A 144,179-nucleotide genomic window follows, 5' to 3' on the forward strand; every position below is an offset into this window, starting at 1 on the left:
AGTAGTTTCGCTGCTCATTTTGAGGCCACATTTCATGTCGGACATACATTTGCACCATTTCTGTACATTGTGTTGCAGCAAAAGGGGGTCCATTTTATTCAGGAGCACCTGTAGTTTCCAAGTAAACAGAGTTTACAAGATATATAAGCAAATTAACATGATTAATACAAGAGAAACACATTTATTAAAACATTTCACTTTGAACAACTACCCCATCTAGTGTGCTTTTAAAAGTCTGACTAATGACGGAAAATATCATTTTTTTTAGTAGCGTTCAGTGTTACATTGAACATATCAGAGGAGGCTGGTGGCAGGAGCTCATTTTAATGGCTGGGATGTAATCAATCGAACGGGGTTAAACACGTTGTTTCCATATGTTTGGTGAGTTTCAAGTCAAATCAAATATTATTGGTCACATTCACACACATATTTAGCAATGTTATTGTGGGTAGAGCGAAATGCTTGTGCTCCTAGCTCCAACAATACAGTACTATCTAACAATTCACAACAATACACACAAATCTAAAGTAAAAGAAAGTAATTAAGAAATATATAAATATTGGGACGAGCAATGTCGGTGTGGCATTGACTAAAATACAGTAGAATAGAATACAGTATATACATATGAAGTAAGTAAAGCAGTAAACATTATTAATAAAGTGACTAGTGTGCCATATAGGGCAGCAGCCTCTAAGGTGCAGGGTTGAGTAACCAGGTGGTAGCCAGCTAGTGATGGCTATTTAAGTCTGATGGCCTTGAGATAGAAGCTGTTTTTCAGTCTCTCGGTCCCAGCTTTGATGCACCTGTACTGACCTTGCCTTCTGGATGGTAGCGGGGTGAACAGGCCGTAGCTCGCCTGGTTGATGTCCTTGATGATCTTTTTGGCCTTCCTGTGGCATAGGGTGCTGTAGGTGTCCTGGAGGGAAGGCAGTGTGCCCCAGTTGATGCATTGGGCAGATCGGACCACCTTCTGGAGAGCCCTGCGGTGGTGGGCGATGCAGTTTCCTTACCAGGCGGTGATACAGCCCAACAGGATGCTCTCAATTGTGCATCTGTAAAGGTTGTGAGGGTCTTAGGGGCCAAGCCGAATTTCTTCAGCCTCCTGAGGCTGGGTATCATTCCATTGATTCCATTCCAGCAATAACAATGAGCCTGTCCTCCTATAACTTCTCTGACCAGCCTCCTCTGGAACATACATATTGCACTGTACGCAATTTATACTATTATAGTGTCCTTTAATCTGTGGAAACGTTACAGAAAACTGATATTCAAGGCATAGAGCTGGTTATCCTCCTTAAGTGAGTTGCTGATGAATACGAATACAAAATAATGACAAATGGAAACAAAAATATGGTCAATGCTAGTTTTTATTTGTTGCTACTTTGAAATACTTATTTTCAAGAGGGAAGTGAAATAACAGATACCTACTAAAGCCAATGTTGGAGAAACTGAAAAATAACTCCCCTGATCGCTTTTAAGACAATGGAGCAAGCTCATGGAAATACACAAATCATTAACAATAACTAAACTATTTATACGGAAACATACTTTCAAATACATGTAAAAAGTAGTGACTTATTGCAACAAAAGCAACTATTTAATAGCCAAACCTACAATAATCAGACTTTGGAACTAGTACTTAATAATCAGGGCTCGTGCCTGCTCTTAAGGACCCACAGGTTGTGCAAGACTTTGTTCAAGCCCAGTTCTACCATACATGTTTCTACAAATGAGCTGATTAGTAGAATTAGGTGTGGTAGAACGGGGATTGAACATGAAGCCACCATCCCTGATACAAAATACTAACAAATCTCAAACTGCTGGGAAACACCCATACAAGGATGAGTCATTAGACAAGTACAAAAGCACAAAAAAATTAACAAAATGAAACAGAAAATAAGTCATACATTGATAACTGGCCTAAAATCTATGCTTTCAAACTTTTGGCTAATATAAATGTAATAAGTAATGCTTTTGAATTTAAACAATATATTTACAAGAAGATCAACACAACTTCCACTTTGTTCTCTTTGTGATTTCAGAAAATGTCCTTGGCGAGGAACATTATGTCTCAAAGGTCCCAGGCTTTCAGCTCCTGAAAGACAAAATACAATTTCTGATAATCATGCAACATATAGCATTCAACAGATGATTGTAATTTCAATCCATCTTGGAAAAGTACATCAAATAATTATATGTCCAATATGAAAAAACTATATTAATTTAAGTTGATGGGCCACTCTAATAAGGGCCGCAAAATGAGCAGTGACGATCCTCTGGATGTAAACTCTGTTGACTTGGAAACTATAATAATATAGTAATATTATTAATACTGTTATTACTATTATTATTAGTAATAATGGCTTTCTAAATAATGTTTTGTAATTTATAATACTGTTGTTACCATGATAATTATCTAGTAATTATTACTTTTAATGCTGTTAACAATAATGTCAATGCTATATAATATTATTTGTGCTATAAAGGCTATTACATTTATTAATTGTTCATATTGTTAAACAAAGTCTGCTAACATTTCCTCATAAAATATTATGAATTTCGACCATTTGTATTATTTTTTCATCTTCATTGTGGGACTTTTATTGTGAAGGAAAATCGCCGAGGTCACGGCCTTTTTCTTGCAAGTTCTTGCTTATTCTTGCTGGCGGATGGAGTTCGGACACTATCTTGCTCTTGTATGGTGTTAGATTTCATTTTCGTTTCTTCCTTTCTTTGGACAGGGAAGTATGGGTAGCTACAGCCCAATATGGCGACCGGAGAATGGGCGAGTGAGTGTGTCGAAAGTAGTGGGTGTTTATTTTATTTTATTAAAAAAATATTTTAAAAATGAAAGTAGTGGGTGTATGGAAAGCGAATCAGCTAATTGGGTAGATTTGTTGCCACACAAGACCGTTTTGCGTTGCTGATTGGTCTGCACTATTACTCATAGTAAATCTGCGACCAGTGCCCCCGTTGTGCTTGCCCACTTGAAGTGTGTCCTGCTTGGTATCATGGTAGTGTCGTTGGCAGTAGCTACGTGGACATTTTTTTCTCTCACATCAGTTTATTTAAAGTAGGATAGCAACCTACACAATAAATATCTAATATTGATAACCACCTAGATTTCACCTTGAAAAAATTTACAGAATTTCAGTTTCATCTTCTCCCTTTGCAGGCTACTAGGCTTCCTCTCACAACCATATTTGGTAGTGAGTGGAAACGCCAAGCTTATGCTTCATATTTATAAATCTGGTGAAATATCTGTCACATTGTTCTATCTGTGGCACTACTGTCAGGCAACGGGCATAGGAAGTTGCTACCTAGTAGCCAATATCAGGGTGACAGTCACAGAAAGCACATGCATACAACACTAGAAGCAACAGTACACCCATCATCTATACTTTTAATTTTAAAAAAAATAAACAATCATCAGTTTTATAACTGAAAATAAATAATTATTTGTGTAAAACTAACACTGAAATAGGATTCAGACTCATTCTTTGCTTAAAAACAGAAGTCCAAACTCTCGCGGTATTGTAGCTCAATGTAAGTAGTTGCGTGGTAAGAAATGAACACAGCTCAATCAAAACCGTTAAGGCAGTTGTTCCCAAACGTTTTATATTCCCGTACCCCTTCATACATTCAACCTCCAGCTGCGTACCCCCTTCTAGCACAAGGGTCAGCACACTCTCAAATGCTGCCACACACACACACTATACGGTACATTTATTAAACATAAGAATTAGTGTGAGTTTTTGTCACAACCCAGCTCGTGGGAAGTGACAAAGAGCCAGGGCACAAATAATAATATAATTAGCCATCTTACATATAAACCTTATTTGTTCATCAAAAATGGTGGATAGCTTAACACAGGTTAATGAGAAAGGTGTGCTTGAAAGGATGCACATAACTCTGCAATCTTGGGTTGTATTGAAGAGAGTCTGTGCCTGTATTTAGTTTTCATGCCAAGAATCCACTCTCACATAGGTACGTTGTTGCAAAGGGCATCGGTGTTTGGCCGAAGTAGGCCATCATTGTAAATAAGAATTTGTTCTTAACTGACTTGCCTAGTAAATAAAGGTTAAAGAAAACAAATTAAAGTGTTTTAGCAGCACGATTTAATGGCAGGATACTCTGAGCGCAGCCCTATCCAGAAATCTGTCAGATAAAAATAATATATTTTTTACAGAATCTCTTGTTGCAATTCGATGACATTGTCTGTAAGCTTGAGTTCATTTGCACACCAAAAATCATACAATGATGGAAAGACCAGTGTGTTGTCTTTGTTAATGCAGACAGAGAAGAGCCCCAACTTCTTAATCATAGCCTCAATTTTGTTCCGCACATTGAATATAGTCGCGGAGAGTCCCTGTAACCCTAGATTCAAATCATTCAGGCGAGAAAAAACATCTCCCAGATAGGCCAGTCATGTGAGAAACTCGTTATCATGCAAGCGGTAGACAAGTGAAAATTATGGTCAGTAAAGAACACTTTAAGCTCGTCTCTCAATTTAAAAACGTGTCAATACTTTGCCGCTTGATAACCAGCACACTTCTTCTGTATGTTGTAAAAGTGTTACATGGTCGCTGCCCATATCATTGCATAATGCAGAAAATACACAAGAGTTCAGGGGCCGTGCTTTAACAAAGTTAACCATTTTCACTGTAGTGTCCAAAACGTCTTTCAAACTGCATTTCCTAGATTACTGGTAACATTGTTGAGTAGATTTGACAAACAAACCAACAAACCAAACCAACGGGGGTAGGAGTGTTGGGCTAGTAGCAAAAAGGTTCCTGGATCAAATCCTCGAGCTGACAAGGTAAAAATCTGTCGTTCTGCCTCTGAGCAAGGCAGTTTACCCACTGTTCCCAGGGCGCCGATGACGTGGATGTCGATTAAGGCAGCCCTCCGCACCTCTCTGAGGGGTTGGGTTAAATGTGGAAAACACATTTCAGTTGAATGTATTCAGTTGTACAACTGACTAGGTATCCCCCTTTCCCCTATTAGACGGACGGACGAGTGCAACTGCAAGCCTAAAGTTAACAGCTAAGACCATAGCCCCCTCTCGCTCAACTTTCTTTTTTTTGAGTGTGGTTAACCTGTGTGTGGTTAACCGACCCTCCCTGCCCATTCATCGCCATTTTACCTGTTGTTGTTGACTTAGCTGATTAGCTGTTGTTGTCTTACCCGTTGTTGACTAAGCTAGCTCTCCCAATCAACACCTGTGATTGCTTTATGCCTCGCTTTATGTCTCTCTCAAATGTCAATATGCCTTGTATACTGTTGTTTAGGATAATTATCGTTTTAGTTTACTGCGGAGCCCCTAGTCCCACTGTACATGCCTTAGATACCTCCTTTGTCCCACCTCCCACATATGCGGTGACCTCACCAAGTATAACCAGCATGTCCAGAGATGCAATCTCTCTTATCATCACTCAGTGCCTGGGCTTACCTCCACTGTACCCACACCCCACCATACCCCTGTCTGCACATTATGCCCTGAATCTATTCTACCATGCCCAGAAATCTGCTCCTTTTATTCTCTGTCCCCAACGCACTAGACGACCAGTTTTGCTAGGCTTTAGCCGTACCCTCATCCTACTCCTCTGTTCCTCGGGTGATGTGGAGGCTAACCCAGGCCCTGCGTGTCCCCAGTGTCCCCAAGTCATTTGTTGACTTCTGTAATTGAAAAAGCCTTGGTTTCATGCATGTTAACATCAGAAGCCTCCTCCCTAAGTTTGTTTTACACACTGCTTAAGCACACTCCGCCAACCCCGATGTCCTTGCCGTGTCTGAATCCTGGCTTAGGAACACCACCAAAAATTCTGAGATTTCCATACCCAACTACAACATTTTCCGTCAAGATAGAACTGCCAAAGGGGGAGGAGTTGCAATCTACTGCAGAGATGGCTTGCAAAGTTCTGTCATACTTTCCAGGTCTATGCCCAAACAGTTCGAGCTTCTAATTAAAAAAATTGATCTCTCCAGAAATGAGTCTCTCACTGTTGCCGCCTGTTATAGACCCCCCTCAGCTCCCAGATGTGCCCTGGACACCATATGTGAATTGATTGCCCCCCATCTATCTTCAGAGTTTGTACTGTTATGTGACCTAAACTGGGATATGCTTAACATCCCAGCAGTCCTACAATCTAAGCTAGATGCCCTCAATCTCACACAAATGATCAAGGAAACCACCAGGTACAACCCTAAATCCGTAAACATGGGCACCCTCATAGATATTATCCTGACCAACTTGCCCTCCAAATACACATCTTCTGTTTTCAATCAGGATCTCAGCGATCCCTGCCTCATTGCCTGCATCCGCTATGGGTCCGCGGTCAAACGACCACCCCTCATCACTGTCAAACACTCCCTAAAATACTTCTGCGAGCAGGCCTTTCTAATCGACCTGGCCCAGGTATCCCAGGTATCCCGTCAGTTGAGGATGCCTAGTCGTTCTTTAAAAGTAATTTCCTCAACATCTTAAATAAGCATGCCCCTTTCAAAAATGTAGAACTGAGAACAGATATAGCCCTTGGTTCACTCCAGACCTGACTGCCCTTGACCAGCACAAAAACATCCTGTGGCGGACTGCAATAGCATTGAATAGTCCCCCGCGATATGCAACTGTTCAGGGAAGTCAGGAACCAATACACACAGTCAGTCAGGAAAGCAAAGGCTAGCTTTTTCAAACAGAAATTTGCATCCTGTAGCTCTAACTCCAAAACTGTTTGGGACACTGTAAAGTCCATGGAAAACAAGAGCACCTCCTCCCAGCTGCCCACTGCACTGAGGCTAGGCGACATGGTCACCACCAATAAATCCATGATAATCGAAAATTTCAATCAGCATTTCTCTACGGTTGGCCATGCTTTCCTCCTGGCTACCTCAAACCCGGACAGCAGCTCCGCACCCCTTGCAGCTACTTGCCCGAGCCTCCTTAGCTTCTCCTTCACCCAAATCCAGATCGCAGATGTTCTGAAAGAGCTGCAAAACCTGGACCCGTACACATCAGCTGGGCTAGACAATCTGGACCCTTTCTTTCTAAAAATATCCGCCGCCATTGTTGCAACCCCTATTACCAGTCTGTTCAACCTCTCTTTCATTTCGTCCGAGATCCCTAAAGATTGGAAAGCTGCCGCAGTCATCCCCCTCTTCAAAGGGGGTGACACACGAGACCCAAACTTTTACAGACCTATATCCATCCTGCCCTGCCTTTTTAAAGTATTTAAAAGCCAAGTTAATAAACAGATCACTGACCATTTCAAATCCCACCGTACCTTCTCCGCTGTGCAATCCGGTTTCCGAGCTGGTCATGGGTGCACCTCAGCCACGCTCAAGTTACTAAACGATATCATAACAGCCATCGATAAAAGACAGTACTGGGTAGCCGTCTTCATCGACCTGGCCAAGGCTTTCGACTCTGTCAATCACCGTATTCTTATTGGCAGACTCAATAGCCTTGGTTTCTCAAATGACTGCCTCGCCTGGTTCACCAACTACTTCGCAGATGGAGTTTGTTATGTTTGTTCCTTATATAATGACAAACCGGGGCGTAGGTTTAACTACTTTTAATGAACATATACTTCAGCTAGAAAACTCCATGTTTAGCCATGCAAAGCATTCTTCAACCATCTGCCTCCCGCATAGCCTGCTGGGTAATTTAGTCTAAATGTTATTAACACATAACAACACAGAGTTCAGTGTGTAAAATCGGAGAGCCTGTTGTCCGGACCTCTGGCAGTCTCTATGGGGGTACCACAGGGTTAAATTCTCGGGCCGACTCTTTTCTCTGTTTATATCAACGATGTCGCTCTTGGTCCGGGTGATTCCCTGATCCACCTCTACGCAGATGACACCATTCTGTATACTTCTGGCCCTTCCTTGGACACTGTGCTATTTAACCTCCAAATGAGCTTCAATGCCATACAACTGTCCTTCTGTGGCCTCCAACTGCTCTTAAACGCTAGCAAAACCAAATGTATGCTTTTCAACCGTTCGCTGCCCTCACCCACCCGCCCGACTAGCATCACTACTCTGGATGGTTCTGACCTAGAATACGTGGACAATTACAAGTACCTAGGTGTCTGGTTAGACTGTAAACTCTCCTTCTAGACTCATCTTTCTATTTCGAAACAAAGCCTCCTTCATTCACGCCGCCAAACTTACCCTAGTAAAACTGACTATCCCACCGATCCTCAACTTCGGTGATGTCATCTACAATATAGCTTCCAATTCTCTACTCAGCAAATTGGATGCAGTCTATCACAGTGCCATCCGTTTTGTTACCAAAGCACCTTATACCACCCACCACTGCGACTTGTATGCTCTAGTCGGCTGGCCCTCGCTACATATTCGTCGCCAGACCCATTGGCTCCAGGTCATCTACAAGTCTATGCTAGGTAAAGCTCCGCCTTATCTCAGCTCACTGGTCACAATAACAACACCCACCCGTAGCACTCGCTCCAGCAGGTATATCTCACTGGTCATCCCCAAAGCCAACACCTACTTTGGCCGCCTCTCCTTCCAGTTCTCTGCTGCCAGTGACTGGAACTAATTGCAAAAATCGCTGAAACTGGAGACTTACATTTCCCTCACTAACTTTAAACATCAGCTATCTGAGCAGCTAACCGATCGCTGCAGCTGTACATAGTCCATCTGTAAAAAGCCCACCCAATCTACCTACCTCATCCCCATATTGTTTTTATTTACTTTGCTGCTCTTTTGCACACCAATATCACTACTTACACACCATCATCTGCTCATCATCATCTGCTCATCTATCACTCCAGTGTTAATCTGCTAAATTGTAATTACTTTGCTACTATGGCCTATTTATTGCAATACCTCCTCATGCCATTTGCACATACTGTATATAGACTTTCTTTTTTTTCTATTGTGTACGCCATTGTCTGTATGCTTGTTTATTCCATGTAACTCTGTGTTGTTGTTTCTGTCGCACTGCTTTGCTTTATCTTGGCCAGGTCGCAGTTGTAAATGAGAACTTGTTCTCAACTAGCTTACCTGTTAAATAAAGGTGAAATCAAATTAAAATAATAACCATTATTATTGTATGAGGTATTATTGGTTGGTTTACCCCTGTGCTGTGACTTGTGGATATATGGTGTGTCTTATCATTTTTCTCCACTGGCTAACTGGTAAACAGGATACACTCTCGGCAGTCTCTTCTGCTTGTGTGTGTGTGTGTGTCTCTGGTAGCGGTACTCTCTCTCCTACTCATCTCACATTGGCAGGGTTTAATACCTGCCTGGCGCCCAAACAAAAGTTGTTATCTTTACCCCTCTCTAATAATACCGAACTGGCGCCCGAACAGCTGTTCCCTAGGTACCTGTGGAGAAAAGCACCCATGAACACAGCACACACACAGTTGTTGAATCGTGTATTTTATTGGAATCCTACACTGTGTCAATGTAGACACGCCCAAAGGAAATTATGACCGGGATAATTTTATTGTGGAAAGACTTGATTGTGTAATGGAGTTGGAGAGCACTGTACCTTATCCACAGGATTCTGGCTCGCCTATAACCTCTCCACCATTACCCTCCCCTCAACCTCTGCCTGTTATTCTGCTCAGACAGACTAGGAGAGGTGTCTCTGTGCTCACACGACAAATGGAACAACAACGGACACACCAACAATAGTTTGACAATGCAGGTGAATGGCATTCGCAAACTTAGTGAAAGCGTGGAGGTCCATCAGAAACATTTGCCACTGAGGTTGGCTCACCTCCCCCATCAAAAGGAGGAAAATAAACAACAAACTGTTCAAACACAGAAATATTTGCAAGATTCTCTAAAACAGGATGTTCAAGGGAAAATGCAAAGTCTCAAAACACTTATAGAAACTAACCATCATCTAGTCATGACCTGTCTTGAGCAAGACAGCCTCTGTTATGAAGGAAATGTGTGCTCACCTGAAACATATTATGGGGGACATGAAGAACTCTCTCACAGGGGAACTCTCTAATGAGAGTACAGAAGGCCATAGACTGTCAACTGGAAGAGCTGTACCAGGAGGTAATGCAGAGCTTTTCCCTTCTGGACAAATCATCTGCACCTCTCTCAGTGTTTACCTCTGCCATTAAAGGAATAGGAACAGATAGCACTGGAAAAAACATCTAACAACGCAGTTAAACAATGAACTCCAGTTTCACCAAGACCTCCTGCCACTGTCATGCCTCCTCTAGAGAGCTCCCTCCCTATCAATCTCCTTTTTCCCACTTTTGGCAGCCCAGAAGATTATGTTGATCCTCTGCTTTTCCTATTTATGTGTAATGAATTCCTTTCTCTCCGGCACTGTCACTGACTTGGAGATTCTTGCCACCCTCCGCAGTGTTCTCCATGGTACAGCAAGAGACTGGTGGGAGATGGCCCGTGAACAGGTGTCAACTTGGGAGGAGTTTCAGAAGCTATTTCTCTTGGAGGACTATGAGGGTGAACTGGCGGAATGGGTTCGTAACAGACTCCAGCGTGAAGCAGCACCAATACGGAACTTTGCCTTCTCCTATCTATTTAGGAGATGGAAGGCTGATATTACTGAACAGGAGATAGTCAAACTCATTCTTAAGAACATTGTTCCCCGCCTTGCCAGTCAACTTCACGAATGTGTGCAGAATATGGAGGATCCGGTGTATCTTGGGACCCAGTTTGAGAAAAACTGGGAGCACCACCTCAAACCCGTGTTCTCTCATCCCGGTATCCCAACAACTCTCCTGGGGCTAAATTGTCTCAGCGGTTTGTGCCTAAGAACCAGGACAAAAGTCCAATGATGTGCTGGAGGTGTAAGGGCCAACTTCCTCCAGGTTCCTGCCCTCTCTATGACCAGCATCACGATTCAGAAAAAGGTCAGAAGACAGGCGGTATAGATAGGCGTGGTGGCTTGCATTTGGTTAGGTCGGCCTCAATGCCATCGATGACGCCTTCAGACAGCTCACTTAGCTGTCTTGTTCATATCCCTCAACCACTGTTGGTTCCCCTGACTGTTTGGAACTGTAGATGGAAGGCCATAATGGACACAGGAGCAACTTACACCCTGAGGAAGGAGCCCCTCTGGAAAAAGATGGCATTACCACATGAGGAGCTTTGAACTTGGGAGGAAGGACCATTGTATTTAGAGAACCGACCAATCCCTTGGGCTGGACGGATATGGAAATAAAGCTGCATGATGAGATTACCCTTCCTGTAACTATTCTTGCAGATCTGTGCCTTGCATTTGATGTAGTCCTTGGCCTGGACATCATGTTCTTCAGCAGACTGACCATCTCATTGTCCGAAACATCCTATTGGATGTGCTCTGACCCTTTCCGGCCACCTCAACTTCAAACTGGAAATGCACTGCCTGCTATCCTATCCAGAGTCTTGGAAAAGTCAAGACAAAGATGAAGATGACGACAAAGACAGAGAAAATACAATGAAAAGGCAGAGAATAAAACAAGTTTCACCAATGAAGGCAGATAATCCGTCTATCACACTGATTACAGCCATACCCTACCCACGAGAGGTGCCAGCGCTCCCAGATGCTGGAGATAAACGGTGAGGTCTGTACTCTTACAACTGGCTGAACAACAGTCTTCAAACACAAAATCTACAGCCGGCATGAAGTCCCCATTAAGCAACATCTCTACAGGCTGTCCCCCTCCAAACTGGCGATTCTCAATGAAAAGCTTGAGAGCATATTGGCTAATGGCTTTGTGGAACCTTTTCCGGTTGTTTTGATTCCAAAGAAAGATGGAGGATATCGATTCTGTGTGGACTACAGGTGTGGACTACAGAATGCCATAACAGAAAGTGATGCCTACCCTCTACCAAACATCGATAATATACTGGAATCTCTGGTCGGAGCGACCATCTTAAATAATCGGGATGTGAAAAGCGGATATTGACAGGTGGCAATAGATCCCGTCAGCCAGGACAAGCCTGCCTTCGTCACCCCTGATGGTTTGTTGTCTTTCAAAGTCATGCCTTTTGGTTTCAAGAATGCTCCAGCAACCTTTTTTATTATCTGTTTTTAAAAAACAAAAATACTTTGGAGGGGGGGTATAACATTGCAGATAGATTGTGGATTCCAATCAATGTATCCCCCATATACACTGCTCAAAAAAATAAAGGGAACACTTAAAAAACACAATGTAACTCCAAGTCAATCACACTTCTGTGAAATCAAACTGTCCACTTAGGAAGCAACACTGATTGGCAATAAATTCCACATGTTGTTGTGCAAATGGAATAGACAAAAGGTGGAAATTATAGGCAATTAGCAAGACACCCCCCAAAACAGGAGTGATTCTGCAGGTGGTGACCACAGACCACTTCTCAGTTCCTATGCTTCCTGGCTCATGTTTTGGTCACTTTTGAATGCTGGTGGTGCTCTCACTCTAGTGGTAGCATGAGACGGAGTCTACAACCCACACAAGTGGCTCAGGTAGTGCAGTTCATCCAGGATGGCACATCAATGCGAACTGTGGCAAAAAGTTTGCTGTGTCTGTCAGCGTAGTGTCCAGAGCATGCAGGCGCTACCAGGAGACAGGCCAGTACATCAGGAGATGTGGAGGAGGCCGTAGGAGGACAACAACCCAGCAGCAGGACCGCTACCTCCGCCTTAGTGCAAGGAGGTGCACTGCCAGAGCCCTGCAAAATGACCTCCAGCAGGCCACGATACTTCAATCTTGGTTTCATCAGACCTGAGAATCTTGTTTCTCATGGTTTGAGAGTCCTTTAGGTGCCTTTGGCAAACTCCGAGCGGGCTGTCATGTGCCTCTTTACTGAGGAGTGGCTCCGTCTGGACACTCTATCATAAAGGCCTAATTGATGGAGTGCTTTAGAGATGGTTGTACTTCTGGAAGGTTCTCCCATCTGTAGAGCTGTAGAGCCCCGTAGAGCTGTAGAGCCCCGTTTGCACAACAGCATGTGAAATTTATTGTCAATCCGTGTTGCTTCCTAAGTGGACAGTTTGATTTCACAGAAGTGTGATTGACTTGGAGTTACATTGTGTTGTTTAAGTGTTCCCTTTATTTTTTTGAGCAGTGTATATAAGTATCAGTCAAAGGTTTGGACACACCTACTCATTCAAGGGTTTTTCTTTATTTTAAAATGTTTGCACCGACAGTGTCACCAGCAAAGCACTCCCACACCATCACACCTCCATGCTTTAAGGTGAGAAATACACATGCGGAGATCATCCGTTCACCCACACTGCGTCTCACAAAGACATAGCGGATGGAACCAAAAATCAAAAATTTGGACTCCAGACCAAAGGACAAATTTCCACCGGTCTAATATCCATTGCTTGTGTTTCTTGGCCCAAGCAAGACTCTTTTTCTCATTGGTGTCCTTTAGTAGTGGTTGATTTGCAGCAATTTGACCATGAAGGCTTGATTCACAAAGTCTCCTCTGAACAGTTGATGTTGAGATATGTCTGCTACTTGAACTCTGTGAAGCATTTATTTGGGCTGCAAATTTTGAGGCTGGTAACTGTAATTAACTGATCCTCTGCAGCAAAGGTAACTCTGGGTCCTCCTTTCCTGTGGCGGTGTCACATTTACTGCAGCTCCCCCTTTCCGGCGCTCGACGTCACCAGTTGTCTCATCATTACGCACACCTGCCACCAACGCTACGCGCACCTGCGCCTCATGACACTTACCTGGACTCCATCACCTTCCTGATTACCTCCCCTATATCTATCATTCCCCTTAGTTCTTTCCCCAGGTGTTATTGACTGTTTCATGTCTGTAAGCTTTTCATGTTTCTTGTTTTGTACTATGTTATATTTATTATCAAATTTGCACTCCCTGTACTTGCTTCCTGACTCCCAGCGTATACGTTACAGGCGGTCCTCATGAGATCCAGTTTCATCATAGCACTTGATGGTTTTTGTGACTGCACTTGAAGAAACTTTTTGAAAGTTCTAGAAATTTTCTGGATTTACTAACGTTCATGTCTTAAAGTAATGATGGACTGCCATTTCTCTTTGCTTATTTGAGCTGTTCTTGCCATAATATGGACTTGGTCTTTTACCAAATAGGGCTATCTTCTGTATACCACCCTTACCATGTCACAACACAACACATGTGATTGGCTCTAACACATTAAGGAAGAAAGAAATTCCACAAATTAACTTTTAACAAGGCACACCTGTTAATTGAATTGCATTACAGGTGATTACCTCATGAAGCTGGTTGAGAGAATGCCAAGCTTGTACAACGCTGTCATCAAGGCAAGGGGTGGCTATTTGAACAATCTCAAATATAAAATATATTTGGATTTGTTTAACACTTATTTGGTTACTACATCATTCCATATGTGTTAATTTATAGTTTTGATGTATTCACTATTATTCTACAATGTAAAAAATTAAGAAAAACCCTTGAATGAGTAGCTGTGTCCAAACCTTTGACTGGTACTGTGTATATACACATACATACATACATACATACATACATACATACATACATACATACATACATACATACATACACACATACATATATCTTGAAAAAATATATTTTCCTTAAATGTTCCTCCATTTAGAGGAACATTTACCATCCCTCCCCTAATTAGAGTAAATGAATGATCAAGAACACATAGGCTTCTACTTCCAGCTTTATACACACTATAGACATTTTACAGACACAATCTATTTTGCAATAGTACTATTTTGTTTGTTTTTAGTCCTGTCCTTCCTCTACCCTCCCATCTATGTCTGATGTCCATCAAGTTTGATTTCTATTTGCTATATATTATTTGCCATAATTAGTACTAGAGGGAGAGACACACAGCTGCATGCGAGCTCTCACATTTTTAAATAAAAATAAATCAAAAGGTAGATAAACTTGGATCTTTTGACAGGGACATTTACAGGATGCTACCCTCCACAGGATAAACTTCCCTCCAGATTGTATTACTGCTGATGATATCTGGAAATGTGCCTGTACACCCTGGCCCATCTACTGTTGCTAGCCCCAATTCTGACTTGTGCTCTGATATCTGCTTCACTGATTTCTGCTCTCGTAAAAGCCTGGGTTTTCTAAACATTAACACTAGAAGCTTATTACCTGAAATGTGGTTTCAGAGCACCAATCCAGATGTGTTGATCATTACTGAGATGTGTTTCGGGAAGAGTGTTGAATACTGATGGTAACCTTTCTGGTTATAACATTTTTGGGAAAAGACAGATTTTCCAAAGGTGGTGGAGCGGCAATCTTTAACCAAGGATCACCGTCAGTGCTCGGTTGTCTGACCCCAAACAATTTAATTTGTTGTTTTTAAGCATTAAACTTTCAAATAGCTCTTTGTTGACTGTTGCTGGGCGTTATCGTCCTCCATCAGCACCGACCTGTACCCTACCCTAAGCTCTCTCTCTCCTGGCCACTTACACTATGTCTGAATTTGTCCTGCTAGGTAACCTAAACTGGGACATGCTTAAACCACCTGATCAAGTCCTAAAGCAATGGGACTCCCTAAATCTTTCTCAGATAATTACCAATCCCGCAAACACCCAGAAAAGGCTACTCTCCTCGATGTTATCCTCACAAATAAATCCTGATAGGTATCAGGGTTTTCGTAATGACCTTATTGATCACTGTTTTACAGCCTGTGTTCGTAATGGCTGCTCAGTGAAACGACCTGTCCTGATTTGTCATAGAGCTTGCTAAAAAACTTTCATGAGCAACCCTTCCTTCATGACCTGGTCTCTGTAAATTGGTATAGAATCAGCTTGATCCCCTCTGTTAAAGACGCTTGGACCTTCTTTTTTGATATTTTCAGTTGTATTGTAAACAAACACGCCCCGATAAAGAAATGAGAATTAAAAACAGGTTCAGCCCCTGGTTCGACCATGATCTTGCAGAGTTACTCCAAATCAAGAATTGCATTTCGCGAAAGGCTCAGCACTCGCATACTCAGGCCGACTGGCTCTCGTTCAGGCAAATGAGGAATAAGTGCACTCAGGCTATCTGGAAGGCCAAAGTTAGTTACTTTAAGGAGCAGTTCACTTTCTGTGGGTCTAACCTCAAGAAGTTCTTGAAAACAGTTAAAGACCTACAGAATAAACCCTCCTCCTCACAGCTGCCCGTGTCCCTTAATGTTGATGATGTTGTTGTTACTAACAAGAAGCACATGGCTGAGCTCTTTAACCACCACTTCATTAAGTCAGGATTCCTATTTGACTCAGCCATGCCTCCTTGCCCGTCCAACATGTTCTCATCTCCCACCCCTTCTAATGCGACTATCCCCGGTGCTCCTCCCTCTTTTTCCCCTGCCCAGTACAAAGTTTCTCCCTGCAGGCGGTCACTGAATCCGAGGTGCTAAAGGCGCTCCTTAATATGTAATGAAATGACATGTACAAATGAAGACAAAACTGAAAGGATCAAATATGAAACGAGTTATTGTTTGCTGAACTGAAATTCTGATATCAGACTAAGGGAGATTATAGATTGAATAACTGATGGATTTTTATATGCATTATCCTTCTCATGATTATGATGAATGGTTATGATCCTAAATGACTGTAACGGCAGATTTCCTCCTCTTCGTCTGAAGAGGAGGTGTAGGGATCGGACCAAGACGCAGAGTGGAAAGTGACAATGATTTATTAACAATAAACTGAACACTACACGAAACAAAATAACACAAGCGATTCAAACCGAAAGACAGTCCCGTGTGGCACGAACACTGACACGAAATACAAACACCCACAAACACACACGTGAACCCCGGCTGCCTAAGTATGATTCTCAATCAAAGACAACGATTGACAGCTGCCTCTGATTGAGAATCATACCAGGCCGAACGCACAAAACCCCAACATAGAAAACAACACATAGACAACCCACCGAACTCACGCCCTGACCATACTAAATACATACAAAACAAGAGAAAACAGGTCAGGAACGTGACAATGACTCCATTCTGCTTCATATTGAATTCCTATGGAACCGCATTGCTGAATTACCTCATTCTGTTAATAATGAGAATGATTGTTATGATTTGACTTTCTGATTTGAATTTGATTAGATACATATTATTCTGTTTCCTTTGTTATGCAGCACAGAAATTACCCAGTAAATATACCACTTCGTGATTAAAGGAGTTCCTGCCTCCATTCCTGACCCGTGACCACCTGTTCACCTTCAATATTGTCCGTCATCCTACCTGTCCAGATACCCACACAGATTCCGATAATCTTTCAGTGGTCCTCGAAGGCGTTCAGATCTAGTTTGACAACTTCCACCACATCAGGTGGAGTATCAGTGATCTCAAAGTACGTTATACAAAAATAGCAATGGAAAAACACTAAGTCAAACACAAATGTTTTATACTACAGTATATGCAATACTTGTATATACAATTGCATTGTAAACAGCTGCGGCTCCCTTCCGTACAGCAGGCGATAGGGTGAGTACTCTGGAGGACTGGACGCTGCTGTTGTGTGCCACGACAATTACCTTCAGATTGTCCTCCCACCATTCCTGGTACCCGTCAAGGGACTTGCCCATGGCAGTCCCGTTGGTCCCTTCATCCAAACCTGGAGTCACCATACATCCACACATTCACACTATATATAACTCACTGTACTATCAGTGTCAATTTCAATTTTTATTAATTACTGGAGGCCTATTAACCACCAACATGTAAGCTAACATTGACTAAAACCAACTAGCCTAAGGCTAACCCTGCACTTAGGCAAGCTACATTTTTGTTAGCATCAAGCTAGCGAACTGTTAAACGCTATTTTTGTACAAATATTAACACTAACATATTTTATCGTGACATCACATATTTACATATATTACCTAAAGTAAATTGAGCCTTTTTTCATAGAAAATAAAACTAATTGGACCTAAAACGTTGTTGAAAAGAAGTACAGAAAGTTCGGACGCCATCTTAATCCCTTATCTTACATGGAAACCATTAGCAACCTAGCCTAACTCCATTACTTACAATGGGGAAAATACAAACCAGTTTTTCACTCCGTTAAAACTCCCTTCAATTGCCTTCAAACATCACCAAACATCACCAAACTCATGGACTATGTAATTAACCATATTACCTGAATATTTTGAGGCATATTGCACTTCTGCACATTACATACAGTTGAATTTGGAAGTTTACATACACCTTCACCAAATACATTTAAACTCAGTTTTTCACAATTCCTGACATTTAATTCAAGTAAAAATTCCCTGTCTTAGGCCAGTTAGGATCACCACTTTATTTTAAGAATGTGAAATGTCAGAATAATAGTAGAGAGAGATTTATTTCAGCCTTTATTTTTTTCATCACATTCCCAGGGGGTCAGAAGTTTACATACACTCAATTAGTATTTGGTAGCATTGCCTTTAAATTGTTTAACTTGGGTCAAACGTTTCGGGTAACCTTCCACAAGCTTCCCACAATAAGTTGGGTGAATTTTGGCCCATTCCTCCTGACCAAGCTGGTGTAACTGAGTCAGGTTTGTCGGCCTCCTTGCTTGCACACGCGTTTTCAGTTCTGCCCACACATTTTCTATAGGCTTGAGGTCAGGGCTTTGTGATGGCCACTCCAATACCTTGACTTTGTTGTCCTTAAGCCATTTTTCCACAACTTTGGAAGTATGCTTGGGGTCATTGTCCATTTGGAAGACCCATTTGCGACCAAGCTTTAACTTCCTGACTGATGTCTTGAGATGTTGCATCAATATATCCACATAATTTTCCTACCTCATGATGCCATCTATTTTGTGACATGCATCAGTCCCTCCTGCAGCAAAGCACCCCCACAACATGATGCTGCCACCCCTGTGCTTCACGGTTGGGATGGTGTTCTTCAGCTTGCAAGCCTCCCCCTTTTTCCTCCAAACATAACGATGGTCATTATGGCCAAACAGTTCTATTTTTGTTTCATCAGACCAGACAACAATTCTCCAAAAAGTACGATCTTTGTCCCATGTGCAGTTGCAAACCATAGTCTGGCTTTTTTATGGCGGTTTTGGAGCAGTGGCTTCTTCCTTACTGAGCGGACTTTCAAGGTTATGTCGATATAGGACTCGTTTTACTGTGGATATAGATACTTTTGTACCTGTTTCCTCCAGCATCTTCACAAGGTCCTTTGCTGTTGTTCTGGGATTGATTTGCACTTTTCGCACCAAAGTATATTATTCTCTAGGAGACAGAACATGTCTCCTTCCTGAGTGGTATGACGGCTGCGTGGTCCCATGGTGTTTATACTTGCGGACTATTGTTTGTACAGATGAACGTGGTACCTTCAGGCATTTGGAAATTACTCCCAAGAATGAACCAGACTTGTGGAGGTCTATACATTTTATTTCTGATGTCTTGGCTGATTTCTTTTGATTTTCCCATGATGACAAGCAAAAGAGGCACTGAGTTTGAAGGTAGGCCTTGAAATACATCCACAGGTACACCTCCAATTGACTCAAATTATGTCAATTAGCCTATCAGAAGCTTCTAAAGCCATGACATAATTTTCTGGAATATTCCAAGCTGTTTAAATGCACAGTCAACTTGGTGTATGTTAACTTCTGACCCACTGGAATTGTGATACAGTGAATTATAAGTGAAGTAATCTGTCTGCAAACATTTATTGGGAAAATTACTTGTGTCATGCACAAAGTAGATGTCCTAATCGACTTGCCAAAACTATAGTTTGTTAACAAGAAATTTGTGGAGTGGTTGAAAAACGAGTTATAATGACTCCATGCTAAGTGTATGTAAACTTACGACTTCAACTGTACCTGAATTAATAGGGTAAAATAATGAGACGGAGAAACTAACAAAATCTCACTAACACACTCTATTGATGTCACAGCTCCCTCTAGCGGCAGTAATCATATACATACATTAAAGGTAAATACCTGGGAGGTCTATTATTGTTAGGTTTATTTTTTATTTAACCCTTATTTTACCCGGTAAGTTGACTGAGAACACATTCTCATTTACAGCAACGACCTGGGGAATAGTTACAGGGGAGATGATTGAGCCAATTGTATTCTGGGGATGATTAGGTGGCCATGATGGTATGAGGGCCAGATTAGGAATTTAGCCAGGACACCAGGGTTAACACCCCTACTCTTACAATAAGTGTCATGGGATCTTTAGTGACCACAGAGTCAGGACACACGTTTAACATCCCATTTGAAAGACTGCACCCTACATTGAGCAATGTCCTCCATCACTGCCCTGGGGCATCGGGATATTTATTTAGACCAGAGGAAAGAGTGCTTTCTACTGGCCCTCCAACACCCCTCCCCACAACATCTGGTCTCCCATCTAGGGAGTAACCAGGACAAACCCTGCTTAGCTTCAGAAGCAAGCCAGCAGTGGTATGCAGGGTGGTATGCTGCTTGCTTAAAACAAAAATTTCTAGAAAATGGCTCCATAAAATAACAAACAAAATAAAACATCAACAATATGACCATACATATGTGTGTGTCACATGTACACATGGCATATGCTTGGCTACCACCTTGACATCTCTGATCTGCTTGCCTCAATAAATTAATGCTAGAACATTGGTAGCCAGGAATAGCTATTTGTATCTAGTCTCCTAATAACTGCATATGTGCAAGTTAGACACGTTATCTTTTGTTTGCATGTGAGCATGTCTTTTTGTCAGTCCTGTCAATGTTGAGTGATCACACATGCCTCAGCGCACACCTGTTACTTTGCCTGCTTGCAAATGTGTGCTAAAAGTGGGGATGTTTCATAGTATTTCTGATTATCTTAACACCCCACCACCATTTTTTATTTATATTATCAATAAAGTTGAGACTGAACATGGACAAGGCACAGGGGAAACAGAAGGAGAGCCACCGGAGGATTATCAAGGAGACCAAGTGCTTTGACATCCGGGTGAATGACTTGGCTTGGAAGAAGGACGAAAGGAAGGTGAGACTTGGGAAACCTTGGTGCTGTTTCGCTCCTAGCTGGTGTCACCATCCATTAAGGTGAATATAAAAATCTCAGATTATAACTATTTGCATTTACCTCCGTGTGGTGGGCGGCATCGCCATGCTGTCAGCAGTACCAACACTGGCCCAGGGGTTTCTCCAAATAGTAAATCTCAAGGCTAACCACTGGGTCACGTTAAGTAACAGCCCTCTTCTAGGTAGGTACTGTTAAGGTGTATGACTCCAGTGGTTATGACAGCACCGATATGACAGCTTGTTACACAATGAAAGGGGTAGGGAAAGAAAGAGGGGGAGAAGGAGAGACAAAGGAATTCAGATATTGTCTATACAGCTGAATAATACGCTCACTGTAAATATGGATATTTAGCACCCTAACAACCGCTCATTCGGATTTAGAAATGCAACATATATTTACGCTTAGACGCCTTTGTCTGTCGTCTCTCTGAAACCACTCGATCCGTCTGTGACGAATAGTTTGACAGAAAGTCTCTGGTTGTGTATGTCTCTGGTTGTCCACCAAAATAAAATGCTAATTAATTACTTAAAAATCATACAATGTGATTTTCTGGATTTTTGTTTTAGATTCCGTCTCTCACAGTTGAAGTGTACCTATGATAAAAATTACAGACATGCTTTGTAAGTAGGAAAACCTGCAAAATCGGCAGTGTATCAAATACTTGTTCTCCCCCCCCCCAAAAATAAATAAATAAAAAATAAATACTTGTTCTCCCCACTGTATATACAGTACCAGTAAAAAGTTTGGACACACCTACTCATTCCAGGGTTTTTCTTTATTTTTTCTATTTTCTACATTGTAGAATAATAGTGAAGACATCAAAACTAGGAAAAAACACATATGGAATCATGTAGTAACCAATAAAGATTATTCAAAGTAGCCACCCTTTTCCCTGATGACAGCTTTGCACACTCTGCATTCTCTCAACCAGCTTCATGAGGTAGGCACCTGGAATGCATTTCAATTAAAAGATAATTTGTGGAATTTCTTTCCTCCTTAATGCGTTTGAGCCAATCAGTTGTTGTGACAAGGTAGTGGTGGTATACAGCCTTATTTGGTAAAAGACCAAGTCCATATTATGGCAAGAACGGCTCAAATAAGCAAAGAGAAACGACAGTCCATCATTACTTTAAGACATGAAGGTCAGTCAATGCGGAACATTTTAAGAACTGTAAGTTTCTTCAAGTGTAGTCACAAAAATCATCAAGCTCTATGATGAAACTGGCTCTCATGAGGACCACCACAGGAAAGGAAGACCCAGAGTTACTTCTGCTGCAGAGGATAAGTTCATTAGAGTTACCAGCCTCAGATTGTAGCCCAAATAAATGCTTCACAGAGTTCAAGTTTCACCTTTATTTAACCAGATAGGCCAGTTGAGAACAAGGTCTCATTTACAACTGCGACCTGGCCAAGATAAAGCAAAAATTGTACAGTCAATAACACAATATAAACATCCGTATACAGTGTCTGCAAATCAAGTAAGGAGGTAAGGCAATAAATAGGCCAATAGTGGCGAAGTAATTACAATTTAGCAATTTACACTGGAGTGATATATGTGCAGATGAGGATGTGCAAGTAGAAATACTGGTGTGCAAAACAGCAGAAAAACAAAAACAAATATGGGGATGAGGTAGGTAGTTGGTTGATTGGATGGGCTATTTACAGATGGGCTGTGTACAGCTGCAGCGATCGGTAAGCTGCTCTGACAGCTGATGCTTAAAGTAGCAGACACTTCTCAACATCACCTGTTCAGTGGCCTCCCGAGTGGCGCAGTGGTCTAAGGCACTGCATCACAGTTGCTAGCTGTGCCACTAGAGATCATGGTTTGAGTCCAGGCTCTGTCGCAGCCGGCCACGACTGGGAGACCCATGGGGCGGCAGACAATTGGCCCAGCGTTGACCGGGTTAGGGAAGGGTTTGGTTGGCAGAGATGTCCTTGTCCCATTGCGCTCTAGCGACTCCTGTGGCGGGCAGGCGCATGCACGATGACACGGTCGCCAGGTGTACGGTGTATCCTCCGACACATTGGTGTGGCTGGCTTCCGGGTAAGGTGGGCATTGTGTCAAGAAGCAGTGTGGCTTGGTTGGGTTGTATTTCGCATGGCTCTCGACCTTTGCCTCTCCCGAGCCGTACGGGAGTCGCCATTTTCTTTCAATCTGAAAACATTGCGAAGCCACGCCCATTTTCTGTTGAATTCCAGTATGGGCCCTAAAAGCATGGAAATAGGGTCCACTGCTTGTATATTTCGGTTGCGTTTCAAAATCATTAAATACACACCCTCCGCCACTTACCCTAATGCCCTTGGGGGAATCCCTGTCACCATCTTGGCCGTCGGTTCAAACGAATAGCCAAACAAGGGAAGTTTGCAATGTAAGGCCCTCAGCCCTCGTTTCTGATCGAGTTTGTGAGTGTACAATTATGTTCACTTCGGGGCCTGAAACGTCCCATAATTCATTCCTTCCTCCATTATTGATAGGCCTACATTTTTAGAATAAAAAAAACATTATTCCTCCTAGACCTATGCTGTAACAATGAGGAATTTATTATTGTTAGAACACAATTATTGTCTACACTAGGCTGTAAATTGCAATGATGTAAAATTACATTAGGCCACTCATATGGTGTATTTTGTCAGGATGTATCGGCGAATAGACCTACTATAGAAAAATAAGCTATAGACTATGACACTGAGATGTGCTGTCTGTCATGTATCCCAAGTCATCTTATAATTAACGTGGCCACCAGCATATGACAAAAAATCGCCAACGCCATTATATTAAACCAGGTTTGGCCGAAGGACTTAAATTACTAGAATTAGTGTGAGTGAGGTTCCAAAAAAAAAAATCTGTGGTAAAATCTAATTCATTTATAGCATAACGTTTACAGAAATCCAACTAACTGGTTATGAAGTTTCTGTGGAAATTATAATACGATTTTTAAAAAGAGCTTTTTCATTTGTCTGTACAATTGTTTTTTGAGCAAGGGTTTTTCCCTCTTCTGAAATACAAGTCTGTAAGTGAAATGACTGAGGATATCACAAGGTTTGAGATCCTTCTCCATTTTGAGATCCTTCTCCATCTAATAGCCTAATAAGACGAATTTTAGCATGCAAATGACAGAGCTAATTAGAGGTGAAATTATTATATTTATTCGTTTTTAGTTCTTCCATCACCTGCTGAATAAAAAAACTCATATTGCCCTACTTCTGAAAAAGGTAATCGGGACAGATATGCTTTAGTGGACTCACCCGACTACCATTAGCCGGAACCCAGAGTAATATGATTCTGCCGGAGTCGATGCTGTGTACCCTGAGTCTCAAACTGAATAGGCCCGAACCCACCGTGTTGACTGGAGTCAGATAGTCACACAGCTTTTACTTTGAAGACAGCTAGCACACGTATCCTGTTCAAGCCCCTCCTCTCTACACCAACACCGTCTCTGTTCATGAATTCAATCTTGTGGACGAAATATAGAAAATGAATTAATGCATTCAAAATGATTATCCGTCTTAGTTAAATTCGGATATTGATTGAAAGAACCATACACGAATCGGTCGGGAACCCTGCACTTGGCTATCTCTGATAGTTTTTGTGCCCATGATGTTTCCGTAGATGGACGTTTTTGCGTGTCTTGGATTGGCCACTTTATTTACTCTGATTGTCCCTTCGCGACACCAGTAGTATTCTTTCCGGAAGATCAACGCCTCAGAGCAGCGCTAACATATTTTGGTGAAGGTCGTTAGTTCTTCTTGTAAGTATTTAGTAAATTTGAACGCTAAATCGAATAGTTTCCATCTAACCTGTACAGAAAATATATACTTCAATGTGTTGAAATGTTATGATTCTGTCCATTGCATAGTAATATTATTATTATCGACAGTGCCCTCTAGATTGTTGCAACGTTTGCTAGCTAGCTACTTTGGCCTCGGACTGTCTGTGGTTGATGCTGTAGATATTTATTTATTCTGCCGGTAAAACTATAGCTAGCAACCAAATTGCAGCAAACGTTTATTTTTTTAAAACAAAATATTGAAATACTGTTTTCAAAACAAATTGCCATTGTGTTGGTGCAAATAATCAGGTAGGCAAAGGCTACTTTGTAGTTATATTAATTGCCTTCCATCTACCCGAAAACGATTAGGCTATCATTAGCATAGCATACACAAAGTGTTTGAAGACATAAAAGCCCTTCGTGCATCGCACACAACAGGGCTCAACATACAGGTACATTTGCCAGTGGCCCAAACCTACTGGCCGAATAAGGAAAAAAAACAACTGGGTCACGTCAAGATTTGACAGGAAAGCGAATGATACGTTCATAATTTCAGGAGCATGTGATTTTCTTTCATGTGCGGCGTGAGCTAGTAGCCAATACAGTGTTTATTACAGGGAGTTTATACATTGGCAAGTCAAATTCAATGGTTTTTCAAGCATTTAATTGTAATAATAATAACGTTACTATTATTTATATTTACGTTTTATATTTAATTATTGTAACAGTCTATAGCGAAAAAAACTCCCAAATATATGCAAAAAAGTATGTATTACCATTAAGAATAATGCTTTTTTTAAATGTTTTTTTATAGGCCTACCGAATTACATTATGCATTGACATTCACATTATTTTTAAGTTCTCAAGTATGTCCACATTGCTTGACTAAATAGACAATATGCTCTTGACACAAACACACTAATGAAGTCTGTCCATGTCTAGTCAGTCTCGCCGTTTGATATATTGAAGAGTTGTTGAGGGGTTACTATATCATGTTTTAAAATGAGAAAGTGACCAAAAACCAGGTTCCCTTAGTAATGGAACACTTTGTATAGAAAACATTGGATGTTTTGCGCAGTAGAACTTCTAAATCCGCTACCATAACTTCAATGACTTTTCAAGGACCAAAGAGCCTAGGGGAAATGTTGGATTTTCAAGTTAGGCTGTAATGACTGAACTACGCCCGCATATATTCAACCAAGAGTTTGAACTTTTAAAATACCTGGTTTTTATACCCAGTCTTGCCTTAGCTCTACCAGTAACTGCTATCATAACTTGGAACATCTTTCCAACCTCTAATGCTGTCGGTCTTTGCTCCACACAACAACCAGCTGTTTGAGAGCTGCGTGCTCTCTGCCCGACATATTATCTATAGCAGGAATGGGCAAATTTGAGGGGTGGGGCCACAAAAAATCTGAACTCGTGAGGGGTCGCTGTTGCTCATTGGTCCCCATACCCCCCCCCCCCCCCCCCATTCTACACATTTTGTAATGGGGTGTAGAGAAATGTTTGCTGTTTTAGTAACTGAGTGAGACTAACAAAATCAATGGCCCCCTGGTAATTCGACCATGATAGTTTAGCGGCCAGCTATCTTAACTTGGCTGTCTAAAATAGGAGTCAAATGGTTGCAAATGCAGTATCAAACCCTGGGGCCTTTCCACTTGTCGCTATTGCTCCTCAAGCAAGGGGGGAAGCCAATGACATCACAGATTTCCATTAGACAACCTCCTTGAATACCCTACTACTTGAAGTTGGCAGTTGCCTAGAAAACACTATTGTGCTCAACTTATTTTTTTGCATGTGTACTTTACTGTATTTATACTTGGGATATATATGGCTTTTCAACAGAAAGTTCATACATTGCTGGAGGACGTCTAACTAAAACCATATCAAGAATTTTCTTGACATAAGGACATTTCTGAAAGCAGCATTTTTCTACTTCAACCTAATTAAATAATGTTACATTTTTCTTCTGAACCTTCCAGGTACTCCACAATGTCTCTGGCTAAGCCTGCAATGCGAGGACTCCTCGGGAAGCGTCTGAGGTTCCACCTGCCCATCGCCTTCGCCCTGTCAGTGGTGGCTGCAGCAGCTTTCAAGGTCAGCTGATGGATGAGAATAATTAGACAATTTAATTATTATATATATATTTTTTTTTATCTTGAGGCTCTGGGTAGAGAAGTGTCAAACGAAAGGGTTAAAGTCCATCATGGAATTGATGTTATCACATTGAATGGATATCTTCAGGAACAAGCATGATGTATATACTTTGTCTTCTCAGTACGGTGTAACAGAGCCAAGGAAACAGGCCTATGCCGATTTCTACAAACAATACGATGCCACAAAGGAGTTCAACAACATGAGGGAAGCTGGCATTTTTGAAAGTGTCAGGCCAACTGGCAAATAAACCCCTGTGAGTATTTGCAACCAATTAGGCATAATTTCATCTATCTATTAGGCCAGTGTTTTTCATTTCTTGTCCCGGAGGGCTTGGGTGTGTGCAGGCTTTGGTCCTAGCCATTAGCACACCTGGGTCGTGTTCTGTAGGCACAAGTCAGTAGAAAATGTTTCAATGTGTAACAAGTGTGCAAGTATTTCAAAATGTTGCCTATTGAACACACTTTTTGAATCATCTAAACAAGGTCTTCAGATGATTAGTTGAGTCAAGTTTGTTGGTGCAGGGTTAGGAGAACAAAGGCATGCTGCGGTCCTCTTGGTGGATGTCTTTGTAATCAATTATTGTAAAATGTTCATTGTTATAAATACAGTACTGTGCAACATCTTATGCTATGTCCCTTTGTATTACAGGTTGCATCCCATTGTGCATTCCTGGTCTGATGTTCCTGCTCTGTGATTTACTGATCGAACATTGCTGTTATGTTCTCATAAATAAACTATCCTCTCTATGGGTGCCTCTGTCTCATTGTTTTGATTTATCACAAAAATGTGATAGAGAAACAGTTTTGCTCAAGAAAGCAACATGGCTATCAATCTCATAGATTACCAGTTGAAGTCAAATAAAATTGTATTTGTCACATGCGCTGAATACAACTGGTACAACCTTACAGTGAAATACTTACACAAGTCCTTAACCAACAATGCAACTAGAAAAATATCCCTCAAAATAAGATATGAACAAATAATTAAAGAGCAGCAGTAAAATAACAATAGCGAGGCTATATAGAGGGGATACCGGTACAGAGTCGATGTGCGAGGGGCACCTGTTACTTTAGGTAATAGTAAAGTCCGTGCCGCCATAGCTACAGAATTGTTAATGTGATGCTCCATAACCGTTGCAGCTTGGCTGATGGAAAGCCTTGCAAGGATTTTTTTCAAATAACCTGTTCTTGACGTTGCTTTCTTTGTTCTGGATTCGATAAAAAGTATATTTTATAAATGTCTGTGCCCGGATCTCATTTCCTTTGAGCACGTCTGGGACCTGTTGGATCGGAGGGCCAGGGCCATTCTCCCCAGAAATGTCCGGGAACTTGCAGGTGCCTTGGTGGAAGAGTGGGGTAACATCTCACAGCAAGAACTTGTAAATCTGGTGCAGTCCATGAGGAGGAGATGCACTGCAGTACTTAATGCAGCTGGTGGCCACACCAGATCCTGACTGTTACTTTTGATTTTGACCCCCCCTTTGTTCAGAGACACATTATTCAAAGCGCGAAACACTGCTTTTAACCAGGGCAAGATGACCGGAAACATGACCGAATACAAAACAGTGTAGCTATTCTCTCCGCAAGGCAATAAAACAAGCTAAGTCCCAGTATAGAGACAAAGTAGAGTCGTAATTCAACAGCTCAGACACAAGAGGTATGTGGCAGGGTCTACAGTCAATCACGGATTACAAAAAGAAAACCAGCCCCGTCGCGGACCAGGATGTCTTGCTCCCAGACAGGCTAAATAACTTTTTTGCTCGCTTAGATGACAATACAGTGCCACTGACACGGCCCGCTACCAAAACCTGCGGGCTCTCCACTGCAGCCGAGGTGAGTAAAACATTTAAACGTGTTAACCCTCGCAAGCCTGCAGGCCCAGATGGCATTCCCAGCCGCGTCCTCATGGCATGCGCAGACCAGCTGGCTGGTGTGTTTACGGACATATTCAATCAATCCTTATCCCAGTCTGCTGTTCCCACATGCTTCAAGAGGGCCACCATTGTTCCTGTTCCCAAGAAAGCTAAGGTAACTGAGCTAAACGACTACCGCCCCGTAGCACTCACTCCCGTCATCATGAAGTGCTTTGAGAGACTAGTCAAGGACCATATCACCTCCACCCTACCTGACACCCTAGACCCACTCCAATTTGCTTACCGACCCAATAGGTCCACAGACGACGCAATCGCAACCACACTGCACACTGCCCTAACCCATCTGGACAAGAGGAATACCTATGTGAGAATGCTGTTCATCGACTACAGCTCAGCATTTAACACCATAGTACCCTCCAAACTCGTCATCAAGCTCGAGACCCTGGGTCTCGACCCCGCCCTGTGCAACTGGGTCTTGGACTTCCTGATGGGCCGCCCCCAGGTGGTGAGGGTAGGTAACAACATCTCCACCCCGCTGATCCTCAACACTGGGGCCCCACAAGGGTGCGTTCTGAGCCCTCTCCTGTACTCCCTGTTCACCCACGACTGCGTGGCCATGCACGCCTCCAACTCAATCATCAAGTTTGCGGACGACACTACAGTGGTAGGCTTGATTACCAACAACGACGAGACGGCCTACAGGGAGGAGGTGAGGGCCCTCGGAGTGTGGTGTCAGGAAAATAACCTCACACTCAACGTCAACAAAACAAAGGAGATGATTGTGGACTTCAGGAAACAGCAGAGGGAACACCCCCCTATCCACATCGACGAGACAGTAGTGGAGAAGGTGGAAAGTTTTAAGTTCCTCGGTGTACACATCACGGACAAACTGAATTGGTCCACCCACACAGACAGCGTTGTGAAGAAGGCGCAGCAGCGCCTCTTCAACCTCAGGAGGCTGAAGAAATTCGGCTTGTCACCAAAAGCACTCACAAACTTCTACAGATGCACAATCGAGAGCATCCTGTCGGGCTGTATCACCCCCTGGTACGGCAACTGCTCCACCCACAACCGTAAGGCTCTCCAGGGGGTATTGAGGTCTGCACAACGCATCACCGGGGGCAAACTACCTGCCCTCCAGGACACCTACACCACCCGATGTCACAGGAAGGCCATAAAGATCATCAAGGACAACAACCACCCAAGCCACTGCCTGTTCACCCCGCTATCATCCAGAAGGCGAGGTCAGTACAGGTGCATCAAAGCAGGGACCGAGAGACTGAAAAACAGCTTCTATCTAAAGGCCATCAGACTGTTAAACAGCCACCACTAACATTTAGTGGCCGCTGCCAACATACTGACTCAACTCCAGCCACTTTAATAATGGGAATTGATGGAAATTATGTAAAAATTTACCACTAGCCACTTTAAACAATGCCACTTAATATAATGTTTACATACCCTACATTACTCATCTCATATGTATATACTGTACTCTATATCATCTACTGCATCTTGCCATCTTTATGTAATACATGTATCACTAGCCACTAAACTATGCCACTTTATGTTTACATACCCTACATTACTCATCTCATATGTATATACTGTACTCTATACCATCTACTGCATCTTGCCTATGCCGTTCTGTACCATCACTCATTCATATATCTTTATGTACATATTCTTTATCCCTTTACACTTGTGTGTATAAGGTAGTAGTTGTGGAATTGTTATGTTAGATTACTTGTTGGTTATTACTGCATTGTCGGAACTAGAAGCACAAGCATTTCGCTACACTCGCATTAACATCTGCTAACCATGTGTATGTGACAAATAAAATTTGATTTGGTGGTTTATAAATGCCAAATAAAACTTAACTTGTTTTTATGAATTTCTTATTCATTTAAATGGCTAGACAAATAGAAAGCTAATGTTAGCTAGCTATATAAGACATTTAATTCACATAATTGTCAATTTAAATAACTTTAGCCAATTTAGCTAACATTAGATAGTTAATCCAGAGATTCTTACTTTTTGCCTATATTCGGCAGACATGTCCAGATTATCATGGCCCTGATGAGTGACATGAAGTTTGAGACAGGCATTTGTAGTTCTGTATGATAGCCACATTAGCAGCTAATTAGCGTTTCATTTTTTGGGGGCTAAATACAGGCGAATATATTGATAAAAGTCACCTTTTCCGATAGACATTTACACGGTTATCAAAACGTCACGTCAGGGTAAGCCTACGCGAAACACTTATTTCAAGTGTTTCTAAAATCCACAATGCCGGGATAAAATGAATGGTGGAAAAACGATTGTAACCATTTCCGTGTTTGAACGGTAGGTATTATGACTCATGCTGTGGTAGGCTATTCCCTTTGGCCCCCCTCATTCCGCGCCCAGTCTCAAAACGCTCTTCCTGGTTTGAACTGAATGTCAAGACACTTGGCTACAAATTGTCAAAAAAAGTCAAAAGCAGCCTAGTCAGAGGAGGATGGAGCAACGAATGAGATTAAAGTAGTTTAAGGAAAATTTCAGATTTTGGAAACTTGGCTTTACACAATGAAACACGAATGAGAAGTTGAGAGACAACTGTAAAACATTCTGAAAAGCGTATCATCGCAGCAAGAACCGCTGGCTACAGAAGTGAACTATCTTGAAGAAAACAATGGAGAACAAGGACAAAGTACAAATGAGGACACACCCACGCAGGTAATGAATCAGTACAACCTAGTTAAATTGGCTGCAGAAGTTTGTTTCTCCAGTTTGAATATTAGCCTGATCGTGTTGGGGTTAATATAAGCTAGCTAAGGGTAGCTAGCTAAGGGTAACTTAGCTAGCTAGCATCATACAGCGGAGAGACACTACCAAGATCCAACGTTATCAACTAACTGTCTACATGCTTGCTAGTTAGCTGTTATTGCTAGTGTAACATACCTGTTTTTGCACCACATAGATATATTTGTTGGAAGATAGTTTGAAATGGCACAACATTGGCTGGCTCCGGATCTGTTTGTGTCGTTTTGCCAACTCCTATCATTCCGCACCTATGGTTGGAGATGGTAAGACAGGACTGGGGGACACTGGGTCAACAGTTGCTCTTCCCTGATGCCTACTGTTAACTAGCTACTGTACGTAGCTAGCTAATAACTATACAATGTTGACAAGCGACTAACCTAACAGCAGAAATGCATCAAGCATTTGGTTTGATTTAGCACGCTGGGGGCTATGAAACAACGGAGCCCGATTCATTTTAAATTAAAAGAAGGGACGTGGGCGGAAGACCATTGAGCGATGCAAGCATGGGCGAAAGAGTGGACCAAAGTTGTTCTCCGCTACATCGCGTTGCTATTGACCAATGGAAGCTCACTATAGTTTTCAGCACCTACTGGATTGACTGTTGATACCTAGCACTACCTAGCGTGCTTGCTAGTACCGACATGAGGGCGAAGCTAGCGTGGCTATCCATTCAGTGGATCACTGCTGTAATGTAGCAGTAGTGACAAGGGACACAACCACATAGGCCAACATTATTGGACACATAACTGACGATATACAGTGCCTTCAGAAAGTATTCATACCCCTTGACTTATTCCAAAATAAATTTGCGTTACAGCCTGAATTCAAAATGGATTAAATCGATTTTTTTTCTCTCTCACTCGTCTACGCACAATACCCCATAATGACAAAGTGAAACAAATGTTAGCAAATTTACTGAAAATTAAATACAGAAATGTAATTTATATATGGGGCTCCAGAGTGGCGCAGCAGTCTAAGGCACTGCATCTCAGTGCAAGAGGTGTCACTACAGTCCCTGGTTCGAATCCAGGCTGTATCACATCCGGTCGTGATTGGGATAGGGCTGCACACAATTGGGCCAGCGTCGGTCGGGTTTGGCCAGGGTAGGCCGTCATTGTAAATAAAAATTTGTTCTTATCTGACTTGCCTAGTTAAAAAAAAAAAATATATATATAACTATTCACGCCCCTGAGTCAGTACATGTTAGAATCACAATTGAGAGCATCCTGTCGGGCTGTATCACCGCCTGGTACCGCAAACTACCTGCCCTCCAGGACACCTACAGCATCCGATGTCACAAGAAGGCCAAAAAGGTCATCAAGGACAACCACCCGAGCCACTGCCTGTTCACCCCGCTACCATCCAGAAGGCGAGGTCAGTACAGGTGCATCAAAGATGGGACCGAGAGAAGCTGTTTTTCAGTCTATCTCACGACAATTACTAAAACAGAGAGGCTGCTGCCTACATACAGACTCGAATCATTGACCACTTAATAAATAAATCACTAGTCACTTTAATATCTTACATTACTCATCTCATATGTACACTACCGTTCAAATGTTTGGGGTCACTTAGAAATGTCCTTGTTTTTTAAATCAAAATGACATCAAATTGATCAGAAATACAGTGTAGACATTGTAAATGTTGTAAATGACTATTGTAGCTGGAAACTGCAGATTTGTAATGGAATATCTACATAGGTGTACAGAGGCCCTTTCAGCAACCATCACTCCTGTGTTCCAATGGCACGTTGTGTTAGCTAATCCAAGTTTATCATTTTAAAAGGCTAATTGATCATTAGAAAACCCTCTTGCAATTGTTAGCACAGCTGAAAACTGTTGTCCTGATTAAAAAAGCAATAAAACTGGCCTTTAGACAAGTTGAGTATCTGGATCATCAGCATTTGTGGGTTTGATTACAGGTTCAAAATGGCCAGAAACAAAGAACTTTTTTCTGAAACTCATCAGTCTATTATTGTTCTGAGAAATTAAGGCTATTCCATGTGAGAAATTGTCAAGAAACTGAAGATCTTGTACAACGCTGTGTACTACTCCCTTCACAGAACAGCGCAAACTGTCTAACCATAATAGAAAGAGAAGTGGGAGGCCCCGGTGCACAACTGAGCAAGAGGACAAGTACATTAGTGTCTAGTTTGAGAAACAGACCCCTCACAAGTCCTCAACTGCCAGCTTCATTAAATGGTACCCGCAAAACACCAATCTCAACGTCAACAGTGAAGAAGCGACTTCGGGATGCTGCCCTTCTAGGCAGAGTTTCTCTGTCCAGTGGCTGTTCTTTTGCCCATCTTAATCTTTTCTTTTTATTAGCCAGTCTGAGATGTGGCTTTTTCTTTGCAACTCTGTCTAGAAGGTCAGCATCCCAGAGTCACCTCTTCACTGTTGACAGCGAGACTGGTGTTTTGCGGGTACATATACCGCCACCCGTCAGACTCGTTAAAGAAAAAGTATTCCTCCAGTACGGGGTGAGTAATCGCTGTCCTGATATCTAGAAGCTCTTTTCGGTCGTAAAACATGGTGGCAGAAACATTATGTACAAAATAAGTTACAAATAACTCGAGAAAACACACACAATAGCACAATTGGTTATGGGATTGTAAAACGGCAGCCGTCGCCTCTGACTCCATTACTCCTTCTCTGTTCTTCTTTGCAAGGTAATGGATTCTGATGTTGCTGTCCTGTCAAACCACTTGTCCTCAATGGTCAGAGCATAGTACTGTCTCGTCTGATGGCTGGTAGCACTCTTTTGAGTGCAATTGTCCATGTCTTGCGCATTTCCTTCTCCTTTGGGAATTTGAAGTTGAAATGAAAACATGTAGTTTAGCTCTCTAAACTACAATGAAAGCAGCATTGCAACACAATGGTGATTCTTATCGTGTAAAGCTTGAGAAGTTAATGCATGATCCTGTAATGTTTTCAATATTGCTGACCAATTTAAGATCAATCTGATGTAAAGTTATTCCCCTATGACGCCAGTAAAAGGAAATTGCAGTAGTCAAGATTAATAAATTAAACTTTTTTTTAAATAAAATTGAACTTTATTTTAGAAGAAGGATTACATGTAAGTAGGATTAATTTAAAACTAGGTTTTAAAGTTTGGTGCAACAAGATTAATAGATAAACCTTGATTTAACCCATTTTAAGAGTTAATCCATGTTGGTGCAACCCACCCATAGAGTCAGCTATCCAGGGTTTATATACAGTGCATTCGGATAGTATTCAGACCCCTTCCCTTTTTCCATATTTTGTTACGTTACAGCCTTATTCAAAAATGTATTACATCGTTTTTTTCCCCCTCATGAATCTACGCACGATACCCCATAATGACAAAGCAAAAACAGGTTTTTATACATTTTTTCAAATGTATAAAATAAAAACTGATCTCATATTTACATAAGCATTCAGACCCTTTACTCAGTTACTTTGTTGAAGAACCTTTGGCATTGATTACAGCCTCGAGTCTTCTTGGGTATGACGCTACAAGCTTGGCACAAATGTATTTGGGGAGTTTCTCCCATTCTTCTCTGCAGAAACTCTTGGGCTTTGTCAGGTTGGATTGGGTCGTTTTGCTGCACAGCTATTTTCAGGTCTCTCCAGAGGTGTTTGATCGGGTTCAAGTCTGGGCTCTGGCTGGGTCTCTCGAGGAAAGATTGCTCAGAATTTTTAAAATCCATTTTAGAGTAAAGCAGTAACACAACACATTTTGGAAAAAGTTGAGTGGTCTGAATACTTTCGGAAGGCATTTTATATAGTGTATGATGGGTCTCCCTGGGTCGCTGGTTTTTCTGGGCAGGAGTCCCAGGTTAAGAAAAGTTTGAAAACCTCTACAGTGTCAGTGAGTCCAGAGTACATTTTACTCAACACTGCTTATACTGGCAGGTTTTGGGTCCTAAACCTATTTAAATTCAAAGGTGCTATAAGTAGGCCTCAATCACTTACACACAAGATTTCTTAAACAGTACACACTTTGTAAGATCTTGCTGGTCCCCCCACCCAAAATGTGTTTATAATAAAGTTCAATGCCCTCGGTGAGTTATTATTTTAAAGTTTGCTACAAATCGAGACTTATAATTATAGTGATCCATTTTGACTACTACAATTGTCGTCACACAGACCGATCACGGGCCGGCAGGCTACAAGGAGGCTCACCCTCGTGCACGCTCTTTGCACGTGCACCTAAGGGGATGTGGTGTGCTATCAACGAGCTTGTCAAGTGCTGCGTAAACGAGCCTGTCAAGTGGGGCTGTCATTGAGGGGCTGAACCAATGTCTATGGGGCTGACACGGTTTTAATGTCTATGGGCTGACAGAGGATGACAGAGTGGAGAATGGCGATGGAGTTCGCTCTCACTGTTTTGAAATATCTATTTAGTATGCAATTATAATTGAATACATTTAGAATTCAATTTATTTATGATGACGATGCAGTTTCACAAATGATAGACTAAAATCATAAGAAAATACAGAATTGAGATGAAATAATTGTTATTTATATATATATTTGTCCACTTTATTCTGAGGTAATTCAATCTAGCCTAACTGAGTTGTGATCGGTTGTTGGGATAGTAGCCCATTAACTTTTTATTTTCAGGTGGAAGGATCACGGTCATATGTCTAGGATAGATAGATAGGGTACTCGCACGTACTTAACTCTGCACCAATTTGAGTTAGATTTTACAAAGAGTCACCATGCCGGCATGTTCTGTATTTAACTGTACTAATCGTCACTCAAAGTCTAATCTTTATTTTTTTCTGGCAAGTTGGTTGTAATTCTGATTGTCATACTTAATATTTACAGTCCGTGTTGTATTACAATGTTGACCTGGTAAGGCTGAGCCTTCAAATGAACCTTCTGCTGCAAAAGCTTAACAGTAGGCTAGCATCTGGTTCATAGACATTAAAACAAGGTTGCCTTTCTCAGGCAGAATGAAAATGACTCCATCGACCGTGAACCTTTTGCTAGTTAAGGCCACTTTCACCATGATCCTTAGCAAAAAAATGTTGGTGCCATTCAGCCCCATTCAGTAATATGGCCTGCTTCAAATTCAAATACTTGCACCATCTGGAGTTTTAGACAGCGCTCACGTTATCCACGTATTCCTATCACTATCTACTAGTTTTAATGTCTATGGGATAAGAGGAGATATCCTTACCATGCTGAGAGCCCGTACTGTAGCATTCAATGTCATCAGAAAGAACTCAGTAGCGCACGATGTGTACAAGGCAAGCAGGAACGAGGTCCGCAAATCCATTAGGGATGCAAAAAGACCTCAGACTCAAACTTGAGTTGATGTTCGACAACTGACTTTGCATGTGGCAAGGACTACAGATTAGCATGGGCAAAGGCAAATACAGCTGTCTGGTGCCTACCGACACCTCCCTCCCAGACGAGCTCAACACATTCTATGCTCGATTCGAGACAGAAGATAAATTCAATAAATGTTTTTTATAAAGTCCTTACATCAGCTGATATCACAAAGTGCTGTACAGAAACCCAGCCTAAAACCCCAAACAGCAAGCAATGCAGGTGTAGAAGCACGGTGGTTAGGAAAGACTCCCCTGGAAAGGCCAGAACCTAGGAAGAAACCTAGAGAGGAACCAGGCTACGAGGGGTGGCCAGTCCTCTTCTGGCTGTGCCGGGTGGAGATTATAACAAAACATGGCCAAGATGTTCAAATGTTCATAGATGACCAGCAGGGTCAAATAATAATAATCACAGTGGTTGTTGAGGGTGCAACAGGTCAGCACCTCAGGAGTAAATGTAAGTTGGCTTTTCATAGCTGATCATTCAGAGTATCTCTACCGCTCCTGCTGTCTAGAGAGTTGAAAATAGCAGGTCTGGGATAGGTAGCACGTCCGATGAACAGGTCAGGGTTCCATAGCCGCAGGCAGAACAGTTGAAACAGGAGCAGCAGCACGGCCAGGTGGACTGGGAACAGCAAGGAGTCAGGCCAGGTAGTCCTGAGGCATGGTCCTTCGAGAGAGAGAGAAAGAGAGAGAATTAGAGAGAGCATACTTAAATTCACACAGGCCACAGGATAAGACAGGAGAAATGCTCCAAATATAACAGATTGGCCCTAGCCCCCCGACACAAACTACTGCAGCATAAATACTGGAGGCTGAGACAGGAGGGGTCGGGAGACACTATGGCCCCATCCGACGATACCCCCAGACAGGACCAAACTGGCAGGATATAACCCCACCCACTTTGCCAAAGCACAGCCTCCACACCACTAAAGGGATATCTTCAACCACCAAATTACCATCCTGAGACCAGGCAGAGTACAGCCCACAAAAATCTCCTCCACGGCACAACACAAGGGGGGTGCCAACCTAGACAGGAAGATCACGTCAGTGTCTCAACCCACTCAAGTGACGCACCCCTCCTAGGGACGGCATGGTAAGAACACCAGTAAGCCAGTGACTCAGCCACTGGAATAAGGTTAGAGGCAGAGAATCCCAGTGGAGAGAGGGGAACCGGCCAGGCAGAGACAGCAAGGGCGGTTCGTTGCTCCAGTGCCTTTCCGTTCACCGTCACACTCCTGGGCCAGACTACACTCAATCATAGGACCTACTGAAGAGATGAGTCTTCAATAAAGACTTAAAGGTTGAGACCAAGTCTACGTCTCTCACATGGGTAGGCAGACCATAAAAATGGAGCTCTATAGGAGAAAGCCCTGCTTCCAGCTGTTTGCTTAGAAATTCTAGGGACAGTTATGAGGCCTGCGTCTTGTGACCATAGCATACGTGTAGGTATGTACGGCAGGACCAAATCGGAAAGATAGGTAGGAGCAAGCCCATGTAATGCTTTGTAGGTTAGCAGTAAAACCTTGAAATCAACTCTTGCCTCAACAGAAAGCCAGTGTAGAGAGGCTAGCACTGGAGTAATATGATCAAATATTTGGTTCTAGTCAAGATTCTAGCAGCCGTGTTAAGCACAACTGAATTTTATTTAGTGCTTTATCCGGGTAGCCGGAAAGTAGAGCATTTCAGTAGTCCAACCTAGAAGTGACAAAAGCATGGATTATTTTTTTTGCATCCCTTTTGGACAGAAAGTTTCTGATTTTTGCAATGTTACGTAGATGGAAAAAGCTGTCCTTGAAACAGTCTTGATATGTTCGTCAAAAGAGAGATCAGGGTCCAGAATAACGCCTAGATCTTTGTTTCTTGGGACCTAGAACTTGCATCTCTGTTTTGTCCGAGTTTAAAAGTAGAACATTTGCAGCCATCCTTATGTCTCAAACACAGGCTTCCGGCGAGGGCAATTTTGGGGCTTCACCATGTTTCATTGAAATGTACAGCTGTGTGTCATCCGCATAGCAGTGACAGTTAACATTATGTTTCAGAATGACATCACCAAGAGGTAAAATATATAGTGAAAACATAAGTGGTCCTAAAACGGAACCTTGAGGAAAACCGGAATTTACAGTTGATTTGTCAGAGGAAAAACCATCCACAGAGACAAACTGATATCTTTCCGACAGATAAGATCTAAACCAGGCCAGAACTTGTCCGTGTAGACCAATTTGGGTTTCCAATCTCTCCAAAAGAATGTGGTGATCGATGGTATCAAAGCAGCACTAAGGTCTAGGAGCACGAGGACAGATGCAGAGCCTTGGTCTGACGCCATTAAAAGGTCTTACCACCTTCACAAGTGCAGTCTCAGTGCTATGATGGGGTCTAAAACCAGACCGAAGCGTTTCATATACATTGTTTGTCTTCAGGAAGGCAGTGAGTTGCAGTGCAACAGCTTTTTCAATTTTTTTTGAGAGGAATGGGAGATTCGTGAACTGAGTTCTAAGTCTTTGTATGATGGATAGGCTTTCAATGGAAAAACAGCCTTTCAAAATAATAGTACTTCCTGGTTGGATTTTCCTCAGGTTTTCGCCTGTCATATCAGTTCTGTTATACTCACAGACATTATTTTAACAGTTTTGGAAACGATAGTGTTTTCTATCCAAATCTACTAATTATATGCATATCCTATCTTCTGGGCCTGAGTAGCAGGCAGTTTAATTTGGGCACGCTTTTCATCCGAAATTCCGAATGCTGCCCCCTACCCTCGTGAAGTTAACTACAGCAGGACATCGCCCCCTCTTGGACTGCACCAGATTTTCCAGTTCTTGCTGTGAGATGTTACCCTACTCTTCCACCAAGGCACTTGCAAGTTCCCGGACATTTCTGGGGGGAATGGCCCTAGCCCTCACCCTTGGATCCAACAGGTCCCAGATGTGCTAAATGGGATTGAGATCCGGGCTCTTCGCTGGCCATGGCAGAACACTGACATTCCTGTTTTGCAGGAAATCAGGCACAGAATGAGCAGTATGGCTGGTGGCATTGTCATGCTGGAGGGTCATGTCAGGATGAGCCTGTAGGAAGGGTACCACATGAGGGAGGAGGATATCTTCCCTGTAGCGCACCACGGTGAGACTAAACCGCGACTCGTCAGTGAAGAGCTCTTTTTGCCAGTCCTGTCTGGTCCAGTGACGGTGGGTTTGTGCCCGTAGGCGACGTTGTTGTCGGTGATGTATGTTGAGGACCTGCCTTACAACAGGCCTACAAGCCCTCAGTCCAGCCTCTCTCAGCCTATTGCGGACAGTCTGAGCACTGATGGAGGGATTGTGCGTTCCTTGTGTTACTCAGGCAGTTATTGTTGCCATCCTGTACCTGTCCCACAGGTGTGATGTTGGGATGTACCGATCCTGTGCAGGTGTTGTTACACGGGATGTTTCTTTTTTTTGTTGAGTTTACATGCGCGCACACACACAAATACACACACATACATTCATGCAACACACCCATCACAGCTGCTGCTACCGGACTCTGTTTATGATTGCAGCATTTTAACACTTTCCCCCCAATCCCCCCTTGCCCAAAACACATGTAAATGAATGGTTCCTTCCTGTATTATACTTATGATAAAATGTTTAATCTATTCTACTGAGCCATTTACTTTGTTTGTATCTTTATCTTTTATTTCTTGTTGTTGCATTGTCGAGGAGGAACCTGCAAGTAAGCATTTCATTGGAACACCATGTGTATCCTGTACATATGACTAATAACAATTTGAAACTTTCTCCACCCTACAGGCAGCTAAAGAAGCTCAGTGAAGACAGTTTAACCAAGCAGCCAGAGGAAGTCTTTGATGTGCTAGAGAAAATTGGCGAAGGGTGAGTCCTGGATGTGTTTTGTTATGGACAGTTGGAGCTGAATTGCCATGTTTCAGTTCTGAGAAGCACCGCTATCCCTCTCTGACTTACATTAGACTCAAGGAAGAAGAGCAACATAACACCACGACATACGTGTCACTCGTTTCCTGTTACTCAACTTTCTGTTAGTGTCTGTGATTAACATGCCCTCTTGTGTTGCGTCATGAATGACAGCTGATCGATGTATGAGTAAGTTGTGCTGCACGAGTCACTGATGTTAGGTTCTAAAAACTCTACGGACACTATGAAAGCTCAACCAAGTTTATTATTCCAAAAGGATCAAAACAGCTGCATTAGACAAACATTTTCACACAAGCATTAATATTTAACCCCTTCTCCTAGGCTGAGTCTCCTCCTACCCATCTGAACAAATATTGTATCTTTACTGCTAGGCATGAAACTAAGTAATACGGCCATAAACTTTTCTTTCTCCCTTAACGTGACCTGACCTCGACCCCCTTCTTCACTAATCCATGGCTCTCTGCCCTTGTCAATGCCTGCCACGTGATCGCTTCCCTGCACTCAGTACATTCCACGTTTAATTGCACACACTATATACCTTCCTCCTACAGATAACCATTAACTTCTGGTGTAGACCCTCTAAACCTAAGCTCTCCCTCAGTGACATGAATACGTACATTTCATATTCTCAGAACCCAACAGTCCCTCCTCTTGAACAATAACTTCCTACTGTTCAACTTACAGTTGAAGTCAGAAGTTTACATACACTTAGGTTGGAGTTATTAAAACTAGTTTTTCAACCACTCCACAAATTTCTTGTTAACAAACTATAGTTTTGGCAAGTCAGTTAGGACATCTACTTTGTGCATGACAAGTAATTTTTCCAACAAATGTTTACAGACAGATTATTTCACTTATAATTCACTGTATCACAATTCCAGTGGGTCAGAAGTTTACATACACAAAGTTGACTGTGCCTTTAAACAGGTTGGAAAATTCCATAAAATGATGTCATGGCTTTAGAAGCTTCTGATAGGCTAATTGACATCATTTGAGTCAATTAGAGATGTATCTGTGGATGTATTTCAAGGCCTACCTTCAAACTCAGTGCCTCTTTATTTGACATCATGGGAAATCAAAATAAATCAGCCAAGACGTCAGAAAAAACATTTTGGACCTCCACAAGTCTGGTTCTTCCTTGGGAGCAATTTCCAAATGCCTGAAGGTACCACGTTCATCTGTACAAACAATAGTACGCAAGGATAAACACCATGGGACCACGCAGCCGTCACACCGCTCAGGAAGGAGACGCGTTCTTTGTTGCGAATAGTGCAAATCAATCCCAGAACCTTGTGAAGATGCTGGAGGAAACGGGTACAAAAGTATCTATATCCACAGTAAAACGAGTCCTATATCAGCAAGGAAGAAGCCACTGCTCCAAAACCGGCATAAAAAAGCCAGACTACGGTTTGCAACTGCACATGAGGACAAAAATCATACTTTTTGGAGAAATGTCCTCTGGTGTGATGAAACTAAAATAGGACTGTTTGGCCATAATGACCATCGTTATGTTTGGAGGAAAAGGGGGGAGGCTTGCAAGCTGAAGAACACCATCCCAACCGTGAAGCACGGGAGTGGCAGCATCATGTTGTGGGGGTGCTTTGCTGCAAGAGGGACTGGTGCACTTCACAAAATAGATGGCATCATGAGGGAGGAAAATTATGTGGATATATTGAAGCAACATCTCAAGACAACAGTCAGGAAGTTAAAGCTTGGTTGCAAATGGGTCTTCCAAATGGACAATGACCCCAAGCATACTTTCAAAGTTTTGGCAAAATGGCATAAGGACAACAAAGTCAAGGTATTGGAGTGGCCATCACAAAGCCCAGACCTCAATCCTATAAAAGATTTGTGGGCAGAACTGAAAAGCGTGTGCGAGCAAGGAGGCCTTTACAACCCTTACTCAGTTACACCAGCTCTGTCAGCAGGAATGGGCCAAAATTCACCCAACTTATTGTGGGAAGCTTGTGGAAGGCTACCTGAAATGTTTGACCCAAGTTAAACAATTTAAAGGCAATGCATACTAATTGAGTGTATGTAAACTTTTGACCCACTGGAAATGTGATGAAAAAAAAAAAGCTTAAATAAATTATTCTCTGTACTGTGATTCTGACATTTCACATTCTTAAAATAAGGTGGTGATTCTAACTGACCAAAGACAGGGAATTCTTACTAGGATTAAATGTCAGGAATTATGAAAAACTGAGTTTAAATGTATTTGGCTAAGGTGTATCTACACTTCTGACTTCAACTGTACATAAACTTGGAAATTACTTATATAAATGGACAAACAATGATAATAAAACATGAACACAAAATAAACATAACATTCACAGTGAGGTTTACGAACTCGGAGACTTATGGCCTCTGTTCTATGATCACACAATCTTATTTCCATCTCTCATAGACCACTGATAATAACGTGTCCACTGGATCCGTTGACTTCTCCCAGTTCAACATTCTTCGTCTGGTTCCTAAGAGAGTTATAGCACAAGACTTGCAACGCAACGAGAAACACAAAACATAACGGTATTAACAATGTGGTAAGCTATGCATAATTATATATGCATGCAAACCCAAAGTTGAATAACATGACAATTCTCATTCTCTATTCACCTGACTATGCCTTCAGAATACTTTTCTGCTTAGTTCGGCAAAAATGAAAGCCCTAAAAAGCCAACTTATGCTTTGGCCCAGTCTTCCCCGTTAGACCACTGGATCCAAGAGGTGTTCCCAAGCCATGCCATTCTCACTTTGCTCCCCATCTCCTTCTTTGCCACCTGATAGGCACCTTAGCTGAGACAAGTGCTTATCTCTAATCAACGATACATCCTCTTGAGGTAACTCAGCACTGTATAGACTTTTTTATTTTACCTTTGTTTAACTAGGCAAGTCGGTCAGTTAACCTCACTAGGGTATGTGGGACGGTAGCGTCCCACCTCGTTAACAGCCAGTGAAACTGCAGGACGCCAAATTCAAAACAGAAATCCCAAAATTAAAATTCCTCAAACATACATGTATTTTACACCATTTTAAAGATTCACTTGTTGTAAATCCAGCCACAGTGTCCGATCTCAAAAAGGCTTTACGACGAAAGTAAACCAAACGATTATGTTAGGTCACAGCCAAGTCACAGAAAAACACAGTCATTTTTCCAGCCAAAGAGAGGAGTCACAAAAAGCAGAAATATAGATCAAATTAATCACTAACCTCAGATGACACTCATAGGACTTCATGTTACAGAATACATGTATGTTTTGTTCGGCAAAGTTCATATTTATATCCAAAAATCAGAGTTTACATTGGCGCGTTATGTTCAGTAGTTCCAAAACATCCGGTGATTTTGCAGAGAGCCACATCAATTTACAGAAATACTCATAATAAACATTGATAAAAGATACAACTGTTATGCATGGAATTTTAGATCCACTTCTCCTTAATGCAACCGCTGTGTCAGATTTAAAAAAAACTTTACGGAAAAAGCAAACCATGCAATAATCTGAGTACGGCGCTCAGACGAAAAATCAGGCCAAACAGATATCCGCCATGTTGGAGTCAAGAGGTCAGAAATAGCATTATAAATATTCACTTACCTTTGATAATCTTCATCAGAATGCACTCCCAGGAATCCCAGTTCCACAATAAATGTTTGTTTTGTTCAATAATGTCCATCATTTATGTCCAAATACCTCCTTGTTGTTCGCGTGTTCAGTACACAATCCAAACTCACGACGCGTGTGCAAGTCCAGCGGAAAGTACGGACAAAAAGTTATATTACAGTCTGTAGAAACATGTCAAACCAAGTATAGAATCAATCTTTAGGATGTTTTTAACAAATCTTCAAAAATGTTCCAACCGGAGAATTCCTTTGTCTTTAGAATTGCAATGGAACAGAGCTCGCTCTCACGTGAACGCGCTAGACTGAGCTCGTGGCTCTCTGGCAGACCTCTGACTCATTCCCCACCTCACAGTAGAAGCATCAAACAAGGTTCTAAAGACTGTTGACATCTAGTAGAAGCCTTAGGAAGTGCAACCTGACCACATAGACACTGTGTATTCGACAGGCCAAGAGTTGAAAACCTACAAACCTCAAATTTCCCACTTCCTGGTTGGATTTTTTCTCAGGTTTTTGTTCACAGACATCATTCAACCAGTTTTAGAAACTTCAGAGTGTTTTCTATCCAAGTCTACTAATACTATGCATATTCTAGCCCTTATGGCTGAGTAGCAGGCAGTTTAATTTGGGCACGCTTTTCATCCAAACTTCCCAATGCTGCCCCCTACCCTAGAGAAGTTGATATTGTCACGATTTCAATATCCACATAGATACATCCATTTTTCCCACGTACACGAGTCTCTCACCTGAGCCGCTATCACCATCCTCTCTGGTCCATTTCTCCCACCAGCACCCAGGAACATGAGAGAAATGTGAATGATATTTCTCTCCACGCTCACTCCACATGCGTGGTCTCAGGACTCTGGTGCAATCCTGCTGCCGGTACCAGGTTAATGGCTCGGACTCAGATAGAAGTGTAAAAAATCACTGTCGCATTGAACGCCTTTGTCCCCATTTGGCCACAAACACACACTGTTCAATATGTGCTCAATATGTGCCATGTAAGAAAGCTAACCTTTAAGTTCCTTGCTCAGAACATGAGAACATATGGAAGCTGGTGGTTCCTTTTAACATGAGTCTTCAATATTCCCAGGTAAGAAGTTTTAGGTTGTAGTTATTATAGGAATTATAGGACTATTTCTCTCTATACGATTTGTATTTCATATACCTTTAACTATTGGAGCACTTTAGTATTGTAGTATAGTATTGCCAGTGTAACCGTATAGATTCCATCCCTCTCCTCGCTCCTACCTGGGCTCGAACCAGGAACACATCGACAACATCCACCCTCGAAGCAGCGTTACTCATGCAGAGCAAGGGGAATAACTACTCCAAGTCTCAGAGCGAGTGACATTTGAAACGCTATTAGCACGCAGTCATAAACATAGTCATAAAGTCATAAACAGCGCAATGCTTGAAGCACAGCGAAGCACAGCGAAGAGCTGCTGGCAAAACGCACAAAATTGCTGTTTGAATGAATGCTTACGAGCCTGCTGGTGCATACCATCGCTCAGTCAGACTGCTCTATCAAATCATAGACTTAATTATAACATAACACACAGAAATACGAGCCTTAGGTCATTAATATGGTCGAATCCAGAAACTATCATCTCGAAAACAAAACATTTATTCTTTCAGTGAAATACGGAACCGTTACATATTTTATCTAACGTGTGGCATCTATAAGTCTAAATATTCCTGTTACATCGCACAACCTTCAATGTTATGTCATAATTACGTAAAATTCTGGCAAATTAGTTCGCAACGAGCCAGGCGGCCCAAACTGTTGCATATACCCTGACTCTGCGTGCAATGAACGCAAGAGAAGTGACACAATTTCACCTGGTTAATATTGCCTGCTAACCTGGATTTCTTTTAGCTAAATATGCAGTTTAAAAATATATACTTCTGTGTATTGATTTTAAGAAAGGCATTGATGTTTATGGTTAGGTACAGTCGTGCAACGATTGTGCTTTTTTCACAAATGTGCTTCTGTTAAATCATCCCCCGTTTGACGAAGTTAGCTATCTTTGTTAGGAAGAAATAGTCTTCACACAGTTCGCAACGAGCCAGGCTGCCCAAACTGCTGCATATACCCTGACTCTGTTGCAAGAGAAGTGACACAAAGAAATTATTGTTAGCATGCAATATTAACTAAATATGCAGGTTTAAAAATATATACTTGTGTATTAATTTTAAGAAAGGCATTGATGTTTATGGTTAGGTACACGTTGGAGCAACAACAGTCTTTTTTTGCAAATGCGCACCGCATCGATTATATGCAACGCAGGACACGCTAGATAAACTAGTAACATCATCAACTATGTGTAGTTAACTAGTGATTATGATTGATTGTTTTTTAAAAGATAAGTTTATTGCTAGCTAGCAACTTTCCTTAGCTTCTTACTGCATTCGCGTAACAGGCAGGCTCCTCGTGGAGTGCAATGAGAGGCAGGTGGTTAGAGCGTTGGACTAGTTAACCGTAACGTTGCAAGATTGAATCCCCGAGCTGACAAGGTAAAAATCTGTCGTTCTGCCCCTGAACAAGGCAGTCAACCCACCGTTCCTAGGCCGTCATTGAACATAAGAATGTGTTCTTAACTGACTTGCTTAGTTAAATAAAGGTGTAAAAAAAATCTAAATCGTTGTCCAAAAATACCGATTTCGGATTGTTATGAAATCTTGAAATTGGCCCTAATTAATCGGCCGTTCCAATTAATCGGCCGACCTCTAATTCAGACACCATCTGACGTCACCTTCCATGATCAAAACAGCACTTTAGTTCAATTCATTTCTGTTTCAGGAAATCCAGACAAGCATAGACTATATGACAAATTATTACATTCCCAATTTCTTAGTAACATTATCTCTATGACAAACGTCAAAGACCATAACATACTGTTACTGTTTGAAACCACTTTCAAAATTAGGTCATACTCCCTTATTTTACTGGCGACCTCTCGGAAAAGTTACCAGATCAGGAAGTTAGCACCGTAACCCATCTGGGAATACCACACTCCAGTAGACCCAATCTGATGAAATTTGTATCGAAACAAAAACAAAAATGAAATCAGCAATACACATATCACACTCCATTTGGAGTAATTGTCATCCCTTATTAACATATATTTTGCCTTCTATATGCAGGCTGAACAAAATACATTGGCCCTGGAAACTAGTAATTTCCGCTTTGAACCCATGATTCACATCGTGATTCAAAAACAATAAATAACAATAAAAAATAAACGAATATTTCCTTATGGAGTTATCAAAAGTTGTCTCATTTAAGTAATGGTAGAATAGAGACTGGTGTTTCTCATTAATTTTATAATTAAATCCCACCTGTTTCAATCATTTCTAGTGAGATTGATCAGGCCTCACCAGAAAGTCAGGATGAAGGGCATTCCACACCATTAAATATTTCCTCTCCCTTTCCCTGTCCTTCAAGAAACCTTTTAAACATTTCCATCCTTCTGCATACCCAATTTTAAAACCAAATTGGAAAGACCCCACTAAATAAATCCCACGTTATCAACACCACTTAATGCATATTCACACGTGTGTGTGTGTGGTAAACCGTAGGTCAAAAACACATGAACAGGCTTTACTAATCTGGGAACTCTAATCCAGATACTTTCATACTTAAAACGGCCAAATATCACTAACTGCTCTCCCCTAGACCACAGTCTCCGGGGACATTCCAACGAGAGATTTCTCCTGGAAAAGTGTAAATTTCGTTAACATTCACTATGCTACATTTTAATCAGCAATCCACAAGTATTAATTATAAACCAAACATGATAATGGTAAATCCACTTTCCTTACTCCAATCATCAAACGTTTGTTTTAATCCTCCCCATCGTCTATGTATCCTTTATTATGCATGTACTATTCTCCATAACCACCGCACCACAATGTTCATGAACTAACAAATACAATTAAAAGTTCATTTTAGGTATCAAATCAAAGTTGTCACGTGCGCCGAATACAACAGGTGTGCAGTCGTGGCCAAAAGTTTTGAGAATGACACAAATATTCATTTCCACAAAGTTTGCTGCTTCAGTGTCTTTAGATATTTTTGTCAGATGTTACTATGGAATACTGAAGTATAATTACAAGCATTTCATAAGTGTCAAAGGCTTTCATTGACAATTACATGAAGTTGATGCAAAGAGTCAATATTTGCAGTGTTGACCCTTCTTTTTCAAGACCTCTGCAATCCACCCTGGCATGTTGTCAATTAAATTCTGGGCCACATCCTGACTGATGGCAGCCCATTCTTGCATAATCAATACTCAGAGTTTGTCAGAATTTGTGGGTTTTTGTTTGTCCACCGGCCTCTTGAGGATTGACCACAAGTTCTCAATGTGATTAAGGTCTGGGGAGTTTCCTGGCCATGGACCCAAAATATTGATGTTTTGTTCCCCGAGCCACTTAGTTAGCACTTTTGCCTTATGGCAAGGTGCTCCATCATGCTGGGAAAGGCGTTGTTCACCACCAAACTGTTCCTGGATGGTTGGGAGAAGTTGCTCTCGGAGGATGTGTTGGTACCATTCTTTATTCATGGCTATGTTCTTAGGCAACATTTTGAGTGAGCCCACTCCCTTGGCGGAGAAGCAACCCCTTCACATGAATGGTCTCAGGATGCTTTACTGTTGGCATGACACAGGACTGATGGTAGCGCTCACCTTGTCTTCTCCGGACAAGCTTTTTTCCGGATGCCCCAAACAATCGGAAAGGGGTTTCATCAGAGAAAATGACTTTACCCCAGTCCTCAGCAGTCCAATCCCTGTACCTTTTGCCGAATATCAGTCTGTCCCTGATGTTTTTCCTGGAGAGAAGTGGCTTCTTTGCTGCCCTTCTTGACACCAGGCCATCCCCCAAAAGTCTTTGCCTCACTGTGCGTGCAGATGCACTCACACCTGCCTGCTGCCATTCCTGAGCAAGCTCTGTACTGGTGGTGCTCCCATCCCACAGCTGAATCAACTTTAGGAGACGGTCCTGGCGCTTGCTGGACTTTCTTGGGCGCCCTGAAGCCTTCTTCACAACAATTGAACCACTCTTCTTGAAGTTCTTGATGATCCAATAAATGGTTGATTTAGGTGCAATCTTACTGGCAGCAATATCCTTGCCTGTGAAGCCCTTTTTGTGCAAACAAATAATGACGGCACGCGTTTCCTTGCAGGTAACCATGGTTCCAAGCACCACCCTCCTTTTGAAGCTTCCAGCCTGTTATTCAAACTCAATCAGCATGACAGAGTAATCTCCAGCCTTGTCCTCATCAACACTCACCCACTGTGTTAACGAGAGAATCACTGACATGTTAGCTGGTCCTTTTGTGGCAGGGCTGAAATGCAGTGGAAATGTTTTTGTTGTGATTCAGTTCATTTGCATGGCAAAGAGGGACTTTGCAATTCATCTGATCACTCTTCATAACATTCTGGAGTATATGCAAATTGCCATCATACAAACTGAGGCAACAGACTTTGTGAAAATTCATATTTTTTCTCAAAACTTTTGGCCACGACTGTAGACCTTATTGAAATGCTTACTTACAGGCCCTAACCAACAATGCAATCTTTAAGTAAAAAAAAAAAGGTATTAGGTGAACAATGGATAAGTAGAGAAATAAAAACAACGGTAAAAGAGACAGTGAAAAATAACAGTAGCGAGGCTTTAATAGTAGCGAGGCTATATACAGACACCGGTTAGTCGGGCTGATTGAGGTAGCATGTACATGTAGGTATGGTTAAAGTGACTTTGCATATATGATAAACAGAGAGTAGCAGTAGCGTAAAAGAGTGGTTTGTGGGTGGCGGGACACAATGCAGATAGTCTGGGTAGCCAATGTGCAGGGGCACCGGTTAGACGGGCTGATTGAGGTAGCATGTACATGTAGGTATGGTTAAAGTGACTATGCGTATATGATAAACAGAGTAGCAGCAGCATAAAGCGGAGTTGGGGGACGGTGGGGGGGACGCACACAATGCAAATAGTTCAGGTAGCCATTTGATTACCTGTTCAGGAGTCTAATGGCCTGGGGGTAAAAACTGTTGAGAAGCCTTTTGGTCCTAGACTTGGCGCTCCGGTACTGCTTGCCATGCGGTAGTAGAGAGAACAGTCTATGATTGGTGTGGCTGGGGTCTTTGACAATTTAAGGCCTTTCTCTGACACCGCCTGGTGTAGAGGTCCTGGATGTCAGGCAGCTTAGCCCCAGTGATGTACTGGGCGGTATGTAGTACCCTCTGTAGTGCCTTGCGGTTGGAGGATGAGAAATTGCCGTACCAGGCAGTGATGCAATCAGTCAGGAAGCTCTCAATGTTGCAGCTGTAGAACCTTTTGAGGAATAGGCTGTTATTCCAGCACCACCTGGCCAGGTCTCTGACCTCCCTATAGGCTGTCTCGTCATTGTCGGTGATCAGGCCTACCACTGTTGTGTCGTCAGCAAACTTAATGGTGTTGATCACACAGTCGTCCGGGAACAGCTGATGCTCTCATGTATGCCTCAGTGTTGCTTGCCTTGAAGCGAGCATACAAGTGATTTAGCTCGTCTGGTAGGCTCGTGTCACTGGGCAGTTCGCGGCTTTGCTTCCCTTTGTAGTTTGTAATAGTTTGAAAGCACTGCCACATAAGACGAGCGTCGGAGCTGGTGTAGTACGATTCAATCTTAGCCCTGTATTGACACTTTGCCCATTTGATGGTTCGTCAGAGGGCATAGCAGGATTTCTTATAAGCTTCTGGGTTAGAGTCCCGCACCTTGAAAGCGGCAGCTCTACCCTTTAGCTTAGTGCGAATGTTGCCTATAATCCATTACTTCTGATTGTGGTATGTACGTACAGTTACTGTGGGGACGACTTCCTCAATGCACTTATTGATAAAGCCAGTGACTGATGTGGTGTACTCCTCAATGCCATTGGAAGAATCCCGGAGCATGTTCCAGTCTGTATTTTAGCATCTGTATTTTAGTCCTGTATTTTAGCATCTGCTTCATCTGACCACTTTCTTATAGACCGAGTCACTGGTGCTTCCTGCTTTAAATTTTTGCTTGCAAGCAGGCATCAGGAGGATAGAATTTTGGTAAGATTTACCAAATGGAGAGCGAGGGAGAGCTTTGTACTCGTCTCTTTGTATGGAGTACAGGTGATCTAGAATTGTTGCCCCCCTGGTTTCACATTTAACATGTTGATATAAATTAGGTAGTCTCCGGCCACCAGGAGCCGGAGTGAGCGGTTTCCTGTTTGCCTATTTCCTTGTACAGCTGACTGAGTGCGGTCTTAGTGCTAGCATCCGTCTGGTGCTAGTAAATAAACAGCCACGAAAGGTATAGATGAAAACTCTCTCGGTAAATAGTGTAGTCTGCAGTTTATCATAAGATTCTCTTCTTCAGGCGAGCAAAAGCTAGAGACTTCCTTCGATTTCGTGCATCAGCTGTTGTTTACAAATATGCACAGTTTAGTAACCCCTTTGCTAATTCCTCGTTGCCCCGCCACCCTTTTGTTCTAAAAATCTATTTCAGAATAAAACCACAAACTGTCTCATGAGATCAAAAAAATAAGGTTTCTGAGTCTGTAAGGAGTGTTTGCCAGATAAGTCATGCCAATAATGCGAATTGAATTGTAACAATATACATATTGCCAAAGCTTATTTTGGAATTTTACAATATAAAAATACAGAAATGAGAATCAAAATTGTCAACGGGACAACAGTAACAACAATAACCAAGGGTCAAAATAACCATACATTCAACAATAACAATAAGCATACAGTAGAGTACATGTGCAGGTTGATTTGTCTGTCAGACACTGTCCCTTAACTTATGGCAGGCAGCAATGTAGTGCGCTGCCAACCCACAGCTCTCTGCGTCCTCCCCCAACAGGACGGGTAGCCTACTCTCATCAGAGAGGTCTTTGAAACCTTGAATAAGGGTTTTAAATTTGGGGAAATGAAACTCTCTAATTGTTTTACATTTTGTCAGGAAATGCAGCTCCATCTCAGGTTCTGCTGTTGTGCAGTGGTTGCACAGCCTTTCCTCTACAGGGAGCCAGGTTTTCCTGTGTCTACCCTTCTCAATGGCAAGGCTGTGCTCACTGAGCCTGTACTTTGTCAAGGTTTTTCTAAGGTTTTGATCAGTAACCATGGTCAAATATTTAGCCACGGGGTACTGTTGATTTAGGGCAAGATAGCACTGCATTTTGCTTTGTTCTTGTGTTTCCCAATAAGGAATGTAGTTTTGTTTTGACTTTGTTGTAATTTGGTTTATTCTGATTGATTGGATGTTCTGGTCCTGAGGCTTCAGTATGTTAGCAGTGTGTTAGTAGCCCTGCATTGCAGGGCTTGGTAATGATATGGGAGGGGGTCACTGTATTTTAGATGATTCCAAAACTCAATTGCTCTTTTTTGAGTTTTTATTATTAGTGGATATTGGCCTAATTCTGCCCTGCATGCATTGTTTGTAGGAGAATCTTACAGAACTCTGCATGCAGGGTTTCAATGGGGTGTTTGTCCCATTTTGATGAAATCTTGTTTTGCAAGTGGACCCCACACCTCGCTGCCATAAAGTGCAATTGGTTAAATGACATATTCAATTAGTTTTAGCCAAGTTTTAATAGGTATTTCAATTTGAATTAGCTTTTTAATGGCGTAGAATGCCCTGCGTGCTTTCTCTCTCAGTTCATTCACTGCCTTATTAAGGTGTCCAGTTGAGCTTATTTTAAACCTAAGTAATTGTAGTATGTGCAGTACTCTATATATTTTGTACCAATTGAGAACTTTAGTCTAATTCCCTGAGATCTGGATCTAATCTGGAAAATCATTATTTTAGTATTTTTGGGGTTTACTGCCAGGGCCCAGGTCTCTTGCAGGTCCAGGCTCTGCTGTAGGCCATGTGCTGTGGGGTGACAGCAGGCATAGGTTATCTGCGAAGAGTAGGCATTTAACTTCTGAATTGTGGAGACTAACACCAGGGGCTGAGGATTTTTCTAGAATAGTGACCAATTAGTTGATGTAAATATTGAAGAGTGCAGGGCTCAGATTGCAACCCTGATGAAGGTCCCGCCCCTGGTTAAAGAATTCTGTTATTTTCTTGCCAATTTTAATGCTGCACGTATTGCCAGTATACATTTTATTTAATTATGTCACATGTTTTACCCCCTACACCACTTTCAATAACTTTGTAGAACAGTCCTGTATGCCAAATAGAATCAAATGCTTTTTGGAAGTCGATAAAGCAAGCGTATATTTTGATATTATTTTGGTGGACATGTTTATCTATCAGGGTGTGTAGGGTGTAAATATGATCAGTTGCGCGATGTTTTGGTATAAATCCAATTTGGCTTTTGCTCAAGACATGCTTATTAAGGAAGTTTAGAACTTTTACATGTATGATACATTTGTTTCCTCTTTAGAATCCATTCCCCTGGTATTTCGCCTAGATTCTTCAACCCAAAATACTTTTTCCTGCGGCAAATTTAGCCAATTTCTCATCCTAAGGAATCCGCAATATTTGTTCCCTGACATCTATTAAAAAGTTGCGTAAGATGGGATCCTTTACATAGAAACTGGAATCACTATGAACCACGATCGAGCGAACCGAGCCATACACTATACACATACACTAAAGTTCCTGTCCTGCTACTTTCTGGAGGATTCGTTGCTGCTCTTTTGAAAAAGATCCAAACACTTGCATGGCAGCATTTCCTCCGAATGCAGCAGGCCCCATTCCCACTTTACACTACCTTTTCCAATGACCAACTGAGAATGTACACCTAAAACAGGACTCTGTTTCCACATCCCGCTACTTTTCTTTGTCTTACCTTGGCCATTGAAACTATAGTTAGTGACTATAGTACAGTTTCCCTGTGGCCGTATTAACCCCTCGCACGTCTGCGAAGTTATACTCCACTCTGAAAGCATCTTGCTCTATTTAATCCACAACCCCCGCAAATGCCATTTTGATCACAGGTTTCAATCGACGTACTCACATGCCCAGTCTTTCTGTGGCTGAGTACTTCTACTTATTCCGGGTTTATCGGTTTGTATTTTATTGAGCTTTTGATTCTGTTTTTATGTCATTATGCCAAGTCATAATTGCCTCCCTGAATTTTCTATCAGATTGAAATTTTCCGTCAGTTGGGAAATGCTGACCAATCTTATCCAGTTTGCCAAATTTTTTCCCATGTTTGAGCCGAATTGGTAGAATGCTTGTGCGCTTCTTTCAGCGCCTCCATGGCTTATTAAAATCCTCTAGCTCTCTTTACAGGGAAAATCGGGGCTGTCTGTCGCCATATCAATAGTAATTACTCCCAAACCTCTCCCGACAGTGTCTAGGGTGTTTTAGATTTCTTCACTCCCGTCTACCTTCTATTAACTATTTTCCAAGGTAGCTCTACCCACTTCCCCGGAGAGTAGTTATGGTATTTGTGCCTATTAATTGGTCACGGCACTTAATACCTTGTATTAGAACCAATACTATAGCGTCTGCAAATGTATTACTGGAGAATACGGATTACTTGATGTCTTATTCCAGTATTGCGCCTCATATCACTGTTGTAGATAACCCACATTACCAAAATTATTCACACTTGTCTTCCTATTTTCCACATTATCTTTCATGGTTCCCCCTCCCCATAGGGCATAAACCAACCTCTCTCCATATTGCTACTACACGTAACTCAAACAGTGTTCGAATATCTTATTTATTATTTTAAAAAAATATTCACTAGCTGCTAGAACTCTCGTCTAAAAGGGACTTTTGTCCCTTTTACAGATCTCGCAGGGGAATACCCCCACTAGGGACCTATCCTATACGGAAACTACCCTACACTGCATTGTCACTCCTGGATCTCGCAGAGGAAAACCTCCACTTGGGACCTATCCTTAAAGGAACCCACCCTACACCTGATTTTTACCGGGATCTCGCAGAGGAAAACCTCCACTCGGGACCTATCCTTATGGAACCTACCCTACACCAGATATTTACGACCGGTCGTTACACAATGGGCCTACTGAATAAACTCAGGCTTTCTAAGTCCGTATCCTATAATTGTTCAGCCTACGATTCTCATCTCCCTAAGATGTCCAAAATAAGTAGAAACGGGTGTAGGAACTGTGTCTACCTTGTTTGTTTACAGCTCCACTGATCTGGACTCTGTGGTTTGACTACAATTCGTGGTGAACCCTGCTCGTTGCGCCAACTGTTAGGTTCTAATTTTCAGAATAAAAACTCTACGGACACTATGACAGCTCACCCAAGTTTATTCTTCCAAGAGGATCAATACAGCTGCATTAGACAAACATTTTCACACAAGCACTGATATTTAACCCTTTCTCCTAGGCTGAGTCTCCTCCTACACATCTGAACAAACACTATCTTTACTGCTAGGCATGAAACTAAGTAATACGGCCATAAACTTTTCTTTTGCCCTTAACTTCTCTAGGGCAGCATTTGGAATTTTGGATGAAAAGTATGCCCAAATTAAACTGCCTGCTTCTCGGGCCCAGAAGATATGATGTGCATATAACTGGTAGATTTGGATAGAAAACACACTAAAGTTTCCAAAACTGTTAAAATAGTGTCTGTGAGTATAACAGAACTGGTTTGGCAGGTGAAAACCTGAGAAAAATCCATTCGGGGAGTATTATTTTTGTTTTGTAGTTTTCTATTCAATGCCATTACAGTATCCATTGACTTAGGACTCAAATTGCAGTTCCTATGCCTTCCACTAGATGTTAACAGTCTTTAGAAATTGTTCCAGCCTTGTATTCTGAAAAATGAGGAAGTAAGAGCAGTCTAAATGAGTGGACCCTAAAGTGTCAGAGCTTTTTCATGCGTGCGACCGAGAGAGTGCATTTCTTGTTTACCTTTTATATTGACGACGTTATTGTCCAGTTGAAATATTATCGATTATTTAGGCTAAAAACAACCTGAGGATTGAATATAAACATCGTTTGACGTGTTTCTATGAACTTTATGGATACAATTTGGATTTTCTGTCTGCCTGTTTTGACTGCGTTTGAGCCTGTGGATTGCTGAAGAAAACGCGTGAACAAATCTGAGCTTTTTGGATATAAAGAGACTTTATCGAACAAAAGGAACATTTATTGAGTAAATTAATGTCTGCTGAGTGGAACCATATGAAGATCATCAAAGGTAAGGGATTAATTTTATCTCTATTCCTGACTTGTGTAACTCTTCTACTTGGCTGGTTACTGTTTGTAATGATTTGTCTGCTGGGCTATGTTCTCAAATAATCGTAAGGTATGCTTTTGCCGTAAAGTATTTTTTAAATCTGACACCGTGGTTGGATTCACAAGAAGTTAATCTTTAAACCTATGTAAAATATGTTTTGTTTTCTGAATTTTTATGAGTATTTCTGTATTTGAATTTGGCGCCCAGCAGTTTCACTGGCTGTTGAAGAGGTGGGACGCTAACGTCTCACGTACCCAAGAGGTTAACGTGACCTGACCTCGACCCCTTCATCACTAATCCATGGCTCTCTGCCCTTATCAATGCCTGCCACGTGATCGCTTCCCTGCACTCAGCACATTCCAAGCTTAGTTGCACCCACTATATACCTTCCTCCTACAGATAACCATTAACTTATGGTGTAGACCCTCTATACCTAAGACCTCCCTCAGTGACATGAATACGTATATTTCATATTCTCAGAACCCAACACTGAGAAGAAGAATTTATAAAATGAACCCACTGTTATAAAATGAACCCACATAAGACCACATTCATGAATCTATTTACCTCTCAAACAAACCACTTACCATGTCGGCCCTATGACCACACAGCCTTCTCACTGAAGGTATACTATTTGAGGAGCATGTCACGAGTTGACTCATTCAGAAGTAGCCAAGATAAAAAAATATTAAATGTTTTCACACCTGTTTTACATGCAGGTCCTATGGCAGTGTATTTAAGGCCAACTATAAAGAGACTGGGGAGATTGTGGCCATCAAGCAGGTCCCTGTGGAGTCTGACCTGCAGGAGATCATCAAAGAGATCTCCATCATGCAGCAGTGTAACAGGTGAGGCACCCTCCACTCTACCTCCTCTGCTTGCCTGACTTGCCTTTGTGTCGTCAGATCGAATAATCTGTTGCTGTGTTGGTAACATTATTTGTGAACAGAAGAAGAGTAGAACATATTGTTTATATGATTAGTGTAATATAGACAAGGTACCAGAAATAGGCAAAAAACTCATTAGGCTCTTTTGCATCCTCAGTCCCCATGTTGTGAGGTACTACGGAAGTTACTTTAAGAACAGTGACCTGTGGATCGTAATGGAGTACTGCGGAGCTGGCTCTGTCTCTGACATCATTCGCCTGCGCAACAAAACGGTAACATGCTACATCCTACATGTCCAATCTGACTGAATAGTAAGGGGCGATATATCTCTGTTTTTGCAAAAAATTATGTGTAGTCTTTTTTTGCTGATCTTTATTGATGGTGCCAATTATTTTAGACCTGACTATTTTAACAATGTCATCATTATTTATACAGATTTTATGTTAACATTACAAAAATGTATTAATTGTTTTGGATTAATTTCTGCTTGCTGTACATTTTAAAATTGTTATTTTGAGTGCTGAGCATATGCAATCAGTAGTGGAAATCGTTGCCCTAAAATAAGTAGAATTGTGTCTTTTGCGTCACGTGTCTGTTGTAGCTAACAGAGGATGAGATCGCCACCATAGTGCAGTCCACACTGAAGGGACTGGAGTACCTGCACTTTATGAGGAAGATCCACAGAGACATCAAAGCAGGGAATATCCTGCTAAACGCAGAGGGCCAGGCCAAGCTGGCTGACTTTGGAGTGGCGGGACAGCTGACCGTAAGGAATTCATCAGCTGATAGCTGGTGCAGATCATGGGCTGCGTTTACACAAGCAACCCAATTCCGATCTTTTTTTCCACTGTGGTGTTTTGACCAATCACATCTTTTTCAGAACTGATCTGATTGGTTAAAACACCAATTAGTGAAAAAAATATCAGAACTTGTCAGCATGTCTAAACGCAGCCATTGAGCCATAAGTTAATGAGATGAATGTTTGATCTAGGACAGGGGTGTCAAACTCAATTTCTGAAGGGCTGAGTGTCCGTGGGTTTTGCTCCTCCCTTGTACATGATTGATCAATTAAGTTAATTAATTAGTTAGGAACTCCCTTCACCTGGTTGTCTAGGTCTTAATTGGAGGTTAATTAAAAGGAAATATCAAAAACCAGCAGACCCAGGGCTCTCCAGGAATTATGTTTGATACCTCTGATCAAGAATGTTGATTTAACTCCTTGGTTTGATTGATCTGATCTATCAAATTACACCTGCAACATTGACTGTTTTTGTCTCCCAAGATTCACTATGTCAAATCTTGGGAAGAGGTTCAGAAACAAGACGCATTTGCTCAACCAATGGAAATAGTTTTACATTTATTTGTCATCTTGCTTGAACGTGCTGAAAGCTGGCGAGTCTTGTTTAGTAGTCTCATCAGTTGAAGCCTTTTTGATCTGGACTGGGCCCAACCAAAAGATGCTACTCTTCAACTAACTTTTTTATTTACCTTTAAAATAGGAGTTTTGGTCTTCTGTGCCATACTGTAGTCCCTTTTAACATCCTGCGTTTTAGTTAATATAGCTAAATTGTTTGTGGATAGAAGGAAAATCATGGTCAAGCAATCCAGGACTGACCAGGATGACAAGAGGTATATATTTTGCATAATGTTCTCTATATATCATGTACAAATATAATTAGTAAATCATGTCTACTACTTGTCTGTTTTTCAGGATACCATGGCCAAGCGGAACACAGTGATTGGCACTCCATTCTGGATGGCCCCTGAAGTGATCCAGGAGATTGGTTATAACTGTGTGGCAGACATTTGGTCCCTGGGCATCACAGCCATAGAAATGGCAGAGGGAAAGCCTCCCTATGCAGACATCCACCCTATGAGGGTGAGCCTATTGTTAATGTGTACAGATCTGGTTTTGTTAGTGATTGAACTTGTCAAAGACTTCTCAGTCTCAGGCTTCAACCTCTCTCAAACCAATCTGAGTATAGTGGTGAAAACAGATGACTTGAAATGTGATTTTGTTCCCGTATGTGACTTTGTTTCTGTTCTGTCTGTTACATTGCTTTGTTTATAGGCCATATTTATGATTCCTACCAATCCTCCACCGACGTTCCGAAACCCAGACTTGTGGTCGGAGCTGTTCCAAGAATTTGTCTCCCAGTGTCTGGTGAAGAACCCAGAGAACAGAGCCACTGCCACACAGCTTCTACAGGTAGAAGACCCCATCTCACCGACACGGTCTGCCTCTCAAAATGCCTCCCTTTTCCCTATATAGTGCACTACTTTTGACAGCCAAAAGTAGTGCACAATGTAGAGAATAGGATGCCATATGGGGCGAAGCCACTGTCCCCTCTGGCACCCATACCAAAACTACCTTACTCGGCCTACTACGTCAGTTTCTCTATCTCTCTCTTCCTCTTTTTCTCTCTTTCTGTCTGTTAATTTCCTATTTGTCCTTTCATAATTTCTCTCTGGATTACATTTTTCATGAGCAAACTAACCATTAATATTTTAGATGGGATAGCACATTATCTGTGGCCATTACTGAGTAAAACTGCAACTCGCGGTTGCATTGCTTTAAACTCTGGTTAAAAAGATTATAAATGCCTCTTTTCCATGGACATAAAAAAAAAAAAAAAAATTTACTCAATCCTGTCTTTTGAAAAATGTAATGGCTAGTTTGCTCCCTCAAACTTTTTCTTTTTTGCAAGAGCAACATTCTTGCCCCTGTTCTTGTAAACACGTCTTTGTTACGATAGATCACCTCACCTGGATGGTCTCGATTATTCTATTATTTTAATTTTTTTCTCTAGGCGATTTCAGGGCGAGATTAATTCAAAGACGTTTTGCTGCGCACTGCACTATCGACAATGCTAAACTTTTGGGGTAAACACTGGATGTTGGCTCAATTGTGTGTTTGTACATTGTGTGTTTGTCCTCCTGCAGCATCGGTTCATTAAGGCTGCTAAGCCCAGCAGCATCCTCAGAGCTCTGATCACAGATGCCATGGAAATTAAACTGAAGAAAGTGGAGGCTGAGCAGAGAGAACAGGACCAAGAGGACGAAGACAACTCGGTACACACACACAGACCCACACGCACGAACCTCACTAAAGCTTAGGCTGCATGGCCGTGACAGTCCGCCGGCCCATTTTATAAGCTATTTATGAGCCTCATTGATTATTTTTTTTAATCAGCACGCATGCCTACGTCACAATGGACAGCAGAATATGAACAGCATTACTCAACCACTTTATTTTGTAAGCTGACTAATGGGGCTGGGGAAATGTAACCACTCTCAAACACTGTAGACCTATTCATAGACGGGGCTATGGATGCAGGACTGAAAATCAATGAGATCGACATACATCATATTTTTTAAACACATTTTGGAGCTTTACAATTGTTTACAAAAAAACATAAACAATGGAGTAACACAGCCTTAGATTCAGGATTATATTCAATAACAAATGCAATTGAATATCATTAGGCAGGTTTCCTCTGACTCGGGTTTATTCAACAAATGAATGTCGCAAAAAAAACCATTGCGACGTGTCATGGAAACGGCAGCTATATACCGTTTATAATGGAATGCGCACTTACGTTCTAAATAATTGTGGGACCCCTGATGACTTCCTCTCCGGAAACTTGTTGTTCTACTTATTACTAGCCTGCTACGCTTCCAACTGTTAGTTTTTACTCGGGTTCTAAATAAACAATCGGACAACTAGGTTTATTGTAACAAAACAAGTTTATTCACCCAATGGGTCAAACAGCTGAAGAGACAAAAACATGTTCACAAAAGCACTGGTATTTAAACCTTCCTCCTATGCTGAGTCTCCTTCTTACACATCCGAACAGCCAATACATCTCTGTTGCTAGACAGGACTTTAGTGATGTCTGTTCTTTCTCACTTCATCTGACCTGTTGACTTGTACCAGACTGTGGCCCTTCTCCTTTCCATAGGACACCTGATGTCTAACAATCACATGTTCTGACAGAATGTAAATGTTCTGCATTCCCCCCTCTTGCTTAGTGACTTGATTAAGGATATTTCAATTTTATAAGTCAGTATCCATCACAACCAACCAAGTAAAATGATCAGACCAACTTTGGTAGTTGCTGTTCTGTTAGTTGTGTTGTGATGTCAGGCAAAAATGCCTTATCAAAGATTCAAATGTTCAGATTTCCAAAAAACGAGGAACGGCGATGAGCTTGGGTCACTGCAGTGTGAATGGAGGCTTGGGAGCCCAAAAATCATAGCATGTCTGCAGCACTCACTTCATTTCAGGTAAGCTCACTAGTACACAATTCATTTAAAATCTACCTAGCTTGTAAGACGAGCGTTATTAGCAACGTCTGAAATACGACAAATCTATTCAATACAGTTTGCTAGCTAACTTAGCTAGACAAGCTAACGTACTTTTGAGCATCCAACATTAGTTAGCTAGATTAACTAGCTTGTAGTAAGTAAGCAGGGTTTTGCATATGAAGCAGTTAACCTATTTTACCCCATTACCAAAGATGGTTTAGTATGAAAACTCTGTGCAATTACTATTTGTAATGTTTGTGTATATTGTTTGTTTAGATTTTTTAAATCTTTGGCAACAGTGTACAGCAGCTATCTGTAGATTCAATGTACAGTGGGGAGAACAAGTATAACATGCAAATTAATTACTTAAAAATCATACAATGTGATTTTCTGGATTTTTGTTTTAGATTCCGTCTCTCACAGTTGACGTGTACCTATGATAAAGAATTACAGACCTCTACATGCTTTGTAAGTAGGAAAACCTGCAAAATCGGCAGTGTTTTAAATACTTGTTCTCCCCACTGTATATAGGAACTTGCACTATCATGAGGAGTCAAGCAGATCCACAAAGTAAAGACAGTAAATTCATCTGCAATTTTAAATGACTACAACTTATTGGAGTTGGGCATATTCAAAGAATTTTTTTCTTCTATTCTTTCATTATTCTGTTTTAGGTGAGCCATCGACAGACCACTGATGGTGCTCAAAAGAAAGGTACAAGAGGAAGAAAATAAGATGGCAATCGGAACGTGTTTTGAACAATGAAGATACCACCAGATTCTACGCCAGTCTTCCCTCTGTCAGTTTTTTTTTTACCCTTGTGACATACCTTACAACAGCATGGGCTCATGCTCCCATGCTGAGAGAGAGAGAGGGGGAGACTGTAAATATTAATCAGTCAGGACTTCAATTACTGTACAGAATGTTTTTAGAAGTTAGAGATACATTTGAAATAAATTGTTTGAATATTTGACTGAATCTTTAAGTGCATTGAGACAGGATTTTATGAGTACTGCTCTTAAGTGTGTGTTGGAGAAAACCATGCAGATCACTGAAATATAACATAGAACGCACATTCCTCTCTGACATCTACAGTAAGGAATCGCCTCGGCTTCTATTCATTGCAGTTCTATCTAACGCCTGTGAGCAATGTCCAGGTGTCCGTTGCATACCTGCAGCCTTCACTTCATAAAGTCATATACCAACTTTGGCAGCATATGTTGGAAGTAAACTCTGCAAATAAAGAAATGCCCTCTGTCAACTGCGTTTATTTAACGTGTAAATATTTGTATGAACATACCAAGATTCAACAACTGAGACATAAACTGAATGAGTTCCACAGACCTGTGACTAACAGAAATGGAATAATGTCTCCCTGAACAAAGGGGGGGGTCAAAAGTAACAGTCGGTATCTGGTGTATTTCCTCATGGACTGCACCAGATTTGGCAGTTCTTGCTGTGAGATGTTACCCCACTCTTCCACCAAGGCACCTGTAAGTTCCCAGACATTTCTGGAGGGAATGGCCCTAGCCCTCACCCTCCGATCCAACAGGTCCCAGATGTGCACAATGGGATTGAGATCCGGGCTCTTCGCTGGCAATTGCAGAACACTGACATTCCTGTCTTGCAGGAAATCACACACAGAACGAGCAGTATGGCTGGTGGCATTGTCATGCTGGAGGGTCATGTCAGGATGAGACTGCAGGAAGGGTACCACATGAGGGAGGAGGATGTCTTCCCTGTAATGCACAGCGTTGAGATTGCCTGCAATGACAACAAGCTCAGTCCGATGATGCTGTGACACACCGCCCCAGACCATGACGGACCCTCCACCTCCAAATCGATCCCGCTCCAGAGTACAGACCTCGGTGTAACGCTCATTCCTTCGACAATCACCCCTGGTGAGACAAACCGCGACTCGTCAGTGAAGAGCACTTTTTGCCAGTCCTGTCTGGTCCAGCGACGGTGGGTTTGTGCCCATAGGCGACGTTGTTGCCGGTGATGTCTGGTGAGGACCTGCCTTACAACAGGCCTACAAGCCTTCAGTCCAACCTCTGAGCCTATTGCAGACAGTCTGAGCACTGATGGAGGGATTCTGTGTTCCTGGTGTAACTCGGGCAGTTGTTGTTGCCATCCTGAACCTGTCCCACAGGTGTGATGTTCAGATGTACCAATCCTGTGCAGGTATTACACATGGTCTGCCTTTGCGAGGACGATCAGCTGTCCGTCCTGTCTCCCTGTAGTGCTGTCTGGACATTGCAATTTATTGCCCTGGCCACATCTGCAGTCCTCATGCCTCCTTGCAGCATGCCTAAGGCACATGGGGGGGTTACTGGACAGTTTAGCATTGCTGTTTTGTTTAAAATGCCGTCAGGGCTTGCTGCCAGCCATGGATCTTCAATGCACACCACTTGCTCTTTGCGTTCATTGGCATATCCCATCACCTGTTGCATGTGCTGAAAAGCAAGTGACTAATTTTCTCTTGAATGCTTTGCTGCGATGTTCCCTTGGAACTACATTTTATTCAGTGACTGTGACTGACTAAATCAGTAACTTCATACACATAATAGTTTGGGTATGAACAGGAGTTTATTAAGATGATTCATTCTAGCTTTATTATCAGTTCAGATTGGAGTTGTTGATTTATTATTCATTCTTGACTGTCCACAATGTGATCCAAATTACAACGTGATTCAGTCCTGAGTTTAGCCAGTGCATGAAATATCGAGCTAGCATCACAGAGTAGGCGACTTTATTTATTTTATTAGATGGTGAGTTTCACGTGAGCTCTACTAGGACGCCCATTAAAACTTAGCTAAGTAACGCTACTTAAAGGCGCTGCATGGTCGATCTATGGTCTGTATTGGCCGTACAATATTTCACACTATTTACACTGCTGCTACTCACTGTTTATTATCTATGCATAGTCACTTTACCCCACCTACATGTACAAATTACCTCGACTAACCTGTACCCCCGCACATTGACTCGGTACCGGTACCCCCTGTATATTGCCTCGTTATTGTTACTTTTAATTTTATTTTTTACTTTCGTTTATTCAGTAAATATATTTATATAAATATGTTTATTTAGTAAATATATTTATTTAAATATATTTCCTTTGCAAACTTTCTAAATTTCAGCCAAAAATCACTGGACAAGTTAATGGAAACATAGCTAGTGTTTGAAATGACCCTCAGAAAGTTGTAGCTTGTGCTTCGTTGGCATACTGCTATTGCTCTGCCCTGATATTATACACTTGAAACATCGAACTGCTTCTTTACAAAAAAAGCTTACCAACTGGATGATATGTCACATAATTGTGTCAAATGTATTTCCATGTAACTTTGTTTGAGTGACTGTGTGGTGCATTTGCACAGTCTTGACTGGAGATGTTTTGCTCAATCAGGACGAGGACGAGGTAGACCAGGGAACGATGGTGAGGGCGGGCACGAGCGACATGGGCACCATCCGGGAGGCCGGTTCGCTAGGGGGCACGGCGAGGACCATGATCGAGCAGAGCGACATGGGCACCATGGAGTCTCAGCTGGGCACCATGGTGATCAACTCAGACGATGATGAGGACGAGGAGGCCGGCACCATGAAACGTAAGAGACCGATGTCACAATGTCATAGTAGATTTATAATTCCCTGTTGGAGTTACATTGCAATGCACTGTGAATGTCATTTCTAGCCGTTACGTGATCACTGGAGACTTTTGGTGTCAAAAGATAATGAGTTGTCAAAGAATTACACAAAACGATGTCACATGATTCTATCACGGTGTGGTGCATTCATCACCCTCAGCATCAAATTGGCTCATTCAAACCCTTTCATCTCTCCTGCAACTTGTTGTAAATGAGTGTTCCCAGTCAAGTTACCTGGTTAAATAAGTTTAAGTAAATGTGAAACTAAATTAACAAATACAATTCAACAAAGTTAGTCTCTATAATTAAAAGTGCTGTACACAAGTCCAGATGTAATCTGTCCAATTTTTTGTTTTTGCTAGAATGCTTCCATTTTAAAACCACTGTCCTGCATACAGTGAGATTGTGGTTACTTCATTATGCTTGGAGACGCACATTGAACCAGTGGACCATGTGACCCTAGAGTGGCTTTCCATGGTATATAGGACTGCCAGCTTTAGCTGATTTCTCTTCAAGGCCCACTAGATGGCATGGATATTTCACTGGGCTGAAGGGCAGAGTGTTTCCCTTGCCGCATAGTGCTGATGGCTGCTCAGACCAATAACAGAGGTGGGATTTTCCAGAGAATTAAGAGGGTTTACTGTAGGGCTGGGTGATCTATCGAGTTCATTCAAATAAAAAAAAGACTGCGCGGAATTCAAGATGCCCGTATCGCAGTATCTCTTTCTTTTCTTCTTTATGAGCATTTATGTCTATTTGTTCTAATGTTGCCTTTTTGTCTCGTCTCCCTCGCTCCTTCTGACTGCTGTGTGCAGCACTTTCCCACTCACACACCGAGCCTTCCCCGTCACTCACGGCGACAAAGATTAGAGATCGCTTCTTCCTATCGGACAGTAAGCAGTACCAACTCGCTGTTTGTATTTTAAGTTTGGTCCAACAGAATCAGTCATGTGGACACCAAAACACAGTGAGACAATATTTTACTGTAACAGGTGAATTTAATCTTTCTAACGAAAGTGCCTAAAATTGACATCAGAGCAGACCCTACTGAAACGAGAGTATCAATGAATGTTAATCCTGAACAAATCCTCAGTTTTGGTACATGGCATTGCCGTACCATGTACCGCTAGCAGCATTTTAGACAGCTAACACATAACAAGCTGTGGCTAGTCTGTTTTTTAAAATACATTTACAAATACTAATTTATAAGGAAGTGGCAACTCGTTCTCATTCTAAGAAATAAGGCTACATGCTCTTAAAACAGGTGGAGACAGACAGGAGGGTGTGTTCATAACAGTTTAACTGTTCTACCTCGCTCGCTAGCTAGCCTTTTTTTCTATAATGCATTCACCTGCTACAAGAAGTAATTATTAGTGGGTGTGCAGTTGTGCATGGTTCCTGTTATATTTGTAACAAAGGGGTAATTTTCTTAGACTTAAGTCAGATCAGTGATTATTGCAAAATGGCAGGCTAAAATATTTATCAAATTTTATTTTTTGTGTTTATGCTTGTGGAAGGCTTAAATTAGCCTACGTATAATTTTGTAAGCACTGAATTAATACAATTATTGTGGACCGTTCATTAAATCAAATCAAGTTTTATTTGTCACATACACACGGTTAGCAGGTGTTAATGCGAGTGTAGCGAAATGCTTGTGACCTTTTAACTGTACAACTGTTATTTAGAGAGGGAAAAATTGAACAAAATTCGAGATATGACTTTTAGGCCATATTACCCAGCCCTTGTTTACGAGAAGGTTTGTCATCTGACATTTTGCCATTAGTTGTCATCTGGAGAATGCCAAGCGGGTGGAGTTGGGGGTGAATGAATGGGAATGTAGAGTTCCCAAAGAAAACATCTCATGGGTTATAATATGAAATGTGAAATATGTTTTTGTCCAAAATCAATGTCTGGTGATTGGACAATGGTGAGTTCTGAGTGATTTGTTATTTTTCAATCCTACTCCTGATGCCAATCAAAGACACGTAATGTATGTCACTCTTTGGATGTGTTTAACAGACTATCTTTAACCTTCCTGTCAGTTTTCCCCTTGGGTATAAAGACTGGTTGGAGTGTGTGGGGACTTAAATAATGAATGTTTGTCTTTCTCTCTACTGTGCCATTCCATTCTACCGCACACAGTAGTTATGCACAGACATGTAACATGATCATTTTAAGTAAATTATATTATGTTTCAGATTAATGGTGTAAGATATCAGTTTCCACTAGATGGGAGTGTAAAATATCAGGTTTTATTCGGAGACCAGATGAACACTAAAACATTCAACAGTTTTTATTTGTACTGGCATGATATAAATACAGAAACCCATAGAAAAAAAGCTAGTTTCTTGACCAACAGGATGGTGTAAGACTCTGACCTGGCGTTTTCCTTTTCTTCTTTAAAAAAAGAGGTCAGAGTTGTATTCTAACTAAAGTATTTCATTTTGTATTGAAAGAGCAGTGGGAAGGTGGAGAGGGAGTTAGTCACAAGTAGAGGGGCACAGACAGGAAAGTGGCCGTGACGGGGCTCAGCTCCCGTCACCAGGTTTTTTTTTCTATGGGGCTCAGGCAGAAAAAGGTTTTGGGGAGGAAGGGACTATTTTCCTTTGGGTGTTGTTTGTTTGTCTATGTCTTCTAAATGTTTATGTATTATGGTGGTACTCAGTAACTTTTTATAGTTTCTAGTTTTAATGTCACATGCATAAGTACAGTGAAATGCCTTTCTTGCAAACTTAAAACCCAACAATGCAATAATCAATAACAATGTAATACTAGAAAAAAAATCCACAAGGAATATGAAGAACACAATAAGTAAGCATACTATATATAGGGTCAGTTCCAATACCATATTTACAATGTGCAGTGATACTGGAGTGACGGAGATAGATATGTATAGGGGTAAATAAAAGGTCAATAAAGAGAGGCCGTGTAGCTATTTTGTAAGCTATTAAGCAGTTGTATTGCTTGGTGATAGAAGATTTGTTAAAGAGCCTGTCTGTGCCAGACTTGATGCACTGGTACTGCTTGCTGTCCGGAATCAGAGGGAATAGTCTATGGCTTAGGTGGTTGGCGTCTTTAACAATTTTCAAGGCGTTCCAACCACACCGCCTGATATAGATGTCCTGGATGGCAGGGAGGTCGGCCCCAGGGATTTACTGGGCTGTCCGCACCACCCTCGGTTGCGCCATGAGATCGATGGCGGTGCTATTGCCATACCAGGCAGTGATGCAGCCAGTCAAGATGATCTCATTGGTACAGATGTAGAACTTTTTGAGGATTTGAGGGCCTATGCCAAACTTTTTCAACCGCCTGAGGGGGGAAGAGGTGCTGTCGCACCGCCTTCACGACTGTGTGCGTGTTTGGATCACTTTAAGTCTAGTGATTTGTACACTGAGGAACTTGAAGCTGTTGAACTGCTCGCCCCCCCTCCCGTTTTATGTAGTCCACGATCAGCTCCTTGGTCTTAATGACGTTGAGGGAGAGGTTGTTTGTCTGGCACTCCCTGTAGGCTGACTCATCGTCACCGGTTATCAGGCCTACCACCATCGTGTCGTCAGCATACTTGATGATGGTGTTGGAGTTGTGCGAGGCCACGCATTCGTGGGTGAACAGGAAGTACAGGAGGGAACTAAGCACACACCCCTGTGTTGAGGGTCAGTGTGGCGGAAGTGATGTTGTCGGCTCATCGGGCTCCAATTCCAGAGGGAGCTGTTCAGACCCAGAGTCCTAAGCTTAGTGACGAGCTTGGAGGGGACAATGGTGTTGAACGCTGAGCTGTAGTCAATAAACAGCGTTCTCACATAGGTATTCTTCTTGTCTAGGTGGGTGAAAGAGCGCCATCTATGGATCTGTTGGGGTGGTATGCAAATTGTAGTGGGTCTGGGATGGGGGAGTTAATGTGTGCCATAACCAGCCTCTCAAAGCACTTCACGATTGCAGAAGTGAGTGCTACAGGGCGGTAGTCATTGTGGCATGAAGCCTTAGAGTTCTTGGACAGGAATGATGGTGGTCATCTTAAAACATGTGGCGATTACAGACTGGGACAAGGAGACGTTGAAAATTACCGTTCTGAGAGCGAGATCACCCAATCCTCTGGGTCGGTGATGGTCCTCACACCCGTCACAATATTCTTAAAGTATGCATAAAATGGATTGAGTTCGTCTGGTAGTGTCATCGTTGGGCAGATCACGGTTAGGTCTTTCTTTGTAATCCGTGATGTACTGTAGCCCGTACCCATGCGGCGGGCGGCGGAACCTGTCTAATATGATTCCCCCTTATTTCTATATTGTCCTTTTGCTCGTTTGATGACTCTGCAGAGGTCATAGCGGGACTTCTTGTACTTATTCCTGTCCTCCGCAGTAGTCTCAGAATTGTCAGCGGTAGCTGTGTGTGTGGTAGCCCTGTCCTTTAGTTTCTCAATGGAGCGAGTCACGGGTGCTTCCTGTTTTGAGGTTCTGCTTGTAAACAGGAAGCAGGAGCACAGAGTACTATACATGCATTCATGGCCTATGCCTACATGCCCGACCGTTATATCGTTTCACCGATATTGGCCTTTTCAACATATTGGCCTTTTCAACAGCTAAGTCGGTATCGGCGGATAACTCCACAGATAACGATATTCAATAAATAGGATGAAAAAACAGAATCTCATGCTTATCTGAACACTTGCGGCCATTCTCCTCCTGATGTCATTATTGTCATTATTATTATACAGTGCCTTCAGAAAATATTCATACCGCTTGATTTATTCCACATTTTGTTGTTAGTCTGAATTGATTATTTTACTTTTTTAAATAATTTTTATCCATCGACACACACAATACCCCATAATTACAAAATGAAAACATGTTTTTATAAATTTTTGCAAATTTATTTAAATGAAATACAGAAATCTCATTTACAAAAGTTTTCACACCCGTGACTCAATACATGTTAGAATCGCATTTTGGCAGCGATTACAGCTGTGAGTCTTTGGGTAAGTCTAATAGCTTTGCACACCTGGATTGTACAAAATATGCACATTATTTTTAAAAATATATATATTTAATTTCTGTCATGTTGATCATTGCTAGAAAACAATTTTTCAAGACGATTTAAGTCAGAACAGTAACTAGACCACTCAAGAACATTCAATACCATCTTGGTAAGAAACACCAGTGTATATTTGGCCTTGTGTTTTTATCCTAAAAAAAAACATACCATGATGCAGCCACCATCATGCTTGACATTTTGAAGAGTTGGATTTGCCCTAAACGTATCGCATTGTATTCAGGACATAAAGTAAAACATTTTGTCACATTTTTTGCTTTAGTGCCTTATTGCAAACAGGATACATATTTTGGAATAGTTCTATTCAGGCTTCATTCTTTTCACTCTGTCATTTAGGTTAGTGTTGTGGTGTAACAATGTTGTTGATCCATCCTCAGTTTTCTCCTATCACAGTCATTAAACTCTTAACTGTTTTGAAGTCACCATTTGCCTCATGATGAAATCCCCGAGCTGTTTCCTTCCTCTCCAACAACTGAGTTAGGAAGGACGCCTCTGTCTTTGTAGCGACTGGGTGTATTGATGCATCATCCAAAGTGTAATAAATAACTTCACCATGCTCAAAGGGATATTCAATGTTTGCTTTTTTTTTTTTTTTCACCTACCAATCTGTGGTCTTTGTGAGGCATTGGAAAACCTCCCTGGTCTTTATGGTTGAATCTGTGTTTGAAATTCGCTGCTTGACTGGGGGACAATACCAATAATTGTATGTGTGAGGTACAGAGATGAGGTAGTCATTCAAAAATCATGTTAAACACTATTATTGCACACAGTTAGTCCATGCAACTTATTATGTGACTTGTTAAGCAAATGCTTACTCCTTAATTTATTTAGCCATGCCATAACAAAGGGGTTGAATACTTATTGACTGAAGACATTTCAGCTTTCCATTTTTATTAATTTGTAACATTTTCTGATGGCAAAGTATATGAAATCAATATTTGAAGCAAAGTTATTGGACAATTACTGTTTTGGATGGCAAGAGAATTCAGTGAGGAAAAATTACACGTTGTCCCTGGTGTAAAACTGTATATTGGCAGATACAGTACCAGCCAAAAGTTTGGACACACCTACTAATTTAAGGGGTTTTCTTTATTTTTACTATGTTCTACAGAGTAGAATAATAGTGAAGCCATCAAAACTATGAAATAATACATATGGAATCATGTAGTAACCAAAAAAGTGTTAAAAAAATATTTTATATTTGAGATTCTTTGCTTTGATGACAACTTTGCATAGTCTTGGCATTCTCTCAACTAGCTTCATGATGTAGTCACATGGAATGCATTTCATTTAACAGGTGTGCCTTGTTAAAAGTTAACTTGTTGAATTTTTTTCCTTCTTAATGCGCTTGAGCCAATCAGTTGTGTTGTGACAAGGTAGGGGTGGTATACAGAAGATAGGCCTATATTGTAAAAGACCAAGTCCATATTATGGCATGAACAGCTCAAATTTTCAAAGAGAAACGACAGTCCATAATTACTTTAACACATGAATGTCAGTCAATCTGGAAAACTTCAAGAACCTTGAAAGTTTCTTCAAGTGCAGTCTCAAAAACCATCAAGCGCTATGATAAAACTGGCTCTCATGAGGACCACCACAGGGAAGGATGACCCAGTTACCTCTGCTGCAGAGGATTATTTCATGAGACTTAACTGCACCTCAGATTGCAGCTCAAATAAGTGCTTCACAGAGTTCAAGTAACTGCGACCTGTATGCTCTCGTTGGCTGGCCCTCGCTTCATACTCGTTGCCAAACCCACTGGCTCCAGGTCATCTACAAGTCTCTGCTAGGTAAAGCCCCGCCTTATCTCAGCTCACTGGTCATCATAGCAGCACCCACCTGTAGCACGCGCTCCAGCAGGTATATCTCACTGGTCACCCCTAAAGCCAATTCTTCCTTTGGCCACCTCGCCTTACAGTTTTCTGCTGCAAAAACTGGAACGAACTGCAAAAATCTCTGAAGTTTGAGACTTTTACCTCCCTCACTAGCTTTCAGCATCAGCTGTCAGAGCAGCTCATAGATCACTGCACCTGTACATAGCTCATCTGTAAATAGCCCATCTGATCTACCTCATCCCCATACTGTATTTATTTATTTATCTTGCTCCTTTGCACCCCAGTATCTCAACTTGCACATTCATCTTCTGCACACCCTACCGTTCCAGTGTTTTAAATGCTATATTGTAATTACTTTGCGACCATGGCCTATTTATTGCCTTACCGCTCTTATCCTACCTCATTTGCACATGCTGTTTATAGATTTTTCTACTGTATTATTGATTGTATGTTTGTTTATTCCATGTGTAACTCTGTGTTGTTGTATGTGTCGAACTGCTTTGCTTTATCTTGGCCAGGTTGCAGTTGCAAATAAGAACTTGTTCTCAACTAGCCTACCTGGTTAAATAAAGGTGAAAAAAAATTAACAGAATCTCAACAACTGTTCAGAGGAGACTGCGTGAATCAGGCCTTCATGGTTGAGTTGCTGCAAAGAAACTACTACTAAAGGAAACCAATAAAAAGAAGAGGCTTGCTTGCTCGGTCCAAGAAGCACATTATACCGTGGAAATCTGTCCTTTGGTCTGATGAGTCCAAATTTGAGATTTTTGGTTCCTTTCGCCGTGTCTTTGTGAGATGCAGAGTAGGTGAATGGATGATCTCCGCATATGTGGTTCCAACTGTGAAGCATGGAGGAAGAGGTGTGATGGTATGTGGGTGCTATGCTGGTGACACTGTTAGTGATTTTATTTAGAATTCAAGGCACACTTAACCAGCATGGCTACCACAGCATTCTGCAGCGATACGCCATCCCATCTGGTTTGTGCTTAGTCCTACTATTATTTGTTTTTCAACAGGACAATGACCCAAAACACTCCTCCAGTCTGTGTAAGGCTATTTGACCAAGGAGCGTGATGTAGTGCTGCATCAGATGACCTAGCCTCCACAATCACCAGACCTTAACACAATTGAGATGGTTTGGGATGAGTTGGACCGCAGTGTGCAGGAAAAGCGGTCAACAAGTGCTCAGCATATATGTGAACTTCTTCAAGACTGTTGGAAAAGCATTACTCATGAAGCTGGTTAAGAGATTGCGCAAAGCTGTCATCAAGTCAAAGGGTGGCTACTTTGAAGAATTTCAAATATAAAATAGATTTAGATTTTGTTCAACACTTTTTTTTAGTTACTACATGATTTCATAGTTGGGATGTCTTAACTATTATTCTACAATGTAAAAAATAGTAAAAATAAAGAAAAATAGTAGGTGTGTGCAAGATTTGGACTGGTACTGAATGTCGGTAAGATTTACCCCCCCCCCCCCCCCAACCCCAAAGAACCGGTAACGTACCCCAAAAAACAGATCAGGACCTAATGCCCTGTACAGATGGCCTTTAGAGTACCAGCCTGGTATCTCTGGTTTCAGCTAAGCGATCAATCCACTAATCCTGGGCCTGCTCACATTCTCCTTCTCTTCCATAATGGAAAAGAATCCAGTTAGTATAGATTCCTCCTCAGAGCTGTTAAGGTGACATTAACAAATGAATGTGTAAGAATGACCTTTATCCACCAAAATGGAAGTCCCTCTCCAATCTGGATCTCTTAACCCCAGTTAAGTCTTTGGTCTTGGAGTCAGCTGCCCAGAATAAGTTGGGCCTATTGATTTTCCGTAATGGGGCTGTAGGAATGAGAAGGCTATTCCTTTTACACCGTCATGGTCCTGCGATGGACGCACAAGCTAGAAATTAAGCCGCTAACAAAATTCAAAATCACGCGTCAAATATGAGTAATTGTTTGAGTAACTACTTTCTCCCACTCATTAATTACATTTAAACATTTTGGTCAGTTAAATAAATTACTTTCGAATTGCTTCATCTCAGAACTTAACTTTCCAATACTTAAAAAAAAAGTTCTTCAGTGACATACATTTTTATATATTGGCTATGATTACTGATGAATACATGAATCCAAAATGACACTTCCAGTATGTTTCTTCTCAAGTAGTGATATGTGTGTGCATGTCGGATATCATTTCTGTGCATGGAGAACAATAAGCAAAGGTGGCTTAGATGCTGGAATCTGAACAGTCTGTCATTTTCACCACTCATCTGCTCTCCCCCACGATGCTCAGCAGAATGCTGTGTGGCCAGGAATCAAATCCCAGGGATAAGTTCTCCCTGTTTTATCTTAAGATGGTTTAAAGAATTTATATTATCCCCAGTGAAGATGTCCCACTGCTGGACTTTAGTGGTGCCTGGTATCAACACTACCTGTCAAAAGTTTTAGAACACCTACTCATTCAAGTGTTTTTCTTTATTTTTTACTATTTCCTACATTGTAGAATTAATAGTGAAGACATCAAAACTATGAAATAACACATATGGAATTTGTAGTAACCAAAAAAGTGTTAAACAAATAAAAATATATATTTTATATTTGAGATTCTTCAAATAGCCACCCTTTGCCTTTATTTATTTATGTATTTTACCTTTATTTAACTAGGCAAGTCAGTGAAGAACAAATTCTTATTTTCAATGACGGCCTAGGAACAATGGGTTTAACTGCCTTGTTCAGGGGCAGAACGTCAGATTTTTACCTTGTCAGCTCGGGAATTCGATCTTGCAACCTTTCGATTACTAGTCCAACGCTCTAACCACTAGCCTACCTGCTGCCTTGATGACAGCTTTGCACACTCTTGGCATTCTCTCAACCATCTTCACCTGGAATGCTTTTCCGACAGTCTTGAAGGAGTTCCCACATATGCTGATCACTTGTTGGCTGCTTTTCTTTCACTCTGCAGTCTGACTCATCGCAAGCCATCTCAATTTGGTTGAGGTTGGGAGATTGTGGAGGACAGGTCATCTGATGCAGCACTACATCACCCTCCCTCTTGGTAAAATAGCCCTTACACAGCCTGGAGGTGTGTTGGGTCATTGTCCTGTTGAAAAACAAATGATCGCTGCAGAATGCTGTGGTAGCCATGCTGGTTAAGTGTGCCTTGAATTCTAAATAAATCACTGACAGTGTCACCAGCAAAGCACTCCCACACCATAACACCTCCTCCTCCATGCTTTACGGTGGGAAATACACATGCGGGGAACATCCGTTCACCCACACCGCGTCTCACAAAGACATGCCGGTTAGAACCAAAAATCTCCAATTTGGACTCCAGACCAAAGGACAAATATCCACTGGTCTATTGTCCATTGCTTATGTTTCTTGGCCCAAGCAAGTCTCTTCTTATTGGTGTCCTTTTAGTAGTGGTTTCTTTGCTGCAATTTGACCATGAAGGCCTGATTTCACACAGTCTCCTCTGAACAGTTGATGTTGAGATGTGTTTGTTACTTAAACTCTGAAGCATTTATTTGGGCTTGAATTTCTGAGACTAGTAACTCTAATGAACTTATCCTCTGCAGCAGAGGTAACTCAGGGTCTTCCATTCCTGTGGCAGTCCTCATGAGAGCCAGTTTCAATATAGCTCTTGATGTTTTTTGTGACTGCATTTTCAAAGTTCTTGAAATGTTTCATTTTGACTGACTTTCATGTCTTCAGGTAATGATGGACTGTCATTTCTCTTTGCTTATTTGAGCTGTTCTTGCCATAATATGGACTTGGTCTTTTACCAAATAGGGCTATATTCTGTATACCACCCCTACCTTGTCACAACACAACTGTTTGGCTAAAATGCATTAATAAGGAAAGAAATTCCACAAATTTACTTTTAACAAGGCACACCTGTTAATTGAAATGCATTCCAGGTGACTACCTCATGAAGCTGGTTGAGAGAGTGCCAAGAATATGCAAAGCTGTCATCAAGGCAAAGGGTGGCTATTTGAAGAATCTCAAATATAAATATATTTAGATTTGTTTAACACTTTTTTGGTTACTGCATGATTCCAAATGTTTTATTTCATAGTTTTGTTGTCTTCACTATTATTTTACAATGTAGAAAATCATTTTTTTTTAAATAAAGAAATATCCTTGAATGAGTAGGTGTTCTAAAACTTTTAACCGGTAGTGAACTTCTGAGTTAAGTCAACTCTGGGGTGGTCTCAACTTGGTTGGCCTAGAGTGCTTTGTGGAATCATCTGACTTTGATTTTGATTTTGGGTCAAAATTACGCATATTGTCTTGAAATGGTTCACAGTCCTTCATGTTATTTCAGTAAAATTAAAATGTGTTTAAGTGTCAGTTGGGGAAGGCACATCTTTCATGTTACTGTAAGGAAAATGAGCACCAGAGTAAGCTGCATCAGGGTGGTATTCATGATTAGGGCATGAGCATTTTTTTATTGCTCTAGGCCAGGTAGCCTAGTTCCCCTCCATTTTTTTTGACCAAATGTTATTCTGTTTTGTGCCTACTGAACACGAGTATGTAAAGCTTTTACTGAGGTTTGAGAGGGATCCTGCATGGAGAGTATAGCAAAGATGTTGGGGTGGATGTAATGTAGCATACAGTACAACCCTGTCAAACGAGCCACATGGGCACAGTTTGGTCAGAAAATATTCCATACTCTACCAATGGTAGTCTATTCAAACTGGATGTAGTGTGCTGGGTTATGTTCAGTAGGCAAGAAAAGGCAGAAAACGCAGCGAGAAGAAAACAGTCCCTTCCTGTTTTGGCCATCTTAAACCTGTCCAATAAGAAATGCTTTGTTTTAGCTTTTTGTTGCAAAACGTTTCGCTACGTTGGGGAGCTTGTCTCTTCTTCCTGTACAAATGGACCAAATCTGCTATTATAAGAGACCAGGGAGACGGTAAGGAAATGGCTGAATTAATGATACGCCAGTGGAAGCGGGGTACAGGCATCATATGGCCATATAGATAAAGACCATTTCTTAACACTAGGCATAGCATTTAATTAAAGGTATTTTTCTTCTGTAAGCTGGTTCGTGTGATTGCAGTCCTAGGGGTTTTGATGATCACTATAATGATTCCTATAGGAGTGAGTAACACCATCTTACTCAATACTTTCCTCTCTTCAAAATGTCTCTTTGATCACCAATATCTTCCCTTTCATCAATACAGGTCCATGGGGATTCAAACCATTTGAATGCAAATATGATGTTTGGTTGCATGAAAACAGCCCTTTATATCTATAGAATTCTCCCTTTATAAAACTGTATGAACTATGAACGTGAACCGTCTTCTTGAACGTTGGAGTCACTGACACCCTTGTTGTTTCGGTGCATGTCTAGGGAGAGATGAGACCATGCAGCCCGCCAAGCCGTCCTTCCTGGAGTACTTTGAGCAGAAAGAGAAGGAGGCCAACTGTCACGACGACAGTAGAGAAGACCCGGGACACAACGCTGACAACCGCAAACTGCCTGCGGAGGGGGACCTAGAGGTGGTAAGTTAAGTGACATGATGCCGATGCCTCTAGTAAGCCATTCTTCTACTTCCTATAGAACTGTCATTGTTTTAACCTACGCGGCTCAGTACCTTAAAATTAACTACAACGTGATGGAGTCATGCAAGTTATGGCATGCTTAACGGTCAACTAAGTATTATTGACATTTCTTCCAATTAACTAAATCCCCTGATGAGCTAGAATTAGATTTCACCCCAATGAATTAGAATAAACCCTATGGGCTGGTTTCTCAGACACAGATTAAGCCTATTCCTGGACTGAAAAACATGCTCAACTGAGAATTTCCTTAAATGCTTTTTATTCCAGTACTAGGCTTAATCATTCTTGGGAAGGTACAATGTACAATGTTTAGCATCAACAGTTGGATTAAGCCTACACCAAGGATGTAGTGCAGGGTAAGTCTTATTTTTTACAACTCCATCCCTTGCCTACACATTCTGTTTAGTTTAAGTGCGCTGGCCACACAGATGAAGGGTATGGAACATCTCAGCAGTGAAAAGATGAGACCTGTTGTGGCATCCTTGAGCCAGCAGTTTTGCTCTCTTGCCGTGTCACGCTGGACGTATTTGTTGTTCTCGTTTTGTTATGTTTAAACAGACTGACAGGCGACCGTCTAGTGACTCCAGAAGTCACTTACACTGGCAGCACGAGCAGCGGCAATATCTTCAATTGGACAATACAAACATCACGTTTGTTTCAAAACCCAACAGAATTGGGTCAGTAGCTGCAAATTAGACTTGGAGATGAGGATGCGATATGCAGCATTTTGGTTTGATGAGTCCAGCTTGGTCGTTCTTTGAAGTGTCATGATGACTGGGGTCTTTACTATAGGCTAGATGAAGCTAGCCTAATTTGCGCTGGATCTTATTATAGACCTGTCATACAAACTATTTTTGCCTGTATTGCCTTGATTTTGTTTGCGTGGCTTCAATACGTTAATATCTGTCGGTTAACACAGCTGTAAGACATCACATTGGACTTTGGTGTTTTCCACATTGCATGAGGGAGACAGAATATCTAGACTACTTTTAAGGGACCATGTGGTTCAAGAGAGGGCTTTTGCAATAACAATTCAGGCAAGGTAACATGTGTAAGCCTATATCAACCTTCTCTTCCCGAGACCACCGGCCTTTTAAAATGTTTGTTGCAGCCCTGATATACTTCATTCAACTAGTCCACCAAAGAAATCAAGCCATTAACTAGTTGAATCTGATGTGGAAGATCGGGGCTACAACAAATATCTGACGGCTGGTGGTCCTCGAGGAGATGGTTGGGAAACACTGGCCATGATGTCGCTACAGACTTAGTCTGTGGGCAGTCTGCTTCATGATATTATGGTTGTTAACTCACTCGGAAGCAGAACAGGTGCAGAGAGTGGCCATGCTGTTAGCTTAAGTTGCACTAATGGATGAATGTGTGCTAGAACAGCTGGGGGATAACATTTAGCTGCATTATGCATGAGAGCGAGATTACGAATGACAACGTTTTTGTCTCCAAACCCCCCTACTCTGAACACACCAAGTAAAGGAAGGTATGGGCCGTGGCTAATAATCCATGACAATGATTTTCACACTCCACCCCATTCTCAACTGGACACTATTTTGGGGGTGGCCTATTTTGCTTGCCCTTGGAATATCTATGCTGGGTAGTTGCTGAGGCTGGGCGATATGGACAAAAATCCCTATTACGATAAATTGAATTTTTATGCGATAACGATAAATCCGCATTTAAATGACAATTAATACTTTTTGGGGGAGGTGCTAGAGCTGGGCCATAAGGACAAAAAGTAATACCGTGGGGCCTCCCGAGTGGCGCAAGGGTTAAGGCACTTCATCTCAGTGCTTGAGGCGTCACTACAGACCCCGGTTTGATACCAGGCTGTGTAGCAGCTGGCCGTGACCAGGAGACCCATGAGGCGGCGCACAATTGGCCTAGCATCGTCCGGGTTAGGGGAGGGTTTGGCTGGCCGGGATGTCCTTGTCCTATTGCGCTCTAGCGACTCCTGTGGTGTACCGGGTTCATGCACGCTGAAACGGTCACCAGTTGTACGGTGTTTCCTCAGACACATTGGTGCGGCTGGCTTCCGGGTTAAACGAGCAGTGTGTAAAGAAACAGTGCGGCTTGGCAGGGTTATGTTTCGGGGGACGCATGGCTCTCGACCTTCGACTCTCCCGAGTCCGTACGGGGAGTTGCAGCGATAGGACAAGACTGTAACTACCAATTGGATATCACAAAATTGGGGAGAAAAGGGCAAAAAAATATATAAGAATATTGTGACAAATGTAGCTATTTTGCTCGATAACAGTAAATACAACACCATTTTTTTTTTTTTTTTTTTTTTTTTAATAAATGGACAGTTACTTTATATTAGCAGCAGGGCTCTAGATAATATTTTTCAAGTAACAATAAGACAACTTAGATGGTAGCTTATGGTTAAAAAAGTAAGCTATTTCCTCTAATATATCCAGGGAATGTATTATTGATATTTTGATGTGCAACCTGTCAAAATATGATCCAGAATTGTCAGATTTATTGTTGGCTCTTCAGATAATTGTCTGTCTTTGTGCATATTGGCCTAAAGGCTATATTATTCACCACCTGAGGAAGTGGGAACTCAAAATTCGAAATATTATATTATTGCTATAAAGCCATTAGGGATGTGCATCTTTCCCTATCAAGACGATTCAATACGTATTTAGGTTCGATCGGGGGGGCAGCAGCAGCCTGCAGCAGCAGCAATGTAGCCTATGTTGTTTGTCCCCCCATTTTGGTTCTGAAGTCACCATACCCTAGAGCTGGTCAATACGGCCTGAAAATCATATCACAATTTATTTATTTTCAAACTTATGGACGATTTACAAAATATATCTTCATACATAAAAAATAAAAACCGTTGTATAGTTAAAGGTAAAATACACTGCCTTTCAAACGGTCAGCAATAATCTAAAGAATTCAGGGTTTGTGAAATTATACCTAGGCTAAATATAAGGCTTCCACAACCATAAAACCCACTAATAATTGTAATATTTTATTCAAAATAGTTTAACCTGCTTTTTCGCAATAATCACATCTGGCTTTCAAGTCTGTCTATAGAAATGCCCCTTTTGTTTCAAATTTAACCAGAACTATGCTTGATGCACATTCACTAATAATGACTAACTTCTTGTAGCAGGCATTATAGAAAATGAACACAGGTCTTATAAGCAATCTCAAGCACAAGGCACATGCTAGTGAGTAGCCAGCTAATCTTTATATTTAAAGTTTAGCCAACTTGGATCTATTTGCTAGCTAACAAGGCAGAACAGTTGAATTGTTATGAACACACCCTGTTTGAACAGCACGCTAGCCTGTCCACTTTGTTCAGCTGTTGAAATCAAGTGGCCTATCTTAATTCTCAGAATGAGAATGAGTTGCCAATTCCTTATATACTTGTGTTTTATGCTTATTGCCCATTTATAAAGACACAGACTAGACAGCTAATAAGTCTTTGGCTAAAATGCTGCAACATTTGAGTAGTTGAGACATAAAAAGGGTATTGTTACAAAGGTTCTCCTCTTATACAGTAAAATAATGTCTCTGTGTTTGTCCATGTGACCAATTCTGTTGGACCAAACCTCAAATTCAAATAGCGAGTTCAAACTGTTTGCCAGAGGAAGAAGTTAACGCTCATCTTTGTTGTTGTGAGTGCCAGGTGATTGGTGTATGTGTGTAAACAGAGAGGAAGAGGCAAAGCGAGAAGTGTCAATCTCACCAAAAATTTGTCCAGAATATGCCCGATGTGTGTTCTAAATTTTGCACTAACATTTTTGTCATTTAGCAGACTCTCTTATCCAGTGCGATTTACAGTTAGTGCATTCATCTTAAGATAGCTAGGTGGGACAACCATATATCACAGACATAGTAAGTAGTAAGTAGTAAACAAGATTCTCTGGTCTGATGAAACCAAGATTGAGATCTTTGGCCTGAATGCCAAGCATCACATCTGGAGGAAACCTGTCCCCATCCCTACAGTGAAGCATGGTGGTGGCAGCGTCATGCTGTGGGATGTTTTTCAGCGGCAAGGACTGGGAGACTGGTCAGGATCGAGGGGAAAATGAACGGAGCAAAGTACAGAGAGATCCTTGATGAAAACCGTCTCCAGAGCACTCGAGACCTCAGACAAGACAACGCAGGAGTAGCTTCGGGACAAGTTTCTGAATGTCCTTGAGTGGCCCAGCCAGATCGCAGACTTAAACCTGATCGAACATATCTGGAGAGACCTGAAAAACACTGCAGTTATTCTGCAATTACTGCATCCAAAATACTAGTTGACTGCCGTTACTGCACTTTTTTTGTAAGGGTGTAAGGGTGTGTTTGTAACACTGATGCCGACAGTGAAACAGGGACAGGCAGATACTTTCATAGCAGGAATCAACATAAGCCATAGACTGTTCTAAAACCATTACTTGGTCAACAGAAATAATCTACTTTGTGTTATGAAAATCACAGAAAATAACCAACGTGTTACCGATGTCGGCAAAATGATTTGGATAGAGGAAGGCAATGTCGGTGTCAGTAATTTTCGGGTTTATCATCCCAGCTCTAGTAATTTCTAGTAAGAGCAAATTCTACCATGTAGGTATTGCAGAAAGAGTGCAACTAATTCAGGATTATCTAATGCAGACAGCTAACCTGTAGATTTGACGTCAGAATACGCTGCTTCCAAAGTGGCTGATTCGGACTCTACTCATGCCGCATCCTTAAGTCAGATACAAGTTCAGTGATGAAGAGACTCCTTTTTCACTATATTCAGTTGAAGTCGTAAGTTTACACACACCTAGATTGAAGTCATTAAAACTTGTTTTTTAACCTGTCTAGGACTAGCGGCACCCCCCCCCCCACCCCCACTAAAAAGGCAGAGCCGCGAAATTCCCCCCAATTTTTTTTTTTAAATATTTAACTTTCACACATTAAAGTCCAATACAGCTAATGAAAGACACAGATCTTGTGAATCCAGCCAACATGTCCGATTTTTTAAATGTTTTACAGGGAAGACACAATATGTAAAGATGTAAATCTATTAGCTAAACACATTAGCATAATCCACCATCTTTTCTTTGTCCACCAACACCAGTAGCTATCACCAATTCGGCTAAACTAAGATATTGATAGCCACTAACCAAGAAAAAAACTCCTCAGATGACAGTCTGATAACATATTTATGGTATAGGATAGGTTTTGTTAGAAAAATGTGCATATTTCAGGTAGATGTCATAGTTTACAATTGCACCCACCGTCACAAATGGACTAGAATAATTACAATGAGCAACGTGTTTACCTAACTACTAATCATCAAACATTTCGTAAAAATACACAGCATACACTAATCGAAAGACACAGATCCTGTGAATACAGACAATATTTCAGATTTTCTAAGTGTCTTACAGCGAAAACACAATAAATCGTTATATTAGCATACCACATATGCAAACGTTACCAGAGCATTGATTCTAGCCAAAGAGAGCGATAACGTAAACATCGCCAAAATATATTAATTTTTTCACTAACCTTCTCAGAATTCTTCCGATGACACTCCTCTAACATCATATTACACAATCCATATACAGTTTGTTCGAAAATGTACATATTTAGCCACCAAAATCATGGTTAGACAATGACAAAAGTAGCTCAGCTGGTCAGACAATGTCGTGCACCATATTAGACAGTGATCTAGTCTTATACATAAATACTCATAAACTTGACTAAAAAATACAGGGTGGACAGCGATTGATAGACAATTTAATTCTTAATACAATCGCGGAATTACATTTTTTAAATTATCCTTACTTTTCAATACAGTTTGCGCCAAGCGAAGCTACGTCAAACAAGATGGCGTCCTAAGCCATTAACATTTTTCGACAGAAACACGATTTATCATAATAAATTGTTCCTACTTTGAGCTGTTCTTCCATCAGAATCTTGGTCAAAGAATCCTTTCTTGGGTCTAATCGTCTTTTGGTCGAAAGCTGTCCTCTTGCCATGTAGAAATGCACATTGCGTTCGGCATGAACTGGAACCGTGCCCAGAGATTCACAGTGTCTCAGAATTAAATTTCCCAAAATCGCACTAAACGGGAATAAATTGCTATAAAACGGTTTAAATTAACTACCTTATGATGTTTTTAACTCCTATAACGAGTAGAAACATGACCGGAGAAATATTACTCCCTACACTAATGCTTGGAACAAGTGCGGGTCGGTGTCCACCGCGCGCCTGACGCAGCTGGAAAAGAGTTCCTACCTACAGGTTTTTTTGATTTATAGTGGCTGTGATTGGGCAATCGACACCATTCAAATCGTCATCACGTAAAGGCATCCAGGGGAAGACGTAAGCAGTGTCTGTATGCTCAGAGCTATAACAGTGGCCTTTAAACTGACTCCAGATCAGGGGCCAAAATGTGTGAAATCTGACTCCATGTCAAGGAAATTGCTGTAGAATGAGTTCTGTTCCACTCAGAGACAAAATTCCAACGCCTATAGAAACTATAGACTGTTTTCTATCCAATAATAGTAATAATATGCATATTGTACGATCAAGAATTTAGTAGGAAGCCATTTAAAAAATTGCACGATTTACATAAATAGTGACAACAGCACCCCCTAGCCTCAACAGGTTAACCACTCCACAAATTTCTTGTCCTAACCGACTTGCCAAAACTATAGTTTGTTAACATCTACTTTGTGCATGACACCAGTAAATTTTCCAACTATTGTTTAGAGACAGATTATTTAACAATTCCAGTGGGTGAGAATTGTACATGCACTAAGGTGACTGTGCCTTTAAAAGACTTGGGAAATTCCAGAAAATGATGTCATGGCTTTAGAAGCTTCTGATAGGCTAATTGACATAATTTGAGTCAATTGAAGGTGTACCTGTGGATGTATTTCAAGGCCTACTTTCAAACTCAGTGCCTCTTTGCTTGACATCATGGGAAAATCAGGGAAGATATCAGAAAATAAATTGTAGACCTCAAGTCTGGTTCATTCTTGAGAGCAATTTCCAAATGCCTGAAGGTACCACGTTCATCTGTACAAACAATAGTACGCAAGTATTAACACCATGGGACCACGCAGCCGTCATACCGGTCAGGAAGGAGGCGCGTTCTGTCTCCTAGAGATGAATGTACTTTGATGCGAAAAGTACAAATCAATCCCAGAACAACAGCAATGGACCTTGTGAAGATGCTGGAGGAAACGGGTACAAAAGTATCTATATCCACAGTAAAACGAGTCCTATATCGACATAACTTGAAAGGCCGCTCAGCAAGGAAGAAGCCACTGCTCCAAAACTGCCATTAAAAAAGCCAGACTACGGTTTGCAACTGCACATGAGGACAAAGATCGTACTTTTTGGAGAAATGTCCTCTGGTCTGATGAAGCAAAAATAGAACTGTTTGGCCATAATGACCATCCTTATGTTTGGAGGAAAAAGGGGGAGGCTTGCAAGCCGAAGAACACCATCCCAACCTTGAAGCACGGGGGTGGCAGGATCATGTTGTGGGGGTGCTTTGCTGCAAGAGGTGCACTTCACAAAATAGATGGCATCATGAGGGAGGAAAATTATGTGGATATATTGAAGCAACATCTCAAGACATCAGTCAGGAAGATAAAGCAAATGGGTCTTCCAAATGGACAATGACCCCAAGCATACTTCCAAAGTTGTGGCAAAATGGCTTAAGGACAACAAAGTCAAGGTATTGGAATGGCCATCACAAAGCCCTGACCTCAATCCTATTGAAAATATCTGGGCAGAACTGAAAAAGTGTGTGCGAGCAAGGAGGCCTACAAACCTGACTCAGTTACACCAGCTCTGTCAGGAGGAATGCGCCAGAATTCACCCAACCTATTGTGGGAAGCTTGTGGAAGGCTACCCAAAACGTTTAGCCTACACAATGGGATGAATAGAGGCTCTCTTTGCTACAGTTGAAGGATGTTTACATACACCTTAGCCAAAAAGATTTAAACTCAGTTTTTCACAACTCCTGACATGTAATCCTAGTGAAAATTCCCTGTCTTTGGCTAAGGTGTCAGGAGTTGTGAAAAAAAAAACAGAGTTTAAATGTTTTTGGCTAAGGTGTATGTAAACATCCTTCAACTGTAGCAAAGAGAACAGCCTCTATTCATCCCATTGTGTAGGCTAGTTCCAATCAACCCCCACTCTCTATGCCTTTCACCTGACTTCCCGAACTCACTAGAAGATCTGTTTTGATGTCAGAGCAAACTCTCAAAGGACGTTGTAGGTGTCTCCATCCAAAAATGAGCCTTACCAGTTACAAACAAATATTCTTTGGTTTATTGTCCCATGTTTCTTTGCCCATTCTTTGTTGGGTGTATCTCATATTGAACACATCCATGCCTATATGGAAGAGCCAAAGGTGTGTCCTTATCTCTGTTAATAACCTGTCTATTTGATCTCTCTTACCCACTGTGCTCTACGGTGAGTCTGTCACCTGCTCTTCTGGCCCAGTAGGTTATCAGTGGCTTCTCAAGACTCTGTGCCTAGGGGCCACATAACATTTGTAATAACAGCAGACGCTGTTGTCCAGAGCAATTTAGAGGATCAGTTAGGGTTAAATTCTTTCCTCAAGGGCACATCGACAGATATTTCACCTAATCAGCTCGGGGATTCAAACCAGCAACTATTTGGTTACTGATCCAACGCTCTTAACTGCTAATCTACCTGCCACCCTAACCAGGCATGATATCCTAATCTGGCATATAGCCTAACCAGTACAAAGGCCAATAGCACACCAATACTGGCACCTCTGAATAGAGTGCCGGCCGTAATTTGCGAACTGATTGCGCACCGATTTTATACGTAGAATCGTTTGAAAATGTCGGCAGCAGAACAATAGATCCACATTCGGTGCAATGTGCGAAAGCGTTAATGCTCATGTGTCTTATCAATCATTATCGAGAGCCTGTATTTTGGGATTTTGTAAGGATCTTAACATTTTTGGTAAAGAGTTCTTAGGATGAACTTCAACTTTATGCAATCTGAAAGCACTAAGTACTTCTGAGGACACCATGGTTTAATGTGCAATGTTTAGTCCAGGTTTTTTGTAATGATATTGCTGGTGTAGGCATGGTTTGAAGGTGGGATTCTTACATGTCTTTCAGCTCAAGTTCAAGCTTAGTATAGTTGATGACTTTGTGTGAACATTGTATTCTTTTTAGATGCGAACATGGAGCGTGGAGGAGCTGAGGTCACGGCTGGCCTCCCTGGACCCCCAGATGGAGCAGGAGATCAAGGAGATCCGCCAGCGCTACCTGGCCAAGCGCCAGCCCATCCTGGACGCCATCGAGGCCAAGAAGCGACGCCAGCAGAACTTCTGAGGCACGCCATACTCAAACGTCTTAAGTGGACTTTTGGTCATTCACACTGGACAATGACACGGACAGATTACTTCTGTTCATTGCTTTGGACTCCTTCATTGCGTTTCTTGTCTTTTTCTTTATAGGAAAACCACTTAATGCTGCCATGCATGGATGTTTTTTTTTGTCTTAAGTTATTTTTTTTAGGGCACTTGAGACCTCAAGTATTCTTTTTTTCACTCATGTGGTACAATTGTATTATCTTTCACTGTTGGTACTCTTGAAACAACTGTGCTGAATTGGTAATTGGAAATTACTTTTATACTATACACTGTATCATTTTGTGTTTTACCACTTTTGTGTAATTTGGTACTTATTCCTTAATTTGTATTTAGGTTTTCCATACTATTAAATGTTCAGCACAGTACAATATCCTGCCAAAGGGAAGTTCAATTTACTTCATGGGTATATGACCCAGGAGAACCTGAATTTAAATTCAATAGATAGTACCACAGCCTTAGTTGAATGCATGTGCCTCAATAAACAACAGCATTCCAACTTCAGATACGTGCATAGCTGATGTTAATGGTTGATTTCAAGAAAACGTCAAGTTTCATGCACATATTTGGAATTTGTTTCTGAATTATGTCATTTTAGAGATATTACAATGAGAGGTTTGGTTAAAAGATGTTTGAAAAATGTAAGTGAAACCTTGTTTTTTTTGTTGAACCATGATGCACTTCATTGTTTTTCACTGTACAGTTACTTCTCTATTTTTGTTCATAACTCATTGTCAACATTCCATAGAGCAGCTTGTACTTATTTTTTTAACATTCAAACTTTTGGTATACGTAAGGGGCAATCATTTTGTATATATAGTTTAGGCAGTTATATCCTTACGAGGAAGATACATTTTGCATTTGTTGTGCTACAGAAATTTGCATCCGTGTGCAAACTAGCCTCTCAGGTCAGATATTCTCAGGTTCGTATACAAGGACATTAATTAAGAAATTAATCGAAATAACCCAGTTTGATGACCAATAAGCACAATTTAGTTACCTGAAAATATTACTTGTTACAAGCAAAAAGGGAATGTATTTAATTGCCTTATACTGCCTACTTATTTGTTTTTCTGCTTTATAATTGTAATAATGATCTGTCAATTTACTCATTTTTCTTTAAAGAATTACAAGTATTTAATTACTGTAGGTTAACTCCTCAAACCTTTGACATATCACTCAATCTAAACCTCTGTTGATCTGATATTTATTTGAGATTTCACATTGTTACTTACAACCATTGTTTCCCGAGTAAGGCGGTCTATGTTTTTATCTGTTATATTGAAAGGCATTCATTGAAGTAGAAATCACTGGAAAGCATTTCAGCCCTGTAATATGAATGAAGAACTGGTGTGTACTCAAAGTCTCCACTAGTCCTTTAAATTTAGTATTCATTCCAAGAAAATGGTTTTCAAATGTTGATGCCTTAAATTATGCAATGAATGTCATGCATGTGTTAAATATCAGTGTTTGATTTGTGTATTTGTTGCGTGCCTATTAAAACCAGTTTAAGGAATGTGTTTTTTTGTACCATGTGTTTTCTCTCCCCATTTGAAGTACCTGATGTTGGAACGAGTGTTTTGGAACCAATGAGTATTTTGGCTTTGCAATGACATTTCAGGCAAGGTAACATGTGTATGCCTAGATCAGTGTTTCCCAACCCTCTCCTCGGAAACCACCAGCCTTTTAACATATTTGTTGCAACCCTGATAAAGCACACCTCATTCACCTAGTACACAAAAGAAAATCAAGCCATTAACTAGTTGAATCTGATGTGCTAGCCCAGGGCTACAACAAATATCTGACGGCTGGTGGACCTCAAGGAGATGGTTGGGAAACACTGGCCTAAATGTCACTACAGACTTAGTCTGTGGGCAGAATGCTTTATGGAAATACTTTCTGCCTTATGAAATTATGGTTGTAGAACAGGTGGCCATGCTGCTACCTTAAATTGCAACTCAGGATGAATGTGTGCTAGAACAGCTGGGGGATAGCATTTATCTGCATTATGCACCAGAGAGATTATGAATTATCACGTTTTTGTCTCCAAACCCCCCTACTCTGAACACACCAACTAAAGGAAGGTAAGGGCTGTGGCCAATTACCAATGTCAGGGGTTTTCACACTGCTCCCCATTCCCCACTGGACACTATTTTGGGGTACTTGCTTGGCTGTAGATTATTTATGCTGGGTAGTTGCTGAGGTTGGGAGATATGGACAAAAGTCTTTATCGCTGTGAAATGACATTTTGGGCGTTAATGATGAATCTGCAACTCAGTATTAGGAAGGTGTTCCTAATGTTTGGTATACTTAGAAGACTAATTGTTTAAAGAAAGACAACCAAAACTATTGCTGATGGTGAACCAGAACAATCAAAATAATATCTATTGTAAGCCGAGTTCAGCAGATTGGTCAGAGTGTGAAGCTTGGTCAGAGTGTGAAGTTTGTGTAGTTGCGTAGTTTGACTAGTCTACCGATATTGCCTAGGGTTGTTCAGCATGCTAAATTACTTCTACTGTAGATCAATGACTGTCAACACGGTTACATCCAGTTCGACACTGAAGGAGAGGACGCATCAGTTGTCACAAAAGATGAGGGGTATTTTCAAAAGGGAGAATGAATGTAATATGAGCAATAAATGTTAGTGAACCAGGGCTCTACGGGCACATCAAAACCATACTACAGCCCACTCCGGTTGTAAAGTGGTGCCATGAACTCAATATTAAGGGGTAGAGAAATTATATACTCACAGAAAGCTGTGATGCGCCTCTCTGTAACTAGAATAACAGTAGTTGATTTGAAAACTAGTTTTCCTGCAATTACATTTTGAGCAAAGGTCATGCTTGTGCTTCTCTGAATGCATCTCTCCCTCCGTGTGCACAGTGGGGAGTGAGAGTGGCTCACTCACACAGCAGCCAACAGCGAAACATGGACAGGTAAATACTTTGAAAGCAGGAATCAACATAAGGCATAGACTATTACTGTTGATCATAATGGTTTTAGAACAACCTACTTGTGTAGCAAAATCACAGAATATTACCGACTTATGCAAAATGCTTCAGTTAGAGGAAGGAGGTTTCTGTAATTTTCTGTTTATCTTCCCAGCTCTAGTAGTTGATGGTAAGAAGCAAATTCTACCATACAGGCAATGCAGAAAAAGAGTGCAACAAATTTAGGATGATCGAATGCAGACAACTAACCTGAAGAATACATTTGTTCCGAAGTGGCTGATTCGGTCTAAACTCATGCACTTAATGCACACCTGAACACACAAACTTTTGACTGGTACTATACATTTCACTTGGTGTAGGCTGTTCACTATTAACTTGTTATAAACTTAATTTGAGCATTTTATTTATTACTACTACTAGCTTATCAGGGAGAGATTCCAGCTTGCTCTTGCTCGCTGAATGTAAAATAGTGGAGTTTGAAAGGAGAGAGAGCATCGATAGTGTGATCAATATACACCATATGAGTAGCCTGCTAATGTGGAAAGCCTTCGGAACGTATTTAGACCCCTGGACTTTTTCCGCATTTTGTTACATTACAGCTTTATTCTATAATGGATTAAATAAAAAAATGTCTTCAGCAATCTACACACAATACCCTGTAATGACAAAGCGTAAACAGTTGTAACACAGATAACTTATTTACGTACGTTTTTAGGACTATTTGCTTATGAGACTAGAATTTGAGCTCAGGTGCATCCTGTTTCCATTGATCACCCTTGATGTTTCTACAACTTGATTGAAGTCCACCTGTAATAAATCAAATTGATTGGATATGATTTGGAAAGGCACACACCTGCCTATACAAGGTCCCACATTCAACAGTGCATCTCAGAGCAAATACCAAGCCATGAGGTCAAAGGAATTGCCCATAGAGCTCTGAGACAGGATTGTGTTGAGGCACAGATCTGGGGAAGGGTACCAAAACATTTCTGCAGCATTGAAGTACCTCAAGAACATAGTGGCGTCCATCATTCTTAAAAGGAAGAAGTTTGGAACCACCAAGACTCTTCCTAGAGCTGGCCGGCCGGCCAAACTGAGCAATCGGAGGGAGAAGGGCCTTGGTCAGGGAGGTGACCAAGAACCCAATGGTCACAATGACAGAGCTCTAGAGTTCCTCTGTGGAGATGGGAGAACCTTCCAGAAGGACAACCGTCTCTGCAGCACTCCACCAATCAGGCCTTTATGGTAGAGTGGCCAGACGGAAGCCACTCCTCAGTAAAAGGCACACGACAGCCCGCTTGGAGTTTGCCAAAAGGCAACTAAAGGACTCTCAGACCATGAGAAACAAGATTCTCTGATCTGATGAAACCATGACTGAACTCTTTGGCCTGAATGCCAAGCGTCACATCTGGAGGAAACCTGTCACCATCTCTACGGTGAAGCATGGTGGTGGTAGAATCATGCTGTTGGGATGTTTTCCAGCGGAAGGGACTGGGAGACTAGTCAGGATCGGGGCAAAGATGAACGGAACAAAGTACAGAGAGATCCTTGATGAAAACCTGCTCCAGAGCTCTCAGGACCTCAGACTGGCGTGAAGGTTGACCTTCCAATAGGACAACAACCCTAAGCACCCAGCCAAGACAACACAGGAGGGGCTTCAGGGCAAGTCTCTGAATGTCCTTGAGTGGCCCAGCCAGAGCCCTGACATAAACCTGATCGAACATCACTGGAGAGACCTGAAAATAGCTGTGCACCCACGCTCCCCATCCAACCTGACAGAGCTTGAGAGGATCTGCAGAGAAGAATGGGAGAAACTCCCAAATACAGGTGTGCCAAGTTTGTAGCTCATACCCAAGAAGACTCAAGGCTGTAATCTCTGGCAAAAGTGCTTCAACAAAGTACTGACTAAACTAAAGGATCTGAATTCTTATGTAAATGTAATATTTCAGTTTTTTTATTTGTTATAAATTAGCAAAATTGTCTTAAAAACAATTTTTGCTTAGTCATTATGGGGTATTGTGTATAGATTGATGAGGGGAAAAACTATTAAATTGATTTTAGAATAAGGTCTTAACTGAACTAAATGTGGAAAATGTCAAGGGCTCTGAATACTTTCCGAAGGCACTGTACCTTTCTGGACTTTGTAAACTGTCAAGAATAGACCCATAACTGATCCAAATGGTTGCATATTCAGGCCTAGACTGCATGCAGATATTTCGGCATGAAGCATTCAAACCAGGAAGTTTGAGCTATTATTCAAATTAGTCTACATCAGTGTTGTAGTGGTGCCTGGAGAACTGGGTATACTCTCAGAAAAATATAAGAAAAAAATATTACAGTGACAAATACTCAATGACTTAAATGATAAATCCCATATTGGTCTTTCACAGTCAGGCCAACCCAAGCTGTACTGTGTAGGCTAATAATATGCCTATTATTGAAATAGATACATTAGACTGTAAAGTGAGTCAGAAATTCACAGGTAATTTTTTTTTCTCAGGATTCCGCTCTCAGTCACACTTTTTTAATAGAAAACAACACAATTGAATGTTCTAAATCAGTGGTTCCCAAACTATTTATAGACCCGTACCCCTTAAAACGTTCAATCTCCAGCTGCGTACCCACTCCAGCACCAGGGTCAGCGCACTCTCAAATGTTGTTTTTTTACAACATTTTTGCGATAAATGTATTAAACATAAGAATGAGTGTGAGTTCTTGTCACAACCCGGCTCGTGGGAAGTGACAAAGAGCTCTTATAGGACCAGGGCACAAATAATAATAATAATAATAATAATCAATCATTTTGCTCCATCTTACATATAAAACCTTATTTGTTCATCAAAAATTGCGAACTACTCAACACAGGTTAACGAGAAGGGTGTGCTTGAAATGATGCACATAACTCTGTATTGGAGAGAGTCTCAGTCAAAAATAACTTTCCACCCACAGTCTGTGTCTGTATTTAGTTTTCATGCTAGTGAGGGCCAAGAATCCACTCTCACATACAGTGGGGAGAACAAGTATTTGATACACTGCCGATTTTGCAGGTTTTTCTACTTACAAAGCATGTAGAGGTCTGTAATTTTTATCATAGGTACACGTCAACTGTGAGAGACGGAATCTAAAACAAAAATCCAGAAAATCACATTGTATGATTTTTAAGTAATTAATTTGCATTTTATACATGGTTGCAAAGAGCATCAGTGTCTTAAAAGCGCGATTTGCCAAGGCAAGAAACTCTGTGTGTAGCTTTATCCTGAAATTTTTGCAGTGGCTTCTGATTAAATTCAATTGTCACAGAACCGATTGTTGCAATTCAACGAGGCTCTCTTGTTCAGATATCGGTAAGTGAACTGGAGGCAGGGCACAAAAGGGATAACGAATCCAGTTGTTTGTATCGTCCGTTTGCTTCGCTATATCACATTTGACATTGTCAGTAAGCTTGAGCTCATTTGCACACAAAAAAACATATCAGGAGACCACTTTTGGATGTTTGAGTGTGGTTACCCTTTAATTCAACTGCACAGAGACCTAGGACTGTTGTTTGGTTAGCTGTAACGGGTGTCGTAATCCTCCTCCTCAAACGAGGAGAGGAGAGAAGGATCGAAAGACCAAAATGCAGCGGGTTGTGAATACATAATGAATTTTAATAAACAAGACGAAACTAAACACACGAAGAACACTTGATACTTTACAAAACAACAAAACGAAGTAAACCGACCTGGACACGAACTTACATACAACGTGAAGAACGCACGAACAGGAACAGACTACAAATACCTAACGACAATGAAACAGTCCCGTATGGTGCGCACATACACTGACACGGAAGACAAACACCTGCCTCTAATTAAGAGCCATACCAGGCAACCCAAAACCAACATAGAAACAGAAAACATAGACTGCCCACCCAAAACTCACGCCCTGACCATCACACACATACAAAACAACAGAAAACAGGTCAGGAACGTGACAGAACACCCCCCTCAGGGTGCGAATGCCGGGCGCACCAGCACAAAGTCCAGGGGAGGGTCTGGGTGGGCATCTGACCACGGTGGTGGCTCAGGCTCCGGACGCTGTCCCCACACCACCATAGTCACTCCCCGCTTCTGTATCCCCCTCCCAATGACCACCCTCCAACTAAAACCACCTAAATGAAGGGGCAGCACCGGGATAAGGGGCAGCACCGGGATAAGGGGCAGCACCGGGATAAGGGGCAGCACCGGGATAAGGGGCGGCAGGTCCTGGCTGAGGGACTCTGGCAGGTCCGGGCTGAGGGACTCTGGCAGGTCCGGGCTGAGGGACTCTGGCAGGTCCGGGCTGAGGGACTCTGGCAGGTCCGGGCTGAGGGACTCTGGCAGGTCCGGACTGGGTGGCAGCTCCGGACTGAGTGGCAGCTCATGACTGAGTGGCAGCTCATGACTGTAGGGCAGCTCATGACTGTAGGGCAGCTCATGACTGTAGGGCAGCTCATGACTGTAGGGCAGCTCATGACTGTAAGGCAGCTCATGACTGTAGGGCAGCTCATGACTGTAGGGCAGCTCATGACTGTAGGGCAGCTCATGACTGTAAGGCAGCTCATGACTAAGGCAGCTCATGAAATGTAATGACTGTAGGGCAGCTCATGACTGAAGGGCAGCTCATGACTGAAGGGCAGCTCATGACTGGAGGGCAGCTCATGACTGGAGGGCAGCTCATGACTGGAGGGCAGCTCTGACAGCTCCTGACTGGCTGGCGTCTCTGGCAGCTCCTGACTGGTTGGAATCTCTGGCAGCTCCTGACTGGCTGGCGGCTCTGGCAGCTCCTGACTGGCTGGCGGCTCTGGCAGCTCCTGACTGGCTGGCGGCTCTGGCAGCTCCTGACTGGCTGGCGGCTCTGGCAGCTCCTGACTGGCTGGCAGCTCTAATGGCTCGTGGCAGACGGACGGCTCAGAAGGCGCTGTGCAGACGGATGGCTCAGACGGCGCTGGGCAGACAGATGGCTCAGACGGCGCTGGGCAGACAGATGGCTCAGACGGCGCTGGGCAGACAGATGGCTCAGACGGCGCTGGGCAGACAGATGGCTCAGACGGCGCTGGGCAGACAGATGGCTCAGACGGCGCTGGGCAGACAGATGGCTCAGACGGCGCTGGGCAGACAGATGGCTCAGACGGCGCTGGGCAGACAGATGGCTCAGACGGCGCTGGGCAGACGGATGGCTCAGACGGCGCTGGGCAGACGGATGGCTCAGACGGCGCTGGGCAGACAGATGGCTCAGAAGGCGCTGGGCAGACAGATGGCTCAGACGGAGCTGGGCAGACAGATGGCTCAGACGGAGCTGGGCAGACAGGCAGTGCAGAAGGCGTTGGGCAGACGGCCGACTCTGCCCTGCTGAGGCGCACAGTAGGCCTGGTGCGTGGTGCCGGAACTGGAGGTACCGGGATGACGGCACGCACTTCAAGGCTAGTGCCGGGAGCAGGGACAGGGCACACTGACTTCTCGAAGCGCACTATAGGCCTGGTGTGTGGTACCGGAACTGGAGGTACCGGGCTGAGGGCACGCACCTCCGGGCGAGTGCGGGGAGAAGGAACAGTGCGTACAGGGCTCTGGAGACGCACAGATGGCTTAGTGCGTGGTGCCGGAACTGGAGGCACTGGGCTGGAGACACGCACCATAGGGAGAGTGCGTGGAGGAGGAACAGGGCTCTTAAAACGCACTGGAAGCCTGGTGCGTGGTGTAGGCACTGGTGGTACTGGGCTGGGGCGAGGAGGTAGCGCCGGAAATACCGGACCGTGTAGGCGTACTGGCTCCCTTGAGGACTGAGCCTGCCCAACCTTACCTGGTTGCATGCTCCCCGTAGCCCGTCCAGTGCGGGGAGGTGGAATAACCCGCACTGGGCTGTGTTGGCGAACCGGGGACACCATGCGTAAGGCTGGTGCCATGTAAGCCGGCCCAAGGAGACGTACTGGTGGCCAGATATGTAGGGCCGGCCTCATGACATTTGGCTCAATGCCCAATCTAGCCCTACCCTACCAGTGCGGGGAGGTGGAATAACCCGCACTGGGCTATGCAACCGTACAGGAGACACCGTGCGCTCTACTGCGTAACATGGTGTCTGCCCGTACTCCCGCTCTCCACGGTTAGCCTGGGAAGTGGGCGCAGGTCTCCTACCTGCCCTCGGCCCACTACCTCTTAGCCCCCCCCCCAAGAAATGTTTGGGTAGTACTTGCGGGCTTCCAGCCTTGCTTCCGTGCTGCCTCCTCATAACGTCGTCTCTCCGCTTTCGCTGCCTCCAGCTCCGCTTTGGGGCGGCGACACTCCACTGGCTCTGCCCAGGGTCCTTTACCGTCCAGGATCTCTTCCCATGTCCAATCCTCCTTTTCCCACTGCTGCTGTTGTTGCTGTCCGTTAACCCGCTGCTTGATCTGGGTTTGGTGGGTGATTCTGTAACGGGTGTCGTAATCCTCCTCCTCAAACGAGGAGAGGAGAGAAGGATCGAAAGACCAAAATGCAGCGGGTTGTGAATACATAATGAATTTTAATGAACAAGACGAAACTAAACACACGAAGAACACTTGATACTTTACAAAACAACAAAACGAAGTAAACCGACCTGGACACGAACTTACATACAACGTGAAGAACGCAAGAACAGGAACAGACTACAAATACCTAACGACAATGAAACAGTCCCGTATGGTGCGCACATACACTGACTTGGAAGACAATCACCCACAAACAAACAGTGAGAACACCCTACCTTAATATGACTCTCAATTAGAGGAAAACGCAAAACACCTGCCTCTAATTAAGAGCCATACCAGGCAACCCAAAACCAACATAGAAACAGAAAACATAGACTGCCCACCCAAAACTCACGCCCTGACCATCACACACATACAAAACAACAGAAAACAGGTCAGGAACGTGACATTAGCAGTGTTTCTGTGGCGCACATGATATGTTTGCAAAACAAATGGCCACTGGATTGATGCAAATAATCATGTATGGATAGAATAGTTTTTTAGCTAGTTAACATTTAATTGACAAGGTGTTTGGGTAAGGTTTTCCATCTACCAGAAGATGGTTAGGCCTATCATTAGCATCACTATATTTTTCCTGTTCCTTAATTATTTGAAACCTGGACATTTTACTTCATATTATGAGGCATGTCTTACCTTGCTTCAAAGTACCTAGAGCCAAAATTCCACTATAGAAACGTGGAGGCAATTATTTTATCAAGACTTCCTCATATGGGCTCTTCTATTTTGTTGGTTTTCAAATCAACTTTTTTTCATTGTCTCGCAGCCAAAGCCAACCCATGATAGTTGTTGCATCTTTAGATCTCCCTTCTTTCTGTCCATGAAACCGCTCCCAAGTGCGGTGCGCATTTTAGCATGATGTTTTCCTGCAAATTACATTTTAGAACATTTGCATATAAGCCTACAGGCGTGTGCACATTGCTGCGCTTAAGATGTGAACAAATCACAGTTTATCAATATTTTATGTTCAAAATTCTGATCCGTTCCATCAGCCTTATTAACTTCTTATGGCTGCAGCCCGACACCGGTACAATTATGACAACATCCAGCTCAAGTGCAGGGCGCGAAATTCAAAATATATTTTTTTTTAATATTTAACTTTCACACATTAACAAGTCCAAGACACCAGATGAAAGGTACACATCTTGTGAATCAAGCCAACATGTCCGATTTTTAAAATGTTTTACAGGGAAGACACAATATGTAAATCTATTAGCTAACCACGTTAGCAAAAGACACCACTATTCTTACTCCATCAGTTTTTACTCCATCAGTAGCTATCACAAATTCGACCAAATAAAGATATAAATAGCCACTAACCAAGAAACAACTTCATCAGATGACAGTCTGATAACATATTTATTGTATAGCATATGTTTTGTTCGAAAAATTTGCATATTTCAGGTATAAATCATAGTTTACATTTCAGCTACAATCAGAAATTGCACCGAAAGCAGCCATAATATTTACAGACACCAACGTCAAATACCTAATTACTCATCATAAAACATTTCTGAAAAATACATAGTGTACAGCAATTGAAAGACAGGCATCTTGTGATTCCAGACAATATTTCCGATTTATTAAATGTTTTACAGCGAAAACAAAATGTAGCGCTATATTAGCGTAGCCACAATAGCCAGAAACACTTGGGCGCCCACGACCAGTTCACATGCACGACAGATATTAGAAATAGCATCATAAAATGTTTCTTACTTTTGGTGATCTTCTGTCAGAATGTTGAACAAGGTGTCCTTTGTCCAGAATAGTCGTTGTTTTGATCTGGAACGGCAAATATCCCTCTTCATTTAGCATGGGCACTTGCCAAGTGGCACGGATCACTCCAACGTCAACAAAGTCAGAGAACGGAACATGGCAAAACTCCCGAAAAAATTTCAATAATCTGATTAAACTATATTGAAAAAACATACGTTACGATGATATGGTCACATGTATCAAATAAAATCCGAGCCGGAGATAGTTGTCGTCCATAACGGCAGCAAAACAGAAGGCAATCCCACTGTCCAAGTCGTGCGCTTCAGAGTACCGGAAATGACGGTCACGTCATACAAAGAGCTTGTATTCCAATTCAGATGAAGATAAACACAACATTTCTTCTCTCACAGCCTCTTGACACCCAGAGGAAGGCGTATGAAGTGTACGTAGACTCTTACGTATCATGACCATGTATAGGCAGGAAGTTGAACAGAGCATATATTTCTGACATTCCACTTCCTGGTCAGGAAAAGTGCTGCAGAATGAGTTCTGTTTCACTCAGAGAAATAATTCCAACGGTTTTAGAAACTAGAGAGTGTTTTCTATCCAATAGTAATAATAATATGCATATTGTACGAGCAAGAATTGAGTACGAGCCAGTTTAATTTGGGAACGAATTTTTACAAAGTCGAAATGGCGCCCCCCTAGTGTCAAGAGGTTTTAATATGGAGTTGGTCCCCCCTTTGCTGCTATTCATCCCAAAAGTGTAAGATGGGGTTGAGGTAAGGGCTCTGTGCAGGCCAGTCAAGTTCTTCCACACCGATCTCGAAAAACCATTTCTGTATGGACCTCGTTTTATGCACATGGGCATTGTCATGCTGAAACAGGAAAGGGTTTTCCCCAAACTGTTGCCACAAAGTTGGAAGCACAGAATCATCTAGAATGTGTCACGACTTCCACCGAAGTCGGGTCCTCTCCTTGTTCGGCGGTCGACGTCACCGGCTTTCTAGCCATCGCTGCTCCATTTTTCATTTATCCATTTGTTTTGTCTTGTTCCCTGCACACCTGGTTTTCATTCCCCAACCACACTACATGTATTTATTCCTCTGTTCCCCCTCATGTCTTTGTGTGAGATTGTTTTGTGTTACGTGTCATGTTTGATGAGCAATTCCTGGTGTGCGTTTTATTACGTGTTTTATTTCACAAGGTATGTTTATTTGCTTGTACATATTATTCTGACTGTTTGCGCGTTTTGCACTTTGGCATATTGGCTGGATGTTTTCGACGCAGTGGCGTCCGTCTTTTGGTTTCTCCTGCCTAAATAAAGTGTGTGCCTGTTCACAACTCTCTGATCGCCTGCACCTGACTCCGCTCCCAGTACGCACACCATTGACAGAATGTCATTGTATGCTGTAGCTTTAAGATGGAATAAAGGGGTCTTGCCCAAACCATGAAAAATAGCCCCAGACAATTATTTCCCTTTCACCAAACTTTACAATCGGCACTATGCATTTGGGCAGGTAGCGTTCTCCTGGCATCCTGTCTTTGAGATTCTAATCAATAATGAGGAGAGACAAGGTCAATCCCCAATATTACTTTATTCAAAATGTATTAATAACATTGATTAATTATTGCAATAATGAAGCTGGTGATGAACCATCCTTAGATGATTCGTTGAGAGCCCAACGAGCGGATTTGAGCCACAGAATTGTATAGCAAAGTACATCCGCCTGAATGTTCATGACAAACAACAGATGTGTGCAATGGGTCACAAGGTTAGGATTTGTATGAAAGAAATTAATAATTCACAGCTGTCACAATCGTCGTCTTGAAAATGACCCAACAAGGTGCAGCGTGGTGAGCGTTCATTTTTTCTTTATTTTCTGAATGTCGCCAGCAAAACAATACAACAAAAACGAACGTGAAGCTCCGTAAGGCTATACCTGCACAAACGAAGACAACTACCCACAACTACCAAAAGGAAAAAAGGCTGCCTAAGTATGATTCCCAATCAGAGACAACGAGAGACAGCTGTCCCTGATTGGGCACCATACTCGGCCAAAACATAGAAACAAACAACATAGAATGCCCACCCCAAATCACACCCTGACCTAACCAACTAGAGAAATAAAACATCTCTCTAAGGTCAGGGCGTGACAACAGCAGACACAATCTGCTGTAAAGACTGTTCTCATTGTGTGGAAACCAGGGTCTGGCCCCAAAAAAGGTTCCTCTCATAATTATCCATACCTGAGCCAACTCCACCCTGGTACCTCCCAGTAAACAAACATTAACTCATGCTATGGAATGCAGTCTTTAGGTTTTATCACCAAAGTCATCATAAATCCACTGTCAGCATTAAGCTCCAGAGGCCCAACTCAGAAGACTACGCACAGATGAGAGTGTTCGAAGAACCCTATTCTATTCCATAAAACAACCATTTGATGCAATAACAGTATTATAACATAATCTTGTAATTTCACAATCCGCCAGACCCAGATTCGTGAAGTGTGATTCATCACATCTAAGAACGTGTTTCAAATCAAATCAAATCAAATATGACTTGTCACATACACATGGTTAGCAGATGTTAATGCGAGTGTAGCGGAATGCTTGTGCTTCTAGTTCCGGCAATGCAGTAATAACCAACGAGTAATCTAACCTAACAATTCCACAACTACTACCTTATACACACAAGTGTAAAGGGATAAAGAATATGTACATAAAGATATATGAATGAGTGATGGTACAGAGCGGCATAGGCAAGATGCAGTAGATGGTATGGAGTACAGTATATACATATGAGATGAGTAATGTAGGGTATGTAACCATAAAAGTGCATAGTTTAAAGTGGCTAGGGATACATGTATTACATAAAGATGGCAAGATGCAGTAGATGATATAGAGTACAGTATATACATATACATTATATTAAGTAGCATTGTTTAAAGTGGCTAGTTAAACATTTCTGATCAATTTCCATCAATTTCCATTATTAAAGTGTGCTGGAGTTGAGTCAGTATGTTGGCAGCAGCCACTCAATGTTAGTGTTGGCTGTTTAACAGTCTGATGGCCTTGAGATAGAAGCTATTTTTCAGTCCCTTGGTCCCTGCTTTGATGCACCTGTACTGACCTCGCCTTCTGGATGATAGCGGGGTGAACAGGCAGTGGCTCGGGTGGTTGTTGTCCTTAATGATCTTTATGGCCTTCCTGTGACATCGGGTGGTGTATGTGTCCTGGAGGGCAGGTAGTTTGCCCCCAGTGATGCGTTGTGCAGACCTCACTATCCTCTGGAGGGCCTTACGGTTGTGGGCGGAGCAGTTGCCGTACCAGGCGGTGATACAGCCCAACAGGATGCTCTCGATTGTGCATCTGTAGAAGTTTGTGAGTGCTTTTGGTGACAAGCCAAATTTCTTCAGCCTCCTGAGGTTGAAGAGGCGCTGCTGCGCCTTCTTCACAACGCTGTCTGTGTGGGTGGACCAATTCAGTTTGTCCGTGATGTGTACGCCAAGGAACTTAAAACTTACTACCCTCTCCACTACTGTCCCGTCGATGTGGATAGGGGGGTGCTCCCTCTGCTGTTTCCTGAAGTCCACAATCCTCTCCTTTATTTTGTTGACGTTGAGTGTGAGGTTATTTTCCTGACACCACACACCGAGGGCCTTCACCTCAGCTTGATGATGAGTTTGGATGGTACTATGGTGTTAAATGCTGAGCTGTAGTCGATGAACAGCATTCTCACATAGGTATTCCTCTTGTCCAGATGGGTTAGGGCAGTGTGCAGTGTGGTTGCGATTGCAATTGCATCGTCTGTGGACCTATTGGGGCAGTAAGCAAATTGGAGTGGGTCTAGGATGTCAGGTAGGGTGGAGGTGATATGGTCCTTGACTAGTCTCTCAAAGCACTTCATGATGACGGAGGTGAGGGCTACGGGGCGGTAGTCGTTTAGCTCAGTTACCTTAGCTTTCTTGGGAACAGGAACAATGGTGGCCCTCTTGAAGCATGTGGGAACAGCAGACTGGGATAATGATTGATTGAATATGTCCGTAAACACACCAGCCAGCTGGTCTGCGCATGCTCTGAGGACGCGGCTGGGGATGCCGTCTGGGCCTGCAGCCTTGCCAGGGTTAACACGTTTAAATGTTTTACTCACGTCGGCTGCAGTAAAGGAGCAACGCAGGTTTTGGTAGCGGGCCGTGTCAGTGGCACTGTATTGTCCTCAAAGCGAGCAAAGAAGTTATTTAGTCTGTCTGGGAGCAAAACATCCTAGTCCGCGACGGGGCTGGTTTTCTTTTTGTAATCCGTGATTGACTGTAGACCCTGCCACATACCTCTTGTGTCTGAGCCGTTGAATTGCATCTGTACTTTGTCTCTATACTGATAGCTTGTTTAATTGCCTTGCGGAGGGAATATCTACATTTTTTGTATTCGGTCAAGTTTCCGTCACCTTGCCCTGGTTAAAAGCAGTGGTTCGCGCTTTCAGTTTTGCCCGAATGCTGCCATCAATCCAAGGTTTCTGGTTTGGGAATGTTTTAATAGCTGCTGTGGGTACGACATCGCCGATGCACTTTCTATTTAACTCGCTCACCGAATCAGCGTATTCGTCAATGTTGTTGTTGGACGCAATGCGGAACATATCCCAATCCACATGATCGACGCAGTCTTGAAGCGTGGAATCAGATTGGTCGGACCAGCGTTGAACAGACCTGAGCACGGGAGCTTCTTGTTTTAGTTTCTCTCTGTAGGCTGGAAGCAACAAAATTGAGTTGTTGTCAGCTTTTCCCGAAAGGAGGGTGGGGAAGGGCCTTATATGCGTCGCAGAAGTTAGAATAACAATGATCCAGGGTTTTACCAGCCCTGGTTGCGCAATCGATATGCTGATAGAATTGAGGGAGTCTTGTTTTCAGATTAGCCTTGTTAAAATTCCCAGCTACAATGAATGCAGCCTCAGGATATGTGGTTTCCAGTTTACTTAGAGTCAAATAAAGTTCGTTCAGGGCCATCGATGTGTCTGCTTGGGGGGGAATATATACGGCTGTGATTATAATCGAAGAGAAATCCCTTGGTAGATAATGCGGTCGACATTTGATTGTGAGGAATTCTAAGTCAGGTGAACAGAAGGACTTGAGTTCCTGTATGTTGTTATGATCACACCACGTCTCGTTAATCATAAGGCATACCCCCCCGCCCCTCTTCTTACCAGAAAGATGCTTGTTTCTGTCGGCGCAATGTGTGAATAAACCAGCTGGCTGCACCGACTCCGATAGCGTCTCTCGAGTGAGCCATGTTTCCGTGAAGCAAAGAACTTTACAGTCTCTGATGTCTCTCTGGAAGGCAACCCTTGCTCAGATTTCATAAACCTTGTTGTCAAGAGACGACATTGGCGAGTAGTGTGCTAGGGAGTGGTGTGCAATGTGCCTGTCCCCGGAGCCTGCCCCTTTTACGACCCCGTTGTTTAGGTTCGCCGGCTGGGATCAGATCCATTGTCCTGGGTGGAAGGCAAAACACAGGATCCGCTTCGGGAAAGTCATATTCCTGGTCGTAATGATGGTGAGTTGACATTGCTCTTATATTCAGTAGTTCCTCCTGACTGTATGTAATAAAACCTAAGATTACCTGGGGTACCAATGTAAGAAATAACACATAAAAAAACAAAATACTGCATAGTTTCCTAGGAACGCGAAGCAAGGCGGCCATCTCTGTCGGCCATCTCCTCCAGAGTCCAATGGCGACGAGCTTTACACCACTCCAGCCAACGCTTGGCATTGCGCTTGGTGATTTTAGGCTTGTGTGCGGCTGAAGCTCCCGACGGACAGTTCTTGTGCTAACGTTGCTTCCAGAGTCAGTTTGGAACTCTGTAGAGAGTTTTGCAACCGATGACAGACGATTTTTACGTGCTTCAGCACTCGGATTTCCTGTTGTGTGTGCTTGTGTGGCCTACCACTTTGCGGCTGAGCCGTTGTTGCTCCTAGACATTTCAACTTCACAATAACAGCACTGACAGTTGACCAGGGCAGCTCTAGCAGGGTAGAAATTTGACGAACTGACTTGATGGAAAAGTGGCATCCTATGACGATGCCACATTGAAAGTCATTGAGGACTGAGTTCCAGTAAGACCAATCTACTGCCAATGTTTGTCTATGGAGATTGCATGGCTGTATGCTCGATTGTATACACCTGTCAGCAACGGGTTTGGCTGAAATAGCCAAATCTACTAATTTAAAGGGGTGTCCACATGCTATTATATAATAGAGTACCAATCAAAACTTTTTCAAATCGAAAAAGGAGTTTCATCAGTTACATATAGCCGTTGGGTTATTGTCCCATGGTTCTTTACCATTCTTTGTTGGGTGTATCTCACATTGAACACAAAGTCACCCATGCCTGTATGGATGAGCCAAAGGTGTGTCCATATCTCCGTTAATAACCTGGCCATTTGATCTATCTTACCCACTGTGCTCTACGATGAGTCTGTCAGCTGCTCCTCTGGCCCAGTAGGTTGTCAGGGGCTTCTCAAGGCTCTCTGCCTATGATGAAGACACCATTGTTATTTTTACTGTATTGATTGGTGGGGGGTGGGGGGGGGGGGGCAATAATTAGCTTTAGATTGCTGGTAAAAGCTCAGAGGAAAATCCCAAGGGGAAATATAGCCAAACATGAGATCCTAATCTGGCATATAGCCTAACCACTATAAAGGCTCACACACACCAATAGCATTTGCTGGCCGAGAGTACTTAGCGCCTCTTTCTCAATTTTCTTTCTCTCTGCATTGTTGGGAAGGGCCCGTACGTAAGCATTTCAATGTTAGTCCACACCTGTTGTTTTTACGAAGCATGTGACAAATAACATTTGATTTGATTGGAACAGAGTGCTGGCTTTAATTTGCGATGCGAGTGCGCACCGATTTTACATGTAGAATCATGTGAAAATATCGTCAGTCGGGTGGCAGACCAAGGCTAGATCCACATTCGGTGCAATGTGTGTGTGCCTTAATGCTCACCCATCTTATCAATCTCTTATCAATCGTTACCGAGAGCCTGTATTTGGGGAATTTGTAAGGATCGAAAGTTTTTTTTTGTAATTGTATTGGTGGTGTCTGTGCATGGCTTGAACCTGGGATTTCTTATACATCTTTCAGCTCAAGTACAAACTTAGTATAATTGATGACTGCGTGAACATTCCATGCTATGCTTCAACCAGCGTCAAATTTCAGGATAAATAGCTTGCGGTAATAAAGAGGACCCCCTTTATGCGAACATGAAGCGTAGAGGAGCTGAGGTCACATCTGGCCTCCCTGGACCCCCAGATGGAGCAGGAGATCAAGGAGATCTGCCAGCGCTACCTATTTTTTTACTCATGTGGTACAATTTTATTATCTTCCGCTGTTGGTACTCCTGAAACAACTGTGTGGCATTGGAAATTGGAGATCACTTTTATACCATACACTGTATCATTTTGTGTGTGTTTCTGTTATTACCCCTTTTGTGTAATTTGGTACTTATTCCTTAATTGGTATCTTTGTTCCACATACTAGCCTATTCATTTTGCAGCACAGAACGCTATCCAGCCAAAAGGAAGTTCAATTTACTTCATGGGTATATGACCCAGTAGAACCTTAATTTTATTCAAACTTCATGAAAGAAATAATACCTCAGCCTTGGTTAAATGTGCCTCACTAACGGCCAAATTCTAACTTCAGATACATAATTAGCTGATTTCAACAAAACGTAAAATTGCATGCACATATTTGGGATGTGGTCCTGAGTTATTATATTAGAAAATGGACAATGCATAATCGGTTAAAATATGTTTGAAAAATGTAAGGGAAACTTCATTTTTTGTGTTAAACCCCGGTGCACTTTGTTGTTATTCACTGTGCAGTTACTTCTCTATTTTTTGTTCATAACTCATCGTCAACATTCCATAGAGCAGCTTGTACTTATTTTTTTTACATTCACATTCTTGGTATACATAAGTGACAGTTATTTGTTATACATTGCATTTAGAAAGTATTCACAGCCCTTGACTTTTTCCAAATTTTGTTGCGTTACAGCCTAAATTTAAAATGCATAACATTTAGATTTTGTCACTGTTTTACACACAATATCCCATAATGTCAAAGTGGAATTATGTAAATTTTTTATGTTTACACATTATTAAAAATGTGAAGCTGAAATGTCTTGAGTCAATAAGTATTTAACCTCTTTGCGAAGGCAAGTGTAAATAAGTTCAGGAGTAAAAATGTGTTTAATAAGTCACATAATAAGTTGCATGGACTCACTGTGCAATAATAGTGTTTAACATGATTTTTTAATGACTACCTCATATCTGTACCCCACACATACAATCATCTGTAAGGTCCCTCAGTTGAGCAGTGAATTCCAAGCACAAATTCAACCACAAAGACCAAGGAGGTTTTCCAATGCCTCACAAAGAAGGGCACCTATTGGTAGATGGGTAAAATTGAAAGAAGCAGACATTTAATATCCCATTGAGCATGGTGAAGTTATTAATTACACTCTGGATGGTGTATCAATGCACCCAGTGACTACAAAGATACAGAGGAACGAAACCACTCAGGGATTTCACCATACCAATGGTGACTTTAAAACAGTTACAGAGTTTAATGGCTGTGATAGGAGACAAATGGGGATGGATCAACAACATTTGAGTTACTCTACAGTACTAACATAAATTACAGAGTGAAAAGATGGAAGCTTCTACAGAGTAACAATATTCCAGAACATGCAAAAAGGCACTAAAATAAAACTGCAAAAAATGTGTCAAAGAAATTAATTTTATGACCTGAATACAAAGCGTTATGAATGGGACAAATCCAACACATCACATCATAGTGGTGGTGGCTGCATGTTCATGTTATCTTCATGTTATGGGTATGCTTGTCATCGGCAAGGACTTAGGTTTTTTTGGGGGGATAAAATAAAAGAAATAGAGCTAAGCACAGGCAATATCCTAGAGGAAGTCTGCTTTCCAACAGACACTGGTAGACAAATTCACCTTTCAGCAGGTCAATATACACTTAGTGCACAAAACATTAGGAACACCTGCTTTTTCCATGACATAGACTGACCAGGGGAACCCAAGTGAGAGCTATGATCCCTTATTGATGTCACCTGTTAAATCCATTTCAATCAGTGTAAATGAAGGTGAGGAAACAGGTTAAAGAAAGATTTTTAAGAGACAATTGAGACATGCATTGTGCGCCATTCAGAGAGTGAATGGGCAAGACAAAATATTTAAGTGCCTTTGAACGGGGTTTGGTAGTTGGTGCCAGGCACACCAGTTTGTGTCAAGAATTGCAAAGCTGCTGTGTGCATGCGTGTGTGTGTGATGGAGAATGATACGACTGATTAGCGACAGTCTTTTTGGACAAATAGTTTTCCCTTCTGATAAATATAGTGTGACATACACACACAGTGTAGACACACACTCGCATGCACATACTGGGCCACACGCAACGCTGCTGGGTTTTTCATGCTGTCATGACTGTCCTTGGGGGAGTATCATAGGCGCTCCCTCTCTCTCTCCCTCTCCACAGTTTTATGACTTAACGACAGGTTGTGAATTCCTGGAAGAGACCCTTTGGAAATGCAGTATTGAGGGAGAGAGAACAAAGAGAGATTTGGCGAAACTCCTCATCTCCAAAATGGGAGAATTAAACAATATTTCTACTTTTGAGAATGTGGGAATGGTCCCTGGACACTTAAGGGACAGTTATGACAAGTGTGTTTCATTTAATGATCTCATGAGGGACAGGAAACACACATAACTGTATCTCTTAACTTCTCTAGGATAGGGGGCAGCATTTTCACGTGCCCAGAGTAAACTGCCCAGAGTAAAATATATGCATATTATTATTACTATTGGATAGAAAACACTCTGAAGTTTCTATAACTGTTTGAATCATGTTTGTGACTATAACATAACTTATTTGGCAGGCAAAACCCTGAGGACAAACCATTCAGATTTTTTTTTTGGAGGTCACTCTCTTTCAATTGGGAATCCAGATTTCTAAGGGACCTTCCTGCAGTTCCTATCGCTTCCACTGGATGTCAACAGTCTTTAGAAATTGGTTGATGTTTTACCTTTGAGAAATGAAGAAGTAGCCATGTTCAGAATGAGGTTCCAGTGAAGTGTACTGTTTGTTAGAGGCGCGTGACCAGAAAGCATGCTACACATTGTTTTCCTCCGGTATTGAACACAGATCATCCCGTCCTCAATTTTATTGATTATTTACGTAAAAAAATACCTAAAGTTGTATTACAAAAGTAGTTTGAAATGTATGGACAACGCTTACAGGTAACTTTTGAGATATTTTGTAGTCACATTGTGCACGTTGGAACCGGTATTTTTCTGAATCAAACGCGCCAAATAAATGGACATTTTGGAAATATATCAACGGAATTAATCGAACAAAAGGACCATTTGTGATGTTTATGGGACACATTGGAGTGCCAACAGAAGAAGCTCGTCAAAGGTAAGGCATGAATTATATCTTTATTTCTACGTTTTGTGATTGTTTGCTGGGATGCTATCCTCAGACAATAGCATTGTTTGCTTTCGCCGTAAAGCATTTTTGAAATCTGACACGTTGGCTGGATTCATAACAAGTGTAGCTTTAATTTGGTATATTGAATGTGTGATTTCATGAAAGGTACATTTTTATAGTAATTTATTTGAATTTGGCGCTCTGCATTTTCACTGGATGTTGGCCAGGTGGGACGCTACCGTCCCACATATACCAGAGAGGTTTTAACTAGACAAGTCAGTTATGAACAAATTCATATTTACAATGACGGCCTACCTCAGCCAAACCCGGACCAATTGTGCGCCACCCTATGGGACTCCCAATCACAGCCGGATGTGATACAGCCTGGATTCAAAGCAGGGACTGTACTGACGCCTCTTGCACTGAGATGCAGTGCCTTAGATCGCTGCGCCACTTGGGAGCCCAAATGTATTATTACATAGATCATTATTATAATTGGAATAATGATCTATGTCAATTGTTTTTTTTATGAACATTGTGGGACCCATGCCATATCAGACATGACATTTACATTACATTTTAGTCATTTAGCAGACGCTCTTATCCAGAGCAACTTACAGTAGAGTGCATACATTTTATTACATTTTACATACTGAGACAAGGATATCCCTACCGGCCAAACCCTCCCTAACCCGGACGACGCTATGCCAATTGTGCGTCGCCCCACGGACCTCTCGGCTGCGACAGAGCCTGGGCGCGAACCCAGCCCAGCCTGGGCGCGAACCCAGAGACTCTGGTGGCGCAGGTAGCACTGCGATGCAGTGCCCTAGACCACCACGCCCTCTGGGAGGTGGTAACAGGATCCATGCCGTCCAAAATGTAGACTCAAGTTTGCCAAAAAGCACCTGGAAGCACCTGGATGATCGTCAAGACTCTTGGAAGAATGTTCTATGGACAGTTGAGTCAAACGTGGAACTTTTTGGAAGACAAGGGTCCCGTTTTGTTTGGCAAAAACCAAACACTGCATTTCACAGTAACAACCTCATACCAACGGTCAAGCATGGTGGTGGTAATGTGATGGTTTGGGGATGCTTTGCTGCCTCAAGACCTGGACAACTTGCTTTAATAGAAGAACCATCATGGCACCGGAGAAGATGGCTGACGTTGATGCTCCTACCCAACTGCGTTTGTTTGTTCATTTTTTTACGTTGTTTGTAACTTATTTTTTTTAACTTATTCTGTACATAATGTTGTTGCTACTGTCTTTTATGACCGAAAATAACTTTTGGACATCAGAACAGCGATTACTCACCATGAACTGAAATAAGCTTTTTTTTCCTTTAACGAGTCCGACGAGCACATTTGCACATTTGTGGCCTGCTGGAGGTCATTTTGCAGGGCTCTGGCAGTGCACCTCCTTGCAAAAAGGCGGAGGTAGCGGTCCTGCTGCTGGGTTGTTGCCCTCCTACGGCCTCCTCCACGTCTCCTGATGTACTGGCCTGTCTCCTGGTAGCGCCTCCATGCTCTGGACACTACGCTGACAGACACAGCAAACCTTTTTGCCACAGCTCGCATTGATGTGCCATCCTGGATGAACTGCACTACCTGAGCCACTTGTGTCGGATGTAGACTCCGTCTCATGCTACCACTAGAGTGAGAGCACCGCCAGCATTCAAAAGTGACCAAAACATCAGCCAGGAAGCATAGGAACTGAGAAGTGGTCTGTGGTCACCACCTGCAGAATCACTCCTTTTTTGGGGGTGTCTTGCTAATTGCCTATAATTTCCACCTTTTGTCTATTCCATTTGCACAACAGCATGTGAAATTTATTGTCAATCAGTGTTGCTTCCTAAGTGGACAGTTTGATTTCACAGAAGTGTGATTGACTTGGAGTTACATTGTGTTGTTGTTTATGAACATTTTGAAAATCTTGGCTCTCTCTAATTCTCTCCTTCTCTCTTTCTTTCTCTCTCTCGGAGGACCTGAGCCCTAGGACCATACGTCAGGACTACCGGGCATGATGACTCCTTGCTGTCCCCAGTCCGCCTGGCCTTGCTGCTATTCCAGTTTCAACTGTTCTGCCTGCGGTTACTGAACCCCTACCTGTCCCAGACCTGCTGTTTTCAACTCTTAATGATCGGCTATGAAAAGCCAACTGACATTTATTCCTGATTATTATTTGACCATGCTTGTCATTTATGAACATTTTGAACATCTTGGCTCTCTAATTTTCTCCTTCTCTCCTTCTTTCTTTCTCTCGGAGGACCTGAGCCCTGGGACCATACGTCGGGACTACCGGGCATGATGACTCCTTGCTGTCCCCAGTAAGCCTGGCCTTGCTGCTATTCCAGTTTCAACTGTTCTGCCTGCGGTTATGGGACCGCCACCTGTCCCAGACCTGCTGTTTTCAACTCTTAATGATCGGCTATGAAAAGCCAACTGAAAATTATTCATGATTATTATTTGACCATGCTTGTCACTTATGAACATTTTGAACATCTTGGCATAGTTCTGTTATAATCTCCACCCGGCACAGCCAGAAAAGGACTGGCCACCCCTCATAGCCTGGTTCCTCTCTAGGTTTCTTCCTAGGTTTTGGCCTTTCTAGGGAGTTTTTCCTAGCCACCGTGCTTCTACACCTGCATTGCTTGCTGTTTGGGGTTTTAGGCTGGGTTTCTGTACAGCACTTCGAGACATTAGCTGATGTACGAAGGGCTATATAAAATAAACTTGATTGATTGATTGATTGTTGTTTAAGTGTTCCCTTTATTTTTTTGAGCAGTGTATTTCTAGGTGTTTGGCCTGGTGTGGTTCCCATTCAGAGGCAGCTGTTTATCGTTGTCTCTGATTGGGAGCCATATTTAGGTAGCCTGTTTTCCATTTCAGTGTTTGTACCATTCGGGACTATTTCGGTGTTCTTTTTTGATTCTCTTGTTCTTTTTGTATTTTGTATTCATTCTCATTAAAATATATTATGGATACGTACCATGCTGCATTTTGGTCCTCCTCTCCTTCCACCAACGAAAGCCGTTACAGTGAGAGACTGATAAACAACTCCAGAAAGCATTTGGTTGGAGTCATTGCAGCTAAAGGTGGCAGAACCAGATATTGATTGCAATGGGGCAATTACTTTTTCACACAGGGGCGTTGGGTGTTGCATAACTTTGTTTATAAAATAAATGAAATAACCATCAAAATGTTGTGTTATTTGTTTGCTCGGGTTCCCTTTATCTAATATTAGGTTTTGGTTGAAGATCTAAAAACACTCAGTGTCAAAAAATAGAGGAAATCAGCAGGGGGCAAATTCTTTTTAATGCCACTATAACTCCTCAAACCTTTAAAATATCCCTCAGTCTAAACCTGCTCTGTTATTCTGTTATTATGATTATGTCTATTTGAGATTTACCACATTGTTACAGCCATTTTCTTGTGAGTAACGTTCTATAGGCAGGCTATGTTTTTGTCTCTTATGTTGAAACGCATTCATTGAAGTTGCAATCTCTGGAAAGCATTTCAGCACTGTAATATGTATTACTGGTGTGTACTCTAAAGTCTCCACTGGTCCTTAAATTTAGAAATCATTCCAAGAAAATTGTTTTGAAATGTTCATGCCTTAAATCATGCAATGGAAGTCACGCATGTGTTAAATATCAGTGTTTGATTTGTGTATGTGGTGTGTCCCAATTAAAACCAATTTAAGGAATGTGTTATTTTGTACCATGTGTTTTTTTCTCCCTACTGATGTTGGAACCAGTGTACTTTTATGAGTGTTTGGGATGTCATATATTGATAATATTGATTTCGGTTTCATGTACACATGACCAATTTCATTTTCTTGTTAAGAGAAAAGTACTGGTTACACTTCAATAGAATCCTAAAATCCTTCATAAACTTGGGTGAAGGTTGTTTCCTATCCTTTATTTCTTGTCATTTCTTCCTGTGTTTTATTTGCCAAAATAGCAGGGATGCATTTTTAATAGGGTCACTCTGAATTTGAGCCTTGTCTCCTTCAAGCTGTCTGGAGCACTGGTGTCTATTTCAGCCCGTGTCTGTGTGTCTGTGTTTGTAGAAGTGACTCCTAATATGCTTTTGCAGATACATAACTACGTACACAACTATTTCAACCTTTTATGAGCAATGCTCAACAGCAAGTTTTATATTGCATTTATTCATTTGAAATGCATTGACTTTCAAAGCTTTCAGTGTCTTTACTTTCCTATGACCACTCATAGATAACTTGCATTGCACCGTGAACAGCAAATCATATCAAGTGGCCACAATGAAACGTCTCAATTTGGTTTCATGAACAAAGCTCTGTGTAACAGTTCAAATAAACAACTAGAAAATATGGATAGCAACAGGAAATGTTGTATATTGGTTTAAAAATGAATTGTTGTTAAAATCATTTCAGCAACCAGAAAAATACATATGGTTTTTATCTCAATATCAAATCATTTCAATGAATGAAGTACCTTACTGTGATTGTTTTCAATTAAAATGGTCCAAAAGAAGAAAAAAATAGCTTCTTAGCAAAGAGCAATTTCTCAAGCAATAATTCAGCTAGGACTGTCTGACAGCAGTAGCGGTGTGTGGGTAAAATCACTGGGGAAGCCAAGTTAGAAGCCGAGACAATTAGAAGACACAGTGGTAGAATAAATTCAACCAAACCTTTGTTTTATCACAAAACCGGATAGCAACTTCTGTCCAGTGAAGTCCACAAAGCATATTGCATGTACAGTAACAGACCTACAGCATGATCAAGCAAATTAAGGTTTCCGTCATTTTGACATCTTCTCAACCAAACAAGGAAATTATGTAATGTGCCAAATTTTGACTGCTGGGAGAAGCGGCCACACTTGAAGCATGAAATTGATTAACATATGCAACAAATAGTGTCCAATGGCACGTTGTTGTGCAAGAAATTTCGATGAGGAGTCAAGTTCACCAAATTATTGATGAATATTTCTAGCAGAGCCACCGGCCATGTCTGAAAGTATTACCTTATCATAAGATAGAAATTTAACATGGTAAATTATAGTTGCCAAAATGATTAAAAATAATGCAAAACAAAATGACAAGTACTGTAGACTACTACTTTGCCTTACAAGATGTTGGTCTCTTAGTAGAGTCGACAAGGTTGCTGCGGGGGAAGGATCTGTTTTCAATCAAGTGAATGATTCCCTTAATGTTCCAGGAGCTAAGCTTGTGTTACATTTAATGGATGCCGACACAGGACAAACTTTCCGGAAAGATGGGTATCCCAGCAGGCCAGTCTAAAAGCATTAGTGGAGATACAGCACTGTATGTGGATTGCAACACTCAACAGTACAGCAGGGCCATTACTTCCCACCTTACCTAACTTAACCGGCGTTAAAAGACGCCTGATCCCTGGAAACATCTGCGTTCTGCCGACCTTGCGGAGAATGCCTCCCACAATGTTGATTTTGAGAACATGCAGTGTCCAGACATTTTTACACACTTTATACACTCAAAACTTGCTCTAGCTGTGGCAATACTGTATGCATTCTCTAAAAAAGGGGAAAGTGTTAGGATTGTCTAAACCTGCATGTCATAATAAGTGTTTGCTGTGTCATACATTCATTTTTTTTTTGAGCAAGACAATTTATTTGTATAATTTTCCTCTTTAATCTAAATGCAGCAATGGCTACTGTCAGTTAGGTGATGTCAGTGCACAATTGCTTAACTCTTCCAAAGTTCCAACCTATAGGGTAGAATATAGACCTAGGCTGGGATTTCAACTGTATTGCTTTGCAAAGGAAAGAAACCCACCCATCAGTACTGTGGACCTACACATGCATTGCCACAGTTTGTTAAGTGTATACAATACCTTAGGGATATTCTCCACCCATCAAGCACACAGCCTTGCTCCCTGTTAGCATTGATTCACAGTGGAGGAGTTACTGTACATACATATGGGGCTAAGAGTTAGGATTCATGGAGTGGATGGAGGGCTGATGGAAGTGAAACACTGTAAGCAAAGATGGAAAGTAAAGAAAGACATTTGTCAAGCTCGAGGAAACACTGGCATGAGACTCTGTCCTGATATGCTTCATTCAACAGTCTACAGTCTGAAATCGTAGTGCAGTGTTGCAATATAGCTGCGTTTGTCAATCATACATGTACAGCTAACTTCCTAAGTGGCTGTGGGCACTAACAATGCTTCTGTGTACCCTCTTTTCTATTTTTGTAATAGGAGACCCTCACAAATATGAAGAGGAAGTAGGCATTCCAACAAGGAATACATTAGTATAACTTGGTTTTGAGTTGTGATTAAAAGTATACAGTAACAGAACACTGCACAATTTCAGAATGGGGTGTTGATGGAGCGAATCTCTGTTCTGTACAGGGCTAGCATAAGACACCATAGGAACTAGTGGAGGCTTGATATTAGCTTCATTACAATGGCATTAGATCCCATTAACAGTGTCACAATTTGGGATTCAGGAAGAGTTCCTTCAAACCCATAGACAGCACAGTGCTGAATCAATACCTTAGGGTAACACCAAACAGAACAGAGAACATGGGATGCTTATAAATAATTTCAGTTCATGTATATACTGTGTTTACTTTCCCTGTAATAATTATTCTATCATCTGTCCTGTGTTTATGGTGAAGCACTCAGTTGAAGAACTCTTTCCTCCTCGCCAACGGGCTGGACCTCTCCATAGGCAGCGGTGGATGATCAACATAGCTATAATTTACCACTCCTCCATCATCTTCATCCTCATCCAGCTCCTCCAGACACTGGTTATCCCTATCCAAATCCCCATCCCCATCCTCTTCCTCCTGCACATTGTCACTGCACACTTTGACCTTCTTCTTGTTGCTGTTTCTCACCGAGGCTTCCAGGGCCTTCTGCTTGCGGTAGAAGTGAGAGAACTTGTTGAAGATGATAGTGATGGGCAGGGCCACCACCAGGGTCCCACCCAGGATGCAGCCACTGGCCGCCAGCTTGCCGGCCACCGTGACGGGCACCACATCGCCGTAGCCCACGGTGGTCATGCTGACGGTGCCCCACCACCAGCAGGCAGGAATGGTATCCAGCCCCACGTCCTCCTCATACTCGGCAGTATAGGCAAAGCCAGAGAACACGCACACACCCACGCCCAGGTACAGCAGCAGGATGCCCACCTCCCTGTAACTGTGCTACAGACACACAGTGGCAGATAAACACAATATGTCAGAGTGGGTATGTGATATAAATTCCATTAAATTCAGAAATTCCTCTATTTGTGATCAGTTGCATGTTATATTAGATTATGACTTTATTTTGCAAGACAATATAGGTGAGGAGTGGGTGGTGAATGATTTGGGAATTGAATGCCCTGTAAAACACTTCTCCATTGGGAATTTCAAAATGGATCAGAGATAAAGGCAGTGCCTTCCAAGATTACCCCTGTTCAGTTAGTAGTTTTAATGATGCAATTTGTGATACAAAATAGTCCGAAAAAAACTGAACAGACAGCTCAAACAGATGTAATTGACAGCATGAGTGCTACATTTCAGTCGCTAAATTCCACCGTAGGATAAACTGCTTATACAGATACGAAGCGATTATGAATTTGACACTATCAACACAGAATGACTCACAATTATAACGTCATGTTCTGTATGAAAATGTATGATAGATGTGATATGATACTTTCATATATAATGGGGTAGTGCAGTTGTAGTGGTATGGCTCACCCTTAGCGTTGCTCCCAAAGACCTGAGGCCTGTTGAATGTCTGGCCAGCTTCAGAACCCTGAATATCCTCATGAGGCGTAGCACCTGCACCAATTTGCCCAGGTTCCCCAGCTCTGATTCACTGCCCAACGCCAGGTCAATAGGCAGCGTGATATAGATGGGCAACACCGACACAATGTCGATTATGTTAAGCGGGTGGCGGAAGAACTTTCTCCTGTTGGGCGCCAAAAGCATCCGCGTCACTACCTCAAAGGTGAACCAGCAGATGCAGAAGAAGTCCAGCGCTTGCAGGGTCGGCTCCTCCACTTGTTTGCCATCCTCGTCAAAGTGCTGGTACTCTGGAAGGCTGTTAATGCACATGATGGATATGGAGGTCAGAACCACAGCTATGGAGAGGAAGCTGAAAAGCTTACTGGGAATGGAGTAGCCCGGGTTCTCCAGAGTCAGCCACAGGTACTTCCGGGCGTTTCCACAGCGCATTTCCTGGAAGTGCTGGATGTCCTTGTTCAGGTCTGTGATCTCATCCACAGAAGTGTCCACACTGCTAACATCACTCTCCTCATCCCAGCTCTTGTGGCGGCTCTCTAGTTTGCGATCGTGGTAACGGTAGCTACAGCAGCTGTCCAGGAAGAACTCATTGATTCCCCAGTATTCAATTTCCTGGCAGAAAGAGAAGATGCACAGTTCCTCCATGATGTGGAGTTTGCCGGTCTGGTAGAATTGCAGCACGTAAGGGAAGAGTCCCGGGTTGCGGTCAAAGTAAAACTCCTTTTGTTGAACGTCGTAATCGTCGCAAACTTGCAATATGGCCTCCTCGGAGTCGCAGGCCAGCAGGCGTCCCAGACGTGTATCAGGGAAACTACTTAGAGTGCTCGAGAACAGGCTGCGCTTCAGGCCTCCAACATTGATGTGCACCAGGATATCCTCAGCGTCCTGGACCCAGGCTGAGAGACTCTCTTTTACCATGTTGCCCCCTCACTAAAAGATAAAAGGTAATTATGAAGATTCACCATAAATCATAGGAGGCAATTTACTAAACTATAAACAACATTTACATCTACCAATAAAATATATGTTCACTAGAGTGGTGACTATGAAAGGTTTCACCTACATAACAAAGACAATACTAAAACATGAGGTTTGTGGCAGAACATTACGATAATGCCATTTCAATAACGTAATGATAATATTTTGCCCAAAGACCAGAAGAATCCGGTTCAAATAATTCTCATATCGAGCATCCCACTGGGAAAAAAATGGTTGAATCGACATTGTTTCAATGTAATTTGTCAATGTATTGTGACAAGAAATCTACATGGAAAATACATTGAATTTGAAAAAAGTTATCAACTGTTGTTTTGAGGGTGAAAATCCAACCACAGGATTGTCATCATGGTAATCAAATTTAAACATAGACAAACATTCTATAAATTATGTTAAATTTCTACCTTTAAAACAATGTCAGATCTTCAACTTCCGATCCGCTATCATAAAAAATAAAAAATAAGGCTGGACGGCACCTCTCACATGAGAATTGATCTATCTTCAGCTACCCTTTGGTCGCCCATCCAAGGTTTTAAACAAGCCGAGCCTTGTTAAGCTTTGATATTTGTCACTGATTACTACCAATGTGCTATTATGAGATTGATTGTTGAGTGATCACTTAAAAGCTAAATAGATTCACTGTTGTTATTTAAGTCATTACAATGGGTAGGTTTAACAGAGAACATTAAATGTAACCATACTTTATCAATTTAAAACAGTTCAATTTTACTTTTGAAATACAATAAATAGTCTGAAGCTAAGTCTATCTTACAAACGAATGTAACATTAAAATGAGTAACACATCCATTGACACATTTTGAGATTACTGTAACTATAAATGTGTTCTTATAGAATGGTTTATTTCAAATTCGACATGACAAAGTACAGTATCAATGGCAGCCGATGCGGAATTATTTGACACAATTCACACACGCTTTGCACAAGAAAATCATCAACATAATAAAAACAATAAAAACTTTAACATACATATCTTCTTGGACTGCAGGTACCCTAGTGGTTAGAGTGTTGTGCCAGTAACCGAGAGGTTGCAAGATCAAATCACTGAGCTGACAAGGTAAAAATCTGTCGTTTTGCCTCTGAACAAGGCAGTTAACCCACTGTTCCTAGGCTGTCATTGTAAATAAGACTATAAATTTGTTCTTAGCTGGCTTGCCTAGTTAAATAATAAATAACCTTCAGTGCTAAGGAAGAACCCTTTTAGGTTCTAGATAGCACCTTTTTTTAAAGAGTGTATGATACGCACCGCCCTCAACCCTGTCCCGCTGTTTTCTGGTTAAAGAGTGCCACACTGGCGGCGCGTATTCTGTCATTGGCCGTATGTATCTGGTGTACATCATCACCATCTCCTCCTGTGCGACGGAGCTACAGTATATTTCGGCATTGCCTGGCCTTCTTGAAGATCACATCCACCTGTACTGTCCAACGGAGGTCTGCCTGGATGAGGATGCCTATGCCTATGGCTTCAACTCTCAGAAGCTCTGAGTTATTGATGTGCACTGGTGGTAGGTGTGAAGTAGTTTGCATTTCTACGGGTGGAGAATCGTGTCTCTGGACTATGACTCCAGGTCGGACAGATCTTGTTGAATTGAAGAGGGTGCAGTTTGGGGTTGCACCTCTACTAAGTTAAGGTCATCCATAAACTTCCACTGCTGCGTCGCTTGCTGCAATGTTGATATATGCAATGAATATCAGGGGCCCAAGCAATATTCCCCGGGGGAGGCCACATGACACTGTCCGACATGGAGCCAAGGTACTGCCTGGTGCCTGTTAGATAGGACGTCAGTGATCCACCTGACTAGTGATGTTCGATTTAAAAGGCCTTGCTAAAGTCAGTGGTGACCTGTGAACAGATGAAGCCAGGCTTATCGGAGTGCTTGTACAGCTCGTTGGTAAGGTCCATTTTTTTTTTATCAGTTCTCCATTGCATACAGTACCAGTCAAAAGTTTGGACACGCCTACTCATTCAAGGGTTTTTCTTTACTTTTATTATTTTCTACATTGTAGAATAATAGTGAAGACATCAAAACTATGAAATAACACATATGGTATCATGTAGTAACCAAGAAAGTGTTAAACAAATCAGAATATACAGTTGAAGTCGGAACTTTACATACATCTTAGCCAAATACATTTAAATTCAGTTTTTCACAATTCCTGACATTTAATCTTAGTAAAAATTCCCTGCTTTAGGTCAGTTAGGATCGCCACTTTTTTTTTAAGAATGTGAAATGTCAGAATAATAGTAGGGAGAACAATTTTTTTCAGCTTTTATTTCTTTCATCACATTCCCAGTTGGTCAGAAGTTAACATACACTCAGTTAGTATTTGGTAGCATTGCCTTTAAATGGTTTAACTTGGGTCAAACGTTTCGGGAAGCCTTCCACAAGCTTCCCACAATACGTTGGGTGAATTTTGGCCCATTCCTCCTGACAGAGCTGATGTAACTGAGTCAGGTTTGCAGGCCTCCTTGTTCGCACACGCTTTTTCAGTTCTGCCTACAAATCTTCAATGGGATTGAGGTCAGGGCTTTGTGATGGCCACTCCAATACCTTGACATTGTTGTCCTTAAGCCATTTTGCCACAACTTTGGAAGTATGTTTGGGGTCATTGTCCATTTGGAAGACCCATTTGCGACCAAGATTTAACTTCCTGACGGATGCCTTGAGATGTTGCTTCAATATGTCCATATAATTTTACCTCCTCATGATGCCATCTATTTTGTGATACTTGTGTAGCTGTGTCCTCCAGCATCTTCACAAGGTCCTTTGCTGCTGTTCTGGGATTGATTTGCACTTTTCTCATCAAAGTATGTTCCCCTTTAACCTGTTTGGGCTGCAAGCTGAATATTGAAAAAACTGGAAAATGTGTGCACATTTTCAAACGGCCTCCTAAGAAACTTTTTATTTTCCAATATGCATATATTTACTACTGTTGGATAGATAACAGTCTATAGTTTCTAAAAAGGTTTGAATTGTTTCTCTAAGTCGAACAGAAATATTTTTACAGCCATTTTCCCAGCCGAATTGAGATTTCCAAAATGCGATGTGTCTCTTTAAGACCTTCTCTATAAAAGGCCCTTTGACTTGGGACCATAGGGACACGTCACACGCCTTCGTCAGGCTGTAATGCGGAAGTGAGAATTGAAAGGAGTCAAATATCTCGTCCATGGACTGAATAACACACCTTCTTGTGAGACCTGCGCAGTTAAAAAAAAAATCCGGGCGCGAAGCAGAATTTGGTCTCGGCTTCTGGAACAAGGTAGATAACGGTGAATATGATGTCTGACTACGATATTATTTGATACATGTCACAAAATCATCCTAAAGTATGTTTTTTCAATATACTTTAATTATATTATTGCAATTTATTCTGGACTTTAGATGTGATACGACGGAAGAATTTTTTGAAGAAACGCTGTGTAGCGCCGCAATGCTATTGTGCTTGCTAACCAAAGAGGGAAATAATTCATTCTGGAACCCAACTAAAGACTCTACTGGACATTGGACCCCGTTACAACATTCTGATGGAATATCAACAAAGATAAGACCCAATTTGGGATGCTTTTTCATATATCTGTTGAGCTGTGCTGGGCTAACTGTGCTAGGCTAGCGCTTGACCAATGCTAGTGCTGACTTATGCTAGCTTATGTTGTTAGCTAATATAACGATATATTGTGTTTTCGCTGTAAAACACTTCAAAAATCGGAAATGTTGGCTTTATTCACACGATATCTGTCTTTCATTAGCTATCCACCATATGTTTTTCTGAAATGTTTTATGAGGTGTAATTAGTAGCCGACGTTGGTGTATGTATTTTCTCTGGCTACTCCCGTCTGGATTCAGACTCTAGCTATGTGTTAGCATTTTTGGGTAGCATCAATGTAAAACTGATTTATAGCTAAAATATGCACTTTTTATGAACAAAACATAGATTTATTGTGTAACATGTTATATGACTGTCATCTGAGGTAGTTTTTTCTGGGCTCTTTAGGTTGGTTTTAGTTTATTTCGGTTGGCTTGTGCATGCTACTTGAATCATAATTCATACTTCATAATCATATCCATACGTGTCTGTCCACTTTTGTATTTGGTGGTAAGCTAACATAAATATATGTGGTGTTTTCTCTGTAAAACATTTAAAAAATCGGACATGTTGGCTGGATTGACAAGATGTTTATCTTTCAAATGCTGTATTGGACTTGTTAATGTGTAAAAGTTAAATATTTTTAAAAAATAGATTTTGAATTTCGCGCCCTGCAGCTGTTGTCATTTTCGTCCGATTTCGGGCTTGCAGCCCAAACAGGCTAAGAGACAAAACGCCTTCCTGAGCGGTATGACGGCTGCGTGGCCCCATGGTGTTTATACTTGCGTACTATTGTTTGTACAGATGAACGTGGTACCTTCAGGCATTTGGAAATTGCTCCCAAGGATGAACCAGACTTGTGGAGGTCTATACATTTTTTTCTGAGGTCTTGGTTGATTTCTTCTGATTTTCCCATGATGTCAAGCAAAGAGGCACTGAGTTTGAAGGTAGGCCTTGAAATACATCCACAGGTACACCTCCTATTGCCTCAGATTATGTCAATTAGCCTATCAGAAGCCTCTAAAGCCATGACTTCATTTTCTGGAATTTTCCAAGCTGTTTAACTTATTTGGGGTAGGGGGCAGTATTTTCACGTCCGGATGAAAAGCGCGCCCAGAGTAAACTGCATGCTACTCAGGCCCAGATGCAAGGATATGCATATTATTAGTAGATTTGGATGGAAAACAATCTGAAGATTCGAAAACCGTTTGAATGATGTCTGTGAGTATAACAGAACTCATATGGCAGGCAAAAACCTGAGAAAAAATTCAACCAGGAAGTGGGAATCTGAGGTTTTTAGTTTTTCAACTCTTTGCTTATCCAAGATACAGTGGAAATGGGGTCATGTTGCACTTCCTACGGCTTCCACTAGATGTCAACAGTCTTTAGAACCTTGTTTGATGCTTCTACTGTAAAGTGGGACCGAATGAGAGGGGATTGAGTAAGGTCTGCCATGAGCTGAACATGCGCTGACCATGCGCGTTCACGTGAGAGCGAGCTCTGTTCCATCGCATTTCTGAAGACAAAGGAATTCTCCGGTTGGAACATTATTGAAGATTTATGTTAAAAACATCCTCAAGATTGATTCTATACTTAGTGTGACATGTTTCTACGGACTGTAATATGACTTTTCGTCTGAACTTTTGCCTGGACCTGCCCGCACGTCGTGAGTTTGGATTGTGTACTGAACGCGTGAACAACAAGGAGGAATTTGGACAGAAACGATGGACACTATCGAACAAAACAAACATTTATTGTGGAACTGAGATTCCTGGGAGTGCATTCTGATGAAGATGATCAAAGGTAAGTGAATATTTATAATGCTATTTCTGACATCTGTTGACTCCAACATGTCTTTGGGTTGATTTGTCGTCTGAGCGCCGTACTCAGATTATTGCATGGTGTGCTTTTTCTGTAAAGTTTTTTTGAAATCTGACACAGCGGTTGCATTAAGGATAAGTGGATCTAAAATTCCATGTATAACACTTGTATTTTCATTACCATTTATGATGACTATTTCTGTAAATTGATGTGGCTCTGCAAAATCACCGAATGTAATGGAACTACTGAACATAACGCGCCAATGTAAACTCTGATTTTGGATAGAAATATGAACTTTACCGAACATGAAGTCCTATGAGTGTCATCTAATGAAGATCATCAAAGGTTAGTGATTCATTTTATATTTATATATTTCTGCTTTTTGTGACTCCTCTCTTAGGCTGGAAAAATGGCTGTGTTTTTCTGTGACTTGGCTCTGACCTAACATAATCGTTTGGTTTGCTTTTGTCGTAAAGCCTTTTTGAAATCGGACACTGTGGCTGGATTTACAACAAGTGTATCTTTAAAATGGTGTAAAAGATTTCTGTTGTTTTGAATTTGGCGCTCTGCAGTTTCACTGGCTGTTGACGAGGTGAGACGCTACCGTCCCACATACCCTAGAGAGGTTAAAGGCACAGTCAATTTAGTGTATGTAAACTTCCGACTTCAACTGTGTTTTAGATTCTTCAAAGTAGTCACCCTTTGCCTTGATGACAGCTTTGCAGACTCTTGGCATTTTGATGTCTTTTCTACAATGTAGAAAACAGTAAAAAGAAAGAAAAAACCTTGAATGAGGTGTGTCCAAACTTTTGACTGGTACTGTATGTCACCAGTAGACCTAGTAAATGTACCATTAATCCCCCGTCATGTAGTTACATTAATTTTGGTTAATGCATGTATTAATTACAGTAATTTAACATTCTCATTCTCAGATTAGAAAGTTTGTTTGTAAAGTTCACAACCTGCTACACTTGTGAGAAACATATTAATGTAGGAAAGTGTCTGATTTTCTAATTTTCTTAACTCACCACATCCACCACTAATAAGCTAAGCTTCTCAGTCATTTTTTCTTCACCTCACACAGTAAGTCAACGACATATATATTTATTTACATCCATTGAGAATTTTTGAATAATCACCAATCCTTTATGTGAAAGAGCGAAATATCATGATCTGATGATCCCATATATCCAGTAGAAATGTCATAAAAAACAGCTGTCTGTCCTGAGCTCACAGGCACAGGAAATTCTGAGGTCCCAGAATAGGCTAGTTTATACAATGTTGCAAGTTCGCAATTGACAGCCAAATCAGGCAGCACCCAGTTGATGATTTAATACAATGTTGTACTTCACTAGCAATAGCTTAAGTCAAGACAAATAGAAAGGGAGGCAGACAGGCAGAGTAGATAGATACATGTGATTAAAAGAACCAGCATTTTCATCAGGATATTTTCTGCTGTTTTTATTTGTCGGCTTTAGGCATATGTATTTTGCTTAGTTTACAGTGCCTATTCCTGCGTTGGCCTATAGGCTTTCTCTAAATTCTATGCGGTTATTTCTTTAGCCGCCAATGTATTTTTATTTTATTTAACTAGGCAAGTCAGTTAAGAACAAATTCTTATTTACAATGACGGCCTACCCTGGCCAAACCCAGACAACGCTGGGCCAATTGTGCGCCGCCCCATGGAACTCCCAATCATGGTCGGATGTGATGCAGCCTGGATTCAAACCAGGTACTGCAGTAACGCCTCTTGTGCTGAGATGCAGTGTCTTAGACCAGTGCGCCACTCGGGAGTATCAATGTGTCCAAATGGCAAAGTCAGGTGCTCTTGCTTTAGTTACATTTCCAAGGGATTCGTTCTGGCGACGGCCCTGCTGAGGGACCTTACAGATATTTGTACAGAGATGAGGTAGTCATTCAAAAATCATGTTAAACACAATTATTGCACACAGAGTCCATGCAACTAATTATGTGACTTGTTAAGCACATTTTTAGTCCTGAACTTATTTAGGCTTGTAAAAATGTCTAAAAACATAATTCCACATAGACATTATGGGGTATTGTGAGTAGGCCAGTGATGCAAAGTCTCAATTTAATTAATTTTAAATTCAGGCTGTAATACAACAACATTTTGAAAAGTCCAGGGGTGTGAATACTTTCTGAAGGCACTGGATCCCATGGCTGGATGGTTGGAGCTGCTCTTGATGGTAGGTAAAAAGGAAGCTGTGATGGGTCGATTTCGGGTATGGACTGGATCACAGAGGCTAGTGATTTGTTAAATTCATTGTCTATTCCTCGGCTATTACCTGGGCTAAGCCCCTCAGTGTGGAAGGGGGGCTCGTTATTATTAGATTAGATTATTATTAGACTTGTGTAATCAAATAGCATGCGATGGTCGTTACAGGTCTGTGGAGATCTTCACAATTGCTGTAATAATCTGTGCAGAATCTCGAATGGCATTGATCTCTTGGTTGATGGTTGAAAGCATAGTCATAACACATTGGCAATTCAACTAACTTTTGGCTGCCTTTTTGAGTGGGTGAATATAGGTTGTAATGTCATTGATCAACGTTTCAACCAAATATTACCCAATTATCCACGTGGGATCTTTCTTTCCAGTGTTTTTAAGCAGCCCCTCATTTGATTTATGCAATGTGATTATCCCAGGTAAGGTAGACATAATGCAATTTGGGAAAGTAACAGTAATACTAGTTCTTTGCAACGGTGTGGGAATTTCTTCAGGTTAGAGGTGATAATCTAATGAAGATTCGATCCATAAACAGATTAGTCTCATACAGCCTCTTTCCATGTTAGGTTTCCCATTTCAGACAAATCAAAGAACCATATAGGCCTAGCTATAATCTCACTCTTTCTTGTTGTCATAGACCAGGCACTCAGTTGCCCCTTTAGATATATTAAACTGAGGTGGAGTAAGAGTAGTAGTTGTGCAGTGAAATTATCATGGATTATACTTTTGACCTATAGGTGATCATAGCAGTTCGTGGGTAAAAGTTTTATATAATCAAATCCAATTTTATTTGTCACATGCGCCGAATACAACAGGTGTACTCCTTACCTTGACAATGTAAAGTCCATGGAGAATAAGAGCACTTCCTCCCAGCTGCCCACTGCAATGAGGCTAGGAAACACTGTCACTACCGATAAATCCACAATAATTGAGAATTTCAATAAGCATTTTTCTACGACTGGCCATGCTTTCCACCTGGCTACCCCTACCCCGGTCAACAGCCCTGCGCTCCCCACAGCAACTCGCCCAAACCTCCTCCACTTCTCCTTCACCCAAATCCAGATAGCGGAGGTTCTGAAAGAGCTGCAAAATCTGGACCTCTACAAATCAGCCGGGCTAGACAATCTGGACCCTCTCTTTCTAAAATGATCTGCAGAAATTATTGCAACCCCTATTACTAGCCTGTTCAACCTCTCTTTCGTATCGTCTGAGATTCCCATAGATTGGAAAGCTGCCGCGGTCATCCCCCTCTTCAAAGGGGAGACACTCTAGACCCAAACTGCTACAAACCTATATCTATTCTACCCTGTCTTTCTAAGGTCTTTGAAAGCCAAGTTAACAAACAGATTAGCGACCATTTCAAATCTCACCGTACCCTCTCCGCTATGCAATCTGGTTTCAGAGCTGGTCATGGGTGCACCTCAGCCACGCTCAAGGTCCTAAACGATATCATAACCTCCATCGATAAGAGAAATCACTGTACAGCCGTATTCATCGACCTGGCTAAGGCTTTCGACTCTGCCAATCACAACATTCTTATTGGCAGACTCAACAGCCTTGGTTTCTCAAATGATTGCCTCGCTTGGTTCACCAACTGCTTCTCCGATAGAGTTCAGTATGTCAAATCGGAGGGCCTGTTGTCCAGACCTCTGGCAGTCTCTACGGGGGGGCCACAGGGTTCAATTCTCGGGCCGACTCTCTTCTCTGTATACATCAATGATGTCCCTCTCGCTGCTGGTGATTCTTTGATCCACCTCTACGCAGACGACACCCTTATGTATACCTCTGGCCCTTCGTTGGACACTGTGTTAACTAACCTCCAGATGAGCTTCAATGCCATGCAACTCTCCTTCCGTGGCCTCCAACTGCTCTTAAATGCAAGTAAAACTAAATGCATCCTCTTCAACCGATCGCTGCCCGCACCTGCCCGCCCATCCAGCATCACTACTCTGGGACGGTTCTGACTTGGAATACGTGGACAACTACAAATACCTAGGTGTCTGGTTAGACTGTAAACTCTCCTTCCAGACTTGCATTAAACATCTCCAATCCAATATTAAATCTAGAATCGTCTAACCATTTCACAACAACGCATCCTTCACTCATGCTGCCAAACATACCCTCGTAAAACTGACCATCCTACCGATCCTCGACTTCGAGGAAATTGGATGCAGTCTATCACAGTGCCATCCATTTTGTCACCAAAGCCCCATATACTACCCACCACTGCGACCTGTATGATCTCGTTGGCTGGCCCTCGCTTCATACTCGTCGCCAAACCCACTGGCTCCAGGTCATCTACAAGTCTCTGCTAGGTAAAGCCCCGCCTTATCTCAGTTCACTGGTCACCATAGCAGCACCCACCCATAGCAGGCGCTCCAGCAGGTATATCTCACTGGTCACCCACAAAGCCAATTCTTCTTTTGGTCGCCTCTCCTTCCAGTTCTCTGCTGCCAATGACTGGAATGAAGTGCAAAAATCTCTGAAGCTGGAGACTCTTACCTCCCTCACTAGCTATACGCACCAGCTGTCAGAGCAGCTCACAGTTCACTGCACCTGTACATAGCTCATCTGTAAATAGCCCATCCAATCTACCTCAGCACCATACTATTTTTTTTTTAAAGTGATTAAAATCACTTAAAGTGGTTAAAATCAAGGTTTATCTATTCATCTTGTTGAACCAAACTTTAAACCTTCCTTAGATACATAAAATCATTTTTACTAAACTAAGTTTATTCACTGACATTTTCAACCTCACCCTGACCCAGTCTGTAATATCTACAAACAGACCACCTTAGTCCCTGTGCCCAAGAACGCCAATGTAACATGTCTAAATGATTGTCGCCCACAGCACTCACATCTGTAGCCAAGGCTGGTCATGACTCACATCAAGACCATCATCCCAGACACCCTGGACCCACTCCAATTCGCATACCGGCCCAACAGATCCACAGATGACACAATCTCTATTACACTCCACAATACCCTCTCCTATGTGGACAAGAGGAACACCTACAGTTGTTCCTCCTTTAAAAGTTGCGAGCTTGCGCCACGGGACTTAGAGGTACCCAGCGTCACGGCGTCATTGCTCCAGACCACCACAAGGGGGAGTTGCTATACCAGGCCCTCTATACCAGGCCCCAAAAAATGTCAAAGACTCCAGCCACCCAAGTCATTGACAGTTCTCTCTGTGGTACCGATGCACCAAGTCTGGAACCAACAGGACCCTACTCCCAAGCCATAAGACTGCTTAGTGGTTAGTTAAATAGTTAACCAAACAGCTACCTGCATTGGACCTTTTTGCACTAACCTTTTTTGCACTAATGCTGCTGCAACTGTTTGTTATCTATCCTGTTGCCTAGTCACTTTATTTATAGTTATATGTACTGTACATACAGTGCATTTGGAAAGTATTCAGACCCCTTGTTACGTTACACACAATACATCCATAATTACAAAGCAAAAACAGGTTTTTAGAAGTTTTGCTAATTTATTAACAAAAAAAATTGAAATATGACATTAACATAAGTACTTAGTACTTTGTTGAAGCACCTTTGGCAGCGATTACAACCTTGAGTCTTCTTGGGTATGACGCTACAAGCTTGGCACACCTGTATTTGGGGACTTTCTCCCATTCTTTCTCCCAAGACGCAGGCCTCCTAATTGTCCCTAGAATTTCTAAGCAAACAGCTGGAGGCAGGGCTTTCTCCTATAGATCTCCATTTTTATGGAATAGTCTGCCTACCCATGTGAGAGACGCAGACTCGGTCTCAACCTTTAAGTCTTTACTGAAGACTTATCTCTTCAGTAGGTCATATGATTGAGTGTGGTCTGGCCAAGGAGTTTGAAGGTGAACGGAAAGGCTCTGGAGCAACGAACCGCCCTTGCTGTCTCTGCCTGGCCGGTTCCCCTCTCTCCACTGCGATTCTCTGCCTCTAACCCTATTACAGGGGCTGAGTCACTGGCTTACTGGTGCTCTTTCATGCCGTCCCTAGGAGGGGTGCGTCACTTGAGTGGGTTGAGTTACTGACGTGATCTTCCTGTCTGGGTTGGCGTCCCCCCCTTGGTTTGTGCTGTAGTGGAGATCTTTGTGGGCTATACTCGGCCTTGTCTCAGGATGGTAAGTTGGTGGTTGAAGATATCCCTCTAGTGGTGTGGGGGCTGTGCTTTGGCAAAGTGGGTGGGGTTATATCCTTCCTGTTTGGCCCTGTCCGGGGGTATCATCGGATGGGGCCACAGTGTCTCCTGACCCCTCCTGTCTCAGCCTCCAGTATTTATGCTGCAGTAGTTTATGTGTCGGGGGGCTAGGGTAAGTTGGTTATATCTGGAGTACTTCTCCTGTCTTATCCGGTGTCCTGTGTGAATTTAAGTATGCTCTCTCTAATTCTCTCCTTCTCTCTTTCTTTCTCTCTCTCGGAGGACCTGAGCCCTAGGACCATGCGTCAGGACTACCGGGCATGATGATTCCTTGCTGTCCCCAGTCCACCTGGCCTTGCTGCTGTTCCAGTTTCAACTGTTCTGCCTGTGGCTATGGAACCCTGACCTGTCCACCGGACGTGCTACCTGTCCCAGACCTGCTGTTTTCAACTCTCTAGAGACCGCAGGAGCGGTAGAGATACTCTTAATGATCGGCTATGAAAAGCCAACTGACATTTACTCCTGATTATTATTTGACCATGCTGGTCATTTATGAACATTTGAACATCTTGGCCATGTTCTGTTATAATCTCCACCCGGCACAGCCAGAAGAGGACTGGCCACCCCTCATAGCCTGGTTCCTCTCTAGGTTTCTTCCTAGGTTTTGGCCTTTCTAGGCAGTTTTTCCTAGCCGCCGTGCTTCTACACCTGCATTGCTTGCTGTTTGGGGTTTTAGGCTGGGTTTCTGTACAGCACTTCGAGATATTAGCTGATGTACGAAGGGCTATATAAAATAAACTTGATTTGATTTGATTCTTCTCTGCAGATCCTCTCAAGCTCTGTCAGGTTGCATGGGGAGCATTGATGCACAGCTATTTTCAGGTCTCTTCAGAGATGTTCGATCGGGTTCAATTCCAGGCTCTGGCTGGGTCACTCAAGGAGATTCAGAGACTTGTCCCGAAGCCACTCCTGCGTTGTCTTGCCTGTGTGCTTAGGGTTTTTGTCCTTGGAAGGTGAACGTTTGCCCCAATCTGAGGTCCTGAGTGCTCTGGAGCAGGTTTTCATCATGGATTTCTCTGTACTTTAATCTGTTCATTTTTGCCTTGATCCTGACTTGTTTTCCAGTCCCTGCCGCTGAAAAACATCCACACAGCATGATGCTGCCACCACCATGCTTCACGGTAGGGATGGTGCAAGGTTTCCTCCAGACGTGATGCTTAGCATTCTGGCAATAGAGTTGGTTTAATTAGACCAGAGAATCTTGTTTCTCATGATCTGAGAGTTCTTTAAGTGCCTTTTGGAAAACTCCAAGCGGCCTTTCATGTACCTTTTACTGAGGAGTGGCTTCCGTCTGGCCACTCTACCATAAAGGCCTGATTGGTGGAGTGCTGCAGAGATGGTTGTCCTTCTGGAAGGTTCTCCCATCTCTGGAGCTCTGTCAGTGACCATCTTGGTTGTTGGTCTCACCGTTCCAAAGTTTGGGGTAACTTAGAATTGTCCTTGTTTATGAAAGAAAACACATTTTTTGTCCATTAAAATAACATAAAATGTATCAGAAATACAATGTAGACATTGGTAACGTTGTAAATGACTATTGTAGCTGGAAACTGCTGATTTTTAATGGAATATCTACATAGGCGTACAGAGGCCCATTATCAGCAACCATCACTCTTGTGTTCCAATGGCACGTTGTGTTAGCTAATCAAAGTTTATAATTTTAAAAGGCTAATTGATCATTAGAAAACCCTTTTGCAATTATGTTAGCACAGCTGAAAACTGTTGTTCTGATTAAAGAAGCAATAAAACTAGCCTTCTTTAGACTAGTTGAGTATCTGGAGCATCAGCATTTGTCGGTTCGATTACAGGTTTTAATATGGCCAGAAACAAAGAACTTTCTTCTGAAACTCGTCAGTCTATTCTTGTTCTGAGAAATGAATTCTATTCCATGCGAGAAATTGCCAGGAAACTGAAGATCTCGTACAACGCTGTGTACTACTCCCTTCACAGAACAGCGCAAACTGGCTCTAACCAGAATAGAAAGAGGAGTGGGAGGCTCCGGTGCACAACTGAGCAAGAGGACATTAGACTGTCTAGTTTGAGAAACAGACACCTCACAATTCCTCAACTGCCAGCTTCATTAAATAGTACCCGCAAAACACCAGACTCAACATCAACAGTGAAGAGGCGACTCCGGGATGCTGGCCTTCTAGGTAGAGTTCCTCTGTCCAGTGTCTGTGTTCTTGTGGTCATCTTAATCTTTTTTTTATTGGCCTGTCTTGAGATATGGCTTTTTCTTTGCAACTGCCTGGAAGGCCAGCATCCCAGAGTCTTCTTTAATCAGAACATCCGTTTTCAGCTGTGCTAACATAATTGCAAAAGGGTTTTCTTTTAAAATGATAAACTTGTATTTGCTAACACAACGTGCCATTGGAACACAGGAGTGATAGTGGCTGATAATGGGCCTCTGTATGTAGATATTCCAGCCGTTTCCAGCTACAATAGTAATTTACAACATTTGCAATGTCTGATCAATTTCATGGTATTTTAATGGACAAAAAATGTTGCTTTTCTTTTAAAAACAAGGACATTTCTAAGTGACCCCAAACTTTTGAATGGTAGTGTACATAAATAAGATATTTCTGTTTTTAATTTTTAATACATTTGCAGAAGTTTTCGCTTTGTCATTATGGGGTATTGTGTGTATATTTGTCACGCCCTGACCTTAGAGAGCCTTTTTATGTCTCTATTTGGTTTGGTCAGGGTGTGATTTGTGGTGGGTATTCTATGTTCTATTATTTGTATTTCTATGTTTTGGCCGGGTAGGGTTCTCAATCAGGGACAGCTGTCTATCGTTGTCTCTGATTGAAAACCATACTTAGGTAGCCCTTTTTCCCACCTGTCTTTGTGGGAGGTTGTCTTTGTTAGCGGCATTATAGCCGAGTTAAGCTTCACGGTCGTTTCTGTATGTTTTTTGTTTTGTTGGCAACATCTACTAATAAAAGTATGTACACTTACCACGCTGCGCTTTGGTCCACTTCTTCCTCCAACGACGGCCGTGACAATATTGATGATTTACATTTTTTTTAAATCATTTTTAGAATAAGGCTGTAACGTAACAAAATGCGTAAAAAGTACAAGGGGTCTGAATATCGTACCTCAATTACCTTGTATCCCTGTACAACGCAGATCAACTCGGTATTGTTACCCCATGTATATAGTCAAGTTGTCATTACTCAATGTGTATTTATTATAATTTTTATTAATACATGGTTTTACTTTTCTATGATTTCTCTATTTCCTTTCTCTCTGCATTGTTGGGAGGACCCGTAAGTAAGCATTTCAATGTCAGTCTCCACCTGTTGTTTGCGAAGCTTATGCCAAATAAAATTGTATTTAAGACTTTAAACCAAGATCAAATGTAATCTTGTTGCTCTGTTTTAAAATCAAATTTAAAATTAGATTAGGGATTAATGCTAAACTGCCAATGGACGTGGTTTAAGTTGATAAAATGTCAGTGTATGTGCTGTATTATGGGTGTGATTATCCATTTTACTTCCTGTGGCTACATTGTTTGTAAAAGTCACCTAGCCAAATAACTAATTTGACCAAAAAGTGTATCTTTTAGCTTGAAGTACAACCTGGCAAAGTGACCAGTGGGGGTTTGTTTCTCTCGAATTAGAATGAGAACATATTGCTATGAAATCATTATGACATATGTAACTAATCATAGTTCAAAGATTTAACCTCAGATGAACTAACCCAGGTTTAAAACTAAGTGGTGGAACACATCTCTGATTAAGGTCTAATCTAAGATTTATTTAAACCACGTTGATGCAACCTTATAGCTTTTATTCAGGCTGAGTCTATACACTTGGAAAGTTACACACATATTGTTGTTTCAAGACGATTTTGATTTTAATTAAGCCAAACACAAATGCGATCTTTGTCCAAACTTGACACACACATGGTCTATGCAATTCATGTGCTCTCTTAAGATCCAAAATGACAAGTGCGGCTCTTGTGGGAATTGCCAGGTGCATATAAAAATTGTTGATGTATAATTAAGAAGAGGGCTCTCAGTTTAAAATCACTGTACTTGAAATGTTAGTTTACAGACAGAGATTCATAGACAGTCTGAAGTAGGTACATCATAGGTAATGTCATTTGTTGCCTTATAAAATCCCAAATAATGTCATAGGCTAAAAAGCATACTGTTGGTGGCATTGGAATATAAACTATCAAATAACTTTTCTTTTAGACATTTCCCCCCTACACTAATTACAAACCAATATGATGAGCATGCAGACCTGTTAACAGGACTATCATTCAATATTTGTACAAAAATAAAAATGCTACTAGACTAATAGATATAACAAAAACTAAAAAAATACAAACTCACCTCAAGATGATTTTGTTCTTTTTTTCTGTTTTTTAATTGAATATAGTCTCTATCCCATGTGAAGTTTGAGAGGCTGTCTGGCTGAATCTTTGTACATTTCAGTCTTAACACATGCTTAAGGTCTACTACCTATACTATGAAGTTTTCGTTGTTTTGATAGGCATTGTCATAACTAAATTCAGCACTTTCTCCACTTCAGCAAAGGTATTGTTACTGTAACAGCACTCGTACTGTATCTCATCTTCTCTTACGCTCGTGATTGCATACCATCATCACACATAAAGGTTCATCTGCATTTCACGGTACTTTCCGTGTGGATGTTATCTCGCGACGAGTAACCGCACATCTCTCTCCAAGGATACATCAGCCTCCTCTCGCCTGTCTTGAGGTATGGTAGTGCAATTCTGGATCCTTGGGACGTCCCTACCGTGAACCCTAACCTTAACCTCTACCCTAACCATAACCGTTATCTAACCCGAACCTTAAACATTACCTTAACCGTTTTAAATTTTGGTTAAGGTAAGGGTTACAATTGTCAGTGAAAAATAAATGCACGTGTTAGCTCCTGCTGAGGATGATGTCATGCACAATTACCATACAGTAGCCTAGTCTTTTTCTATGATTTTATTTGGACCTGCTGCACTTATCACTCAAACTTCCATTGTTTGTATTGAATGTTTTCAAATTCTATTTTTGTGAACATACAATTCCAAATAACAATCTTCAAGATTTAAACACATTTCTCTAGAACATTAAAGCTATACTTATTAATGTGTGCATAGCCTACCGTCAAAAAGTGGACCCCCAACATGTACAACAAATGTACAACAACGAAGCAAATGCATGACATTTTCACATGCAAATAGGCCCTATACTTGATTTAATACATCTTTAGTTCTCAATGAGTGATTTTCCATGAGAGCAAGTTGAGCGATATTACTTTTCTCAACTATTTCAAATTATTGCTTGGGTAATGATAAGGTACAGCGTTGTAGTCCTAGGCCTATTTATATTATCAAGGGATATACTTAATTATTTGAAATTGCTATAATAATTCAAGCTAAATTGTGTGAAAGATTTGATGGTCTACTACAAGCCCAGTGACCATAAACAAGAATTCTATTTGTTGGTAATTAGTAGGTTATCTAACGCAATGTTCTTGCCATCATGCTGCGGTAAGACTGGGCACACACTGGTTGAATCAACGTTCTTTTCACATAATTTCAACTAAATTATGTTGAACCAATGTGGAATAGATGTTGAATTTATGTCCGTGCCCACTGCCCCTGACAATGCAGCAATCCAGTAATCCTTACTATGACTCATTTGTGAATTATCAACATTTAATAGCAACACTATTATATCTTGATGACGGAATGTAACTGACAATAACACAGCATAGAGGGGTGTCAAACACACCCCTGTCCTTGAGGGCCACAGTGTCTGCAGAGCTGCGTGCATGCTTTAAACGTGTGTTCCATTTACACACAGACTCATTTGTAAATCTCGATCCAATTAAAATTCATTTCATGAAGTGCTATTTAACAACATGTTATTACTATGTTGTTACTAAAGTGATTACACCCTTACCGGACAGGTATAAGAGCAACAATTAGAAATCAAATCAAATCAAATGCATTGGTCACATACACGTGTTTAGCAGATGTTATTGCGGGTGTAACGAAGTGCTTGTAAATAAGTTGTATTACTATACTATACTATACTATACTACACTATAAGTATAGTTATCTGGACCCAGATTTAGCCTATTCCTGGGCTGAAAAGCACATTCAATTGAGGTTTTCTATTGAGCGTGTTTTTATTTCATGAGTAAAATGTATCTGGGTCCAGGAAACTGGACATGCTGTATACTGTATAGTGGCCCTTGTGTAATGGAATTTGGCACTGTTGATTTTCTTTTGACAATAGCACCATCTGGTGACCAACAGCCTTACCTGCCTAAATATGGTATTTCTAATGCAGGTACAATCTGTACAATGCAATATATGTGAAGATAGATATGTTCCCAGAATTATTATCAAACAAGAGCATCTTAAGATGCTCATTTGAGTGCGCTCTGATTTCAAAAATAATTGCAATGTAGCAACATTAATCCCAAGTTTTTTCTGTATACAGAAACTCTATACTGTATCATATTCCACATGAATATGAAACTCCAGACATTGTACTGTGCTGAATATACAAATTAGTATTTAACATCAGGCTTAATTTCCAAGATATTAGGTGTGTTCACTCTGGTTATCTACTCCGATTTCAGAGCACTCTGGTCTGAGTGTGCCAGAGCGCAGAATGACTGATGAATTTACAAACGAGCAACACCCGCTGAATATGACCGGTGTCAGTAAATGTCAGCAAAAAAGGTAATTAAACTGTTGCCAGCAGCACAGTTACAGTCACTAACGCTCTAGGGGTGTGTTCGTAAATTCAATTTGGAATGCCAGAGTACACTCAGAGTGCGCTCTGGCATTCGTGAATTCAGAGGGTTGTCAGGTTACACCAAGATGCTCAAACTTCTTGAGAGGTTGCAAGGTGTTCTACCAATGTCCTTTCAATATTGTAGCGAATTCAGGTGGTAGCCCCAACTGGGACTCAAACTCAGGTCCAGGGACTGTCAACCTAACACCTTCTGCCAAGAGATCCAAACCCCTTGATGAGGTCGCTAGGTGTTGGGCTAAGGTCGCTACAATATTGAGTATGTAACAGAAAATAACAGAGGAGAATAGTTAGTAATTAGTGCTCACAAAGACCAAGGTGCAAGCACAGAATTATAATTAGATTATATTTTTATGGTTGCAAGTACAGTGATGACCTCAGATGAGGGCGATGAAAATGCAGGTCCTGTGTAGATCAACACTTCAATACACAGTTGACACATCCAGCCCATCCTGATGCAAATTTTATGATTATGAACAGGTTACAATTTACCCTTCCACTTTTTTGAATTCACTTGAACTTCAGTGGGCTTTATCTGGATATCATATTTTTTGCATGAATAGTAAACTCTCATATACTTGGCAAATTTCTGATCTCTTGAACCGTAAATCACTGGGCTTAAGAGACGTGGCAAAACATTGGTGAAGAGGAAATTTGAGAACAGAATGATTGTTCGCTTATTTGGGAAGAGAGACAAAAGAATCATATTGGTTAGGGGCGTGATATACCCCAGCATGCAGAACAAAAGCTGAACCCCATGTAACAATATTGTGTTACGAGCCTTTCGAGCCGATGCTGGGTCTGTTATGGCAGCTTTTGCAGCAAAAAGAACCTTCAAATAAGTAACGACCAATGTCAGAAATACAAATGACAGGTTAACAATATGGACCGCCGTGGATGTAGCCTTATGATATGGGGAACCATAAACATCATTGTTATAACATAGAACGCCTGTGGAAAAAATGGTGAATGGTTTAGTAGCTAGCACAATGATGATGTCACTGAGTGCAGGGATGACTGCCACACTCCAGATGAGGCAGATGAGGATGTAGGTCCTACGCACTGTACAGATCTGCATATGATGCAGGGGCTTACAGACAGCAATGTAGCGCTCTATGGCCATGCCTGCTAAGTTGAATGGACTGTTTCTGTTGGTTGTGCTAAGGATTACAAGCATCGTACAGCAAACAAACATATTCAGGCCATATGGAAGCGCATATGTTATAACCTGTAGCGCCACTGCAAAAGACAGCATAATCATGTCGTTGATCACCAGATGAATGTATAGAATATACCTCGGGTCACTGTAGAAGATATGACTCTTGAAGAAAATATACACAAAGGTTCCATTGATGTAGTTGATGATTACACCCAGGGCAATTGTTGTGAAGTTTTTCAAGAAAGCGTCACTGAAGTTATCCATTGCTCTGCTGTTGTTCATCATTCAGTTGTTCATGAAAGCAATGTTGAATTGATTTCGACCTTTGGTGAAGTTCATTATTCGTTGACTATTAAGAAGTACATAGACAGTACCTGACAAAGAAAAACAAATATTATTCAGACAATCCCCATAAGAAGAGATATGATTACAGGGATAGCTTAAACTTGATATACTGTACAATGAAAAAGGTAACAAAGAGCCTTACTGTTTTTCTTGGGACTGAGCTGGCTATGACTACAAATAAACACACCTAGCTAGCTTAAAGTAGTGTATTAGTGCAGAATTATCGTGTACATGTCATTTTGAGTTTCTGCTTGTCATCAAGTCATTGCAACACTAATAGGAGAAAAGTTGTTGTAATATCCATGTCAGTAGCTAGGTTTCCATCCAGTTGGTGACAGATTTCCATCAAATGAACCTGTTGCAGATAAAAGGCTGTTTGTGGTGACGTAGTGCACATAAAAATAAAGAACACAAGTTAAATGGGTTTGCATCACATTTTCGAACTCTACTGATGGTTTTGTTCCCATGTTTTGCGATATATTGCGAATGTACCCACTCTGGTCTTGGCACGTGCACTCTAGCCAGGAGCTGGCAAATACAGTGAGGGTAGGATAGCCTACATGATTAGATTATTATGGACAAAGATTATTAAGGCAGCCAAGCATCGATCATCAAGTATCCAGAATAAGACCCTCAAATTATTGCAAAGGAGCATCAATCACTGCATGCACTTTCACCACCTTGTGGAGTGCATCATAAACTGCATTTCATCTGTAGCCTACTAAACTGCGTTCTTTCCCGCGTGGTAGTGGAAGGACCACACTATATCTCGTGACTCCAAGTTTACTTTGATATGATGGTTATTATATCAATATTTCCTCATAAAGACATTTTACAGACACAAAAAGATCCCACTTTATCTAACTTATTTTGTTTTGTCGACATTTGGAGAGTTTACCGACAAATTTGAGTTTCCATCAGGCCTGTCTTGAAATTTTATCAGACTTTACTCGCATAAAAAGGTTGGATGGAAACCTGGTTAGTCACATGAATTATTATGTTACAACTAAAACCTGCACAACACACATTAATCTAATGTACACACTAAGAAATTATAATTATTGTCATCTCATCTTTCATCAATTCATGTGACAATTCATGTGATTCATGTGACATTCATGATAATTAAATTTAAAGTTGTTAAGAAGTAATCCGTTTGCCTATTGGCCTATGTTGTTTTGGAGAGTTGCAAGTGAGATTTTCAAATCCCTAGTCTCCATCTGTAATCATTTTACGTGTCCACATGATAAGAAAGGCTGTAAAACTTACCACACAATCCCTGTCTGACTAGCCAGTAAATTTGTGAGGCAAAGCTACTGGTTTATATAGATGCATTTTGACACGTCTAAGTGAGATGATGTAATCTATTGGGGAATGAGGAACCAGTAGAGCGGCAGGGGATGGTGCATGATCATTACAGCCAACGTCGGCCTTTTCAACAGCCCAATCCGCCCCTTTGTTTGGTAAACTGAGGGATAGGGCTGGGGAATTGAATGAGGATAGACAGCTTAGAAGACTTGGCATGATAGTATTAAACGTATTTGAAATATTGGTAACACTTCCGATGAGCACCCTTTACATAATGCATTATAATCGCATGTATAATGCCATATGAGCTATGCATAATGCTCTATAATGCGTCTAACTGCACTCATAAAGCACTATAAGCACTATTAGAATGCCTTATGAAACGTTGTTGTAAAGTGTTACATAAAATATGAAAAACTCTTTAGGAAATTGTGTCCAGAGGTATTCTTCCATCATGTTTGGTGCACAATACAGATTTAAATGTGTGGGAGGTTGTGCAGTGGAATGAAAATATACCCATTAATGAGCACATACAGCATAAAGTTGCATTTCCTAATGAGCAGTGAGGTAGCCTAGTGGTTAGAGCGTTGTGCCAGTAACCGAAAGGTTGCTAGATCGTATCCCTGAGTTGACAAGGTAAACATCTGTTGTTCTGCTCCTGAGCAAGGCAGTTAACCCTCTGTTCCCTGGGTGCTGTGGGTGTTGTTTAAGGCAGCCCTCTGATTCAGAGGGGTTTGGGTTAAATGCAGAAGACATATTTCAGTTGTACAACTGACTAGATATCCTCTTTTCCTTTTATACCCATCAGTACAAAATAGTTTAAATTGCTTGCTCAATTAGTGGACAAACTTTCCATTGGGTTGGGGAACCATACAAGGAAAGGAAAATTGAAATGGGGATGTAAATACCTGAGGATCAATCACACTTACTGAACAAGAAATGCATCCCCCTGCCATCTCCCTACTGTACATTTCAAACAAGATTAACACTGTAGGGTAGTGATGGGTCGTATGCGAACAAACAGCTCTTTTTGAACGGCACTTTTTGGTGGACATTGGGAATCGAAACAGCTTGTTTGTTCATTTAGCTCCCAAATCAGAGAATGTATAGAATATACCCCATATCTTCCTGTAGAAGATATGACTTTTGAAGAAAGTATACACGAAAGTTACATCAATGTAGTTGATGATTATGCCTACAGGGCAGATGTTGTGAAGTTTTTGATGAAATCTTAATTTAAGTGATCCACTCGGCTGTTGTTCATCATTTCAATAGTTTAATTACAGGGCTGGAAAGTGTCATACAATTTGACATTTTAGTGAACTTTCCTTTTAATCCTTAATGATTTGGCATTAACCATCAGTGCAGCGTTTATATATCTTTCTAATACTTTTTTTTAGCATTGTCATCAAGTCACATCAACTATGTAATATTGCAAAACATTGTGCATTGATAAGAACAAAGTCTAGCTACTACAGCACAGAAAAGTCTGTTCTGAAGAGCTTTTACTTTGTTCTTGAGAAACAGAGAACTCTTGTCTTTCACTGTCCTGGAATAACACAGATGAGACAGAGACTGCTATTTTATATACAGAGTTACTTTATGTATGATATTATACATATGATATTATATGATATATACAAAAGGCAAACCCTAAAGACTGGTAAGGGGAAGATAAAAACAGGTTAATTACTTAGCAGTAATTTTGTGATATAATTATCTGACCCTTTAAAAAAATATAAAATGTTAATGCTTGTGTGATTTAATCGGATTTGTTATACAGGCATCACATACATATACAAGTAGGTCCTGGTTGTTGCTAAACTGTACATGAAGAAACAAAAAGACGTGCAGCCCTGAACACAGTAAGTTGCCTTTAATAGTGGCTTGTTGTCACTAGGAAGGAATACAGTGGTTTTGTTTCTTTATGGAGAAATGACATTACATTTTTCCGTGACATTGTTCCATGGTATTGGACCAAACTTGATTAACTGGATCTGTACAAACAATGGTAAAGGATTAGCATTATATTTAAAAGCTTTACATTGTTTATTAATAAAGACTCAATGACAACGAAAACATAAAGAATGTTGTAGTAAACTTACATTTTAGGTTATGGTAGTGTAACACAGTTGTACTACACCAGTTGTACTACACCAACCTTTTCTACTCAGTTTATCAACCAACTAAATTATTAGATTCAGGTGTGCTAGATTTGGGTTGAAGCGAAAATCTATAAGATGGTAGCTCTCCGGGAACCGGGGTTGGGCAGCCCTGTACTACACTCTCAGGGGATGAATGTAAACATTGTCAAGAATCCAGGGGTAGTTGATATGTCCATTGGAATGCAAGGAAATATCTCTTAATATGCCTTTAAAAAAATATACTCCTTCCGGTTATCATGCCGATTTCGTTGGATCTATAGGTCCGTCTATGAATTTGAGTGGTTACTCGCACGCACGCACGCACACACACAGACACACACATAGTTCTTATTTTATTTATACCCTGTAGGAATGAGTCATTGAGTCATTGAATGTGTTTTTTCCAGCAAACAGCATTATGTTACAGTATAAAAACATAATGACAATTTATTACATAATATACAGTATTGTGAAGTGGCGCATGTACAGTTGAAGTCGGAAGTTTACATACACCTTAGCCAAATACATTTAAACTCAGTTATTCACAATTCCAGACATTTAATCCAAGTAAAATTCCCTGTCTTAGGTCAGTTAGGATCACCACTTTATTTTAAGAATGTGAAATGTCAGAATAATAGTAGAGAGAATGATTTATTTCAGGTTTTATTTCTTTCATCACATTCTCAGTGGGTCAGAAGTTTACATTACACTCAATTAGTATTTGGTAGCATTGCCTTTAAATTGTTTAACTTGGGTCAAACGTTTCGGGTAGCCTGCCACAAACTTCCCACAATAAGTTGGGTGAATTTTGGCCCATTCCTCCTGACAGAGCTGGTGTAGCTGAGTCAGGTTTGTAAGGCCTCCTTGCTCACACACGCTTTTTCAGTTCTGCCCACACATTTTCTATAGGATTGAGGTCAGGGCTTTGTGATAGCCACTCCAATACCTTGACTTTGTTGTCCTTAAGTCATTTTGCCACAACTTTGGAAGTATGCTTGGGGTCATTGTCCATTTGGAAGACCCATTTGCTTTATCTTCCTGACTGATGTCTTGAGATGTTGCTTCAATATATCCACATAATTTTCCTCCCTCGTGATGCCATCTATTTTGTGAAGTGCACCAGTCCCTCCTGCAGCAAATCACCCCCACAACATGTTTCTGCCACCCCCATGCTTCACGGTTGGGATGGTGTTCTTCGGCTTGCAAGCATCCCCCTTTTTCCTCCAAACATAACGATGGTCATTATGGCCAAACAGTTCCATTTATGTTTCATCAGACCAGAGGACATTTCTCCAAAAAGTACGATCTTTGTCCCCATGTGCAATTGTAAACCGTAGTCTGGCTTTTTTATGGCGGTTTTGGAGCAGTGGCATCTTCCTTGCTGAGCTGCCTTTCAGGTTATGTCGATATAGGACTCGTTTTACTGTGGATATAGATACTTTTGTACCTGTTTCCTCCAGCATCTGCACAAGGTCCTTTGCTGTTGTTCTGGGATTGATTTGCACTTTTCGCACCAAAGTACGTTCATCTCTAGGAGACAGAACGCGTCTTCTTCCTGAGCGGTATGATGGCTGTGTGGTCCCATGGTGTTTATACTTGCGTACTATTGTTTGTACAGATGAATGTGGTACCTTCAGGTGTTTGGAAATTGCTCCCAAGGATGAACCAGACTTGTGGAGGTCTACAATTTTTTTCTAAGGTCTTGGCTGATTTATTTAGATTTTCCCATGATGTCAAGCAAAGAGGCAATGAGTTTGAACGTAGACCTTGAAATACATCCATAGGTACACCTCCAATTGACTCAAATGATATCAATTAGCCTATCAGAAGCTTCTGAAGCCATGACATAATTTTCTGGAATTTTCCAAGCTGTTTAAAGGCACAGTCAACTTAGTGTATGTAAAATTCTAACCCACTGGAATTGTGATACAGTGAATTATAAGTGAAATAATCTGTCTGTAAAAAAATTAAAAATTGCTTGTGTCATGCACAAAGTAGATGTCCTAACGAACTTCTCAAAACTATTGTTTGTTAACAAGAAATGTGTGGAGTGGTTGAAAACGTGTTTTAATGACTCCAAGCGTATGTAAATACATACAACTCCAAGTGTATGTAAACTTTCGACTACAACCGTATGTCACTGACAAGGACCCCCACATTTTTCACCCATCACTACATGCAATACTTCATATTCTATCCATTTTCTAAGAATTCAAGCAAAATGTTCCTATCACCTGAACTTGAGATTCACTTTCATAGCTGGCCTCAATCTAGATATATTGTTCCTACGACACGTCAGGTACCTGGCCCAGTATTTGCGGAACTTCTCGTCCCTGAAACCATAGATCATGGGGCTGAGGAATCGTGGGATGATGTAGACCATCAGGAAAAAGATGTAACGGATCTCCAGGACAAACTGTGGGAAGAGAGTGATGAGGGCTGCTTGCAGAGAGGGGACTACAAAGGCCAGCAGGCACAGCAGCAGCTGCACCCCGTGGAGTAGCACTGTATTCCTTGCCCTCTTTATGGACACCAGGTCCGTGGAGGCAGCATGTGCCGTTAGCATGATCTTACAATAAGTGTAGAGCAGCGTGAGCGCCACAAAGGAGAAATAGATGCTGTCAAACACAGCGTTCTTGTAGTAGATGGAGCGGTCCCGGAAGACGAGGGAGTGATCGCAGAAGATGGAGGTGCGAAAGAAGCCCAGGGGCTCCTTGATGAGTGCGATCATGAGGTCAGTGAGAGGCACGGCCACCGTTAAGAACAGGATGACCACAATGAGGGCAATGGTGCGTGACACCGTGCATGTGTGCCCGTAGTGTAAGGGGAAACAGATAGACAGGTAGCGCTC

The 144,179-nt window shown here is 41.7% G+C and overlaps 3 protein-coding genes and 2 pseudogenes across 4 annotated transcripts; 2 read left to right on the forward strand and 3 right to left on the reverse strand.

Moving 5' to 3' along the window:
- Positions 1 to 24,588: 24,588 nt before the first annotated feature.
- On the forward strand, positions 24,589 to 27,617 carry LOC129814785 (cytochrome c oxidase subunit 6C-1). The gene is made up of 4 exons (XM_055867813.1): positions 24,589 to 24,690; positions 26,697 to 26,811; positions 26,993 to 27,124; positions 27,520 to 27,617. Exons 2-3 carry the CDS (start codon positions 26,707 to 26,709, stop codon positions 27,116 to 27,118), a joined length of 231 nt encoding a protein of 76 aa, XP_055723788.1. The 5' UTR covers positions 24,589 to 24,690; positions 26,697 to 26,706; the 3' UTR covers positions 27,119 to 27,124; positions 27,520 to 27,617.
- Positions 27,618 to 31,114: 3,497 nt separating this feature from the next.
- LOC129814784 (serine/threonine-protein kinase 4-like) lies at positions 31,115 to 88,782 on the forward strand. Of its 2 annotated transcripts, none has more exons than XM_055867810.1 (11): positions 31,115 to 31,462; positions 40,655 to 40,735; positions 57,318 to 57,446; positions 57,643 to 57,757; positions 58,087 to 58,251; positions 59,197 to 59,364; positions 59,557 to 59,694; positions 60,429 to 60,557; positions 65,203 to 65,401; positions 77,678 to 77,829; positions 87,066 to 88,782. In XM_055867810.1, exons 1-11 carry the CDS (start codon positions 31,419 to 31,421, stop codon positions 87,222 to 87,224), a joined length of 1,479 nt encoding a protein of 492 aa, XP_055723785.1. In that variant the 5' UTR covers positions 31,115 to 31,418; the 3' UTR covers positions 87,225 to 88,782. The 2 variants fall into 2 exon arrangements, with proteins under 2 accessions (XP_055723785.1, XP_055723787.1); XM_055867812.1 differs by lacking the exon at positions 31,115 to 31,462 and adding an exon at positions 43,203 to 43,338 and having other exon boundaries at positions 40,652 to 40,735.
- Positions 88,783 to 113,132: 24,350 nt separating this feature from the next.
- On the reverse strand, positions 113,133 to 134,279 carry si:dkey-43k4.5 (potassium voltage-gated channel subfamily S member 2). The gene is made up of 3 exons (XM_055867814.1): positions 133,919 to 134,279; positions 116,667 to 117,644; positions 113,133 to 116,126 (listed from the first exon to the last, which is right to left on the reverse strand). The coding sequence occupies exons 2-3, from the start codon at positions 117,630 to 117,632 to the stop codon at positions 115,599 to 115,601; spliced, it is 1,494 nt and encodes a 497-aa protein (XP_055723789.1). The 5' UTR covers positions 117,633 to 117,644; positions 133,919 to 134,279; the 3' UTR covers positions 113,133 to 115,598.
- Positions 134,280 to 136,853: 2,574 nt separating this feature from the next.
- Positions 136,854 to 137,828, reverse strand: LOC129815850 (odorant receptor 131-2-like; annotated as a pseudogene).
- A 5,753-nt stretch (positions 137,829 to 143,581) lies between these two features.
- Positions 143,582 to 144,179, reverse strand: part of LOC129815851 (odorant receptor 131-2-like) — a 1,039-nt pseudogene continuing 441 nt past the window's right edge.

Source organism: Salvelinus fontinalis, chromosome 18 (assembly GCF_029448725.1).
Source record: "Salvelinus fontinalis isolate EN_2023a chromosome 18, ASM2944872v1, whole genome shotgun sequence".
NCBI lineage: Eukaryota > Metazoa > Chordata > Actinopteri > Salmoniformes > Salmonidae > Salvelinus > Salvelinus fontinalis.

Coding starts and splice junctions, on each gene's coding strand:
- LOC129814784 (XM_055867810.1), top strand. CDS start 31,419: ATGGAGAACAAGGACAAAGTACAAATGAGGACACACCCACGCAG. Junction 31,463..40,654: donor ATGAGGACACACCCACGCAG/GTAATGAATCAG, acceptor TCCACCCTACAG/GCAGCTAAAGAAGCTCAGTG. Junction 60,558..65,202: donor AAGAGGACGAAGACAACTCG/GTACACACACAC, acceptor TTGCTCAATCAG/GACGAGGACGAGGTAGACCA.
- LOC129814785 (XM_055867813.1), top strand. CDS start 26,707: ATGTCTCTGGCTAAGCCTGCAATGCGAGGACTCCTCGGGAAGCGTCTG. Junction 26,812..26,992: donor TGGCTGCAGCAGCTTTCAAG/GTCAGCTGATGG, acceptor TTGTCTTCTCAG/TACGGTGTAACAGAGCCAAG.
- si:dkey-43k4.5 (XM_055867814.1), bottom strand. CDS start 117,632: ATGGTAAAAGAGAGTCTCTCAGCCTGGGTCCAGGACGCTGAGGATATC. Junction 116,127..116,666: donor CTTTGGGAGCAACGCTAAGG/GTGAGCCATACC, acceptor GTGTGTCTGTAG/CACAGTTACAGGGAGGTGGG.